Genomic DNA, 144,179 nt, shown 5'->3' on the forward strand with positions numbered 1-144,179 from the left:
AAACGTCAGGAAGGAGAAGAAGTTTTATATATGGACCACGGCAATTCAGCCTGGAAGTTTTAATTAATGAAGACGCCGGCCGTGATAGCTTACATGGTAACAATTTTTACAGAAGTAAATGTCACAACTGCATATGTTACACCGTTGTACTCGGCAATTGAAAAGTTTATGTGACTATTTACCATTTATCCCTATCATTTTTGCCCATGAAGTGATGGTGCACAGAAAGGAGGGCATTGTTTCCCGATTCGTTGCTGTCACAGCCAGCCTTCTGTTCCCTGATTAAATGCCAACGGAGGAGGGCAACAGCACTTTTTTAGACGTGCAAAGAATATAAGGATTTTTATAGCAACAGGCACTGTGGAAAGCAAATTTTAGAATTGAGTGAACTTCGTTTAGCGTTAATTCACTTAACGTTGATAAGAAAATTACTTCCTAGACAAATTAACGATTTTTAGCCCTCGTCGCAATTAACAGAAACGCCCGGCTGTCTCTCAGACGAAAGAACTTCCGTGACAGGACCGCGACGTGGCCGGCTGGTCTGCCTCCCGGCCTCCCCCCTTTTTCGATTATTACCGGGATGTGAAACGGAAAATTGGAAATTGAAAGCGGCAAAGGGAAGGCAAAAATGCACGTAAGGTTGAGAAGGGGCGGAAAGAAAACAGTTTCCTCGAAAAGAGTGAGGGGTTATTCACGTTACTCTAATGGACTTTCGATTTGAGAGAGAGGGAGGGAACTACTTACTTTCCATCCTGGGACAATCACAAAGTAATTTGCCAGGCGCACCACTGCGAGTCAGTCATGCGCGATTATATTTTCCTACGTGACTCATAGTCGAGGTTGTCAGTGCGCCTTACAAAAGGAAGTGTTACTTCTCCGAGCGAAGATATCGAGAGGCGTTCGTGGCTGTAAAATAAGCCATGTCGTCGGAGCCGAGAAAGCAGGACAGCTTCTTCGGTGAACTAGCACTCCGTAATACATCTACATTTATGTGTGTATACCATTTATAGTACTGAGGCAGCGTGTGATATTAAGCCACCGCTTGTTAGGATCCGTACCTAAATCGGTAAAAACGGAACCCTTACCGGATCACTATGTTGTCTGTCTGTTCGACCGCTAAAAACCTTTTTTCTCAGGAAGGGGTAGACATATCAAATTGAAATATGTGTCTCATACTAAAGTCTTTAGTACCTTGGTGGTGTAGTAAAAGCAGCCAAAGGATACGGCCATTAACGTCATATACTTTGATACTCGCAAACTCACTCGTCAAATCCTGTAGGGTACTTACCGTTGACCTAGCATTACGAAATTTGCCAAGCAGGAAGTTTCCACAGTAAAAGTAAAAGAAAATATACTAAAATAGTTAACTGATAATTATATCACAGGAAAAAAATATTTTTTTCTCATTCTTTATGCGGATATCTGTCTGTCCGTCTGTTAAGGGGAGGTTTACTATCTTTGGCCGGAAAAAAGCGTGTTCTTTGAGAATTTTTTTTCTCGAGTTGTGTTATAGATATCAATGTCAAACTTGGTCAAGACGTTTTTTGATATTTCCTCTACAAACCAGATTTTGTTTGGCCGGAAATGTCGAAGAGCAAAGGCGGAAGTGCCGTCGGAACGAAACAAAATTTCGATGTAGACCTCCACGCGCGGTATGTCACAGGTCAGCTGCCTCGTCTGAAATCAAAACTGAGTTGACGTTAGCGAAGTATACAAGATTCTTTAGGATTTGTACCTCGCTTAAGTTATTTGGACCATAGGAAACAAAATGGCGCCCATTTGAAAAAATAGGGCTTTTTTCATCGATTTTTCGACTTTGTCAACCAAATAGAAATATTTGTAGTTGATGGATCGGAATAAAAGTGGTACAGCTCCTAGACAATTTAGTTAGCTTCGTCGGAAACAAAGAATCACGCCAATTGGTTTAGTAGATTTGAAGTTACCATACCGCGCGATAAAAAAGGCATTTAGAGAAAAACGCTTTTGAAGTTTTGACTACATATGAATGCAATATTGTGCAACGTACGTTTAATCTACAATTCCGGGTCAATAAACTAGTCCTTCCTCTTACTCATAGACGGCGTTCTGCTCGATCTGGGCCATCCTGCGCTGCCGGTGACAAGCGGTTTTCGGCCGCTTGAATCCGGTGGTCGTTCGAATGCTTGGCGAACTGCGTCGAATAGAGTCCCAGGGTGACGTCGATCGTTGTCATGGTCTTCAGAATTGCTGAATAGCCTTCGTTGAAGCCGCTCACTGCCAGGAAAGTCGCAATCTCTACAGTCTTCGCACCAGAATGTAAATGCTTGGGGGCTAACTTCCAAATACACGCGTTCAATCTTTCATTTGAATTTTGTGTGTTTCCTCCCAAGCACCGGTACAGTAACTCGTCCTCCGAAAGAAAAAAAAACTGGTGCGTGAAAAAGGCCGATTTCAGGCAGGAGCATTTTTTTGTTCAACCGCGTATAACGAACATTTCCGTTCCGTATTCGGAAAAACCGTTTCAGGGTTGCATTCTAAACACTTTTATGGGTCCAAAAATGCAATTAAAAATAGATTTTTTGAACAAAAAGATAGTAAACCTCCCCTTAAATCCCCTTTTTCTCAGGAAAGGGTCGACGTATCAAGTTGTAATTTGTCACATACGAAGACCTACAGTCTCTTGGCGGTGTAAAAAGACTTAAGGTTCCTGCAGCTCCCTGAAAAGATAGGCAATTTATGTCACATAATTCGATGCTCGCAATTATCAAACCTATGCACTACTTCCCGTTGGCCTAGAATCATGAAACTTGGCAAGCAGCAAGGTTCCACAGTATAAATAAAGGCAAAAACCAGAAAAATTGTTCATTTGTGATTATCTCAGACGAAAACATATTTCTTTTGTCATTTGTTATCAACTTCCAATTTAAAATTAAAACATTCTCGAAAGTCTTAAAATTCCCGGGACCGATATCTTGTCAATATGAATGTCGATAACATGCAAAAGTCGTCGAGATTCTCGATTTCCGGAATGGATGAACTGTCTATGTACGCAATTAAGTTCGTACGGAACTCTCAGAATGCGATTCATATTCGCACCTGTCCAATTTTTACGTCAAAATATAGATAGCAAACACACAATCAGTAATTGATCAATTATTTAAAATTACATTTACACACAGCGGAATGACAGACACTTTTGGGTGTAGCATTTGGTTGCTTATAATTTCCAATTTATTTGAATACCAAATATTTCACCTGTATGTACTTGAACTCTGAGCCAGGTTCTCATTTTAGGATCTCTTTTTTTGAGCACATGCCATATATTGATAGGTGGTACCATGATTTATTCACAGCGAGCTAAAAGGCTTTGTAGGGAACAGTTTCCATAAGTTTATCGCATCAAACCTGTTATATAATCAGCTGTTTGAAGTAACTGAGCTATCTCAGTCGAAGCAGGAGGTTAATACCTCCGGTCAGTTGCAAATGGTATGCCAACGACGATATACTACTTAATTTTTATTTGTCTGATAATTTAATGGAAAATACTGTCTTTATGTTTCTAGCAGTACCAGGCTCTAGTAAATCTTGATCAGTAATTGTAAACATAGTTTACATGTACGGAAAATCAATAATTTGTGGAACACTCGCTTTGCTGTTATAATTAGAGAACTATGCAGTAAATCGGTCTGCACCTTAAATTTACAATATTTACAATAGGCTTTATGTCATCATTATGACGTGTAGATCATTATGACATGTAGACGGTACAATGGCGTCATGAGCCACAGGTGTAAATGTACTTGCTTCATCCGAAGTGTTGGTAGAGCACTTCCCCGCGAAAGGCAAAGGTCCTGAGTTCGAGTCTCGGTCCGGCACACAGTTTTAATCTGTCAGGAAGTTTCATATCAGCGCACACTCCGCTGCAGAGTGAAAATTTCATTCTGGAAGGTGTATGTTCATACACAGTGTGTGCAAGGCATACAACTTGGTTAGCAGTCAGTTTGTCGTGTGACGGAGCTCGTAAGCTGCCATCATTATCAACAATACTTATTTTTCAGACAATGCAAGTAGTCACGGATGCTTTCATTCTCTTGAGGTGGTAAGTAAACATATTTTTAGCATTTGTGGAAAACTATTCATTTCATACGACACCCACTTAAGGAAACGAGCCAAAAACCTGAACAGAATTGAAGGACCAACATCTCTAGACGAAATGTCGAGGCTGAACAGCAAGAACTATGTATTTTATTGAGGAAATTTATGAATTTATTTCATACAACCGAGCATATGAAGCTTTTTAAAGAAAGAATAGGAGACCAGACACATCCTGGTAGAAATAACTTACAGGAATGTAGCCAAGAGACGTCGTAGACAACCGCTGATATTTCGAAAAGTGCACAATTTGCCATTTTCAAGGCAAAACAAGATGGGGAGTGCATCTTCGAAATATTGGTGGTTGTCGCCGACGTCACCCAGCTGCATTTCCGTAAGTTATTTGAATGTTGTATGCGCCGGAAGAGAATCAGGTCTTACACCCTGGTAGATTTCAAACGGCACGTGCATTTGTTGTTATGTAGAATAAGGTATTTACAAAGCATGCCTAAGAGTTTTGGTGAACTTGCAGAAATCTAAATATTGAATGTTAAAAAGGCGTGCATTTGAATTTAGGCATACATGGAGAGAAATCCTACTTAGCACTGAATACACATGATTAAACTGACTTGCTTCTTGCGACCAGTTGGACATGGTGAGTTGGAATACCTCTGATAGCGTAATGGAGAACTGCATAAACATAACGTTTTGTTACAAAATCCGAAAAGTTACCAAAAAGACACATGCAATGTTGGTGCGTTTATACTTACTTTAATTACGGCGTCCAGCTACAAAAGTTGTTTCCCGAATGACTCTTTCAATCTGCAGCGTAGTTTGCACTGTTTTGAAATTTCCTCTCGGATTAAAACTGTGTGCCGAGAGGGACTAGATGGTAAGGTTCTGAGTTCGAGTCTCGGCGCAACATGCAATTTTTATTTCTCGAGAAGTTCCAACAAATAAATTGTTCTCCACTTAAGCAAAAACGCATTTGGAGTGTGTGAAATGCCATCTTGAGATGTTATTCAAGAGCCTATACCAGTAAGTACCTTCTCATTCCGTCACCATAAAATCTGAAACATAACAGTCTAATTGGTTTTGTTTTACCTTAAAACTTGTGTCGACTCTGCAAGTTCCCGCTCCGAGACGTTATGAAATGATAATAGCAGAAGGTTAAAATGGACTAGTTTCTTGGACGAAACCTGAACATGAGACCTTGCACTCTCGAAACGCACTTTCGTTGGAAGTGAGGAACAATTTATGTACGTTTTTGCGGCAGGGTGGTCATTTGGCAATGCTACACGTTCGGGTAGGACCGTCAACATTCCTAACGACAGAAGCAATGGAGTAAATGTGACAGATGCTGCCAAACAATTGACGCCAGGTTTAAGCGCAGAGCAAAGACACATTTATAGTATAAGATGTTCATGCCAAATGCAGATATTCACTGTAGGTGAATCAAACACCATGTATCAGCTCCTTGACCGGTTGAAAGATAAACAGGAGTCGCTAGTTCGAATTCTGCAACAGCCAAGCATTCCACAGCTGAGTTACGTGCAGCTATCAGATTTTTGCAAACAAAAGTGAACTAGAATAACTCTCATCGCTGGAATTATGGTCGAAGGGTTTCCATTTAAAAGAATAGTATTTCATTGTTTTTACGTGAGTGTGAACAATTATGACATCCTAGAAATTTTTATTACAGATATCAAATAATTTTAATTTCTGATGTCTTACAATCAGAGAACTCATTTACAAACTTGTTTAACGTGTCGTTACATTAACGTTGGTAATGACTTATCATGAAGCGACATTGCGGGTGTACTAATGTGTTCACTACCGAATACAGATGCAACTTATTGATTTGAAACTTGGATCTGGCTTCTGCAATAAAAACTGTCACGGCTGTATTTTGTTTGGAATGTCATCAACCTAAATTATTCGACTTTTTCCCCGACAAAAAGCCACTGCTAAGAGTGATGCTTCTGCAACACGTTGTCCAATTAATTGCAGAAATTGCATGAAATTAAAACGATAAAGTTCATACTTGACAATTTCACATCACTGGATCCAAACCAATCGGTCCAGATATACTTCTGCTTAATTTCTTCCAGTTCTTACTCTTCTTATACAGAAAATGTTTCGGAGCGAACATGCAACCATACGTTAAGTTCACAGTTTGTCTTTTCCATATTATAGAATAAATATTTTAGCACAATACTGATTTCTATTTGTCAGACGCACTTCAGAGCACATATTTTGTAATTTTTCATCACCTTTGTTCCCAAACAATCCCGTTATCTCGGTTCAAATATCACGATAATTCATTTTGGGAATAGGATACATCAACTACATAACAGACTGCAGGATGGGTTAAAGGACAGGGATGGGAGAACCAGAAAACAAGAGGAGCTGATAAATGAGTAACTGGTACATCGATAGCAGGTGTGTTCTGGGGGGAAAAACATAATAAATGCTTTATGCCTTATTAAAAATAAAAATACCAGCTTCTTCAGCTTTGCTACAATTTATATTTTTAAACCATGTGTTGGACATTTATATCATTATCAGTGACCGTCCATATAAAGTTGAAAGAGACATTGCATTAAGCAGTAATTAGTACAAATTTTACAAGCAAACCTTTACGTAATTTTTTAAATCCACTGAACTACTGTAATATACACTGACGGAAAAAATCGCGACACCAAAAAATAATTAATGTAGGGTAATGAAATTTTGGGATACTTTTGTCTAGGTGACATAATTCAGGGATTAACATTGTTAGGTAATAGGTTAATGTAAGCCCTTAATAAACCATTCCATATGTGGAATGGTGCTACGTTAATAACTGGTCTGCCCGCCGGAATAATGAATGCAGAAATTCAAATGTGCATACACTGTGTTCTACAGATGCCGGAGGTCAGTTTGTAGTAAGGAGTTACGTGCTTGTTGGTCTGTTCACTTTGTCAGTCAATACTGTTTGTGGATGATGTTGCAATTGTCATCCAATGACGTCCCTTATTGGATTGACATACAGATCTGATGATGGAGACACATTTGAATTGGAGACAGATCTGACGGTGGAGACAGATCTGAAGGTGGTGACAGATCTGACAGTGGAGAGAGATCTGACGGTGGAGGCAAATCTGATGGTGGAGGCTGATATGACAGTGGAGGCAGGTTTGATGGTGGGGACAGATCTGACAATGGAGGCAGATCTGACGGTGGAGACTGATCTGACAGTGGAGGCAGATTTGACGGTGGGGACAGATCTGACGATGGAGGCAGATCTGACGGTGGAGACTGATTTGACGGTGAAGACTGATCTGATGGTGGAGGCAGATCTGACAGTGGAGAGAGATCTGATGGTGGAGGGAGATCTGATGGTGGAGGGAGATCTGATGGTGGAGGCAGATCTGAAGGTGGAGACTGATCTGACGGTGGAGGGAGATCTGACGGTGGAGGGAAATCTGACAGTGGAGGCAGATCTGACGGTGGAGGCAAATCTGATGGTGGAGGGTGATATGACAGTGGAGGCAGATTTGATGGTGGGGACAGATCTGACGATGGAGGCAGATCTGATGGTGGGGACTGATCTGACGGTGAAGACTGATCTGACGGTGGAGGCAGACCTGACGTTGGAGGCTGATATGACGGTGGAGGCAGATCTGATGGTGGAGGCAGATCTGATGGTGGAGGCAGATCTGAAGGTGGAGACTGATCTGACGTTGGAGGGAGATCTGACAGTGGAGGGAGATCTGACGGTGGAGACTGATCTGATGGTGGAGGCTGATATGACGGTGGAGGCAGATTTTTCAGTGGGGACAGATCTGACGATGGAGGCAGATCTGACAGTGGAGTCTGATCTGATGGTGAAGACTGATCTGTTGGTCGAGGCAGATCTGACAGTGAAGGCCGATATGACAGTGGAGGCAGATCTGACGGTGGAGGCAGATCTGACGGTGGAGGCAGATCTGACAGTGGAGGCAGATCTGACAGTGGAGGCTGATATGACGGTGGATGCAGATTTGACGGTGGGGACAGATCTGACGATGGAGGCAGATCTGATGGTGGAGACTTATCTGACAGTGAAGACTGATCTGACAGTGGAGGCAGATCTGACGGTGTAGGCTGATATGGCGGTGGAGGCAGATCTGACGGTGGAGTCTGATCAAATGGTGAAGACTGATCTGATGGTGGAGGCAGATCTGACAGTGGAGGCCGATATGACAGTGGAGGCAGATCTGACGGTGGAGGCAGATCTGATGGTGGAGGCAGATCTGAAGGTGGAGTCTGATCTGACGGTGGAGGCAGATCTGACAGTGGAGGCCGATATGACAGTGGAGGCAGATCTGATGGTGGAGGCTGATATGACGGTGGAGGCAGATTTGACGGTGGGGACAGATCTGATGATGGAGGCAGATCTGATGGTGGAGACTGATCTGACAGTGAAGACTGATCTGACAGTGGAGACAGATCTGATGGTGTAGGCTGATATGACGGTGGAGGCAGATCTGACGGTGGTGGCAGATCTGACAGTGGAGGAAAATCTGATGGTGGAGACAGACCTGATGATGGCGACCACCGCTGCCAGCAATCATGTACGGTGACTACGTTCCTGCCACGTCTTTCTGCGTTATAACAGATGGAACATCCACATTTTCGTAGCCCTATTACACGACCTCGTTCAAAGTCAATGAGGTGTTGATAATAGCGTCTTTGCCACATTGAAGGCATTTTTGGCTAACGTCACCTAGCCACGTCCAATATGAAAGGTAAATATAGCTCACTACTGTTACAGTGTGTATTCTAAGCAACCTCTAACGCAATTGGCAATTGGCCTACCAACTTTCGTTTATGTCGCACAACTCCTTGGTGTTGCGCTTTTTTTAACTAACGTTAATTAATTGATTTAAATGCGCGACTGAGCTATTCTTTTACTACCTCTAAGCGAGAAAAATCCTATCCTTGTCCCTATTTCCCAACCTTGACGATGAAGGTACAAAAGGTGCTTGAATTGTATGAAGCATCTGAGCTCCTGTGTGAAAAAAATCAGCGTACGTTTTGCTAAAGATTGTTAAATACCAGTATCCATCGAACAATGAAGTAACAGGAGTCCGCGAATTCACATAGAGACAGCTACTTCAAATTCGGTTCATGATTGTAGCAAAGAATGGCAAATTAAATCAAAGTTGTTGTAATAAAACGCAATAAGCAGATGAAGAACTGGCCACTACCGTCAGATTGCTGGATTGTCAGCAGTCGAGTACATACGGCGGTCGACACGGAGTGCGCCGACTTGTGACAACATGCGTATGTCACAACTAGGGCAGTGAAAGGCTGTATGTTATGGAGTGGGCCCCACATTATTGCAATTACCTCAAACTATTATCTGCAGAAAAAATGTCATTGGTTTTCTGTAGAGCTCTCGGAGTTCTGTTCAGAGTTGTGATCATAATTGTTTTCGCAAATTGGCAAATATTTTTTCTTTGAGGGTTAGAATTTCCCCGAGTACTATGTGTTTTCTTCGCATAATTCTGCAGAATTGTTCAAACAGGGAACCACAGAGCAACAACATACCTATCAAAAACTCCGAAAAAAATTATATTCCTTCAACGTCAGGTGCCAGCTTCGCATGACTGTCTTGTGGTTATAGATGTGAACTTACGGAATCGATGGTAGTAGTATTGTGTCCTGTTGAATTCTGAAGTTTTTTCCGTCTTCGCATTTGCAAGACATTCTGTAACTCTCTCATTAATGTAATTTAAGTATGTTCCCTGAGATTCGATGTTATTTTGTGGAGCGGCAGGTAAAAATATTCTACAGGTGGTTTGTTCTTTAATTTTTTTAGCGTCTGTTGAGGTTTTATATTTTTAATGTTTGGTTTGTGCGAATTTGGCTACCACTGCCTTTTACAAGAGTCTGAAACAATTTGTGGGAACAAACAGAAAGCGATGGAGAACTTGTTGTGTGATAAACTTCAGTCCACAGGTCCCAATTCAGCTCGCCGAAACTGAAATTACATGTTCTGTCTAAGAATAATGCAGAGGAGTCAGGAAACAAGGCGATAAATACAAGTCTACTGTCGTTTAAATGAACAGTATGTTCTGATAGAAGCATACACGCACAAGTATTAGTTTTGCAAATTATTAAAGTTTGTCCTATCGTACTTAGCACTCGACACAGTTCAGAGACGATTTCTATTCTTTGTTTCTAATATTATCTAAAGTTGATTGCTCGCTTTAAAAGTGCAGAATAACCTGAGCCACAAGCAACGCAGTTTTCTACATTACAGCGGGCAGCGTAACGAAACGCAACATCGAAAACGAAACACAGGCTTTCCAGTAACTCATTAAATCCAGTTAAGTTCACTTTTACGCATTTGCACTAAACAAGTGCAATATCTAGTTCGACTGAAAAACTGTTATGTCAGTCGTCATCCACGCGATCCGTGGTTTAAGCGAACGCAGACGCGGACGGAAACACTGCACACATCCCGTATGACTGACGACGATCGAATAATTTGCCTGATCAAGACACTTACGTCTTATATACTCGCGGTGTGTACGGCGAGGGAAACACTCGTTGCAAAATAGCTTTCACCGTCGGCAGTAGCGCCCAGACAGCACTCTTTTTGATTTCAAAATTATTCATATCGTTGTTGGTTGAAGACTAACAACGATCCCAATTTTTCTGTAAATAAATTGGTACTCAGTTAATACTGTATAAAAATTCTTAATCCGATAACCCTTAAATTTTGACTTTCAGAGTAGAGGGTGGATGGTGGCCTCTGAACGTCTGTAGCCTTTTTAAATTACGATATCGTCTTAAAAATTGGAACAGCTTCATTATTACGTATAATAAATACAGTGTTACCTTTTAGCATTGTAAGTTAATTACAAAGGCTAGTTAATCTAAGTTGTTTTCGGAAAATTACGTACGAAAATTGATTTTCACCTAGTAATTAAAAAATTAAAGGAGGTGGCTTCATGAAATCTTCTACAGCACGATTTTAGAATAAACTACAAATAATTTCAGTATTTCAGTTTCTAACATTAGTATCATGCGTTTTTCATATATTGGGAAACATGGAGTAACTCAAAAAGGGTAGCTTCATGAAAACTTCTACCACGTATTTTTATGCTAAACTGAACCTAATTCCTAAATTACAACTTTCTAACTGTAATACTATGTGCTTCAGAAATTTTACGAAAGCAGATTTTTGAAGAAGGTAATTAATGGTGCATGCCGAGGTTCACAACTTTTGACATTTTTTTAGTTTTACATAATCGAGCCACATCTTGTAATGATATTTCAGTTAAGTTTATTGTTCAGTCTCTTTGTTCACTGATCATTGCATATGCTATGCCCTCCCGTCTTGACGTTGTCCGAGCAACGAGGAAAAATCAATATCTCGGTCACCATGCTAGATATATCGATAAGTGCATGCTTCCCACAATTTGAATATAAGAGTGCACTTTCTCAGAAATGAGGTTTTTCGATTTTGAGACTTCTGTCCGATTAGAAAACTAATGATGAAAGTGCTGCATATGAAACAACCAGCAGTGACATTTGTCATCTTGCTTGTCAGAAATATTTGGCCGTTTTCTCTGAATATGTCGCCATTTCCGAAGATGTGATTAGATGGGAATGACAATTTTAATTTCTGCGAGCGAAACAAGCAGTAAAGACAATTTCTTGTCACAAATATGCAGCTGTTTGTTCTATGAATATGTTGCGATTTCTGAGGGTACATTCACTCATGGGAGAAGCTCGTGTCGGAGTTACGCTTGATGTAATCGAACTGTGCTACTGAACATGTATACTTTACAGACAGGCAGAGAGAGAGAGAGAGAGAGAGAGAGAGAGAGAGAGAGAGAGGGAAACATGGGCCTCTGCTGAATGTAATCACTAGAGAACACTGCTTATGATGGTATTTTGCCCAGATATAAACTAATACTGCGATACAACAAATGTTAGAAAACACGTTATCAGAGATGGGACAGTCACTAAGCTTGTAAATTAAACTTAATTAAGTAAGTGTCATTACAGAAGTCTTATTACACCCATTAAATGACATGACGGTTTTTGTTCGTGGTCTGAATTTGAACCCATTGTTAACGAAACAAAGCTTGCGCGTCTGATCGAGACCCGACCAGGCATAAAGAGGCGTAAAATACCGAAGTGTTCACCAGTAACCACGAAAGGTATGCAGTAGAGGGCAACGTGCAAGTGTGAAACACTTGCACCAAGGAGCTTGGCTGGCAAGGACGCCTACCGCATGCCTTCTAATCTGGCACTCACATGTCTTTACCTTTCTCGGTCCTTATTGATCAACCAAGAAAGTTATTTTGGTGATTGCGCCTTATAAGTGACTTAACTCAGGATCAGGAAGTCGCTACATGCTTGGCATCGAAAACTACCTGCACTTCATCAGACGGTTTTCGACAACGAGGTTGAATATATTGTTGAAAATTTCTCTGATATTTGAATATGCTGTGCTCAATAACGTCACGGAAAACGCTATTAATGGGCGCTACACTTATACAACTCGTGTCTCATCGTAGTACCATACAATGAATGGCTATCTTGATTAAACTTGACGTTTTTTGTCATACGCAGGTAGCTTTACCAGACTACAACGTAAATACGACAATGTGGCTGTGAGAGTAGTTTCTAAATGAAAGACAGTTAACAGAGTATTTAGTGATACGATTTCATTAGCAGATCTGTGTATTTCCATAGCAATTCAGCAGTATTCTGTGTTTGTTACTCCTAGAGCTACTGGTTACTGAATGTAGCGAGGCGTCTTATGATGATAAAATTTCTAACGGTGTCGTTCTGAGTTCGAGATAGCTGTTTGTAGTTCTGTCACAGTGGAAGTAAAATGTTTCTCTCGCTCCAGTTTGGAACTAAAAGCCACTGCCTCTTATTCTTTACAGTGCGTCAACGTTTTCATGCAGCAAAAAACGAACAGCAGCGTTCATCACCTGATTATTGGCCTTGTGACTGCTGATACAGATAATTCGCAATGTAGACAACGAGATTATATGTAGTTGCTGCACGAAATTAATCTCCCCTGTCGCCGCGGGGAGTTACCGCGTGGTTTGAGGCACCGCGTCACGGACTGCGCAGCCCCTCCCACCGGAGGTTCGAGCCCTCCCTCGGGCATGGGTGTGTGTGATGTTCTTAGCATAAGTTAGTTTAACTAGTGTGTAAGTCTAGAGACCGAAGACCTCAGCAGTTTGGTCCCTTAGGAATGCACACACATTTGAACATTTTTTTCTCCCCTGTATGTAAACTTATATTTGATAAGTCGATGACACACCAAAGATGAATTCATTCAGAATCATTTTTAGTATACCACGAATATATCAAGTGAATCTTGCAAGATAATTTTCTGTCATTGTTGGAAGTAACAAAACTATCAGAGCCTCACCAGACATGCTCCACTATGTTGTCATGACCCTATCATTGTCGGAGCAGGACGATTATGTTTCTACAGGTAATGTCTTCCTGTAATGGGCTAGCAATTTAGTAATGCATCTTGTGCATCAACGACGCAGCGGCCTACTTACTTTTCCTACGACGTCATGAGGAGTATTCTATTTATAATTTGTGCAGAAACAATGGCAGTTATAAGAGTCGATGGACATGAAAGGGAAGCAGTGGTTCGGAAGGGAGTGGGACTGGGTTGTAGCCTATCCCTGATTTTATTCAATGTGTATATTGAGCAAGCACTAAAGGAAACACAAGAAAAATTTGGAGTAGGAATTAAAATTGAGGGAGGGGAAATAAAAACCTTGAAGTTTGGCGACGACGTTGTAATTCTGTCAGAGACAGCAAAAGATTTGGAAGAGCAGCTGAAGGGAATGAACTGTGTCTTGAAAGGTTATAGGATGAAGAACAACAAAAGAAAAACGAGGATAATGGAATATAGTCGAATTAAATGAGGTAAAATTGGTATGAACGTTAGGCGTCATTGGCCGGGAGGCCCCTTGCGGGGCAGGTCCGCCCGCCTTGGTGCAGGTCTTCTTACAGTCGGTGCCACATTGGGCGACCTGCTCGCCGGATGGGGATGAAATGATGAAGAAGACAGCACAACACCCAGACCCTGAGCGGAGAAAATCCTCGAGCCAGCTGGGAATCGATCCCGGTCCCGTAGGACGGCAATCCGTCACGCTGACTGACTGATGACCTAAATAAGTTACTTAAAACTGCAACCAGACATTTTCTGGAATAATTATGTTTTATTCCATGAACCGGTTTTCGAACCTTTTCAGGTTCATCTTCAGATGGTTTCTGGCGGTTACATCATTATTTCTAACATAATGCTAGGTGCTGGCTCTGTGACAAGAAGATGGAACACGATTTAATGTATCGGCATTACTATTGTTTATCTGTCGATATGGATGTAAATTTAGTTTTTTACTTACTGCGACGGTATGGGCGGCTTTTTTCCATTAGTGTCCATCTGCGTGCTTTCATTTTGATGGCCAGTTGGTATATCACTTCACACACTTTTACACAATCTATATTAATTTAAACTCTGACAGCGAAACTTTGCCAGCATCTAGCATGTGCTGTATAACTTTGCCTGTAACCAAGATCTTGACAAAAAGATGTGGCATAGGCCTACTTTGCACAGTGATATAATGTAAACAATAGTCATGGAGATACATTAATGTTTGTTCCATCTTCTTATCACAAGAAAACAAAAACTAAATTTTTTGGTGGTTGATCGGTAAGGGACGAGAAAGGTAAACACATTTCGGTGCCAGATTAGAAGACGTGCCTTAAGCGTGTTTGCGAGCCAAGCTCCTTGTTGCTGTCATCCAGTTCACATTTGTTTTTGAGTCCAAGGCATCTCATTTGTTGGCAACAAATGTCAACTGCGAAGGGTACATCCCTGTGAAGCAGTTTGTAACACAGAACACCTTCTTTGCGCCACCAGATGTATATCATTAACAAAACATTTTGTGGACGAATACAGGCCATCGTTTGAGATAATGTTTGTTATGGCTTACCCTTCATATTCTCCTTATGAAGTTACCATACGGTACTTCAAAAGACCATCAGGCCGCACTGGTTTAGGTTGACGGTGACCTCCTTAAATCTGTTACAGCAGCAACAAGAAGATGGAACACGATTTAATGTATCGGCATTACTATTGTTTATCTGTCGATATGGATGTAAATTTAGTTTTTTACTTACTGCGACGGTATGGGCGGCTTTTTTCCATTAGTGTCCATCTGCGTGCTTTCATTTTGATGGCCAGTTGGTATATCACTTCACACACTTTTACACAATCTATATTAATTTAAACTCTGACAGCGAAACTTTGCCAGCATCTAGCATGTGCTGTATAACTTTGCCTGTAACCAAGATCTTGACAAAAAGATGTGGCATAGGCCTACTTTGCACAGTGATATAATGTAAACAATAGTCATGGAGATACATTAATGTTTGTTCCATCTTCTTATCACAAGAAAACAAAAACTAAATTTTTTGGTGGTTGATCGGTAAGGGACGAGAAAGGTAAACACATTTCGGTGCCAGATTAGAAGACGTGCCTTAAGCGTGTTTGCGAGCCAAGCTCCTTGTTGCTGTCATCCAGTTCACATTTGTTTTTGAGTCCAAGGCATCTCATTTGTTGGCAACAAATGTCAACTGCGAAGGGTACATCCCTGTGAAGCAGTTTGTAACACAGAACACCTTCTTTGCGCCACCAGATGTATATCATTAACAAAACATTTTGTGGACGAATACAGGCCATCGTTTGAGATAATGTTTGTTATGGCTTACCCTTCATATTCTCCTTATGAAGTTACCATACGGTACTTCAAAAGACCATCAGGCCGCACTGGTTTAGGTTGACGGTGACCTCCTTAAATCTGTTACAGCAGCAACAAGAAGATGGAACACGATTTAATGTATCGGCATTACTATTGTTTATCTGTCGATATGGATGTAAATTTAGTTTTTTACTTACTGCGACGGTATGGGCGGCTTTTTTCCATTAGTGTCCATCTGCGTGCTTTCATTTTGATGGCCAGTTGGTATATCACTTCACACACTTTTACACAATCTATATTAATTTAAACTCTGACAGCGAAACTTTGCCAGCATCTAGCATGTGCTGTATAACTTTGCCTGTAACCAAGATCTTGACAAAAAGATGTGGCATAGGCCTACTTTGCACAGTGATATAATGTAAACAATAGTCATGGAGATACATTAATGTTTGTTCCATCTTCTTATCACAAGAAAACAAAAACTAAATTTTTTGGTGGTTGATCGGTAAGGGACGAGAAAGGTAAACACATTTCGGTGCCAGATTAGAAGACGTGCCTTAAGCGTGTTTGCGAGCCAAGCTCCTTGTTGCTGTCATCCAGTTCACATTTGTTTTTGAGTCCAAGGCATCTCATTTGTTGGCAACAAATGTCAACTGCGAAGGGTACATCCCTGTGAAGCAGTTTGTAACACAGAACACCTTCTTTGCGCCACCAGATGTATATCATTAACAAAACATTTTGTGGACGAATACAGGCCATCGTTTGAGATAATGTTTGTTATGGCTTACCCTTCATATTCTCCTTATGAAGTTACCATACGGTACTTCAAAAGACCATCAGGCCGCACTGATTTAGGTTGACGGTGACCTCCTTAAATCTGTTACAGCAGCAACAAGAAGATGGAACACGATTTAATGTATCGGCATTACTATTGTTTATCTGTCGATATGGATGTAAATTTAGTTTTTTACTTACTGCGACGGTATGGGCGGCTTTTTTCCATTAGTGTCCATCTGCGTGCTTTCATTTTGATGGCCAGTTGGTATATCACTTCACACACTTTTACACAATCTATATTAATTTAAACTCTGACAGCGAAACTTTGCCAGCATCTAGCATGTGCTGTATAACTTTGCCTGTAACCAAGATCTTGACAAAAAGATGTGGCATAGGCCTACTTTGCACAGTGATATAATGTAAACAATAGTCATGGAGATACATTAATGTTTGTTCCATCTTCTTATCACAAGAAAACAAAAACTAAATTTTTTGGTGGTTGATCGGTAAGGGACGAGAAAGGTAAACACATTTCGGTGCCAGATTAGAAGACGTGCCTTAAGCGTGTTTGCGAGCCAAGCTCCTTGTTGCTGTCATCCAGTTCACATTTGTTTTTGAGTCCAAGGCATCTCATTTGTTGGCAACAAATGTCAACTGCGAAGGGTACATCCCTGTGAAGCAGTTTGTAACACAGAACACCTTCTTTGCGCCACCAGATGTATATCATTAACAAAACATTTTGTGGACGAATACAGGCCATCGTTTGAGATAATGTTTGTTATGGCTTACCCTTCATATTCTTCTTATGAAGTTACCATACGGTACTTCAAAAGACCATCAGGCCGCACTGATTTAGGTTGACGGTGACCTCCTTAAATCTGTTACAGCAAATGTCGGGATGAATCCTTTGAAAGGGCACAGACCACTTCCTTCCTTATCCTTCCCAATTCGAGATTCTGTTGCGCGTCTAATCTCGTTTTCAACGAGATGTTGTAGGGTAATCGTGCTTCCTTTCCTTTAACCTCACTATGACAACTGAAGCAAAGTGTCTCACGAAGGTTAACTGTTTGTCACACTTACCAATTATCGGATACACTATCATTGACCACAGCAGTAAATCGTAGAAATGTACTTCACCAATAGCTGTTTGTCTTCCTGAATGTGGTGATTAATTTATCTCAAAACGATCGTACTTTAAACGATACAACTTGCCTTTCTCGATAGGTATCATTCCATAAAGAACACAAGTGTTTCGATGTGTCTCCACAGCTTTCACTCTTCTATTAAACGCAAACATAACGTCAAAAATGAGAAGTATTCTAGTTGTAATGGCACGAGCTGTACTACAAACTTGAACAAAATAAGACAATAGTTAAACACCTAATAACAATATTCCATACAAAATCGCCACAGAACATGCTAAAACATAGTATTATATCATACGCATTGTTACATAATGTTATACTTGCTAACTTGAGCGCACAGAAGTCCGCTGGAGATCATCACTTGGGAGTATGTCGGTCTGCATCAAGCAGCCGGCGAAATTGTTTATACTGTGACACCCACGAGCCCTTTCACAAACGTGTTTTCGTAAGATTTTTCTATTACTGGCTTGTTAGAAAACTAACGAAACTGTCTCTGACCTGACCGTCAGACTGATGCTCTTAGGAGACAGACGGAGTAAGGCTTAGAAAAGAATGGAAAAGGATGGGTTTGATAACACAGCTTTGCATTCGTACTGCATGACGTTGACTACAAGACCACGAACAAGTTATTCACGACAACAGCTCAAGTGGAAGCTATCACTTCTCGTACCGTGTGCTGCGTACCCCTCTATGACAGAAACATGATGCTAACATATGTGAAATTCGGTGGCTGGTTGGACTGGGGCCAGCTTGTAATGGCAAAGGTGTGGGTTCGATTCCCATTGAAGGTACCAGTTCTTAACAGTAATTATCATAACTTCTTCACCTCCAGTAGCTTTACTTCACGGTGTTCCACACTTGTGCGTTGCACTTTATTACATACCTTTCGTGGTTACTTCTCACGGACAATTCAAACTTCATGGGGTTCCTGGTGCAGTGCTAAATGTACCTTTATTTATATCCAGGTTCGGACATTTGGGCGTTTAATTTACGAGCGTTAAGGACCGCCTCTTCTCTAATCACGTGTTTTCTAATATTTGTTGTCTGATGGTTTACGTCTGGAATGACTGCCATAAAGAGCAGTGTTCCGTAGTAGTCTCTTGTGGTCCCCCTTGTTTATAGTCAAACGGAGACGGTTTAGAGGACCTGTGACACAGCTGTGTTATGCTGGTTGCATACAATCAGGTGGGGCCTACACATTGGAATTCAGGGTTGGCTGCTTTTTTTTTTTCCAGTGTACATGTCATTTTGATGTAACTTCATAGTTCACGGTATGTGTCACGAGCGCGACCCATGTTTGTAGAGGAAGTGTACTTTTCCACTCTACTTATCCTTTGCTACGTGTGATTATATAGCGCAGCCAACGAAGACCAAAAGGGGCTATTAGAGGAAAAACTTCGTGTAGTCGCAAATTTTTGTACTGTGGTAGGAGGGAGGGCCATGGATAACATACTTAAAATACTGACCGATGAGGTGTGAGCCGTGGGGTTGGGGGAGCTGTTAAAGGTTACTCTTTTATGTCTTTCTTGAATAACTCGAAAACTGTGGCTTCTAACGAAAATATTCTCCAGGCAAAATTAAACTACATTAAATTTCCTACAGAAAAAAAGCTATTCGGTTTTTCTCTTGGATTAATAGTTTACGCATTGCAGGATGGAAAAGTCGTTCATTATTAAAAATGTTGTTTTAACGGTATGAAATCAATGTTTATTTTTAAATGAAAAATATAAAGGCAAGTATGAAATGCGTGTACCACGTCTCAGTGCGGTAGGGTCGTATTGTTACGGCACAGAGTAATACGGGTTGCAAGTTATAAAATTTTTAACGGAGTTCTACCACCTTGACGTAAGATAGGCTGTTTACGCCACGATTAGCGGGGGACCAGGAAGCACGGTGATGCAAGACAGACGGGCAGCACAGTCTGCAACTCTGCAGTAGCTGAGTGAGAGAGAGCACACGCAGCGGGAAAACAGAGAAGGACAGCGACTAAACAAAATAACACTCACGATTTGCGCGGCGGAATGCCTCAAGAAGCGATAGCCACGGCTAGGGAAAAAACTCATACACAAATTTAACTAACTTCTAAGTGAGAATTAAGGCAAGGGTAGCAGAATAACGAGTCCACACGCGATCATCGCTAGTGAACCGCACGTCACAGAACTACGGAGAGCTCTTTTTAAATACCGGAGTCCCAGCTCAACGTAGGGGAGAACGGTTCACGTCAATGAAACGATGTCGACGACATTCCGATCCATGACCATGTTATTTTAGTAAGTCTTTTCTCACATCAACCAGCGCAGTACAAGTCAGCCGTGGAGTGCCGCAGAACTGGACTCCACTGACGAACTTCATGCTGTGTCACACCAACCACTACTGATGGGAGAACTGATGAACTACCAGCAACAGTTCAGTACCAGGTGCTGTACTCTCGGAGTGGGGGACGGCAGAAGACGACCAGGCTGGTAGTACCGGGTTCAACACCTGCCGCCTTCACCACACCGTGGATGGAGTGGTCCAGGGGAGAAGAGACACGAAGTGGGATCGAGTACACTCTCTCAGCCGGTAGCAGCTATCCACGCTGTACTAGGCTGGAATAAGCGTCCGTACCGACGACGATTCGCTAGGACGCAGGCGCAAGAACTGGCGCAGCACCCGACACAGGGAGTCTGTCCACGACCAGGGCAGGAGGCAATTAGGGCCAACAGTGCACCACCTTTTGCAAAGTTGACATAATAAACGACTTACTGAACAATCATGTTTTATTAGCGCCACGATCGCTTCCAGTCGATTTCTGACATCGTGCAGAGGCGTCAACTACTCGGCCCCTCTGTAGTATTAATGGATAAATCGTGTTGTGGGTGTGTAACAGATTGTAGGCGGGGGGGGGGGGGAGAGGGGAGAATCGAGAGGGAAGGTATGTCACCGGCTTGAGGTCATGCGCTTCTCTCCTTCACACATGTGCAAACTGAACAGCGAGCAGGTGATTCCCCACTCTGTCTACCTCTCTAGATTACAAGAAGCAACTAGAAGGTGTTTCACAAAGTTACACTGACCCTCCACATCACGCCTTATAAATCACTGGCGACGCACTGCACATACATCCCCGGTGGGTGTTGATTTTTCACACTACGTAGAACACAGGTATGGGTTATTAATAATACTAACGGATATGGACAGAATCTACGCAAATCCCTGCCCATTACTCTACACTGGTATAGCAGAAACTGATTCCTATACGGCTGCTGTAGTGTTCTTCGAAGATAAGGAATATCCCCCACCATGAGTACTACTTGCTTTCCTGTTTACAAACATACTACGAGGGTTGGAACTTATATAGTGGCAACTATTTATTCACAACCGATGCAAAAGAGTTACATGTTTGCACCTGTTACTGTCCTTCAAAGTAGTCACCAGCGTTTTGTAGAACCCGTCGCCAGCGATGTGGAAGGCGTAGTATACCGTCAGCAGAGCCTGTTCTGTTGATGGTGCAAATGGAGCGGTCTACTGCCTTTCGAATCTCTGGGACAGTTCTGGAGCGAATGTCACGAAGTGGTTCCTTCATCTTCGGAATCAAATCAAAGTCACAAGGACTTAAGTCCGGGGAGTATGGTAGATGGTACAGTACATCCCAGTCCCATCGACCGAACAGAGCACCACAGCCTGCGCTGTATGCGCCCGCGCATTGTCGTGCACAATGATGGGTGGGTTGCGTAGAAAGTGTCGCCGCTTCTTTCGCAAAGCTGGTCGCAGATGATGCTCCAAAAACGAACAGTAATACTGTGCATTGACGGGCTGCCATGGAGGAACGTCATGCGTTAGGATAACACCATCGTATACGAGAATCACCATAACTTTAGACCGCTCCAATCACACCATCAACAGAACAGGCTCTCCTAACGGTATACTACCCCTTCCACATCGCTGGCGACGGGTTCTACACAACGTTGGTGATTACTTTGAAGAACAGTAACAGGTGCAAACATGTAACCCTTTTGTATCGTTTGTGAATAAATAGTTGCAACTGTTTAAGTTCCAACCCTCGTGTATCTACCCAGCATTTCCTGTCCAGTTCCGTTTCGTGAATGGACCAAATAACGTCGCTGAGCTCGTACTTAATTAATGAAGTTATTTTTGTTTATCGAGTGGGTACCTACATGCAGTTGTTAGGTGAGCTATTATGTAAAAATCTCAAGACCTGGAGCATTCAGCTGCCTACGTGTCTCAAGTGTAACACGCTGCCAAAATGTATTCGACTATGTCGATTTCATTGTCTTCACTACTACTACCTGAAATATTTTCCGCAGCATGAAGGGTACCAAATACATCATCCCAGCCTCAGCTCACCCGACATCTGAAGAGACCAAGAGGGTTAAATTGTCTCCCTCTGAAACAAAAGTAGGCCACCTAGCTGTAGTGAAATTCCAGATATTTGAGTGTGAACCAGCAATGCATTACATCAGATTCCTGTTAGGGTTAGAACGTGTTCAGTTCCATTCCACCAGACGTATTCACATCCATTTCGGAAAATATACTGTATATGTATGGTAAATGGATCCACTTGATGCAGCCCACTAAATACTTACAAGCATTTTCTAAATGGAAAAGATTTATGCAGTCTATCGGTAACACAATTAATGGTGAGAGAACAGCAGTAACTTCCCATCCGTTCATTACTTCATCACAAAGTGACTACAACAAAATTACACTGGACAACAAAACTAAACGATCACTTTTTCGAAACCTCGCAGATGTCTGCCATTGTGAAGTTTAAAGTTGAAATTTGGGTCATTGGAGCCTACCTCTGTACTGGTGCAAAAGCGTGGTGTCCAGCCACTTCATCATAGGGTTCAGCAACGCTTCAAACAGCAGGGAGTTGACAATTGGGAGAAAGGCCGAGAGCTCAGATGTTCATGTGAGGTGTAATGTGGGGTAATGATGTCGCATTGGCATCAAATTTCACCGCAATTCTATCCAACCCCACCGTGGAGGTGTCACGCGTTAGGAAGGTTGTCAACACTCTTCTTTTGACACCTCTGCGATGGCGGTCAAAACCGCTACGCCCAGAGTTGAAATCACGTAGTTATATTACTGATGGCCGAGGAAAACATTTGAGACCACCGCCGCTTATAATCGACACGAAAAGGCCCCATGAGGAGGGATAAAGGGCGTCAATGGAACTACTCCTTCCCTTGGAGCGATGATTCCCGTACATTTCGCCGTCAAAATTGGCATTTCGGAGTGGGATGAGCAACAGAACGTGTTTCTTGGCAACCTTCGACAGTGTTGACACAATGCGGTTGACTCAACAATTGTTCAGGGACGTCGTGGCCTTGCAGTTCCGCTGAACGTGATCTCACCCTTTGAAGTGCAGCGCGATCGTAGTTTTGGACCTAGTGTACGGGAAGTACTAGGGTCAGTCCAAAAGCCTTCGATGAAATTTGAACGTGATCTGATGCAGCAAAGGGAGATAATGCTCTTTTAACACTTCCGTTTTGCGCGCCGCCTATGGCGTGATTACTGAGGCGTGCGACATTGAAATATGCATGAATAAAACGGCAAACGTTCCCTCTATGTGCTCCACTGCACACCTCCCCCCTGATCTCACTCACAATTCGACAGCATGCTCGGCGCCACCCACGCACTTTGTCGACCAAATTAAAATTTCCTGTGCAGATATAGACCGCTGAGGTATACCTAAGCGACAGTGGTCATGCAACCCTTTCGACATGCATTGCAGCTTGATGCGTCTTGGAAACGCTAGTGACGGCCGCTGTGACCGAGCGGTTCTAGGACGCTTCAGTCTGGAACCGCGCTGCTGCTACGGTCGCAGGTTCGAATCCGGCCTCTGGCATGGATGTGTGTGGTGTCCTTAGATTAGGTTTGAGTAGTTCTATGTCTAGGGGACTGATGACCTCAGATGTTGAGTCCCATAGGGCTTAGAGCCATTTGACCCATTTGAATTTGAAATGCTAGTGCAGTGGTGCAGTACAGCTCAGTTGTTTCTTTTTCAGGGTCTAGTAAATCCTTCTGCAGACAGCTCTAGCACTATGCAGTGTGTTTCTTTCGAATATTATCGTCATTCTTGTCAGTGCATTGTAAGGAATCTGTGAATAACGACGTGTTAATTACATCCTGGCTCATCTCAGCATAGAGGACTTGGAACGTTTATTTTGCTTTACAGAAATATGGCACGGAGACAGCTGTTTTCCACTGAGGTCAGGTGAGCCATTGTTCTTTTTGTCTCTTCTGAGCGCAGAGGACTTGGAATGTTAGTTTAGCTTTGCAGAAATATAGTATGGAGACAGCTGTCTTCCGCTGAGGTTAGCCAAGCCATTGCTCTGGTTTGAGATGGCAAGCAACAGCGTTATATTTCTGACGTGTAAGGTGGATCACAGAGTGTGGTATCTGGGCTGCTGCAACATCAGGAGTCAAGTCTTACCACTCGACTTCCTGGTCAGGGAGCTCGCCGTTGCACTACAGCGTGGGAGGATCGTGCTGTTACACGGCAAGCAATATAGGACCGACGAGCAACTGTTGTAGCCAATCGCCATGCAGCTGCTACTAGTGGTGTGGCACCGGCACAAAAACTCCGGCATATTCGTCCGCGCATGTCACTGAAGGAGCCCACCTCGACACGTGCACATCGTATTGCCAGGTTGTAGTTTGCCTGATAGCATGTGCAGTGGGGCATGGAAGTCGGCGTCTGGAGCTCTTCACGGATGGGTCACGATCCTCCACGGAGGGTAATGAGGGGCGGATCAGTGTTTGACATCACTTTGTGGCAGGGAGGAATCATCCGGACGTTGTTTTCCTGCGGAATGCATTTCGGGGCAGATCTGTAATGGTTTGGGGAGTTATAAGACTCAATAGCCCCTCGTCGTCCTGCCACCTGCCACGTGCTCTGAATGAGCAACGCTAATGGAATGATATACTGGAGCAGCACATTATTCCGGAAGCTGCATTTCTTGTACCACGCTTCAAATTGATGCAGAACAACGCTCGGCGTCACACTCAACGGGTCGTCAAAGACCATCTCAATGCACTGGGCGCCACGGTATTGGAGTGACTTGCCAACAGCCCAGACTTAAATCCAAAAGAAAACGTGTGGGATTTCATGGGACGAAGGCTAAGACGCATGCATACCCTGTCAGGAACAGTTGGGCAATTCGTTGTTGCCTTAAAGAGACATTCGGACGAACATATGTAACGATTACCTCAATTTCGTGATCCACAGCTGTTATTGCCGATGCCAGACTGTTATTTCTCCTACATGTTGTGTCATATGTTATTGAATATTCAATGTAATAAACGTAATAAAGAAATCGTGGAAATCAGAATGTGCACCTTTCTTTGCTCTGAGAATCATTCTGTTGTCCACCACAACAAAACAACAGAGTGTCGCTATGCCTCCGCACTAGTGTTTACTGGCTGCGTGAGAAATGTCAAGAGCGTCGAAAAGGTTGCCTGTGCCGCCGGGTTTAGGTATCACTCAATAGTCTGTCTCTGTATACCAAAATCTTAATGTGCTCAACAAAGACGCGTGGGTGGCACCGAGCTTTTTGTCGAACTAGGGGATCGAACAACCACCGTTTGCCGTTTTCTTTATGCAAGTGTCAATGTCGAGCGCTCCCCCCCCCCCCCCCCCCCCCCCTCACCTCCATTATCACGCCACAAGGAGATGCAAAACAGAGGTGTTGGAAAAGCATAATCTCCAATCGCTACTTGGGATCGTTTTAAACGGACTCTGATGGTTCCACACCATAAACGAGAGCAAAAACTGCCGTCGCACTGCACTTCAAGTGCGTGCGATCACGTCCAGCGCGGTCGCAGGCCTACTATGTCCGTAGAGACACCACGTGGTGTCAACAGAGTCAAAAGTTGTCAAAAATATTGTAGAGATGCTCATGGAAGTTCGAATTGTCGTTCTCGACAGCGAAATCTGCAGGAATCATCGCCCCAGGGAAGGGTGGTTTCATTGACGCCCTTTATGCCACCTCCTCAGGTCTTTTCGTGTCGATTTTCAGTGGCGGTGTGCCCGAAATGTTTTCCTGCGCCACCCATAAGAAAACTGCGTGATTTCAACGTTGGGCGTTGTGGTTTTGGCCACCATCGCAGAGATGTCCAAAGAAGGGGTGAAATGTTAGTAAGAGGGTGAGTGATGATATTCCCGACTTTTGGCACGTACACGATGGCGTTAGGAAAAATCGTGGTGAAATTCGGTGCCAATGTGACATCATTAACTCATTTTACATCTCACATGAGCTGAGTTCTGGCTTTTTTTTTCATATGTCGATATCTTGCTGTTGGAAATGTCTCCGAGCTCGAGGGTGACGTCGCAGGGCTCCACGCTTTTGCAACATTACAAAGAAGGGCTACAGGCAGCTTTGGGCTAAATTTCAAACTTATGCGTCGCATTGGGAGACAATTTCTGGGTTTACAAAAAGTAATCCTTTAATTTTGTTGAACAGTGTACATGGCTGCGCAATACGCTGTCAGCGACAGACGGCAGTAGCGTGTCACATTTATATTTCCAGTCTCTTTCGCACGAGAACTGCACTTACAAGTTAAACACTTCTCAGCCATTGTTTAGAGGAACGTGCTGTACATAAAAGCTCACATAGCAGTTGCAAATAAGTACTCATTTAATAAAGTGAAAATAACTCCACTATATAAATACAAGCTCAGTGAATTTATTTTGTCCATTAATGTAAGAGATATTAACAAGAAATGCTGAGGAGGTATGGTCTATCTACAAACTGAAAAGCGAGTACTGATTATGGTTGAGGAAGCTGCCTTTTCTGGAAGAACACCACAGCTTCCGTACAGGATCAATTTCCCCTCTAGCGGTAAGAATCGTGCTCTGAGATCCATGTAGATTCTACGCTTATTATTAGCAACTGATATCTGCATTCCATGTACTGTTAAGGTGCTTCGTGGAAAATCAACATCCTCCCAGTCGTGTCTGTGTAGCACACTCTAGTGATTGATAAGGTGGGACGTGGAGGGTCAGTATAACTTTGTGAAACACTCTAGTTCCTTCTTGTGATGTAGAGGGATAAATCGAGTCGAGAATCACCTACTCGTTCTTCAATTTGCAGATGTGTGAAGAAGGGAAACGTATGAGCACAATCTGGTGAGATACATTCTCTCGTGCTTGTAACCTCCCCTCCCCCCTCTCACTTTGTTACACTCGCAGAACACAGTTTATCCCTTAATTCGGCTCTTCTCGGCTCAGATATGGTACACGCATTTGATATTTGTCTTTAACCCACTTCATTTCATAATAAACATCGATTTTATACCGTTAGAACAAGATGTATAAAAAATCCGCTATTTTTCCATCACCTGCAACACAGAAACTGTTAGCACTGGAGAATAAATGAACAGGATATTTTTGTAGGAAATTAAATGTAGTATAATTTTGTTGTGGAAAACTTTTTCGCCAGAGACCATGGTTCTCGAGAAATTCAAGAAAAACGTAAACTGACTCTTAAATGTGGTCCCCATCCCACACCCAGCGCTTACATCACATCAGGCACTCTCTACTAACACAGTACTAAAATTTGTGCCTACATGATTTTTTCCCCTAATTTTCCTTCGTTTACTAGGCTAATGGTGTAGCGGTAAACAAAGTGCGTTTTAAAAAAGGTGTTAAGTACTGAAGCCACTTATTCCACAATCTTTTTAAGCGGCATTCCTTTTGTTGTTGTGTTCTGGTCGCCTTATCACCATTTGTTTCTTTTTATGACATACCGTTAATAGTGATTACTCCAAAAATAAACTGCTCAATGTACGAGGTATGTTCAATATGGACTGGAACACTTTTTTCATTGGTCAGTTTCGGTTGAAACAATGTGAAATTTGTTGTGGGTTTTCGTGGAATATTCTCGCTTTAGTCCCTATAGTTTCATGACGTTCCGACTACTGGTGGTACTATACGAAGCCTTCAAAATAGCGTCTATAACAGACATGCGTTCCAACCAGAGACCTGTCACTGTGTTTCTTTTTGCGGAAAACCAGAGCATCTCAAATACGTACCGACGCTTGCAGAATATCAACGGAGATCTAGTAGTGAACAAAAGCACGGTGAGTCGTCGGGAGAGGCGCCTGTCATCATCGCTACAAGGTCGCCAAAACCTGTCCGATGTCCCGCGTCCCGGCCAGCCGCATATAGTGGGACTCCCGCAGTGTTGGGACGTGCGTTCTGTCTCATACGAGGTGATCGACGGATCACAATCAACACCTCGCTGCAGAGCTGGGCGTCTCTGTTTGTAGTGCTGACACACTCGTCCATCAGTTTGGATACTCAAAGCTGTGTGCGCACTGTGTTCCTCGCCATCGAACAGAAGACCATGAAGAGCAACGAAGAAACATCTGTGCGGAATTGCTTGCGAGTTAAGAGACTAATTGTGACCATTTTTTTTGTCGAAGATCCTCGAAAACCGGAAATTAACGGCACTCCATCGAGTGGTGCCACACCACCTATCCTCCGCAGAAAAAGTTCAAAGCTGCGCTTTCAGCCGCTACAGTCAGGCCGACGGTCTTATGAGATTCTGGAGGGGTTATTCTGTGTGATGTCCTCCCTCATGGTGGAACGATCAACTCTGAAGTGTATTATACTACTGTTTGGAAACTGAAGTGTGTTCGGCCCACAAAAATACAAACTTTTCCTTCTCCATGACAATGCAAGGCCTCAGAAACTGCATTAGACTGTTCTTCCTCGACGATCCTACAGCACGGATCTTGCAGCTTCCGGCTTCCATCCATTTGGCCCTATGAATGATGCACTCAGCGGATGGCAGTACATGCGTAACTGGGAGGTTACTGATTCAGTAAGACAGGTACCCTGCACGCATATAGGCGCTCCCAGTAAGGTAGCGTAAGGCCATGACATTGAACGGAGATGATGTTAAAAAATAGGGCTTTGTAGCCAAAAGATTGGGGAATAATATGTTTTATTGGAAACCTAAATCAAACCTACGTGCTTCGACAAAAAAAAGTGTTACTTTACCCGTTAATCGCCCGTCGTAGCTTTGCATCGTCTATAGACCGGCGAACGTGTGTGGGCTTATGTGCAAGGGGAGCACGGGATGAAAGGATAAGCTTGATAGAAAGTAGTAAAAAATGTTTATTTTGATAGAAAAAAACGTAACCAAAATACAGACTGCCTGTTCGAAGGTATACATATTTACATCAAATCGTGTCAAAACATACTGCTGGTTAACATGAAACACTTCTTGTCGTGCCGTCCACAAGCTGGTCGAGACGTCACTGCTCAAGCCTGACGGAAGCACTCCTGATATCGTCTAGTACGTCAGGAGGACTCATGCGACTACGCTCTACAAGTTCGAGATGGTATCATGTATAATAACTTGGTTTCATGTCAGCAAATAGCCCACACCACTCGATTTGATTGACTGCTGCTTCTTGGAAGAAGTAGTCCACGAGGTGGGCGTAGTACTGTTCGTGTGTTATCGTGTTGAAAGAGTAACCTAACGCCGACATGCTGCTTGTAAGTCTGGACAATATGTCTGAGGATCTTGTTCCTATACTGCACAGTTTTCCAGTTACCCGCAATGGTGAAGAGAGTCGCCTCACATCGGTACATCATCTCGGTCCAGAATGTGACTGGCCCAGCTGCGTTCTGCGCGTGAGACCGCGTAGCTGTGACGTGCATTGGTGTCTCGCCGCTAACACACTCTTATACGACAACCATCGGGCTTCAGACAAACACTCGTCGGTGAAAAGAACCCAACGCTGCTGATCTAATTTTCATTCAAGTGGACCCTTACCCATCACGCTGATCGTAACGAAGAGGAGAAATTGGTCGAGTAGAGGCAGCTGCATGGTGTCTGAGTCGACACAGCCTTCCCAGTTGCATTCAAAAAACGCAGTACGAAGTACTGTTGCATTGGAATTGTGATCTGTAGATAGTTTGACGCTGTTGACCACGGACGACCACTACGAGTTAGATCTTAAATGTTTTGTGTTTAACGATAGCGGGTCGAATATAGCAGCTGTGGTGTACGTCCATTCGGCTGGTAACTTCCATGCTGACAATCCTTCTTGCCATAAAGTGACAATTTGCTCATGGCGTGAGCGTGGAATGAACGATAAGTCGTCCTCACACGGGACGAGTTAGCTAGCGTTAACATGGAACTCTACCAGTTTTGCGACGTCACTACCTATTAAATCTCATTGAGGAGGCGTTGCCTTGCGTGAAACACAACTTCCGCGGTATTACGGTAATATGCTACGAAAAGTTGAACCAATTAGAAGCAAGAACGCCCTCTACGTCACAAGCATAACTTGCTGGACGCAGTATTATATTTGTAGTTTAGAGCTGACGTCCACGTTTGGTGCATTTTAAATTTGAAACCTCCCCTTAGAAAAATTTATGAATTACTGTGTTGGTAAACTCTTTACGTTATTTGATTTTCAAACAGCTGAGCAAAACTTAACGGGCTCAGACATTTCTCTCTTTACTTATTCTGATCATCAATAAACTGACACCCAATATTTTTAGCGCAACGGAATCTGACTTTCAAAAATCCCTACAAAAGAATGGCCCTGACTAACATTAACCTATACCTTTCACAAATCACTTACCTCACAAAAATCTTCGTTACTCAAACTACTGCAATACAGCGAGCGCCAATACTGCCAGCTAAATAAAAGATTCTAACTACTGAAGGCACTAACTACTGATTAGCAAATGAAAGATTTTGATACAGAACAAACAATGTATTTACCTTAATACTGTTCAAAAGTCAATATATATATATATATATATATATATATATATATATATATATATATATATATATATATATATATATATCAGTCCATGACATCCAGTCTTACAAATTTACTGTCTCTGATGGACACACGTCCAGATCATCCGCTCTCAAGACTCCGCCATCTCTCTCCCCACATCCACCACTGCTGGCGGCTCACCTCCAACTGCGCAAAGCTACGTGCTGTTCACATCCAACTGCCCAACACTACGATAGCCAATATTCCAACAATGCTAACCAGCCACAGACTGCACACAGCACACCAGTGATTTTCGTACAGAACGCTACGTGGCGTTACCAACATGAAAACCTAAACAGCCTACTTACAAATTGTACCTTATATGCTATTTCTAAGTAGCACCACAATGAGGATCTCTCAAAAATACATCGTTATTGGTACGATTCGCTGTGATAAAATGGCGGGAAGCTTTTTAGTGATGGTTAAACAATTTTCTTATTTAATTACTTTCGTGTTCAAAATGGCTCTGAGCACTATGGGACTCAACTGCTGAGGTCATCAGTCCCCTAGAACTTAGAACTACTTAAACCTAACTAACCTAAGGACATCACACACATCCATGCCCGAGGCAGGATTCGAACCTGCGACCGTAGCGGTCTCGCGGTTCCAGACTGCAGCGCCAGAACCGCGCGGCCACTTCGGCCGGCAATTACTTTCGTGTTATAACTCGCGTATTATGAAAGTACGTCGTATTAAGACAATGGCACACTGTAGACGCAACAAAAACACGTCGTTCTTAGTAGGATCCTTTATAATTAATGTCAGTTAATAACATATCGCTAATTAAAGCCGTCAGAACATCGTGACGTAAAATACGCGATCGTTCGGTGCAGAAGTTGAGTATAGCGCTACTGGTAGGGGCGTCGAATTACGAAAGAACGTGTACGGAGTTCTTGCATTGCTCTATCCAATTGTTTTTTCAGATTCATGTTGTCTAAAAGGTTATGTGACTTTTATATTAAATTAATAGAAATATTTTCTATAGTATTCGATGCTTTATAAATATAAATACTCTCTCTCTCTCTCTCTCTCTCTCTCTCTCTCTCTCTCTCTCTCTGTCTCTCTCTCAGGAGTCAATGTGTCCCATTTTGTGAAGTTTTATAAGCTTATGTCTTTACTGACTGTATACTGAACATTACTTTTTGTATTATGTTAAGTGATATTCAAATTTTGATTTATATTTACTAAAACTACATCTACGTCTACATGATTACTCTGCAGTTCACAATGACGTGCCTGGCAGAGGGTTCATCAAACCACCTTCAGACCATTTCTCCGCTGTTCCACTCTCGAACAGCGCGTGGGAAAAACGAACACTTTAATTTATCCTTTCTCCCTATGTGGGTGGGCACCAGCTAAATATTTTCACACTCTGAGGAGAAAGTTTCTGATAGGAATTTCGTGTGATAATCCTGCCGCAACGAAAATCGCCTTTCCTTTGATGATTGCTATCCCAATTCGCTCTATTGTACAAAACCAGCTGCCCGTCTTTGAATTTTTTTGGTATCCTTCCTCTGTCCTATCTCATGCGGATACCACACTGCACAGCAGTATTCCAAAAGAGGGAGGACAGTCATAGTGTAAGCAGTCTCTTTTATAGACGTGTCACATTTCCTAAGTGGTTTGTTTGCCTATAAATAGCAGTCTTTCGAGTGCTTTCCCCACAACGTTATCTATATGATCGTTCCAATTTAAGTTATTCGTGACTATAATCCGTAAGTCTAGTACATAAGTATTTAGCTCAAATTACAGCCCTTAGATTTGTGCAATTCAATACGTAACCGAAATTTAGCGGATTCCTTTTAGTACTCATGTGGATGGCTTCACAATTTTCTTTATTTAGCGTCAATTGCCATTTTTCGCCCTATGCAGATAACTTGTCTAAATCATTTTGCAACTAGTTTTGATCATCTGATGACTTTATAAGATGGCATATGACAGTATCATCTGCAAGCAATCTAAGATGGCTGCTCAGATTGTCTCCTATGTCGTTTATGTAGATCAGAAACTGCGGAGCGCCTGTAACACTTCCTTGGGGAGCGCCAGATATTACTTTCTTTTAACTGGATAACTTTCGTCAGTTACTAAGAATTGTTACCTTTCTGACAGGAAATCACGAACCCAGTTGCACGACTGAGACGATACTGCATATGCATGCAATTTGATTATTTAAAGCCTTTCGAAAACCTAAAAATACGAAATCAATTTAACGTCCACTGTCGATTGCACTCCTTACTTCGTGAGAATAAAGAAGTAGTTGTGTTTCACAAGGACGATATTATCAGAATCCATGTTGGCTGTTTGTCAATAAACAGTTTTCTTCGAGATAATTCATAATGTTCGACCACAATACATGTTCCTAAATTCTACTGCAAATCAACGTTAGGGATATGGGTCTGTAATCCAGCAGATTACTTCTGTTTCTTTCTTGGGTATTGGTGTGCCTTGTGTAAGTTTACAATCTTCAGGTAAGGATCTTTCGATGAGCGAGCTTCTGTATATGCTAATATGGAGCTATTGTATCAGCATATTTTGAAAGGAACCTGTCTGGGTACAGTTATCAGAGGCCTTGCCTTTATTAAGTAATTTAAGCTGCTTCACTACGTCGAGGATAATTACTTCCAATTTACTCTTTTTGGCAGTTTTTCTTGATTCGGTTTCTGGAATATTCACTTTGTCTTGTTTGGTGAAGGAATTTTGGTAAACCGCGCGAACGTCCTGTTGCATCAAAAAACTCTCCATCATCCACGTACTGCTTCACATGGAGCGCATCCTGCATTGTACCAAATAGATGGAGGTAGCAAAACGGTCGCGTAAACCTGTCCAATCTCTCGCGGGCCGGCTGGCCGCACACGACTGTGAAAAAAATGGTTCAAATGGCTCTGAGCACTATGGGACTTAACTTCTGAGGTCATCAGTCCCCTAGAACTTAGAACTACTTAAACCTAACTAACCTAAGGACATCACACACATCCATGCCCGAGGCAGGATTCGAACCTGCGACCGTAGCGGTCGCGTGGTTCCAGACGATAGCGCCTAGAACCGCTCGGCCACCCCGGCCGGCGCACAACTGTGACTGTCTCAGTGTTGGACTGTGCGCACACTGTCATTCGAAGTGATCGACGGATCGCAGTCAAACGCCTCACTGCGCTCCTGGACGTCCCTTTTTGTAGTGCTGACACAGTCGTCCATCAGCTTGATTCCTCGCTGGCTAACAGAAGACCATAAGGAGCAACGAAGGACCAGCTGAGAGGATTTGCTTGCACGTTACGAGACTGATCGTGACAGTTTTTGTCTAACTTCGTCACAGGCAATGAAACATGAATTCATCACTTCGAACCGGAAATGAAACGGCACTCCCTGGAGTGGTGCCACACCACCTCTCCTCCAGAGGAAAGGTCCAAAGACGCACGCAGAACCGGTAAAGTTACGACGACAGTCTTCCGTAACTCTGAAGAGTTTATTCTGTTTTTGAATTCTTCCCTTATGGCGCGGCGGTCAGCTCGTGTGCTTCCCTCATGGAACTGAAAACACGACTTCAGCGTGTTCGTCACCACAGAAATGCAAACGAACTTATCGTTCTCCATAACAACGCAAGGCCTCACACAAGTCTGCGCGCCCGATAGGAGCTCAGAAAACTTCATCGGGCTGTTCTTCCTCAGCCACCCTAAGGCAGATTTCGCACCTTCCGACTTCCATCTGTTTGCACTCTGCGGGAAGGAGTGCGTGTGGATGATGAGGAGGTGATGGACGCATCCAAAACTTTTTGCACGTTAAATCCGGTCTGAGATGTAAAATTAGTTTTACATTATTTCAGTCTTACACAAGTAAACTATCTAAATTTTACTGACCAGTATATTTCTTTTCATATAAGTTATATGATCCGCTCCGGTAGGGAAAAGAAGAGTACCAGAGGAAAAATGCTCTATAGGAGCACAAAAATGTGACTATGTTTCTTTTTGTTTAAAGACTCTAACCGAAAAGTGGGATACCAGATGCTTCATTCTACCTACTTCAGCACCTTTAAAATTTTCGCAAATATTTTGCCATGCGATGATATTCGCACTTTCTTATTCTAAGAGAGAAGAAGACCGTGGTAGTGGCTAAGAGACGGAAAAATAATAAACACTGGAAGATAGATAGTTGTCATGCTATAGAAACATCGAAGGAGACAAAGGCAGTATGAGAGAAAGGGAGGGGCATAGTGGCCGTGGAACATAGTTGACTGTGACAGAGCAGTGGCGCGGTTTACTAAAATTCCTTCACTGCCAGGGGAACGGGGAAGGGGGGGGGGTAGAAATAAGGAGAAAGAGAAACTACACGTAAGTGGAAAAAATGGCTCTGAGCAGTATGGGACTTAACATCTGAAGTCATCAGTCCCCTAGAACTTAGAACTAGTTAAACTTAACTAACCTGAGGACATCACACATATCCATCCCCGAGGCAGGATTCGAACCTGCGACCGCATCGGTCGTGGGGTTCCAGACTGAAGCGCCTAGAACCGCTCGGTCACATCGGCCGGCGCATATGAGTGAGATCCAGTGATAATGAGAGACAGAGTATACGAAAATGACAATGAGTAAGAGAATGATAGTGACAGTGAGGAGAGAAAGTAGCTATAGGAAGGAAGGAATAAGATATTAGCAGTAAGAGAGAGCAAGAGGTAGGCAGTGACAGTGAGAAGATACTGTAGTAGTAGGACAGAACGATGGCGGCTGTGGCTGTGACACAGGAGAAAATGACGGAGAGACACAGAGAGACATTGGCAGTGGGTTATGCTGAATGAGTGAGTGAGAAAGAGCAACTGGAAGTAGATGGGAATGAGCGACTTACAGTAATGGACTAGTAGGTGTGAGTGAGTGTGTGAGTGAGTATGGAAGTAACGTGAGTTAAAGGTTAGGCAGCTGGTTCTCCATTTTTCTGTCAGACTCTTTTAAATTATCAGGAGCATGTTCATATTTTTTGAACTCCGACAGGAGGATTTTCGAGTGGTTATTTAATACTCCGCATGTGATGAACATTTCCAAGTATGGTAAATCTCGAACCGGTGCTTCCATTTCTGTCACTGTGCACTGGCGTGCAAAAGGTAAGTGTGAAAGTGAGTTTCGCATGATGTATCGCGGACAAGTAAGATAATTCGATAAGACTTGGGCAACTCATAGGAAGAACTGCAAGGGTATAGGACAGATGGTAACTGCTGGAAATACGCAACGATATGAATAAAGATGACACTTTTATTCAAAGGCAATAATTACACTGAATGTACTGCGATTTATGATGGTCTCCTGGAAATTACAAAAGGTGAGACATGGTTCTGAATAGACAATGCTTTCTGAAACGTGCTCCTAAACTGACCACAAGGTTGGTAAAGAGTTCCTCTAGTAGGGCGCTCCAGTCCTCCACCAGCGCGGATGATAACAGCTGTATGGTCGATGGTGCATGTGGACGTGCTGAGTACGTCTCCCCATCCATCCCACACGAGCTCCACAGGATTTAAATCGGGGGAATGGGCAGATCAGTCCATTCACCGAGTACCCTCTCGTTCCAACAGCTTCTTCAGCTGTGCAGTTCCATTCTGTCGCGCGTTGTCATACATCAATATGAAGTCAGGGCAAAACGCGCCTGTGTAAAGACGCACACGTGAGAGGAGTACAGCGTCAGAACAGCGTCGATCAGTGAGTGTACTGTGTCCGAATATTTGGTCAGTACGACTATGCAACTTTATTCCTCCCTGCGCCGTAGCCGCTGGACCACAAAAACTATAATCTTGGACAATGTTCCTGGATGCATAACGCGTTCCCACCTCTCCAGCATCACTACTCAGACTGAACCGAGTCCCCGTGGTCTTGGCACCATCGCAAACGATATACACTTCTGATATCATCCGCGTGGAGTCTATCTGTAGTATTGCGAACACAGAATAAATTTTCAACTGGCAAGATCGCTAAAACAATTTATTCAATAAATGATTTTAGCGATCTTGGCAGTTGAAAATTTGTTCAGTGCTCATCGCAAACGGTGCCATCGATGTACGGATGTCAACGGAACACAACATACTGATCGGCCTGCGAACAGACTACCCCCATGCAGTCGCCATGACACTGTGGAGCATGAGATAGCGTGCCATACAGTGCTGCAAGAAGTGATTGCATTTGCACGCGCTGTTTGATGTGGGTCCCTTCTTACCTGTTGCACCGCCACCTCCCCTCCAGGAAGCAACACCTGTGGTTCGGAACGCTCTCCATGCTCGTAAAAACAGTACTGTAGTTCTTCATTTAAAACTTCCGGGCTGATAGGCCGTGGTCGAAGTATAAAACTCCCTCCTGACGTTTCGTCTCCGACTGCGGGAGACATCCTCGGAGGTAAAGCGGCGAACTGCAAACAATACCATCCGTGAAAGCTTACATAATACTGTAGTGTTTTGTTTGGAACATTTATTTACACATTCCAGCTTTTTCTCTACAAGGAAGCCACCTGTGCTTTCTGGCAGTTCTCTACACTGGTCTGTAGCTCACTGTCTGTGACAAAATGCTGTCATCATAGCGAGCGGTTCATGTGAGTAAAGAGATGAAAATGTGTGTGAGAGAGAGCCATGTCCAGGCTGTATAGTGGATGATCAAACAAACGCCGTCCAAAAATCTGCTGGAGCGTCTGTGTATGAGTCGTATTCGGAAAGTAAGGTTCGATTAGGCGCGAAATGGAAACCACTGTGAAAATCCGATGGAACTTTGCACAGATGTGTTGGACAGTGTCTTTAGTTTGCCTGTCGATCGCTTCACGTAGCTCTCTTCAGATCGCAAAGTCATCGCGTAGAAATACCTGGAGCAACAGTGTCTGCTGCCAAATATGTTGATCTGGTTTGAGATTTCGCCTGAAGGTATGCATCCCACATTACATAAATGTCGTGCATTTCTTTCCTCAAGACAATTTTTAGCCTCATTCTGTAGGGGCAATGAAGACGCTCCTGCAGTGTTTTCGATGGGAAGTGCCTGTTCACCCACAATACAGCCCTTAATTGGCTCCCTCCGATGTTCATCTCTATTCACATGAACCACTGGCTATGAAGACAACATTTTTGCACAAATAACGAAAGGGAGACCAGCATAGAGAACTGGCGGAAAGTACAGGCGGCTGCTTTCTGTGACGAGGATACTGGAAAGTTTGTACAACGCCACTACAAATGTCTAAGTTGTAGCGGCGACTATTTAAAGAGGTAGCTGGAAGGTGCGGCTAACTGTCGCCAATAAAAAAGTGAGCTGTGGCGGCATTGAGTTAGTAGGCCTGTTTGGCACCACTGGCTCACGTGTAGTATCGACTATCCCTCTTGTGGTCCCATTGCCAATATCTATGATATCTATGAGAAAGAGCTGGTATCTATGAGTTGTGCCCTTAGAAGGTCTTTGCTTGCCGGTATATATACGGGGTTCGGTGGTCCGAGAAGGAGGCACGAAGTTTGGGATTTGGCGGTAGCGTCGCGACAAGAGATGGTTACGAGGTCCGAGCGTCCGAAGCCACAAGCTGCGCAAGAGGGCCTGCACAGAGCCTAAGATACCGGATTGCTTCACCGGGGTCAGCGTCGTCTACAAGCAGCAGGCCGACATCCCGTCGGCTGATTGGAAACATTAGTGTCGGACGGCCTCTCGTGGCCTGGCTGCCCTCTTCAACCTGGTTTTCATCGGCATCACTCAGTAACCGCTGCGACGCACTGTGGATCCATGTAACTGCTTGCTGATAAAGGGGAGTAATATTCTGTAATCCCCATTTGTCAATGTTTACATGCCCTCCTTTTTATTTTCTGGTTTGTACCCGACCCTCAGAGTTTTACTGGGTCGGCTCTTTGGTCGTAAATATAGGCCGTAGTATTGTACTAAGGCATTAGTTGTCGGTTAAAAATTTGTACCGCTATTATATTGCCTTTTCTTTCTGGTTTATATCCGATCATTAATGTCCTAATGAATCAGCTCCTGGTCGTAAATACAGCCAGAAGAATTGTACTAAGGCACTAGTTGCCGTTAAACAAAAGGGGTCTTGCGATTAGATTTTGATGTTAATCAGTTCAATTCTTTGATTTTCATTGCATTAGTTATAATCTGTACACCCTGTTGTACTAAGCTGTGCGTTGCTGTCCTTAAAAACCAGGTCATTATTGGTGTGTTTTTAGCTGGATCTTGTGGTTCCCGCCGAGTGAGTTCTCTTGTAATAAGTGTTCACAAGTAATGTTTTAAGACGTTCCTTCAGAGCGGTTTTAATAACTGACAATCAGTTTAACTATGAAAATATTAACAGCCAACTGTGATCAGGGCTTTAGTCAGAATAAGATTGTCAAAATGGACGGGTTGGGATCCAGTCGCACCTTGGTTGCCGACTGAAATTAAGAGGTTAGTTGCTTTTAAGTAAGCCTTATCATTGTCATATTGTTACCTAATCTGTTTAACCGTTAAGCACAGGTGCGCATCTTAACCCCGAACCTCTCGACATACAGCTTTCAAATTAAAAGTTATGTCATCTGTTTTGAGTAATTGAATCACTCTTGACATCAATGGTGCTCATATAATTTCCATGTGTTGCAGAAGGGCATTTAATAAGAGAAACTGTGTCCAGCGCGGTAGTAAGCACCGTTGTTTCACCTGATAAAGGACGGGCTGCAGGTCCGGCCGTCTTGTAATTATTGTATGCTGTTTTGATTTCTCTTGCAAAAGATTATTCATTTTGCAAATTTGTTCATTTTGTAAAAAAATAAAAAAAACAAATCTTATGGTTATATATTGTCGAAAAAACAGGTTGTGTGAAAAGAAAGTTATATTGGTGGATCCTCTCTTCCGCGTTTTCCTTAATTCCAGCCAGTTAGTCCCAAGTTTCAAAAAGTTTTGATTTTCACTGTGGTTTCCATTTCGCGACCGATCGGACCTCGCTTTCCGAACAGCACTTGTACCAGTTGCAGTGAGTTCCTGCAACATTGTCGCACTTCGCTGTCCCGTATGGCAGCTATGTTTTGTGGGCTGCCGATAAAATCAAGAGGAAACTCTCAGCTATTGACAGCACGCACTTCACCCTTAGCGGGAAAATTTATAGTTCTAGGCATCTTTATTTACTCATTGCGTGCTCAGAACTGAAAATTGCGACATGATGCAGTCGACGGGCATATTAAGAGCAGTGTGCAACACATCGGTGCAAAGATTCATCTTATTTTCACTGTGTTTTTAATTTCATGAGCATGAAAAAAAGTCCTCGTAGCATGCTGTTAATATGTTACAGTATATATCTCAAGGTTAAGTATTGCAGAACAGTGCAGTTATTGTGGGTATAGTACCTATTGCGATGGTGCGTAGGTTCGTAGTGTTTTTTCATAAGTTTAATAAACACAACTGTCTACTGCGTTGGTGCGTAAGTTCGTTCCGCGATTGTAGAAATCACGTGGTTTTGAAGAGAAGAACTCATCGAGCCATGTTCGGAGAGTATTTTGATCCGAAAAGGTAGCTCGTTGAAGGGTGATCGATAGCGAACGGAAAAGGTGAAAATCTGAGGACGCAAGATTAGGTGAATAAGGTGGGTGCGGGATGACATTCCAACTCATGTCCTGTATAATGTTTTTCGTCAGTCTAGCAGAATGTGTGCGCGCGTTAGCGTGGAGCAGAATCACTCCACGCAGTCTTCCTGATCGTTGGTCGTGGACTGCGCCAGCAAGACGTCTCAGTTTTTTACAATATATGTAAGCAGTGATGGTTACACCTCGGGGAAGCAGATAGTAGTACACCATAACGTCGCTGTTCCACCAGATACATAACATTACCTCTTGTCGATGCGTGCACGTCTTTGCACAGAGAGTCGCCGTGCTGCTTGGTATGGGCTCAGCCATTCCTTCCTTTTCCCTATGTTAGCATACAGACACAATTTATCATCACCAGTAACGATAAAGGATAGGAACTGTCGGTGTTGTTCACGAGCCAGTTGATGACGAGCAAGCAGAGAGGCACATATGGCCAATCACTGACTTTTGTGGTTCTGGCTTGAGCATGAAGTACCCATACACGCGTTTTTTAAACCTTCCTCATTGCTTGCAAACGTTGCACGACGGTTTAACGATCACAGTTCAATTCATTTACCAGTTCTCGATTACGTTGCATTAACCACTGTGAATTAATACCTTTAAATGATCTTCATCAAACCCCGAATGTCTTCCAGAACGTGGAGAGTCACTAATGCCAAAACGATCCACCTTAAAGGGAGGAAACCATTTTCTTGCCGTGCTGCCGGCCAGTGTGGCCGAGCGGTTCCAGAAGCTTCAGTTTGGAACCGTGCGACCGCTACGGTCGCAAGTTCGAATCCTGCCGCGGGCATGGATGTATGTGATGTCCTTAGGTTAGTTAGGTTTACGTAGTTGTAAGTTCTATGGGACTGATGACCTCAGATGTAAAGTCCCATAGTGCTCAGAGCCATTTGAACCATTTTTTTCCAACGGCATTATCCCCATACACGGCGAAAATGTTTCTGGCTGTATTGAACTCAGACAGATGAATATGTCGGAAATGTTCCGATTTCTCTATTTGGTACTCCATTATCTAGCGTCCACAGCTCCATTCACTAACTGCAAATGACAAAATGACAATATGTAAACTCAAATAGCTACAGTGAACTACATATAAAAAATGACAGGTGATTAATAAACCCATAGCAACCAGAATACCAAAATGTACAATATGTAAACTCAAATAGCTACAGCGAACTACATAAAAAAATGACAGTTGATTAATAAACCCATAGCAACCAGATTACCAACATGCAAAACAAAAACTCCATGAACTTAAGCAACAACCTAATACAAAACACACCAAACGTCTTCGACTTATTGTAGCTGTATTTAGGCAGGAACTCTAATTTCCTTTCGTATTACACGGATGATTGGAAACACAACTCTACTGTTAGATGGCAACAGTTACATGCCCTCCTGATGAGTCCTTAATGACTTACCTGCCTTGATGCCTCGATTTGTCGCATATTTTGCAGTGCCCAATTTGGTACGTACGATTTAAGCGGCTGAGGCGACTGCTGCTTTCACCAACCCCTGCAGTGTTCGTGGCCTCGTTAATGAGATAAGAGGCGTAGCGGCTGGGCCCTGTTTCTCACTAGGCTGTTGCGGAGGGGAGCCCGCTCGGCTTTTTGCACACTCCCGCTCATTTGTAATGGGTGTAATTAATGGCAACAGGTGTAGCTTATGCTAATAGCAGCAGGGCGTGACAGTGTATCCAGGACCCGGCGCCATAAACAAGGCGGGGATTACGGCCTAAGACGGCGACCCGGCGCGGATTTATCTGAAGCAACGGAGGCCCCGCTAGAGGCGACACAGCCTTCAGTTTAGGAGCACAGCATGCACCTTACAATGAGCCAACGATGCTCGGAACGGCCGTGTGAAGTGCGATCGGTGCTACGAAAATGCCACTAAGTTTTACACACGCTCCAACCACGCTACGTGTGTGATATTGAACAAAGTGCAGATAATTACAAAAGGAAAATTTTCCTGACGATTGATTGGGGACATTGGAAGCGCAGTAAATGGATGGAAAGAGCACCAGTACTTACTAAACTGCACATAGAGGGGCATCATTGGACTTCGTGGCTAAAAAAAAAAAAAGCTGTTTAAGTCATCGAGTAAAACAGAAATGATACCTTTCGTTTCCCAACGAAGTCTCGTAGGCCCTCTGCTTTTTATAAAGTATGTAAACGGTTGAGGAGACCATCTGCGCAGTCCTCTTAGACTGTCTCTCCATGATGCTGTCATTTACAGTTTTGGCCTACGATGCTCTCATTTACAGTTTAGCAAAGTCATTAGAAGATCAGAAACAGCTGAAAAATGATTTAGAGAAGATATCTGCATGGAGCGGAAAGTGCCAATTGATTCTAAATAATGAAAAGTGTGAAGTCATACACGTGAGGAATCTGTTTAATTTCGGTTACATGATAAATCACACAATCTAACGGCTGACAATTCAACTAAATACCTAGGGATGACAATTACAAATTACTAAATCGGGAAGGCGATCCAACCACGGAATTTTATTGACAAACTACCTGGAAGATATAAGAAACCTACTAAAGAGAAATCCTACACTACGCCTGTGCGCCTTCTTCTTAAGTACTGTTGTGCAGTGTGGGATCTGTATAAATAAGACTGACGGAGGACATCGAAAAAGTTCAAAGAAGGGCAGCTCGCGAAACAGGGGAGGGAGTGTTATAGATATGATAAGCGAGTTGGGGCGTCAATCATCAAAACAAACGCGTTTTCCGTTGCGACAGGAAGTTTTCATGAAATTTCGAACGAAATTTCGTACTTTCTTCAGGTATATTTTAATGTGTGTGAAATCTTATGGGACTTAACTACTGAGGTCATCAGTCCCTAAGCTTACACACTACTTAACCTAAATTATCCTAAGGACAAACACACACACCCATGCCCGAGGGAGGACTCGAAGCTCCGCCGGGACCAGCCGCACAGTTCATGAGTGCAGAGCCCCCTAGACCGTTCGGCTAGGTATATTTTCTCAGTATTTTGGCACAAGGGACAGGTGGTCGCTGGTGGATCGTTTCAGAGTAATAATGTAATTACGATTTATTTAGAAACTTCCCGGCAGATTAATCCTGTGTTCCGGACCGAGACTCGAATTCGGTACCTTTGCCTTTCGCGGTCAATTGCTCTACGGACTGAGCTACGAAAGCACGACTCACGACCCTATACACGAAAACGATGAGGACAAAACTACAAACGTCCACACAGCATGGATAAACAGGGAAGAGCAAATCCACTGAAGGTCGTAGGGGAATACCGTCGATACAACAATATCATTGCACTATCCAAAGGAGAGACAAGTCGATCTCGGCACAAACAAAACTAACGGCCGAAAGAACCGTTGCGCTCGGAAATCCACACGTGATACCATTCTATTGCGGCCTTCCTACCCATTCTCATCTTACAACCTACGGACGGCTTATTTCAAACTCTGTGAGCCAGTGATTATCTACTAAAACTGCAAGCTAAATTCTCGCCGCCTGTCGGGGCGCCAGTGACAAAAGGCACGGGGAAGAAAAAGGAATAAACTGGAGCCACCATGGCTCAATCATAGCGCTAGAAAACGCTATTTCCTTAAAAAGAAAGTAGAATGAAAAAAAAATCCAAAACAAAAATGTATCAGACATCGCTTTAATACTACGTAGAGCTTATGCAAAACATGTTTCTGATACTGATAAAAATTTTCCCACTTATCAATCATAATAAAAAAAACATTTGCCTTCGATCGTGATGAAGAATGTTCTAATAATTCTGTAATGACATAGATTTAGCGTGTTTGTGCATCAAAACTGTGCTTGCATCAAAAGTAATTGTGTTGGTTACATAAAAGCTCAGAAGTTATGCGAGCAGCTAATCTTTTTACACGTAAAATGTAATTTATGTTTTGTAAGGATATAAAATATATATTGGACTTACACTTAACGAATTGCAGTTTCAATTATACGCAAAACAAGTCAATAAACGAACGAACAACAAAGAGATATAGTCGGCACCCAGTTTCTCTCTCAGACATTCATTTACATTTATTTTTCGCCCAGTGCTGTCGGTAATCATACCATTTGCTATATCATTTATGTACTGTACCAAAACTACCAGCCCGTAGTTTTGGTAGAGCACAATTGTACTCTCACACAATGGGCCTAATAGTCATCAGATTAATGAACATAAATATCAGAGTTGTAGTGAATAAACGTGAAGGGAATTTGGTTGAATGAAATTTAAAAAACGAAAATAAAAGTCGAATAAAATTTTCTTAGATTTCAAGCCACGTCGCTTCGAATACAACACTCGAGCTTTTGATAGCTGTCTCTGCTATCGTCATCAGGGGTAAAAAACAACCTACTGTTGTGGCTGGCACGATGTGCCGCTGAAACAGGGGCGATAGCGGCGTTTGGAACCTTCCAGAAACGGCAGCAGGAATTCGAGTTAGGAAGCTCGTTGGAGCTCCATCCCGCAGCAGGACCGAGTGACGTCAGGTGACGCGAGGAGCCGGTGCCACGTTTTAAACTGACGCTAACTTCTCCCTACAAGCGCCAAGCGTTGGTCTCTGATTTGACTCGATATCCAAAGACCGCCACAATGTTTCGGTTGAAACAGTTGTCGTTTACTGTAATCTCTGCCGCTTAGGTGACAAGTACCAGGTCACACACTTTTTCAAGTCCAGTGCACGTCTTAGGCAAGTGGTAGGGTATGTAACACCCTTGTGCAAGGGCTTTACAAAGCAGGATCATGTTATGATGGTAGGTGGAGCAGGAAATATTACTGATAAGGATCAGCGCTACAATAGTGAGAATGACGAGGTAAAAATATATTCTGCAAAGAAACAATCAAGTATTTCGTGATACATCTGGGAATATTTTTGGAAAAATCATGGCTTTCTAAAGGGATAAAAATATGTCGTAGCCAAAAAAGGGAAACGTATCTAAACCAAGAAAGAGTAATGACTCAGAAATAATCAAACGTTATAAAAATTACTGCTCCATATTAATGAAAGTAATTAAAATGTCCGGAAGTATGTGTATTATGTCTGAGTGTAGCAACTCTGATAATGAAATTAAAACAATTTGGAATATTGCTCAAATGGAAACAGGGTAACCAAGAACATAGTAAGACTGTATTACCATCAAACTGACTGTAAAGTTCCTTAACAAAAAGCCAGAGGTTGAAAATATTTTAATAATTTTTTTCAAATGTGGGGAAAACAGGATTCAGGTGTTCATTAGAAAAGGCAAAGCTATATGTGGAAAAGGCAATACCTACTCAATTTGATAAAATTGAAATTATATTCACCTCTCCTTCAGAAGTTAGGAAAATAATAAACTCGCTGAAAAGTAAAGACTGGCATGGGATTGATTTCTAACGAAGTACTAAAAGCTTATTCTCAACAGACAAGTAAGATTCTCAGCCACATATGTAATTTTTTGTTTGGGTCACCAGTCTGTCTGGTTTGATGTGGCCCGCTACGAATTCCTCTCCTGTGCCAACCTCTTCATCTCACAGTAGCTCTTGCAAGCTACGTCCTCCATTATTTGCTGGATGTTTTCCAATCTCTGTCTTCCTCTATAGTTTTTGCCCTCAACAGCTCTCTCTAGTACCATTTGAAGTTGTTCACTGAAACAGGGCATTTTTAGTGGTAGACTGAAATATGCTATTGTCAAACCATTGCTTAAAAAGGGGGATAGGTCTGATGCCAACAACTACTACCCAGTCTCACTTCTAGTAGCTTTGCCCAAAATTCTTTAAAAAGTTATGTATTCAAGAGTAACTTTACATATTTGCAAAAATAAAGCACTAACAAAATGCCAATTTGGTTTCCAGAAAGGCTTTTGGAAAGAAAATGCTATACATGTTTTCACTGATCAAATATTAACTGCTCGAATAACCGAGCATCACCAACAGGGATTTTCTGTGACATGTCAAAGGCTTTTGATTGTGTAAATCATGAAATTCTTCTAGGTAGGCTTTGATTTTGTGATATGAGTGGGTGCACAAATGGTTTAATTCATATTTAACTGGAAGAGTATATAAGGTTGAAATAAACAATTAATATAATACGCAAAAATCAGAAGATCCCTCAAATTGGAGAGATATCAATAATGGGTTCCCACATGGTTCAATTTTCGGTCCCTTGTCTTTCTTCATATATATATATATATATATATATATATATATATATTATCGTAGTTTAATCAGAATCCATTTGCAGAGAACCACCCCATATATATGCTAATGATACAAGTACAGTAATCAGACCCAACAAACAAGAATTAGCCAAGGAAATTATAAATAACGTCTTTCAGAAAATTATTGGGTGGTTCTCTGCAAATGGATTCTGATTAAACTACGATAAAACATAACATATACAGCTGTGTATAGTAAATGGCACAAGACCATTAATAAGTATAGAATTTGAACAAAAATATGTAGCTAAGGCAGAATATTATAGATTTTTGGGTGTTTGCATTGATGAGAGATTGAACTGGAAGAAACACATTCATGATCTGCTGAAACGTTTTAGTTCAGCAGCTTAGCTGCATATGCGGTTAGGGTTGTTGCATATGCTATTAGGGTTGTTGCAAATTTTTGCGGAAAATATATAAGTAAATTAGCGTAATATGCCTGTTTTCATTCATTGTTTTCGTATAGCATCGTATTCTGGGGTAATTCATGATTAAGGAAAAAATTATTCTTTGCACAAAAACATGTAATCAGAATAATAGCTGGAGCCCAGCTAAGGAACTTGGGATACTCACAGTGACTTCGCAGTATGTACTCACGAAATTTGTTATTAATAACCCTTCCCAATTCAGAACCAGTAGTAATGTGCACAGCTTCAACACTAGGAGAAAGGCTGGTCTTCTGTACTTCAGATTAAGTCTAACTTGGGCACAGAAACAGGTGAGTTATACCGCCACAGAAATCTTCGTCAGTTATCAATTAGCATCAAAAGTAGACAGATCGGAAGCCAACATTTAAAAACTAATTGAAAAACTTTCTGATTGACAACTCCTTCTACTGGAGTGCTGAATTTTTGGATATAAATTGGTAATCGTACACCTTAAGAAAAACCTGGAAAGGGATTGGGACCCGATGATTTCTTAAATTTATTCAAAAAGACAACATTTTTTAATCAGTCTCAGTCTAATGAAATTTAATTTTATTAATTTTGACATCTGAATTTTAACTCCGCTAGTGCTCATGTCGACAGAGAGCGTTCATGTAATATTATATTACGCATGCGCCTGTGCGACATAGATGGAGCAGTATTCAAACAGAGCGCGTAACTCGACAGAGATTGCTCATGTAGCGGCTGCCTTAGCGGATGCGTCTTTGCATCTATTTTTGGTATAACGGTAGCGAAATGAATTAGCAACTCCAGTGCAAAACACTCACCTGAAGATATGTGCTGTGACGTGTGCGCCATAGCCTTTCTCATGGACCTCCTTCCCAGCAGTCCTCTGTAGCCGTCTCTGAAAGGTTCTAAACGCCGCTAACGCGCCTGTTTAAGCGGAACGCCGTGCCAGGCCCGACAGTCAGTGATTTTTTACTTCTGACGACTGCGGCGGAGACAGTTGTCGAAAGCTTGAGTGTTTTATTCGAAATGGTACGGCTTGAAAATGAGATGATTTTATTCGGTCATGCCACAGAGAAAGTGTCAAAGGACCCTAAATGAAACTAACTGGGAGCAAATAATAGAAAAATCTTCATTAGTCTTCTGCACTGTACTTATCCAGCGAACCCCGTGACCCTAACGGCCGCGCACTTTAGCAGGCCACGTCAGAAACGATAGTCAGTAAATGAAGTGAGAGATGTCGTAAGGAGATCTCTTATTTACCATTTTCCATTAGATGTACTTAGATGATCACCAGTGTGTACATTCAGAAAAAATGACATTTGCACTTCACTGCATACAAAAATCTAGTAACCGACAATAGTAGAAGTAACGTAATAAATTTGTGGAAAATCATCGCTTTGCAGTGCCTGAAATTTTCTGGTAAATCATCCTGCTCATTTACCTGGGATGCGCTTGTCACTGACAGAGTTTTAAGATCCCATTAAAACTGAATCTAATTCGGCAAGAAGACTGAAACTGAAACTTAGAACAGGATCTCGCTGAAAGACTTTAAAATGACTCAACTAATGTTTTACTAGGACAGATCAGATATCCAGTCGTGGATAGGAACGATTCAGTAATATTCAACAATGTTTTTCATGGGGCTGCTACGACTATTAAAAGCGTGAATTAAAGTTAGGGTTCGTGAAACGTTCCGGGAAGTTTGTTGAAGGTTCGAGATTGGAAAAAAATGTTTGAAAGTTGCTACACTTGTTTTATCTGTTCAAATGATATCTAGCAAAACGTATGAGATTTTTTGATTTTTTTACACTTTTCATACCACTCCATTTCTGAAATACAATTATCTTTGGCCATGAGAAAGGTCTTAAATGGCATGGAGAACGAGGTAAAGACGGAACGTTATTTCGAATTGTATAAGAATACATCAACTTCTTTTTGAAAAGTTATCCCAGCATTCGTCTGAAGTGAATCGGGGATCACATGGAAAACGTGAACGCGGGTGGCCGAAAGGGAATGTGAACCTTACGTCGCGATTGTTAGTCGTGTGTTTTAAGCAATGAGCTTACTCACACGATTAGATTTTTTTGTACAATGTGTGAATATAGCAACAGATGAAAGGTTAGTCATAGAAAGAGGACCACAAACGAACCTGAAAGGTTTTCCTCCCATTATTAATATACTGGCTGGAGCTGCTCGAGAGGTTACACGAAACTCTTCCCCTGCAGAATCGCAGACTTTGGGTAACAGTTCTTTTTTTTTGTACTCTTTCTTCTCTCTGTTTGGTTACGTGCTTCCAGTTGGCGCCCGTACGTCTCGCTGTAGATATATTGTGCGACGTATTGGCAATTAATCAAATAAAATTAACGTCTGCATCGTGTCACGCTTTTGACGCAAAATAAATCAGAGCACTGTGTGACGACTACTGCATCCTCTTAATTAAATTGGGTGTACATTGGTGTAATCTCATCAATAATAATTAGAATACACTTTTTCTGTTTTTGCAATATTTACCTTGTTACTCCTGGGCACATTATTTTTGTTAATTACTATGCACAAAAATGAACATGGAATTCGGCAGTACACTAGTTAACAGCCATTTTGCATCTGGGATGTGATACATCAACTAGTATGTTTTTTGATGTGTAGAATCCGACTATACCTTTCAAAAGTTCTAGCACGTACCATTTTTGACTTTTTAAAGGTTTTTAATTTTTCGTATTCAGTATTTCGCTTTTTGCTCTTCTTCCGTTTTGATGTTTAATTGTTTGTTTTTGACTTGCAGAGGAGAGCTAGAAGATCTACAAATCGTCAGTAAATGGTTGGCGTGGTAAACCAGTGGTGTGAAAGAGATCCTCAGTGAGTGTTTCCTATGAAAGATAGTCCAAACTTTTGTGTTTAAAACTTATACTAAGAAAAATAGCACCTAGTAAATCTCGTTGCTATCTAAACAACCCCGACAACTTTTGTTATGTGTGTGGGAAGTTCACTGCAAAAGCCCAAAGGAAACCAACACCGATTTGGTTAAGAAGGCATATAAATTGTATTTTGATTGTCCTGCTGGTGATCAAGATAAAAGTTTTGCACCTCATGTTGCCTGCATACCCTGTACTAAAACCTTAACCAAGTGATTGAAAGGAAAACGCCGAGCCATGCCATTCGCTGTTCCGATGATGTGGTGTGAGACTAATGACCATTATTCAGCCTGTTACTTCTGTCTTACAAACATTCAAGCAAAACTTGACATAAAATAAAATATCCAAATCTATCTTCAGTGTATTTGCCAGTGCCCCATGATGAGGGGTTGCCTGTTCTTGTCTGTAACTTGGAAGCCATAGAACCAGACACCATGTCATGTGAATCAGAAAGTATTGAACATATAGAAGAGTATTGCCCTCAATATCATGACACTTCGCCTCAACTCTTTGATCAAAAGAAACTGAACGATTTGGTTCCCGACCTAAAACTTTTGAAACAGCAAGCTGAACTCTTGGGGCGAGACTGCAACAACGAAACCTTCTAGCTCTAGCGAGAAAAATTTCCTTTTTCAGATCAAGAGGTGCTTCCTTCGCTCAGTGTTTCGATATTCAGAATTCAATGTGTGTATGTAGAGACGTCAATGGTCTGATGATGCAGCTAGGTGTACAGCATAATCCACAGGAGTGGCGACTATTTATGGACTCCAGTAAAACCAGCTTGAAAGCAGTACTACGGCATAATGGCAATGTATTTCCATCCGTACCTTTGGCTTACGCAGTAGACATGAAAGAAACTTATGAAACCATGGCTTTGCTGCTAGAGGCAGTCAAATATAAGGATCATTAATGGCAGCTTCGCTGTGATTTAAAAGTTGTTGCACTCCTTACAGGTTTACAGACTGGATTCACGAAATACTGCTGCTTTTTGTGCCTTTGGGACAGCTGTGACACCAAGAACAGTCAAGGAATGGCCTATAAGGAAGTCATTTGCTCCTGGAAATGTAAATGTGAACAATACCCCGTTGGTTGAGCCCTACAAATAATTTTGCCTCCCCTTCATATCAAGTTGGACCTTATCAAGACGTCTCCGGCCATCCTGATTTAGGTTTTCCGTGATTTCCCTAAATCCTTTCAGGCAAATGCCGGGGTGGTTCCTTTCAAAGGGCACGGCCGATTTCCTTCCCCGTCCTTCCCTAACCCGAGCTTGCGCTCCGTCTCTAATGACCTCGTTGTCGACACTAATCTCCTCCTCCTCCTCCTCCTCCTCCTCCTTATCAAGAACTTTGTAAAAGCTCTGGATAAAGAAGGCGAGGCCTTCAATCACTTAAAAGAAAAGTTTCCCAAATTTAGTGCGGCAAAGCTGAAAGAGGGAGTATTTGTTGGACCACAAATAAGAAAATTGCTGAAAGATCCAACCTTCGATACCAAACTCACAGATATCCAATTAGCTGCTTGGTCTTCTTTTAAAGCAGTTGTGAAGGGCTTTTTGGGTAACAGAAAAGACAACAACTATGTTACCATTGTGAATGATCTGTTGGACAAGAACATGGGATGCAGAATGTCGCTTAAAATTCACTTTTCACATTCTCTCCTTGATTTCTTCCCGGAAAATTTGGGAGCCGTAAGCGATGCGCATGGTGAACGCTTTCACCAAGACATTCTTACCATGGAACACTGCTACCAAGTCCATTGGAACCCTTCGATGATGGGTGACTACTGCTGAGGTCTTGTTAGAGAGAGTGATGAAACGGGTAACAAAAGGATAGCTCAGTTGTCGCATTTTTCAGAAACCAAAAACGATTAAATAAGACAAAGACGATTCAGAACCAATTTGGATCTTTTATTGGCATCACGCCCATATATACATACAAAATAGTATTGATTTCAAACGTTCTGAATGTGTGTTTTTGTTTGGCTTAATTGTGTCAGTTTTCGCTATTATCATTTTTTATTCTGCTGCATATCTAGGAAATGTGACGTCATAGAATACCCCAAAATTAGATAACTCCACCCATTTACAAACCAGATGCAGAAGAAAAGTTTAAATTTGTTAACTAGCGTTATAAGATAGAAGTTTGAATAACATTATTTAAATGGCCAATAGAGTGTGCACCAGATTTACGACATGTATCTATAAGAAATTCTCTCTCATCTCATACTAAGCGTGCATCACAATTCGTCATAGGAAACAGGGGTTTGAGAAATGTGATTTTTCTGTTAGTAATAGCGTGAAAACGAAAGTATGTGTAAGCAGAGCGCTGGTGTATCGCCATTCACTTTAATCGGTCGCCCCCCAGCCCGATGAAGATGGCGTCATTCACCTATGTATGCAGGAGTATATTAAATTGTGCAGCATGTGTTTCGGAGGCACTGAGATGTTAACCCTTCTACACTCAGATCCTTCTAGTTAGTATAAACTGAAGTAACGAAGAATGCTCTCATAGAGCGGAATACTAGTTCTGTACGATGATGAGTGCTTCATACGTAAACAGACGAAATCTTATAGTGGTATGTGGCAGAATCACACATTTACGTAATGAGTACATGGCACACTTCAATAGCTGATATTTAGAACCACGCAGAATGCAGTCTGTACAAGACCCTTAAGCAAGCGATAAGCTGTAGTACCATGAATATTTGGCCGGCCGTAGTGACCGAGCGGTTATAGGCGCTTCAGTCTGGAACCGCGCGACCGCTACAGTCGCAGGTTCGAATCCTGCCTCGGACATGGATGTGTGTGATGTCCGTAGGTTAGTTAGGTTTAAGTAGTTCTAAGTTCTAGGGGACTGATGACCCCAGCTGTTGAGTCCTATGGTGTTCAGAGCCATTTTGAACCATGAATATTTTTCTTTGCATATTTGTCTGAAGTTATCCAACCTAACGCAAAGTGACTAAGGCGGTAGGCAGAATTGATGTAATGTATGAAATGAAGTGTCAGGACGGGCACACACAACAATAGATTGTGCTGTCCTAAAGCGTCGACTAGCCCAATGCCGCGAAATGGCATCAGGAAGGCGCTGACTTCTGCGCCAGTGGAAAGAACGAGCAACGCTACACCTCCAGGAAGACAGAGTTCAGCGCCCCCTGTCAACGCTCACTTAACCACCCACCCAGCAGCAATCAGTAATAGATAGACGATATTTAGCCTTCGTTCTGCGAGTGTATAAAAGCAATTGCATGTAGGAGGCACAGGAAGCACATCAAGCAACCTCATGACGAGAAGATATGTTTCTTTCCTTTTTAGAAATAAAGAGTTCTAATAATCTGCAAGTGTACGTGCAGATCATTTTCGATTTCTGCCACCGGCCATAGCAACTTCTCTCCTTCCACCTGGGGAGGGCGGGCTGACACCAGCTTAATACGCTGTTCTACAGCCGAGAGAAAAGTTAAACAAACAATGGTGAGAGAAAAAAACAATATAAAAAGGCGATAAAACGGTGACTTTGTTAATAACAGTAAAATAGCGGAAAGCTGCGGAACTGAAAATACAAAAATACGGCGTTGACAATACGAATGAAGACAGATAGGAAGGAGACACGCACAGTTAAAAAACACGGCGACAGTCTGGTTTCTGTTCGCACGAGATAAAAAACACAACTAGCGACAGTATGGTGGCTGTTCGCAACACTGACAGGGGACGCACAACACTGAACACTCACTTACAACAGCACTGCAGAAGCGAGACGGCGGCGGATGGTGGGGCGGGGAGGACCCGGACCGATGAAGGGGAAAAAGGGGGGAGGAGAGGAAAGGAAAAAAAGGGGGTAGCCGATGGAGGGAGGGGACATAGAAAAAAAGGGGGGTACAGTAGCCGAGACAACATAAATCATTTTTAGATTTCTTTGATGTCCAGCCGACGTTTAATTCTGCGGATTTGTTGCACCGTTTCGTGACAGTATGTTAGCAGTTTGTAATTGAAATTGAAATGGAGGATCAAATTGGTAACAATACGAGTACAAAGTCTTGCAGAAATTGCAGGTGATAGAGAATTAAATTACTGTAAGGAGAAATATAAATTAGGAAATGAAGCAGGTGAAAGGGCAACACGAACGTCTAGGAATGAGGCTGAGGGAAGGCGCAAAATCTCCAAGCACGAACGGCTAGAGGACAAATGTAAGTCTGTAGAAGCATGTGTAACTGCATGAAATATAGGTACCGACAAAAGGAAAATTAAAGAAGCCTTTGGAGAAAAGGGAAGCATCTCTATGAAGATCAAGAGCTAAGGTGGAAAACCAGTACTAAGCAAAGAAGTGAAAGCTGAAAGGTGAAAGGAATATTTGGAGGGGCTCTACAAGGGAAATGATGCTGAAGTTAATTTTATAGAATTGGAGGAGGAAGTAGATGAAGGTGAGGCGGGAAATTTGATACTGCGAGAAGAATTTGACAGAGCACTGAAAGACCTAAGTTGAAAGAAGGCTCATGGAGGAGAATGGCTGATATTCTTGGGAGAGCCAGCCATGACAAAACTGTTCCACTTGGTCTGCAAGATGTATGAGACAAGGAAGTTACCCAATATTTAAAGAAGGCTGTAATAATTCCAGTCACGAAGAAAGAAGGTCTGACAGGTGTAAATGTCACCAGCCTATCAGTATGAGTCATGGTTGAAAAATACTAACACGAATTAGTTACAGAAGAATCGAAAAACGAGTAGAAGCCGACGAAGGGGAATATCTATTTGCGTTAGAGAGAAATGTTGGAACACGCGAGACAATACTGACCTTACGACTCATAGGTTAAAGAAAGGCAATCCTACGTCTGTAGCTTTTATGGACTTACGGAAATTTTGGCGATGTTGATTGGAATATACTCTTTGAAATTATGAACGTAAAATATGGGGAGCGAAAGGTCATTGGAATAATAGAGAATTGTGAAGGTGGTTCGATGAACCCTCTGCCAGGCACTTAAATGTGATTTTGCAGAATATCCATGTAGATGTAGACGTAGATATTTCACAGAAACGCGATGGTAGTTACAGGAGTCAAAAGGCACGGAACGAAAGCAGTGGTTGAGGAGGGAATGGGACAGGAAATTAAAACTGTGGGAGAAGAAATGAAAACTTGAGGTTTGCTGATAACATTGTAATTCTGTCAGAGAGGGCGAAGGATTGAGAAGTGTAGTTGAGCGGAAGGAGGATGTAAGATGGACATTGTAAGTAGGCTGTTTAGGTTTTTATGTTGGTAACGTCACGCAGCGCTCTGTATGAAAATCACTGACTGTGCTGTGTGCAGTCTGTGGCTGGTTTGCGTTGGTGGAATATTCGCTATTGTAGTGTTGGGCAGTTGGATGTGAACAGTGCGTAGCGTTGCGCAGTTGGAGGTGAGCCGCCAGCAGTGGTGGATGTGGGGAGAGAGATGGCAGAATTTTGAGAGCGGACGATCTGGACGTGTGCCCATCAGAAAGAGGAAATTTGTTATATTGGATATCATGAACTGACATATATATGATGACTTTTGAACATTATTAAGCTAAATACATTGTTTGTTCTCTATCAAAATATTTCATTTGCTAACTATTCCTATCAGTAGTTAGTGCCTTCAGTAGTTAGAATCTTTTATTTAGCTGGCAGTATTGGCGCTCGCTGTATTGCAGTAATTCGAGTAACGAAGATTTTTGTGAGGTAAGTGATTCCTGAAAGGTATAGGTTACTGTTAGTCAGGGCCATTATTTTGTAGGTATTATTGAAAGTCAGATTGCGTTTCGCTAAAAATATTGTGTGTCAGTTTAGTGTTGATCAGAATAAGTAAAGAGCGAAACATCTGAGTACGTTCAGTTTTGCTCATCTGTTTGAAAATTCATTAATTTTCCTAAGGGGACGTTTCATATGTCGACCCTTAGCCAAGGATACCTCACTGGAATCTTCTGATTTTTTCTTGTAGTTTGTGTAATTAGTGTAGCTATTGTTTATTGCTAGTGCGTAATTATAGAGAGAATTTCCTTTGTAGTTGTAGTTTTTCATTGTTGTACAGTAAAACAGTTGTGGCATGCATGTACATTTGCACCAAGTTTTTCGCAGCTGCGCTTGCAATTAACGAGATATTATTTTCAGTGCTATGCTAATGTCTTTTCTTGTTTTTGCTCTTCAAATTGTGCTTTTCTTGTTATCGTGTGAAATACGTGATAATTATGGCGTGTGAAAAACGTAAGACTAGGCTCCAAAGTAAATTGATAAATGATAGTGACGACGATTGTAGCTTATCAGCACCACCGTGTAATGAATTAACAGACATTCAACGTAGTAATTTGGCAATTGTGCATAGGGAAATGGAGCGGGTGGCAAATAACGGTGTAGACAGTGAAACAATTAGTAAACAGGGAAGCATTATCGATCGATCGGTCGGCAACGGCTCGCATCAGGAATCCGAAATGACAGGACACAATCTTGCAAATACTGTAAATTCAGGTTTTGGGTCCTCAACGTTTTCTCATATAAGTCAAGACACATTTTCTGCTTGTCAAAATGTGAATGTTGCCGGTGCAAATGCACTGCCGAAAAGCATAGAGGAACAGATTCCAGACACTAATACATTGTTATTGCAATTAATGCAAGAAGTGAAACAAAATCAGAGACAAACACAGCAACAGTTAGACACAATGGAACAAAATCTTCAAAAGTTAGATACAATGGAACAAAATCTGCAAAAGTTAAACACAACGCTTGAACAAACACGTGAAGGTCGAACTGCTGAGTTACTTAAAATCGAATCGTAATGTCAAAAAGTCTGTAATGACGTAAAAACACAAATTTGTGAGCTTTTTCAACCTATTTTTTCGCGTCATGAAAATGCATTACAGAATCACGAAGAAGCCATAAAAGAACTGCAAACTATTGTTCATGAAAATCACGACACCTTGCAAGATAAAATTGACTCAATTGCATCTACCGATTCGGTTATGCAACTTGCAAAAACTCAAGGAAACTTAAAGCACCTTATACGCTTTCAACACAAGTGGACACTCTGAAACTTGGCTCAGAAAAACACACTGAGGAAATCAGTTCACTGTCGGAGAAAGTAGCCGAACTTTCGGATCAGTTCACTAACTTATCTGGAAAGGTAGGTGATGATCTGAAAGACACAAGACCCGTAGCCTTCACTGACACATAAGAGTATGAAAATGGCTCTGAGCACTATGGGACTTAACTTCTAAGGTCATCAGTCCCCTAGAACTTAGAACTACTTAAACCTAACTAACCTAAGGACATCACACACATCCATGCCCGAGGCAGGATTCGAACCTGCGACCGTAGCGGCCACGCGGTTCCAGACTGTAGCGCCTTTAACCGCTTGGCCACCGCGGCCGGCATAAGAGTATGAACAAATTAAGAAATTTAAACAAAATCAAAATAATACACAGTACAAAAGATAAATCCGGGAAGTACAAGATCAATTGACACAGGTAATACAAGAATTACATATTTCAGAGGACATTCGCGCTCCAATACGGGAAGAGGGACATAGAAATACGGAACAGCCACAAAATAATAACACAGGGCACTTCGGAAATTATGAAAGAATTGGCAAGGTACACCGAATTTTGAGATGCAACTGCCGAAACGACGTAACAATGACAGACATGCGACTCGTCGACATGATGATTTTGACTATAAGCTGTTTATTACTACACGTAAATTCAAAACATTTAAGAATTCTGGCAACGACATTCATCCACAAGCGTGGCTCCATCAATTCTCTCATTGTTTTCCTCCCAACTGGTCATAAGAGCACAGATTAGAATTTATGTGTGGCTACTTAGAGAATGAACCAGCTGCAAGAATGCGGTCGGTCATTCACGATTGTCACAGTGAAGGAGAATTTTATCATGCCTTCCTCTCAGCATAATGGTCTCAAGCTACTCAAGACCGAGTAAAAAATAGCATCATAAAGATGAAAAATTTCGAACAATCTGAATTTTCCAGTCTTTCAAATATTTTGCAGAAATGTTGCATAATAATCAGTATCTGTCAAACCCTTACAGACCCTCAGAACTTATTCGCATTTGCTTAATCAAATAGCCTGAACATTTACGACATATTATTTTGGCAGGACGTTGCAAAGATGACATCGAAGCTTTTCAGGGACTGTTACAAGAAATGGAAATTGACATTGACAATCGGAGGGATGGAAAACAGGAAAACAACTGTTACAGGTCACATCCGTCACAATTCCGCGATGACAGAAATAATAAATGGACACCACAAGGCTATTCTTACAACGCAAATCGTGACCAAAACAGACACCACCCGTATGACAGCCGTTGGCAGAATAATTGTTACAGAGAAAGATCGCATTTCCGTAGTAATGAATATGGCAGACAGAACCATAGAAACAGACAACATGGGAACCAAAACAATTATTATCAAGGGAGACAGTTACGACTCAGGGAGAAGTTCTCCATCACGTGACCGACAAGAAAAAAAATTACAGAAATTACCGACATGACGACAGACGATATAATCATAACGACAGATCTGAATTTCATCAGAACTGGCGAGTTTCAAACAGGCCAGGGCCCTGTCAACAAGGTGAATTTGTAGAAGTCAGGTCTCCTAATCCTAATAACGACGCGCGCCAACAAAGAGACAGACATTGACTCGCACCGCAGGCAGCCACGTGCGCCGTCTGGCTTAGAGAAAAATAACATAAACGCTAACCTTGAGAAAATTTTTAGCATTCCTTACCGATGTATACCACATGATAATTGCGTTGAAGTTGAAACTCTGCGTACCAGGAAGAGTAAAGGATTGCACCACATTTCTCATGTAAAACCGTTTATTGAGAGATAATCTGCTTTTTAACTTAGTCTTTGCCATAAAATTTTTCAGTTCACGTTACTAGTACGCTTTGTTAGACTTAGAAACTGTTAACATGCAACAATGTTTGCAGTTAACTATCCAGTCTAGAACCTAGGGAACATATTTAGACAGTAATTACAAATGCATTGTTATAGTGAACAGATGACACAGTGTTATTGCGTGTGTACATTCTTGCTTGTTGGTTGCACGATTACATAACGACTATAAGGCTCACATACTTAGAACATATACCGGTACTGCTAATGAGATTTTAATGCAACAGTTTGGTTTACTTGAAAATACATTCTGTATTTAAAGTACTTTGTGAGAGATATCAGATGACACAGTGGTTAGTTTATTTGACAGCTACACGGTTATATCACGACGCTACTAATGAGTGACACAATTTAAAGTATTGCTTGTGCACTGTATCTGTTTTATATCTGCACAGTTTTTCTGAATTCTTCTGGAAAGTAAAACACGTTTTAGTAGTAACTTTGTGGTATAGCTACAATGAGACAGCCTTTTTCATAGAACAACAATATGTTACAGTATAGCACTTTCTTGATCACAGTAATGTACGTAATAACTACGATATCTATACGCATAGCATTTCACTTTGTTTGTTACGAGGTAAGTACATTGACTTCTACAGAACTTTGCTTATGGACGACGATAATTACGACACTTGGCACATTTTTTACGCTTAAGTAATGACAGAGATTATCTTACAACAAGACGCACAGTATAGCGCTACAGTACACGTATTTGAGTGATTAATTTTGTACTTAAAACATTTATTTTTAAACATTTTTGAAATACAAAGATACAAAGGTTTTCCGTGATACATTTCATTCCATTGCTGTAATCTGAAACACCTGAGGGTATAATTACATTAATCCTCAGGGGGTACACGCCTACTTTCTGTATTAAGCGTGGCGAGGGCTAGGAGCCCTAGCTAATATGGTATTTGCTTATACAACTTTACAAATTGGTACCATATTTCTGTAACACAGAATTACACAGCTATCTGATCATTTAGCTGAGGGAGACAAACACTTTTTTTACTATGTCAGTGACACATGTTTACGCAATTAAACAGTTGGATAACTTCACAATTATGAAACTGAATTTTGTCTGTACTTTCTGAACTGTTCATATTTTTTCGGAACCATTGTGATACTATGAGAGCTTTGAATGATGTATTTGGTATGGGAGCATGATTTTTAAAGTACGTTTGAGGTAGATGACACTATTGAAATGAGCAGAGAATTTTTTTTTTTAGGTTTTGAAATTATTGCAGAAAGCTACGACGTTTTTGAGATTTAGCTGAAGTTTTATGATGTTATTATTACGACGACGATGTGTCTTATGCTGTTGAGGTATGTTTATGATTCATAAGCTGATGCTATATGAGGAATCTGATTATGCTGCGTATTTTTTTTGTGGGGTTTTAGAGCGCTTAACTATTAAGGTCATTAGCGCCCAGTCACAAGTGCACATATAATCTGGTAAAACTCAAGGGGGGGGGGGGACACCAGAAAATTCTTACAAAGACGCAGATAAAATAATTAAAAGAGTTAGATGTCTTTGGACAAGTCCATCAAAGTAATAAAACGAAGAACACGAGCAGCTGCTCGAGCATCATCAACTAAAATTTCCTGTAATGTAGATGGCAGAGACAGGACAACAGTAGATTGATTAAAACGGGGACACGACAATAAAACATGGCGCACTGTCAATGCATGACCACAAGGGCACTGCGGGGCGGGGTCACCGGATAGCAGGGAGAAGTGGCTAAACCGGCAATGTCCAATCCGCAACCTGGCCAAAATGACCTCCTCTCGCCGTGAGGGTCGGGAGGAGGTAGTCCAAGCTGTTGAGAACGGTTTTATGACCCGGAGCTTATTTTCTTGATGTGACGACCAAGTATCCCACCATAATGACACAAACCTCTTACAAACAACCCCACTAATGTCAGATGATGGGACACAAAGGGAGGCTGGCCGAGGCAGGAGGACTGCAGCCTTGGCCGCAGCATCAGCAGCCTCATTCCCAGGCACCCCTACATGGCCTGGAACCCACATAAAGCTAACAGGAGAACCATCATCAGCAAAAGAATGGAGGGATTGCTGGATCCGTTGCACCAAGGGATGGACCGAATATGAAGCTCCAAGGCTCTGAAGAGCACTGAGTGAATCAGAGCAGAGTACATACGGAGAATGGCGGTGGCGGCGGACATACTGAACGGCCTGAGAGAGAGCAAAAGCTCGGCCGAAAAGCTGGAACACTGGTTGAGGAGCCGGTATTTAAAGGTGACGTCCCCGACGACAAAGGCACAGCCGACACCATCGTCAGTTTTGGAGCCATCAGTGTAAATAAAGGTGTTACTGGCGAGTCGCGCACGAAGTTCGACAAACCGTGAGAATACACTGCATCCGGAGTACCCTCTTTCGGGAGCGAGCTGAGGTCAAGATGAATGTGAACCAGAGCCTGGAGCCAAGGTGGTGTCGGGCTCTCACCCTCTCTGAAGGTGGTAGGGAGGCCAAAATCCAATTGTCGAAGCAGGCGACGAAAGCGGACTCCAGGGGGCAGTAGGGCAGACACCTACAACCCATACTGACGGTCGAGAGAATCGTAGAAGAAGGAATGATAAGAGGGGTAGTCAGGCATTGACAACAGCCGGCAGGCATACCGACAAAGCAGTACATCGCGCCGGTAGCTCAATGGTAATTCGGCAGCTTCAGCATAAAGACTCTCAACGGGACTAGTATAGAATGCTCCAGTCACAAGACGTAACCCCCGATGATGGATGGAGTTGAGACGGCATAAGAGGGAAGGCCAAGCAGACGAGATGACGAGGCTCCCATAACCAGCTTTGATTGGACTATGGATCGATATAAGCGAAGCAGGACAGTGCGATCCGCTCCCCAAGATGAACCACTAAGAACACGGAGGGAACGTGTACAACCGACAGCCAAATAAGAGACATGCGGAGACCAACAAAGTTTCCTGTCCAGTGTGAGCCCTAAAAACTTCGTTGTCTCCACGAATGGGAGAACAACGGGACCGAGATGTAAGGATGGTGGAAGGAATGCTTTATATCGCCAAAAGTTGACGCAAACCGTCTTCTCTTCAGAGAACTGGAAGCCATTAGCCACACTCCATGAGAATAGGCTGTCAAGACAACGCTGAAGGCAGCACTCCAGGAGGCATGCTCTCTGGGTACTGCAGTAAATCGCGAAGTCATCGACGAAAAGAGAGCCAGAGACGCTAGGTGGAATGCAGTCCATAATTGGATTGATCGCTATGGCAAAAAGGGCTACGCTCAAAATGGCGCTCTGAGGCACTCTGTTCTCCTGGAGGAAGATGTCGGACAATACGGAACCCACACGTACACTAAACATTCGATCTGTTAAAAATAAATCAATAAAAAGGGGCAGGCGACCACGTAGGCCCCACCTGTGCATAGCGCGGAGGATACCTCCTCTCCAAAAGGTATCGTAAGCCTTCTCCAAATCGAAGAACACAGCTACCGTTTGGCGCTTTCGCAAAAAGTTGTTCATGATGAACGTCGACAAGGTCACAAGGTGGTCAACAGTGGAGCTGCGTCGACAAAAGCTGCATTGAACATTGGTAAGTAGCCATCGAGATTCAAGAATCCAAACCAACCGAGCGTTAACCATGTGCTCCATCACCTTAGAGACACAGCTTGTAAGAGAAATGGGGCGGTAACTAGAAGGAAGGTGTCTATCCTTCCTGGGTTTGGGTATGGGAACAACGACGGCCTCACGCCAACGCATGGGGACCTGACGTTCGGTCCAGCCGCGATTGCATGCTGGAGAAAGATGTGTCAGCATCTGAACATGAATGGCATCTGGCCCCGGAGCAGAGGACCGGGACAGTGCAAGTGCACATTCGAGTTCCCGCATGGTAAAGGGGGGCATTATAATCTTCCAGATTCAGCGAGTGGAAGGAAGGTCGCCGAGCCTCTTCTGCCTTTTTTCTGGGAAGGAAGGCACGGTGATAATGGGTGGAGCTTGAAACCTCTGCGAAAAAGCGGCCGAAGGCGTTGGAGACATCTACAGGGTCCACAAGTACCACATTACCGGAAGTCAGGCCAGGTATCGAGGATTGGGCCTTAATGCCCGACAGCCGGCGCAGGCCACCCCAGACGACAGAAGAGGCCCAATAAGCGTTTTTGCTGTCTTCGATGACTCGACGACATTGCGCTCAGAGTCGTTTGTAATGAATACAATTCGCCAGTGTAGGATGGTGGCGAAAGGTGCGTAAAGCACGTCGTCGAGCACGGATAGCGGCTCTGCAAACCTCATTCCACCAGGGGACTGAAACGTGATTTGAAGAAGATGTAGTACGAGGAATGGAACGTTCGGCCGCATTGATGGTAACATCATGTTACCTGACTGTCACAGCTGAGAAAATCTTGGTCCGGAAAGGTCGCCAGTGAGGAGTAAAGTCCACAGTCAGCTTTCGGTGTGTTCCTGCTCGAGCGACGTGGGGATGGGGTGTGGTGCAGGAGACGAACGACACAGGGGAAATGGTTGCTCGAATAGGTGTCAGAAAGGACATACCACTCGAACCGACAGGCAAGAGTGCGCTAAAAATATTGTGTGTCAGTTTAGTGTTGATCGGAATAAGTAAAGAGCGAAATGTCTGAGTACATTCAGTTCTGCTCAGCTGTTTGAAAATCAAATAACGTAGAGGTTTATCAGCATAGTAATTCTTTAATTTTTCAAAGGGGATGTTTCAACATCAACAAAATAAAACCAAGGGTAATGGAACTACGTCGAATTAAACCAGACAATGCTGAGAGAATTAGATAAAGAAACGCGAACTTAAAAGCCGTGGATGAGTTTTGCTATTTTGGAAGCAAAATAACTGATGATGGCCGAAACTGGCAATGACACGATAAATGTTTCTGGAAAAGAGAAACTTGTTAATATCGAATATAAATTTAAATCTTAGTAAGTTTTTTCTCAAGGTATTTATGTAGAGTGCAGTCATGTATGCAAGTGAAATGTGGACGATGAACCAACTAAGAACAGAATAGAGATTTCTGAAATTTGATCGTACAGAAGAATGCTGAATATTAGATGGGTAGGTCACGTAACTAAGGAGGAGTTACTGGACATATATGGAGAGAAAAGAAATTTGTGGTATAACGTGACTCAAAGAAGGGATCGGTTGACAAAATGCATTCTGAGACATCAACGAATCATCAGTTCCTTATTGAGGGAAGTGTGGAGGACAGAAGTGGCAGAAGGAGACCAGGAGACGAGTACAGTAAATAGATTCAAATAGACGTAGGTTGTAGTAGTTATTCGGAGCTGAAGAGGCTTGCACAGGACAGAGTTATGAGTGCATCAAACCAGTCTTCGGACTGAAGACCATAACAACAGCAACAGCAACGACAGCAACATGTGAAGTCAGAATTTCATGTTTCACCTTACCTCTTCAACTCATTAGGCGTCTTACTGGTTGCAGGTAAAATTCCTCAACAAATCTTAAAGCCACGGACGCTCTACATCATTAGTCGCATAATGTGTGTACATTAGACGTCACCAAGTTTCACCATACCTACTCATATTTGCAGTTAAGTGGGGCCATAAATTTCATTTTGCCCCCCTCCCCGCCCCCTCCAATTCAATCCACTAAGTTCCATATCCGATCTCCACATCTAATCGCCACCTTTCGTCTGAAGCATTACAAAGTGTTAAATTGCTTTGAGAACAGAATAATTCAAACGAAACGGGAGGTAAGAACAAAGGGAAATACAGGGGAGAGACCAGGTTTTCAGCTTTCCCGAAACATTCCATACACATTTTTTGTTGTTGAGAATGATAATGGTTTTAGAGTGGCGGCGTACATACCACGTGCTTGTCTCTCCGAGGGTGGAAGCTGCGGCTAACAGCCGGAGAGCTTCCCCGCCTCTAAGTGTCATTTGGCTGAAGTGGCCAGCGTACCGCCACTGGCGAAATACACCAGCTTGCCAAGAACAAGAAGGATTAAGGCACCGCCACCAGTCTGTGGTACCAGGCGCCGTTCCGACACGCGACGAGGTGTCATCAAGGCAGCGACAATATTGAAATGAAATGATCGTATGGCATTGTTGGCCGGGAGGCCCCATGCGGGGAAGTTCGGCCGCCGTATTGCAAGTCCTCTTTAGTTGACGCCACTTCGGCGACTTGCGAGTCAATGATGATGAAATGATGATGAAACACACACAACACCCAGTCATCACGAGGCAGAGAAACCCCTGACCCCGCCGGGAATCGAACCCGGGACCCCGTGCGCGGGAAGCGAGTACGCTACCGCAAGACCACAAGCTGCGGACAGTGAAAATAGTAAAATTACTCTACGAATCCTAGTAAGTGTAAACATAAATGAAACGATCGGATGGCATCGTTGGCCGGGAGGCCCCTTTCGGGGGAGATCGGCCGCCGTATTGCAAGTCCTTTTTAGCTGACGCCACTCCGGCGACTTGCGAGTCAGTGATGATGAAAGACACAACAACCCCCAGTCCACTGCCAGGAATCGAAACCGGGCCCCCTGCGTGGTAGACGGTAACGCTACCGCTACGCTACAGAGGCGGACTGTAAACATAAACAAAGAGAAACAGTTGAAACAGTCACTAAATGATAGAATATATGTTGCATAAATGCTCTATGAGATGGTGCGGTCATTCAGTTGAACTATAATAACACTATTTGTATTTTAGTGACTTTATTACACCCTACTCTTATCGGCGTTACACCATTATCGAAGGATCCAAAACTAAACTGTTCAGTCACATTAATGTGACCAACTGTCAAAACCATGAGTAACCACCTTTCGCAGCACGGACGGCTGTGAGACGTGCAGGAAGAGAGTCAATATAGTTCTGGAAGGTTCTGACAGCAATGTGAAACCATACCGACTCCAATTCCGTGGCCAGCTGAACTGGGCTTCTCGGTTGGGGATTCATGGAGTGAACAGCTCGATCGAGACGGTCCCATAAATTCCCGACTGGGTTTGAATTTGGTTAGTCTGATGGCCAGGGGAGTACGGTAAACACATGCTGGTGTTCTTCGAGCCATGCACATATACTGCGAGCTGAGTGACACATTGCATTGTCCTGTTGGTATGTGCCGTAGTGCCGAGGAGAAACAAACTGCAGTTAGGGGTGGACATGGTCTCCAAGGATAGATGCATACTTGTGTTGATTCATTGTGCCTTCCAGATCACGCAGAGAATGCCAAGGAAACATTCCCCAGACCGTAAAACTCCCTCCTCCGGCCTAAACCCTTTCGACGATTTTGCAGGATGTTCGTGTTCAGACGTTCCACGCCGTACACACCAATGGCCATCTGTCCGATGGAGCATAAAACGTGATTCATCTGAAAAGGCCACCACTCGCCACTTAGTGGACGTCCACTTGCAGTTTTGACATGCAAATTCCATCCCTCGTCGCCGACCGATGAACAGCAGTGAGCATGGCTGCACGAACCAGGCGCCTACTGCAGAGGCCCTTTCGCAGTAACGTTCGCTGAACGGTCGATGAGAAGACACTGTTGGTAGGGGCAGTCAGTTGCTCAACACTTGCACGTATATTCGCCCCTATACATTTCCGCATTCGCCGTTCATACATGTTCTGGCCCATACTGCACTACAGTTGCCTTGTCGCCGGATTTAGATAGCACCGTTTTGCCATCCACGATATTCCTTAATAACGGCAGCATGCGAACCGTTTACAAACTTACCCGATTCGGAAATGCTTCCACCCTTGGCACGAACGCCAATGATCATGCCCTGCTGGGCGACAGGTAAATCTCTCCGTTTCCGCATTAAGATAATGACTGCACTGTTTTCCGCGTTCACCCTCCAACCCCCTCCCCCCTTACCCCTCCCTGACACCTGCTGTCTGTGAATGGTTGTTGATCGTTGACGTCGAACATACGTGGTGGTCACACTACTGAGGCTGCATAAATTGCCGACAAACTTTCGGAGTTTATTCAGTGATATTTTCTTAGTCTTACATTATATGCATGATACGTGGTTTCCTTAACAGTACCACCATTACACACCATATCTTAAATACCATAAAAGAGGAAGCGGGATGGAATCATGGTTGGTAGTCACAATTTATAATTAAGACTGTTTATTGACATTACCCCTTTAAAAAAATTGATAATTACAAATTGTGGACGAGCTACTAGATATAACTTTGCAAATACAGTTAGAAACTCAACGTACTCAGTACTCTAACAAACAATTCCAAATGATGAAAGCAGGGTTACTGACAAACTTGAGAATCTCAAACTTCCCATATAGGACTTCCCTCAAAATAGATTTTATGAAAACAATTACAGGTAAAGGGTGACTTAATAACACCTGAACACTAGTGCCAAGCTAAGATACCATTACATAAGGTGATCAAACCATTAAAATAAAAAAAAACTACAACATACACTCTGATATTTAAAAAATAAATGTTCCCCTGCTCAAACGCGTTAGTAAAAATTACCAGAAAAAGCTGCACAAGGAACTCAGCAGATACTATGCAGTTTACGGCTTAACCAGTTGCCAGTGCCTAATATTTAAGAAAACAAGTTCATATACAAACAGGTTACATGCAATATATATATGTATACCAGCTTAACCCGCCTTGACGAAAGGAAGATAAAAACTACACTTTGGAAGGTGACATGTGAACAACTCCGGGAGTGGCCAGGTTCTTAAACACTGCCAGGCCTAGACCTCGGATGACATTTCACTCTCCGCCAAGGCACTGGCACGATAGAAGATTCTGTCCGAATCACAAAGACATTGCAATGTCTCTGAAACATAGAAACACTCGGCAGAATCTTTGACTCACTTACACATGGACAATTGCATTAATAGAGTGCAGGCTTTAAAAACGGCAACTTAAAATCATTTAATTGCAAGAGACACAAAGCACTAGTAAAATTTCTGAGAAAATTTTCAAATTACGGCCACCATTTAACTAGGCCAACTGAACTCTTCCACACGTCTTAAGATTCGACTATGAAAGTCTCACCATAACAATAAAGTTTCAAATGTCTGAGTGCATTGGTCAACAAACAATCACTACGGCTTACTCCATATCAGGTACACAATGCGAGGGAGCGGGTTCTACAGCTTCACCGCTTCCCTTCAAATTTTGTTACCAGCGAAGTCACAGAACATGTATCTCCCAGCTGCCCATGTCGGCAAAACGCCCAACCAGTTTCACACCACAACGTGTAACGGTCATCACGCTTGTTCGGCAGCCGTTGACACTCGTCTCCCCGCGAATGTCACAAGATCTCGAGGGTTCCCCGTTGAAGGCTAACAACCTACCCCCTTCGCCTGCCAAGCCGCAAGATAAAAACTACGCTTTGGAAGGTGATATGTGAACAACTCCGGTAGTGGCCAGGTTCTTAAACACTGCCAAGCCTAGACCTCGCCCGCAGCTCGTGGTCGTGCGGTAGCGTTCTCGCTTCCCACGCCCGGGTTCGATTCCCGGCGGGGTTAGGGATTTTCTCTGCCTCGTGATGACTGGGTGTTGTGTGATGTCCTTAGGTTAGTTAGGTTTAAGTAGTTCTAAGTTCTAGGGGACTGATGACCATAGCTGTTAAGTGCTCAGAGGCATTTGAACCATTTTTTTGCCTAGACCTCGGATGATATTTCACTCCCCGCCAAGGCACTGGCACGATAGAAGATAGCTTACCTCAAGCACAATCGATCTCAACGATACATGAACAAAATAAAACTGGCGCCAGATCGCCACGGCCCAACGTCCCCCTCCTAAGCGAGAGGACACCGCTCAGGGGTGGGACAGACCCTCCCTACTCATCCCAGCTTAACCTGGCTGAGATGTACTCTAAACAGCTTGCCCGACGCGATCTCCCTTACCTCCTAGTTAACCGGGTTCAAGATTTTACAAATACGTCAAGGACCCCTATATCTCGGTTTTAATTTTCCCTTAGTATCTTGGCTAGACGGAGCCGCCAAGTTAAGGATAAAAACCAGGTCCCCAATCTTTTCCGAAAATGGTCTACGGCCCTTGTTATATCGGAGATGCTGTCGCCGATGGACTGCCCAGATATTCTGTCTGGCCCTTTGCCAATTCTTACGGAGGCCCTGGGGGGTGATGGATGTTGGTAAGAGATCGTTTATACTCCACAAGTTTGATAACGGAGAATTAATGGTATAGGCAAACATTAACACAGTGGATGTCATCCCGGTTGCTCATGTTTGGCCGTATTAAACGCCTGATTCAGCCAGGGCAAGGTGATATCCCATCTAAAAGGTGACTGGGCATAGTAGATGGTTAGGGCTGTTTTTGAATTCCGATTTTCGGAAAATGACGTCTTAGGATAATAAGGCGTGATGGTAATATGTCTAATACCCTGACTGAAACAGAAGGCCTTAAACACACTTGATAGAAAAGTGGGTGCATTGTTGCTTACCAATGATTTCGGCGGTCCGAACGAGGCTATAACCTTCGACAATTGCTGGATGGTGATTTCCGCAGTGACCCCCCGAGTAGGAAGCAGCCGTGTAAACTGGGAGAAAGCATCCACGACAACCAAGATGTAATGGTTGCCTTTCTTTGTCTGGGGCAACTGTCCAATATAGTCGGTAAAACTTTATCGAGGGGATACTGCTCCCGCTACGAGTGTAGAAGCCCACGAGACACCCCGGAATCAGGTTTCGCCCTTTTGCAGAGATCACACTGTCCAACCAGTCGCCTAAAGTCGCGATAAAGAGAGGGCCACTCAACATGTTGGCGGATCCTGGCCAAGGTCTTATACAGGCCCAATGTCCGCCAAGAACAGAAACGTGATAATACCGGAAGATCATTGGTACTAACTCAACTGGCAAACACACCCTCCATTGTTGATCGCCACTACCCTCCTTACGCAGTACCCCTTGTTGGAGGCAATAACCCGGCACCGAAACCCCAGCTACAACACGGATCCTGCGCCTGCTTCTCTTAAGCCCACCAAACAGGTCAGGAAGGTCGGACAAAATCGCCCCAACACTGATGCCCTGTTCGCTTTGCTCCTGATCTCCCTGGTCGTCTGGTGTAAGCATACGACTCAGAGTATCGGCCATTGCATTATCCGAGACTTTAATATGTCTGACTTTGTAAGTAGGCTGTTTAGGTTTTTATGTTGGTAACGCCATGAAGCGCTCTATATGAAAATCACTGGCTGTGCTGTGTGAAGTCTGTGGCTGGTTTGCATTGTTGGAATTTGCTATTGTAGTGTTGGGCAGTTGGCTGTAAACAGCGCGTAGCGTTGCGCAGTTGGAGGTGAGCCGCCAGCAGTGGTGGATGTGGGGAGAGAGATGGCGGAGTTTTGAGAGCGGATGATCTGGACGTGTGTCCATCAGAGACAGTAAATTTGTAAGACTGGATGTCATGAACTGATATATATATATATATATATATATATATATATATATATATATATATATATATATATACATACAGGGTTATTACAAATGATTGAAGCGATTTCACAGCTCTACAATAACTTTATTATTTGAGATATTTTCACAATGCTTTGCACACACATACAAAAACTCAAAAAGTTTTTTTAGGCATTCACAAATGTTCGATATGTGCCCCTTTAGTGATTCGGCAGACATCAAGCCGATAATCAAGTTCCTCCCACACTCGGCGCAGCATGTCCCCATCAATGAGTTCGAAAACATTATTGATGCGAGCTCGCAGTTCTGGCACGTTTCTTGGTAGAGGAGGTTTAAACACTGAATCTTTCACATCACTATGCATGAAACTTGCCCGCACGCGTTCAACCGTTTCTTCGCTCACTGCAGGCCGACCTGTTGCTTTCCCTTTACAGAGGCATCCAGAAGCTTTAAACTGCGCATACCATCGCCGAATGGAGTTAGCAGTTGGTGGATCTTTGTTGAACTTCGTCCTGAAGTGTCGTGTCACTGTTATGACTGACTGATGTGAGTGCATTTCAAGCACGACATACGCTTTCTCGGCTCCTGTCACCATTTTGCCTCACTGCGCTCTCGAGCGCTCTGGCGGCAGAAACCTGAAGTGCGGCTTCAGCCGAACAAAACTTTATGAGTTTTTCTATGTATCTGTAGTGTATCGCGACCATATATCAATGAATGGAGCTACAGTGATTTTATGAAATCGCTTCAATCATTTGTAATAGCCCTGTATATATATATATAATTCATAAATTTTTCGAAGGGGACGTTTCAACTTGAAAACGAAAGGCAGATATACGGACTGCCCAACGTGCAATTCGGCCAGTCTTCCTCGGCTTAGCCAAGGCCCAACTTAATACTTGGTTGTCCGTCTCTAATACAAATTCTTTATGCTCCAAATTAAAACAAAACTTTTCCAAGGCAAAAACAACGACCAGAACCTCTAATTCATATATAGAATAGTTGGATTCAGGAGCAGTCAGTCGCCGTGAGGCATAAGCTAGAGGTCGCGTTCCCCTTCATGTTCTTGAAGTGAAACTGCCGCTACCCCGATATCACAGGCGTCGGTCTGTACCACAAACGTACTGTTAAAGTCCGGCACAGCCAACAACGGGGGATTAGTACTGGCAGTCTTAATCTGTGCGAAGGCTCGCTGCTGATTTTGTACCCATACGAAATCGCTATTCTTCTTCAGAAGATCATTAAGGGGGCTGCAAGATGGGTGAAATTGGCAATGAATTTACGGAAGAAACTCGCCATACCAATGAAGCGAGCGACATCTTTCTTATTATGGGGAGGGGAAAAATCCCGTAAGGCCTTGGTTCTATCTTGGTCGACGCTTACGTCTTTTGAAGATACCACATGGTCTAAGAAAGAAATCTGTTGTTTACACAAGGTGATCTTAGACGGTTTGACGGTGAGGCCAGCCGAACGCAGCCTTAGGAAAACCTGCTCCAGGTGAACAAGGTGTTCCTGAGAGGTGCGACTGTAGATAACTACGTCATCTAAATAGTTGTAGACACAGACGAACTTCAAGTCCCCTGAAACCACATCCAACAAACGGGACAACACAGCCGCACCAGTGGCCAACCGAGAAGGGACCCGGTTGAACTCAGATAAATTCCAATATGTACAAAACGCTGTCACAGGCTTGGATGACTCGGCAAGGGGGATCTGGTAATATACCTGATTGAGATCTAAGATGGTGAACATATTAGCACCAGCAAACCAGGTAAAGCAACTGTGCAAATCGGGCAAAGGAACCGACTCCAACACCACCTTTTTGTTAAGCTTCCGGTAATCAACTACCATACGAAAATCGCTACCCTGATCTTTGGACACTAGAAATGCAGGCGAAGCGTAGGGCGAAGTTGATGAACTAATCATCCCCTCTTGTAGCTTCTTATCGATTTTAGCTCTCAAAATCTTCATCTTCGGTGGAGACAGCCTATAAGGGGCCTGACGGACGGGCATACTATCAGTTAATTGGATGTCATACTTAAGACTCTCTGTCTCCCCCAACTTATCCGATAAGACCTGAGGATAGCTCTCCAAGACCTGGTTGAGAGCCTGCACTTGATGGGCCGTAAGACAACCCGTGTCAACTGCACATCGCACACATAGCTCACATTCCCTTCACAACACCGCTGGCACGAACACAAAGAGAGACGGTGGTGAGGTGCAAACTTAAAATAAAAGACACTCCCGGCATTATCGAATACCAAACCGGCATGCTGGATGAAATCACACCCGAGCAACAAAGGGACCTTTTGTATCCCGCCTGGAAGGCGGCGCGTGTGTCTGCTCCTGTAAACTGAAGGGTAGGCCGAATGTAGGAAGCGAGTAGGAGCAGCTGAGGTAAAATTCTCGGTACTGCTATTAAAGTAAAAGTGGGTTTACTATATCACAACACAATATTAACTTGAATACATAACTTTGTACTGAGGAGCACGTAGGTGCGAAGCCGGATGTATCAAAGCTAACACAGGCAAAATCTGTAGTGGCTCGCCTACTATGAAAATGAAACAATGTTGCTTGGTCGTCTGCTCGTGAACAAATGGGCTGAATGTGGAGTGGCGCTCGTCGAGCTCCACAGAGTCGGCTAGAGGGCGCTGTGGTCAGCGTTGTTCGTCCGCTCTCGTAGTGCCAACCTACGAGAGCGCACCTACGTTGTCGCATCGTAGCTATCGATACCACTGGACTCTCAAAGTCTTAGCTGTGAAAAATCTATGAGGCCATGAGAATTTATCGACGTGCAACCACTCCTGCACCTCTCCTACTAGAGGTAACTCTCGCCCATCGGCGACCCGACATCTCTGAACCGGAGACTGCGGAGACGAAAACCTGCACAAATGTCTGTATTCTATATACCAGCCATAATCAGCTAAATACACTCACTGGTTCCTGTCCTACCTTAGCACAGACAAAAGGGAGCGCTGGAACATGCGTCGCCTGAATTGCTTTACAATTCACTGGCCAGTTAGTAAACTCACCCCCTTTTCCCATCTTCTGGCGTCAGCTATTTGAACTAGGACTCCTAAGTACCGGACAATCCCGTAATAAATGATCGACTGCATGGCAACGGCAGCAACGCCAAACTACTGAATTAGAACTGGTATTAACAGAGTTACTGCACGTTGGTGCCTCAGATATCACTTTCCGTTGTGCGGCGGAACGCTGCTCATCCTCCCAAGAAATAGCGTGAATAGTATCAACCAAATGTCGAAACTGTTCCATGGAGCAAGAGCGTTGTACAAGGTTCAACCTGGCGCGATCCTGTATCCGCATGCCTTCCAATATCTGTTCGATACAATCAACATCGGACATACGCATATCTAAAGCCACTACGGCCATGCGACCCTACCAAAATACTGCGCTAAGGTTTCGTTATACTCTTGGACCTTCCAATAACATTCCCGCTCTAACTCGACACGCATGCGCGCCGAGAGTCTTGTATTGATAATATGCTGACGGAGCTGAACTAAGGTACCCTGTGGTTCCAATTCATCGGCTATCATGCTACGAAGCTATGTTAGTACGACAGACTGTGGAACATGCAACGCATCAGCGTGAATCTGGAGACGGACGAACAACCACAGGAAGGATTTAATCTGGGTCAAATTTTCGATATACAAGACAGATATATCTTTCAAGACATTCATAATTGGATTAGGTAACTTGGAAAATAAACTCAAATATTCTTCGTTACTCATAACGCGTGTGATCTCACTCACATTTTCAGGCTCAGAAGCAGTACTTAGACCTCCCCCACTTAAAGCAAGCGCCACGAAGCGTGACTGCAAACCTCAGGCAACACCAAGAAACTTATGACGCAGCACACCAATTGCATCATTGAGATAGATTGAATCTATATTCGATAAATAATTACAGTAATGGGCTAATGCGCCTGCACGCGGCATATTTGTTTGTGTGTCAGCTGAGTAGAAGCCAGAAATTCAGTTGTCCTACTTACATCACTTAAAGCTGTTTCGATATTCGACAACAAGTCGCCTACCTCGCTAACGATGTCTGTCGGTAGGGCGACGGTAGCCGAGCGGTCTAGGGCGCTGCAGTCATGGACTGTGCGGCTGATCCCAGTGGAGGTTCGAGTCCTCCCTCGGGCATGGTTGTGTGTGTTTGTCCTTAGGATAATTTAGGTTAAGTAGTGTTAAGCTTAGGGACTGATGACCTTAGCAGTTAAGACCCATAAGATTTCACACACATTTGAACACATTTTGGTAGGACGACGGGAATGTCAACAGCTGTACGAAGCCTGGCCACCAAATCAGACACATTTCCGTCTACAGGCAGCCCGCACACACGGAGTTCATACATCAACTGCTCTTTCCGTGAATAAGTTATGCCGGGGCAAGCTCGGAGACTCATGTTACGTAACGTCCTGAAACAGGCAAACAAGTCTCAAAAAACAATAATGACAATTTTACAACTTACTAAGCAACGACTACCAACCATAGGAGAGGACAGGAAAAGCAACCCTCCCCCCCCCCCCCCCCACTTTCTGTCTCTGCTGCCAAGTGATACGTGAATTCCTTAATTGTACCACACTTACACACCATATCTTGAATACCATAAAAGAGGAAGCGGGATGGAGTCATAGTTGGTAGTCACAATTTATAATTAAGACAGTTTATTGGCATTACCCCTTTATTAAAAAAAAACTGACATTTACAAATTCTGGACGAGCCACTAGATAAAACTCTGCAAATACAATTAGAAAACCAACGTACTCAGTACTCTAACAAGCAATTCCAAATTAGGCAAACAGGGTTACTGACAAACTTGAGAAATTCAAACACTCCATATAGGACTTGCCTCTAAATAGACATAACGAAAACAGTTACAGGTAAAGGGTGACTTAATAACACTTGAACACTAGTGCCAAGCTAAGATGCCATTACATAACATGATAGAACCATTTAAATAAAACAATCTACAACAGACACTCTGATCTTTAAAAAATAAATGTTCACTTGCTCATATGTGTTAAAATTACTAGAAAAATTTGCACAAGGAACTCAGCAGATTGCTATGCAGTTTACGGTTTAACCAGTTGCCAGTGCCTAATATTTAAGAAAACAAGTTCATATACAAACAGGTTACATACAATATATATATATCTACCAGCCTGACCCGCCTTGATGGAAGGAAGATAAAAACTAAACTTTGGAATAGGCAACATGTAAACAACTCCGGTAGTGGCCAGGTTCTTAAACACTGCCAGGCCTAGACCTCGGATGACATTTCACTCCCCGCCAAGGCTCTGGCACAATCAAAAGATTCTGCCCGAATCACAAAGACATCGCAATATCTCTGAAATATAGAAACACTCGGCAGAACCTTTCACTCACTTACACATGGACAACTGTATTAATAGAGTGCAGGCTTTAAAAGCGGTAACTTAAAATCATTTAATTGAAAGAGACACAAAGCACTAGTAAAACTTCTGAGAAAATTTTCAAATAACGGCCACCATTTAACTAGGCCAACTGAACTCTTCCACAACATCTTAAGGTTCGACTATGAAAGTCTCACCATAATAATAAAGTTTAAAATCTCTGAATGTGCCGGTGATCAAACAATTTCGACGACTTACTCCACATCAGGTACACAATACGAGGGAGCGAGTTCCACAGCTTCACCGTTTCCCTTCAAATTTTGTTGCCAGCAAAGTCACAGAACTTGGATTTCCAAGCTGCCCATGTCGGCAAAACGCCCAACCAATTTCACACCACGACGTGTAACTGTCATCATGCTCGTTCGGCAGCCGTTGACGCTCGTCTCCCCGCGAATGCCACGAGATCTCGAGGGTTACCCCTCGAAGGCTAACAACCCACCCGCTTCGCCTGCCAAGCCGCAAGATGACACACGCTAAGAGCAAAGATAGCTTACCTCAACCACAATCGATCTCAACGATACATGAACAAACTAAGACTGGCGTCAGCTCGCCACGGCTCAGGCGACTTATGCTGCTTGTAGCGCGTTACAGAGTAATTCCATTTCGATTGCGTTCTTACCCGCATTTATCTTTGTATCTGAATCTAGTCTGAAAATGCCGAAGTTATGTGCTGCGAGTCTGTTCACGAAAGGGATGTGCACTTTTCTCTTCGCCCTCAAGCTTGTATTCAGTATTGTTGGGCTCTACTTTTGGTTTGTTTTCCAGACAGTGTTGTAAGTTAACAATGCCACGCACCAGTACGGATAGGTTTACTAATTAAGTTTTGGCCGATGTGCAGCTCGTATATGGGTACAGCGAATGGACTGGAAGAACGGCACAATGACGCTATGATGAGCTGCTCGTGCAGAGATGATAACCACGTCACAGTGTACTTGTTTCATCTTGGGCTTGTTGCAGTAGTCTGTGTTTTGCGGTTATACGTTTTCGTGAGTGCATAGCATAGGTTTCTTTTTCACTATTGTGTGGGTATTTTAACAGAAACAAAGGTAACTGGGGTAACCAAACGAATGAGTAACAATTACGTTTGCGCCTCGCAGCAGTTACATCGATGGTATCTTTTGTATCGATATACCCGTAGTTATAAGCTACGAAGGCTTTTGGTGACTGGCTGAGGCAAGAGTGCTTTTTAGGTGAGCGAAAGCGAGAGCGTGCAGATGGCGGGTAGTGCTGCTGTGGCTGTTGGAGTAAACTGGGTTGATAAATGCTAGTGGCGAAAGCCGATGTTTGCGCGGCAAGGAGTGAAGGCACGTGTCGGTCTGTTGGTGTTGACAGAACCTGCGGCAAAGACTGAGCTGCTCACTGCTGCCCTTGTGGAATCTCAAGCCTTATTGAAAAGCTCACAAGTGTCAAGCTCGTGGATTTCGCTTGCCTTCCTGTTCACTAACGGTGTCACAGTAGTGAGGGCCGCCTTGTGTAAGTGCGACTGTCAGTGTGGATACTGTACTTTAACTGCATGAGTGTATATGGTAACATTTTCTGACACATGATTACGTGCAAATAGTGCTCATTACCCTAGATGAGTCAAATCTTAGCTCGTGCATAGCACCAGCCATTTCCAGTATCTAAATAAATTCTACTGAATTTTCTCCTAGAAGGCTTTCCTTGATGACTGTTTTGTGTTAAAATAATTTGTGGCCGTGCCTAACAATCGTGGTAATTTTCAGGTAACGTTTGTTTAATTTGCTACAAAAGCGCACGAATCACTAATATGTGCTATATACAGGGTGAGTCACCTAACATTACCGCTGGATATATTTCGTAAACCACATCAAATATTGACGAATCGATTCCACAGACCGAACGTGAGGAGAGGTGCTAGTGTAATTGGTTAATATAAACCATAAAAAAATGCACGGAAGTATGATTTTTAACACAAACCTACGTTTTTTTAAATGGAACCTCGTTAGTTTTGTTAGCACATCTGAACACATAAACAAATACGTAATCAGTGCCATTTGTTGCATTGTAAAATGTTAATTGCATCCGGAGATATTGTAACCTAAAGTTGACGCTTGAGTACCACTCCTCCGCTGTTCGATCGTGTATATCGGAGAGCACCGAATTACAGGGAACGGTGATGGACCTTAGGTAGAGAAGAGACTGGAACAGCACATTACGTCCACATGCTAACACCTTTTTATTGGTCTTTTTCACTGACGCACATGTACATTACCATGAGGGGTGAGGTACACGTATACACGTGGTTTCCGTTTTCAATTACGGAGTGGAATAGAGTATGTCCCGACATGTCAGGCCAGTAGATGTTCAATGCGGTGGCCATCATTTGCTGCACACAACTGCAATCTCTGGCGTAATGAATGTCGTACACGCCGCAGTACATATGGTGTAATGTCGCCGCAGGCTGCCACAATACGTTGTTTCATATCCTCTGGTGTTGTAGGCACATCACGGTACACATTCTCCTTTAACGTACCCCACAGAAGGAAGTCCAGAGGTGTAAGATCAGGAGAACGTGCTGGCCAATTTATGCGTCCTCCACGTCCTATGAAACGCCCGTCGAATATCCTGTCAAGGGTCAACCTAGTGTTAATTGCGGAATGTGCAGGTGCACCATCATGCTGATACCACATACGTCGACGCATTTCCAGTGGGACACACTCTATTCCACTTAGTAATTGAAAACGGAAACCACATGTGTACCTTTACCTCACCCCTCATGGTAATGTACATGTGCGTCAGTGAAAAAGACCAATAAAAAGTGTTAGCATGTGGACGTAATGTGCTGTTCCAGTCTCTTCTCTACCTAAGGTCCATCACCGTTCCCTTTGGATGCCTCTGTAATTCGTTGCTCTCCGATACACACGATCGAACAGCGGAGGAGTGGTACTCAAGCGTCAAATTTAGGTTACAATATCTCCGGATTTAATTAACATTTTACAATGCAACAAACGGCACTGATTACGTATTTGTTTATATGTTCAGATGTGCTAACAAAACTAACGGGGTTCCATTTAAAAAAAACGTAGGTTTGTGTTAAAAAACATACTTCCGTGCATTTTTTTATGGTTTGCATTAACCAATTACACTAACCCCTCTCCTCACGTTCGGTCTGTGAAATCGATTCGTCAGTATTTGATGTGGTTTACGAAATATATCCAGCGGTAACGTTAGGTGACTCACCCTGTATATGGACCTGTTGTTCGCACGAAGCCTGTTAATGTTCAAAAGTACTTGCAGTGGCTGTATTGGTGCAGGACTTTTGTCCACCGATGTCAGTATTTCGCACGAAGGTGACTGATTGAATTCTATTCTTTGTATATTATTTAATTACTGTAATTTTCTGTGTATTCCAGATTACTTGCGAAAGCACAATTATTAAGCTAACAAGTGTCAGTTGAGCACAAGCGACGGTTGGTCGTTGGCTCAGTTGAAATTTGTGTATCGTCCGCACCACCCTGCATTGCAGTACGACGTGTTCTTTAGTAGCTGGTATTGATAACTATAATGAAGCTGCTTGTGTACACGCTTGTTGACGTTCGGGTCCAGCTGACGCTGTGAGTAATTTAGTTCTTTGAACAACATTATCTTGAGGATTTAGTATCTTGTTTTAAGGCTAACTAATATCATTTCAGCAGTAGTGGTTGTACCACCTCAATTAAATTTACGCTAATCAAAACCTGTTCTGATATTTGATTACGCCACTGTAGTAACTGGCATCGAGCATTTATTGCTAAGGCTCCCTTGTGGAATGGTGTTTATTCCCAAATTTTGACAGATTGCTTTAGTGTTCGCTCGGTATTTGACTTCTGGCGTTGTGTATCTCGCAGTTAGCCTTAAATCCGTCGGCACACGGACCATGCAGCCGAACGTTGAGCGTTGAGCAAGCCAAGTTTCTGGCGCCATAGCGTGGAATAAAGTTTTGGAAGTCTTTTCAAACGTGCAGAGTAATATCTAGTATGTCAGATATTCTGAACGTGCGATTGAACGTTGACCAATCAGATGGCAGGACGCCAACTATGTCACTTGCACGCCATTTCCCTTCGGTGCAGAGTTGTGAGGTGCCATATTGGCTTCCAGTTGAAGCCCATATGTATATATAAGTATGCCGTTTCTGAGACCAGCAAACTAGGGAGTTCTCAAAAACCCTCCGTTAAGTGTATGATACGTTGTAATAAAATGACAAGAAACGCCATTTTCGTAGTAAAAGAATAATTGTAACTTGCGTATTATGAGAATAGGCCATTTGAAATCAACAGCATGGTGAGGACCCATTAAAACGCATTGTTCTTGGTACAATTTGTTAAAATTAAATTTCAATTAATAATATAGCTGCAGTTAAAGCGTTCAGAGAACGGTAACAACCTAGATTTGGTCTCTCAACTCATGTGGTCACCGTAGCGTAATGAGTAAGCCGGCACGGTAGCTCAGCGTGTTCGGTCAGAGGATTTAGCTACCCTCTGTAATAAAAAAAAACTGAGTGAACGGATCAACGAACAACCTGAGCGAGTGTCATCGAACGTCCGCCAAGAACAAAGTCAACGAACAATAAAGAACAAAATGAGATTAAAAAAAAAGTAGCGTTGTGGATGCGAAGCGAACATATGAAGAGTTGGTGGCTCGCAACCCACTAGATATATTTTTTCTTCTGACCTCCGCTTTTCAATGGGTTCTGATACTTTCTTATTAGTTTAATCTAAGTGTATACTACAATATTCTGTTTAATGTAAATATAAGAGAGCTCTTTTCGAGGAGTGAGTTTGATCGACTGGCTTATCTAACACGAGACCTTGCACAACTTACAGTAAGATATTTTGCCCTTTTTTCCTTTTAAGTTTTGTAATTCACATGTGGAGATTCTGTACTGAGTAGGAACTGTGATCAAATAAAAGGTTTTACTAAAAAAAGTCAGAATGATGAAATAATTTTTGTCTGATGTGGAGGACTACTGTAAATTTTTATCGTACTATTTATAAAGGAAATTTTATAAGCCGATGTCCTTACTGACTGGACGTGGTACTTCTCTTTTTGCCTGATAATATTTCCAAGGATATTGAAGTTTTTATTGGCGTATACTGCAGACAGAACAACCTGACTAGTATATGGAAAAGAAAGAAAACTATGTTCTAATAGAGCTAATATGGAAATTTTATGCCCGTCCATTTCGTAAACAATGTGATTTACGAGCCAGATACACCAGACAACTACCCCTCGAGCGCGTTGCGACAGTGCATACCACGATGGAGCCCACGTACCGTATGCACAAGTCGCCTCGTTTCTGAGCGTTCAGCATCACCTTGAACTAGGCATGCTCAACGTTGACGTTCGACAGCGAAGTCCGTGTGCCGACGGCTTTAAAGGTTCCTTGTTTTATTCCATTGTGACGGGGCGGAGCTATATTATTTTACGTGCCTGACAGAGGTATTAATTGCTAAAATGAGAATAAGGGGAGACGACTTATTCACTTCAATGGCGCGGCGTCTCACGGCCAATTAATGTGTAATTTAAGATAATTTTAATCAAAGGTGCTATGTTTGTTTAAACCCTGAAGTGACGTACGTCACGTCTAGGCTGTACTATACCTTCTGATCCTATTTAAGTAAAGTAAAGAGTGACATATCTCCCGTTTAGCTGTCTGGTATCTTTGATTCAGTTTTAGTAAAATCTTGTCTTCCTACAAGGTGACATACGTCACGTTTTGATAAATTGTATTTTTTTGCTGTTAAAGTAAAGACACATTTTGTTTGAAGACTTTGATGCTATTAGAGTAAATGCCCACTATGTTTAAGGGACACTCGTGTCGTTTGTGCTGTGGAATATCTACACTCCTGGAAATTGAAATAAGAACACCGTGAATTCATTGTCCCAGGAAGGGGAAACTTTATTGACACATTCCTGGGGTCAGATACATCACATGATCACACTGACAGAACCACAGGCACATAGACACAGGCAACAGAGTATGCACAATGTCGGCACTAGTACAGTGTATATCCACCTTTCGCAGCAATGCAGGCTGCTATTCTCCCATGGAGACGATCGTAGAAATGCTGGATGTAGTCCTGTGAAACGGCTTGCCATGCCATTTCCACCTGGCGCCTCAGTTGGACCAGCGTTCGTGCTGGACGTGCAGACCGCGTGAGACGACGCTTCATCCAGTCCCAAACATGCTCAATGGGGGACAGATCCGGAGATCTTGCTGGCCAGGGAAGTTGTCTTACACCTTCTAGAGCACGTTGGGTGGCACGGGATACATGCGGACGTGCATTGTCCTGTTGGGACAGCAAGTTCCATTGCCGGTCTAGGAATGGTAGAACGATGGGTTCGATGACGGTTTGGATGTACCGTGCACTATTCAGTGTCCCCTCGACGATCACCAGTGGTGTACGGCCAGTGTAGGAGATCGCTCCCCACACCATGATGCCGGGTGTTGGCCCTGTGTGCCTCGGTCGTATGCAGTCCTGATTGTGGCGCTCACCTGCACGGCGCCAAACACGCATACGACCATCATTGGCACCAAGGCAGAAGCGACTCTCATCGCTGAAGACGACACGTCTCCATTCGTCCCTCCATTCACGCCTGTCGCGACACCACTGGAGGCGGGCTGCACGATGTTGGGGCGTGAGCGGAAGACGGCCTAACGGTGTGCGGGAGCGTAGCCCAGCTTCATGGAGACGGTTGCGAATGGTCCTCGCCGATACCCCAGGAGCAACAGTGTCCCTAATTTGCTGGGAAGTGGCGGTGCGGTCCCCTACGGCACTGCGTAGGATCCTACGGTCTTGGCGTGCATCCGTGCGTCGCTGCGGTCCGGTCCCAGGTCGACGGGCACGTGCACCTTCCGCCGACCACTGGCGGCAACATCGATGTACTGTGGAGACCTCACGCCCCACGTGTTGAGCAATTCGGCGGTACGTCCACCCGGCCTCCCGCAAGCCCACTATACGCCCTCGCTCAAAGTCCGTCAACTGCACATACGGTTCACGTCCACGCTGTCGCGGCATGCTACCAGTGTTAAAGACTGCGATGGAGCTCCGTATGCGACGGCAAACTGGCTGACACTGACGGCGGCGGTGCACAAATGCTGCGCAGCTAGCGCCATTCGACGGCCAACACCGCGGTTCCTGGTGTGTCCGCTGTGCCGTGCGTGTGATCATTGCTTGTACAGCCCTCTCGCAGTGTTCGGAGCAAGTATGGTGGGTCTGACACACCGGTGTCAATGTGTTCTTTTTTCCATTTCTAGGAGTGTATGTATAGTAAACGCTGATGGATTTAGTTCAATGAGCTGGGCTAAAGAGGTCTTTTAATGGTTTTATAAAATTGTTTATGCCAAATAAAAAGTTACACGAAAAGAGAATTTAAAAAAAAATTAGAAATTGCTTAGGTAAAAATTTTGTTGTCATGTTGTTAATTGTTTGTTTCTACCAGCATCGTACCACTCCCCCTCACTCGCTGCCCTTTTATTTCAACATTATCACTCTATAACGAGTCACCGGAGACTACCGTTCACTTGTACCAAAAGATTTAGAAAATATTCGGAAGCTATGTCGATGGAGACCTGGTACTCCCTGTGTCTTGTGTATCTTAGCACGTGCCTGCAGACATTTATATAATTCTTAAATTATATGGCATGGCAATCAGCATATAAACTGACAAGGACGCTGTGTCTGTATACATGGATTTTGAATGAATTCTTGAGAGCATTGATTACACTAATACCCTTACCAATTGTACAACATTCACTTACTACGTCATAGACTTGAAGAAAATACATGAGTGTTATCACCAAATGTCTTTGCTAACAAACACTGCTTACAGCAGCTGGAGAAAAATATGGCAATACCTTGACAAGTGCATCCTTGGACATAATTGCAGATGTAGCCAGGCCTGCAGGTTGCACTGTTGTATTTGATCATGGATAGCACTTGTGCAATGACTTCAATACGTTCCAAGTATCAATCGTAGCCACAACAGTGATCTATGTAGTTATGAGTGCATTATGTCGGAGATAAGTGAATTCGAAAGTCAGCAAATTATTGGTGCTCGTGTTGTGGGTGCTCTCGTAACCAGGGGAACAGAAGTGTTTGTTGTTTAAAGATGCACCTTATCGAAGATTTATACTACGTACTGGGAAAGCGGAAAAACGTCATCCGTTAAGGCACAACGCAAAGTGTGTACTGAGTGATGTATCGTTATATCCAAATGATTTATACATGTTAAGCTACACTCAGATCCGATGATGGCACCTTTAGTGTGTTGAAACCGGTCATCTAGTAAACAGTGTTTAAGCGATCTTGGCTTTTGAATTATTTCATCATCACACTAAACCCAGGAAAGAAATATTTCAGAGTAATCATCTGGAAGAGTAGTCGTCCCACTAAGGAGGTAGCTTCCCAGATCTTGTTTTACCGATATTTGTTTATCCTTAGCCTGGGACCATTACTATGGATGATTAATAGAAAAAAAAATAAAGATTTTCCGAAGAGGAGCAGCGCGTTTCGTCTCAGGTTCGCTTAGTGAGCGCTAAAGCGTCGAGGATATGCTCATCTGACTCGAGTGACGTGCGTTACAAGAGAAGTACAGGGTGTCCCACTCAAACCTCCCTGATTTCGAGGACCCAGGAGAGAAAAACACAGTAGATACGACAACGAAAAATGCACCACCTTGTAGAGCATCTCAAAGAATTTATATTCCCGCATCAGAAGTGCCAAGTATCGTCACCAGAGTGCAGAATGGTCGCATGAAGTGAAAATGGCGACCCCACAGCAGCACACACAAGCTGTAGTGTGGTTTGCAGAAACAAAACCGCCGATTACTGTGCAAATGAATTATCGTCGTGTGTATGAATGTGATCCACCTGATGTGAAAACAATTAAGGAACGGCATAGGAAGTTTCTGGCAACAGAAAGTGTTCTGAAACATTCTGGCGGTGCACGTTATGGAGTTTCGGAAGAGGCAGTGGAGGACATCAGACAAACACTTGTCAGAAGCCCACATAAGTCATTTCGTCAAGCATCTAGGCAACGTGATGTACCTCGATCAACACTGAATCGTGTTGTTCACCAGCGTCTTCGTATGTGTGTTCACACAGTGCAAATTCTGCGACATCTGACGCTGAACAACAAACCACGCAGACAACAATTTGCTGCAGATATGCTGCAGCGTATTGATATGGATGCCAGCTTCCTGGAAAGAAGTTTACTCTCGGATGAGGCAATCTTTCATCTATCAGGAAAGGTTAATAGGCATAATGTTCGGATTTGGGGTTCGCGAAATCCGCACATTGTCATTGAACATGTTCATGACAGCCCTAAACTAAACGTCTGGTGCGGGATAATGCACGACAGGATTGTTGGACCGTTTTTCTTTGTGGAACAAGCAATGAATGGTTCAGTGTATCTGGACATGTTGGAGCATTTTGTGTACCCTCAGATACAAGACTTGTAACCCAACATCATTTTTCAACAAAATGGAGCTCCGCCATATTGGTCACCGGCTGTTCGCAAGTTCCTGGAAGGAAATTTCCCAATCGTTGGATCGGACGCGGAGGACTCATTGCCTGCCTACGACGTTCACCCGACATTATGCCGCTTGATTTCTTCATGTGGGGATTCGTGAAGGACCGCGTGTATTGGGCCAAAGTGGACGATATTCCTACGTTGCGACATCATATCACTAATGCGATTGCAACAACAACAGAGGAAATGTTACAAAAAACTTAGCAAGAAACTGAATTTAGACTCGATGTTCTTCGTGCTACAAATGGTTCACATATAGACGTGTATTGATGATAAATAAATAAATTCTTTGAGATGCTCTACAACGTGTTGCATTTTTCATTGTCGTATCTACAGTGTTTTTTTTCCCCTGGGTATTTGAAATCAGAGAGGTCTGAGTGGGACACTCTGTAGTTTATTTCTTGGAGAAGTTTACTTTCAGATTAATAACTAACCTTCCCTTCTTGTCTTTACAGTTGTTAACAAGCGGATGGAACTCTAATACTCTGAAATCAGCCATGCAGTTAAGTAAATAAATTCTCAGTAAGGCTCAAGCGGATTCTTATTTTACGGACCTGTTACACTTATGGATGCCCTCCACATCAAAACTAGGTTGTCAGTTAAATTTGCTTTATTTACTACTACGATTCCAAGGAGTGGCGATTGTCTCTCAACATAAAGAAATGCAATGTATTGTGAATACGTAGGAGCTTTTATTGTATGGTTAAAAGATTGCAGAACAATCACTGGAAGCAGTTACTTCCATAAAATACCTGGAAGAGTGTGTACGCAGCTATTTGAAACAGAACTGCCACATAAAATTAAGCGCGAGTGAGACAGATATCATGATGAGATTCATTGGAAGAATCCATAGGAAATAAATTTCATCAACAAAGGAAGTAGCTTACACAACACTCATTCGACCAATACTTGATACAGCTGGGATCCGCACCATATAGGCTTGATAGAGGAAGTGGAGAAGATCAAAATAACAGCAGTACATTTCTTTACACGTTCACTTACTAAACGTCACGGAGATGCTCAGTCAACTCTAGTGGCGTACGCTGCAAGAGAGGCGTTCTGTATCACGATGTAGCCTACTGTTGAAGTTTCGAGAGCGTGCGTTTCTAGAACAGTCAACCAATACATTACTTATACCCACTTATATCAGGCGAAAAGACCGTGAAGGTAAAATTAAAGAGATTTAATTTCACACAGAGGCTTATCAACTATCATTCTTCCTGTACACCATTCGCAGATGGAACGGGAAAGGGGCCTTGGGGAAGTGAATGTTGTAGACAAAGTATCCTCCGCCTCACACACTGAAGTGGCTTGCGTAGTAGAGCTGTAGGTGATATAACCTCATATTCAGAAAAAACGAACACCTTGAACGACTAGAGATAGCACGTTCATTTTCACAGGACATATTCATTAGTATGTTTTACAGAAATGATTAGCATTTCAGTCACCTTGGTTCAGCATGCGTCCTGTTGCCTAGTAGGCACAGGGTCCACCATGGACCCTGACAACTTGTTCCATGCGTGATGCGAATGGTGTCTTGTGGTATAACCATCCATGCTCACCAGGTTCCAAAGCTTATATGTGGTGCTTAGCGTTGGGTCACAGCACTGCATCTGTCGTTTCACCATACTCCACACATTTTAGATTAACGACAAATCTGGTGATCTGGCGGGCCAGGGAAAAAGGATGACGTCTTGTGACAGCAAGAGGGTACGTGATCTTGCAGCAACATGTGATCATGCATTGTCTTTCTGAAAAATGGCGTCTGGGGTGTCGTGCAGAAAGGGTGTGGGTATAGGTCCCAGGATGTCATTTATGTAGGTCACACTGGTCACAGTGCCCTGGACACGCATCAACTGTGATTTGCGGTTGTGCTCAATAGCACCTTATACCACAAGGCCTCGAGTTGCGCTTTACGTCTTGTGGGAATACAGTCATTGTTATGCCGCTCCCCCTGTTTGCGGCGAACCAAAATATGACCATCAGTTTCAAACAAACAGAACCATCTGATGCCATTTCTGTCCCCAGTGACGTCCTTACATACACCAAGCCGTATACCAAGTTTCTGCACATTCGTCAAAGGCAGTTGGAGAAGTGGACGGACTGTTGACCAGATGTGGTTTAAGTGGTGCAACCTGTCCCATCTGGTCGTGTTCTACGGCCTTCCGTGAACCGTTCTGCGCACTCCCTTTGCTCTGCCGAAACACTTCGTCCCACATGAGCAGGAAATTTCCTGGATGGCTGCATCACATTCTCACATGCCAATGGTGCGCCTTCTTTCAAACACACTGACTTGACAGTCAGGCTCGAGCATGCGTCTGCGAGGCGTCCTGCACGTCTACTCGAGTCACACTGCTCCATTACCTTCGGTTTATAGCGACATCAAGAGCCGCAGGCACATTTTACCTGTAGGCGATGTTGCGCCAGAATGTTGATGTTGACCTTGAACCAGCGGGCCGACATTGTTCAAATGTGTTGTGTACATAGTTCTGCGTAGTCAGCGCGTAGACAACTTTCCCACTAGAGCGCGCCCTGCTAAGCACAACAGCGCAGGCGCAGCATTTGTCCATCTCCGCACTGCGAGATGGCAATGACTTAGAGACGGACCAAATTCTGCTTCTGCCGATCCGCATATTAATATGTAATGCAGCCAATGAGACTGCTGCTAACATAGAACCTTTTCTCCTCGCAGTTCACACTCGCGCAGTGATGCCTGAACGCGCGAGGTATTATAACGAGTGTACAGACTTCCGATTAGTCAGTCTGCATTTGTCTGCACCAGTCTGCTTTAGTCTGCATTAGTCTGTACCAGTCTATGGTCAAGTTTCAGTCTGCACCTAACAAGATTATCATATTCCTGTACATAGCCATGAAGAGAAATGTATAGACACTTTGTCAAGTATTAGAGATATGTGAGAATATGATTAACGTACCAAGACCAATGGAACTTCAGATTGTCAATTGTAAATAGCATCCAGAATCAAGTTATGTAATGTCTATGCTTGTTACTATTTTAATAAATGTGTATGAAAATTAATCAAGTTCTGTTTAAAGTTGGTCACCGTCAATCTGCTACTCTAAGCGTGCAAGTGGCATTTCTATCGTCTGACCTAACGGCAGAAGATAAACACGCCACGATAAGACCACGAGACATATTGCTGACGCCTACTTCGTTAGAGCGACAAGTCAAATAATCTGATGGTGTGTGTACCGAAGGTCTTACAGTACGCTCACCACAAAATGCTAGTTGTTTCTCCACAACATACTAATGAACATGTCCTGTAAATATGGACGTGCTATCTCTAGTCGTTCAAGGTATTCTGTTATTTTTCTGAACATGAGTGTACATCTACAACTATACTCCGCAAGGCATCTTAATTTGTGTGGTGGAGGATACTGTGAGTACCACAATCACATCCCCTCTTTTCCAGTTCCAGTCACGTATTGTCCGAGGGAGGAAAGATGGCTGGGAAGCCTTAGTGTGGGCTCGAATCTCTCCAGTTCTGTCTTCATGGGTTTTTCTCGACAGAGACATGTGTGGAAGCTATATATTTGTTGACTTTTCTAGGAATGTATGCTCTCGGAACTTTAACAGTAGACCATGCCGTGATACTGAACACCTGTGTTGCAGTGTCTGCCACTGGAGTTAAATGAGTATCTCCGTGATGCTATCACGTTTACTAAATGAACGCGTAACGGAAAGTACTGCTCTTATCTCGATCTTCACAGTTTCCTTTATCAGTCCTGTCTGGTAATAATTTCCTGAGAAATCTTACAATGAATCTCAGTCTGGCATGTCCTCATCTGTGGTTAATTTTGTGTGGTCGTTCCACTTCAGATAGCTCTGTCCGCACACTCCTAGATGTTATATGGAAATGACTGCTCCCAGGGTCTTTCTATATATTCGAAATACGTTACATTTGTTTATGTTGAGAACCAATTACCACTGTGAAATATGGGTTTGCAGGACAGAGCTGGTAGGTTATGGATGTGGAAAGGGGCCACAGTCAGTTACTACTGTCAGTTGCACAAAACACACAAACTTTATTTTCCTAAAAGCACTTAATCAGACATGCCCTTAAAAGAATCCAAAAACTATACGGCTGAAAGCTTTAAGGAATACACGCGGCTGAAGGCTTTACTTAAAAATTTTTTTAAGTAAATACTCGGCTGAAGGCCACACATTAGACATAAAAAAAACTGAGGCTTAAGGCCTGGAGAGCAAGAATTCGCAATAGAGCAAAATTGCCCCTTTTTCTTTTTAAACAAAATTAGTTGAAACAAGAATCTTCAAAGTTTTAACTTAAGACGGCTGACGCCCTTATTTTAAAAAACAAACTTAATTAATAGGCGGCTGAAGGCCTTGCACAGAACTTGAGACAAAATCACACTCTAAAACTATCAGAACGATGGTGCTCAGAAGTGTTCCAAGGGTCGGCCTGAGGAGGTAACTCTAACGTAAGGTTAGATGAGATAGGGAGCCAAAAATAAGATTAAGTAATCAGATGGAAACCCTACCCAGGGACGGTTGAAGGATCGAACAACAATCTAACCAATTCCCTTCCCCCGACCAACGGCACGACAACGGAAAATATCAGCTGAGGACGAAGATACCAGCAGCACTACGTCTTCAAAATTGGCGTCTAAAAACAGCCAAGCACAATAACCACTCAAAAATATGAACAACACCGAGGGCTGTCGAACTACAAGCGGTACCGCACAGCATCAACCCGGCGAGGAAAAACACACTGCGGAACATTATGCTAATGACCTCGCCGCGGAGACTTCCTCACTGCTCTGTCCCAACCGCCCGACGGCCTACTCCAGTATGCAGACAGCTTTAACATAATTGCTCGGTCGAAATTACACAAGCTAGACACAGTTCCACGAAAGCACTTCCACAAGAACTCGAACAATCGTAAAAGCAATCACTGTGGAACAACAAGGACGAATGATAAGTCGACACACATAGAGAACCCAGAAGCGGTCGGCGAGCAAATACACGTCGTGCGATGAGACCACCGACCGAACGACCAACCAAGGTCGTTCACACTCAAGTCATGTATGTCGGCAACGATCGGACGAGTCATGGCTGTCCGGCCCTCACTGCTGCTCCGTACCGACTTCCTTGATGTTTGTTCGCAACTCTGACACACGACGACCCGGAGACACTGGCTCGGACCCAACCATGCAGAGGGAACACTTGCCCATTGGCCACCCGACATCTCTGCACAAGGAAGGAACCGACCCGCGTCCCGCAAGATGACCAATTGAAGGAGCCCAGAAGCGATCGGAAGACCAAATACACGTCGCCCGATGAGACGACCTACCGAACGACCAACCAACGGTCGTCCCTGCTCAACTCTCCTTCCGTTGGACAGTGTATGTGTGTCGCCAGCGGTCGGGCGAACACTGGCTGTCCAGAGCTGATTGGCGCTGCGTCCCGACTCAACCCCGACACACGACGAGCCGGAAATATTAGCGGTCGCTTCAAAGATAATACGACAGTACTCTTGTCGACAGGCGCTGCTGCTGCTGCCACTCACGGACAGGCAAGCCAGCAACTTAGTGACGCCGGTAAATCGAATAAGAAACTAGGTGACAGTTCCGTAAAGAGAAGCTGTCAGCAAGAAACGGCATGAACGCGAGCCGCGCACGGATCACACTGCCTGCAACAAGCGTCAAGCTTCTGCAGGTTTTCCTGCATTTCGCAACAATCTTCTACCTTTGCGACTTCTTATGATACAATAGCATCATCCGCGATACGCTTTGTAGAACCTCTACGTTATCTACTAGATCATTTATATATCTTGTAGAAAGAATAAAATGCTATCTTGGAGGCTGTAAGTATAGTAAATTTAGCGGAGAAACAAAGGATTTGATGTGGAGGACATCCACCACTGTGTGACATATTCGTAAAGTAATGAGTATTTGTTTGCCTGTACGATCCGTTTGAGAGTACTAGACGTCCAGCTTCAGGTGCTAACAGTTATAAAGACAAGAGAGGAAGGTTAGCTATTAAGTGCATCCAAGAAGTTACGAAAAGTGAGATAATCCGCAGAAAGTTGTCATACGCAGTGTCATACTGCGGTGACGTGCTCAGCTGGCTACTCACAGCGTGAGTGTTGTTTACATTGAGATGACAAAAGTCATGGAATTGCATATGCACGTATACAGAAGGCGGCGGTATAGCCTACACAAGGTATAAAAAGGTAGCGCATTGGCGGAGCTGTCAATTGTACTCAGGTGATTCATTGTGAAATGGTTTCCGGCGTGATTACGGCTTCACGATGGGAAAACAGACTCTGAGCGCTGAATAGTTGTTGGAGCTGGACGCATGGTACATTCCATTTCGGCAATCGTTTTTTTTATTTATTTTTTTATTGAGTTTCGATTCCCCCTAACGGGGGCGGGCTGGCAGCAGCTTATTACGCCGCTCTTCAGCCTACAGAATTTGTTTTAAAAAGATGAAGATAATAAAAAAATAATAACAGTTGGCGATAAACTCGGTGACTTAAAGGTAAAATGGCAGAAAATACTGGAGCTTAAAACATAAAACACAGGGTGGATGATGCTAATAAAATACACAGGAAGCAGAAAAATAATAGACAGACAAAAAACACGGCGACAGTCTGGTTTCTGTTCGCAAGAGATATAAAAAGCACACCCAGCGACAGCATGATTGCTGTTCGCAACACTGTGGAAAGACGCACAACACTGAACACTCACTTAAACACTGCACTAAAAAATTGGCACAAATATGACATACCACACCCGAGAGCAGGTGGGCGGAAACTGGTCAGATGACGGGAAAAAGGGGGGGGGGAAGGAGAGGAAAAGTGAAGGGGAGGGGGGAAAGGAGCCAATGGAAGATGAGGATACATAAGAGGGGGGGGGCGGCAATCGTTAGGGAATTCAGTGTTTCAAGATTCACAATTTCAAGAGTGAGCTGAGAATACTAAATTTCAGGCATTACCTCTCACTACGGACAACGGACTTAACCATCGAGAGCAACGGCGTTTGCGTGGAGTTGTCAGTGCTAAGAGATCGCCGAAAGCAATGTGGGATACGACGAACGTATCCGTTAGGACTGCGGAGTGAAATTTGGTGTAAATGGGCTATGGCAGCAGACGACGGGCGCGAGTGCCTTTGCTAACAGCACGACATCGTCTGCAGAATCTCTCCTGAAGATTTCCAGTGTGGCGCAGACTCCACGCAGCCATGGACCCAGGACGTCAACAAGGCACTGTGCACGTTGGTGGCGACTCCATAATGGTACGGGCTGTGTTCAAATGGAATGGACAGGGTCCTCTGGTCCAACTGAATGGATCATTGACTGGAAATTGTCATTTTCGGCCAGTTGTAGACCGTTTGCAACCTTTGCATGTTCCCAAACAACGATGGAATATGGATGACAATGCTCTGGGCCGCAACTGTTCGCAATTTGTTTAGAGAACATTCTGCACAATTCGAGTGAATAATATTGCCACTCAGACTGCCAGGCCCGCAACTCGTGGTCTAGTGGCTAGCGTTGCTGCCTCTGGATCATGGACTCGATTCCCAGCCTCGTTGGGGATTTACTCTGCCCGGGGACTGGGTTTTTGTGCTGTCCTCATCATTTCGTTACAGTGGCTCGATTGGGCTGTGTCAAAAATTGGACTGTGGACAAATTGGGACTTAGTACGGGTGCTGATGACCGCGAAGTTGAGCGCTCCACAAACCAAACATCATCATCAGATTGTCCGACATGATTCCCATCGAACATTATGGGACTTAATCGAGAGGTCAGTTCATGCACAAAATCCTGCACCAGCAATATGCAGCTATAGAGGTAGCATGGCTCAGTATTTCTGCAAGGGACTTGTTGAGTCGATGCCAGGTCGAACTGCTTCACTACTCCGGGCAAAAGAAGGACCGACACGATTTTAGGGGGTATACCATGGCTTTTGTCACCTATGTGTGTATTTGCTCTTTATGTGGTACTGTGCCTTCCGGTCTCTGGCTATTGAACGCGAAGTTGTTTTTCATTCCCTTACACATGGGAGGGCGTGAGTGAGAGTATGTCAGCTTTCTGTGAATCACATAATTTTTCGTAAACTTCGTTAATAGCCTTCCCCTTTAGCACCGGAGGATGGAGCTTAATGCTCTGAAACCAGTCGCACAGGTAAACAAATAAATTCTCAACATTGGCGGTATGAATTAAAGAACGCCTTCGGTCGCATCTTTTTCATCCGTCGTTTCTGTACACGTCACTTCATTCAAGATGTACATTTGCACACACATGTTTGCCGGTACTGAAACGTTGCAAGTGCTTTCCTTGTATGATATGGGAAGTTTACACAGCTCATTTTCCACTATTTTGAACATATTTTCCGCGTCGACGTACGAAATTCATATCCTAACATTAAATCTTTTCGTGACAGGAATATGCATTTCACCTCATTCAGAAGAAGAAATAAAACATGTGTTAAGACAAATTACACCTGACGATGGACCCACAGGGTCCGAAATGCATCGTGTAGTTAATAAAACACGAAAAAGTTGTGACGGAAGGCTTTGTTTAATTCATACCTCCAATGTTTTGAATAAGTCACGTTTTAAGCTGCAAAATATGGATAAAATTAAAAAAAGTTCTCATTACAATTGATGCTGAGTCTTACTTTACTAATTATCTGAGGAAGTAGAAAATGATGATATTTAAAATGTTTTTATGACTGTGACTCCACCACAGAGTAAGATAAAGAAAATAGTCGATACTCTAAAATTTAAATTCGCTGGCGAATAATGCATTTTTGTAGGTCGCTGAGACTGCTGCACGACGTTGGCGCTTTAGGCTATACGTGGTAGGCGCACCACGGTTTTCCTCTACCTGTGAGGACGACCGCACCCACGACAGCCGCGCGTAAAAGTTTGGCTTACCCTGCAATATAGAGGGCAGTCTTAAGACGGGACGGGCCGTGGAGGAAGCGTCGGTGCGGTGGCGAGGGTCTTTCTCGGTCGAGGCGAGCGGAGACGGCACGGGCGGAGGCGGAGGCAAGCAGCCCGGGGCGGCCGCCAGAATGTATTAAGACAGACATAAATTGTGTCGGAGGAGCAGACACCGCTCTAGCAGGCAGCAGAAATTGGATTCGAGGGGTTATTGCGTGCGCACACTAGCTCGCTGGCGGGGGCAGGAGCGCAGGCACCGCGCCGCGAGCGACAACAGTTCCCTGAGGACGTCCCGGCGTTTCTGCCGCTCTACGTGCGACAAGATGTGTAGTGACGTTGTGCTATGTCACTAATTATTCTTATTATTATTAATGCCAATTCTATAAATTGGTGTATTACGGAAGGGCAATAACGATGTGAGACCTTTACACACATGGAGCTCAACAACACGCACGAAACTCAGAAACTTCATCTTTGATAACTACATCTCCACATTCAACCAATAGGATTTATTTATAAGACCAGCTGGTCTTGGCTGCTGATTGTGATACTCGCAGCAGTGCGCCATTGAATATGGGCATATGGCCCGACGCAGTAGGCTGAAGAAAGACAAACCTACGTTTATACGCATTAATGAAAAGACCGTCTACGTTTGGCGTAAACGTGCAATAGCCATTCACAGACGGCAGGTGACACCACTAGCAGCCGGCTGCTGTGGCCGAGCGGTTCTAGGGGCTTCAGTCTAAAACTGCGCTGCTGCTACGGTCGCAGGTTCGAATCCTGCCTCGGGCATGGATGTGTGTGATATCTTTAGGTTAGTTAGGTTTAGGTAGTTCTAAGTCTAGGGGACTGATGACCTCAGATGTTAAGTCCCATAGTGCCATTTTTGAACACCACTAGCAGTGGAGGAGATACTGTATAGAGCGTGAAAGGGGGGGGGGGGCGGGGGGCGGAGAACAGTCCAGTCGTCGAGCTAACAAGGAAACGAAGCGATTTAACTGATGTCCAAAACGGCATGGTCATTGACTTTTGGGCCAAGTGTGGAAGCATTTCCAAAACGACTAAGTTTGTAAATGGTTCACGTGCCGCTGTGGTTAAAGTATACCGTGCATGCAAACATGGCGCTATCTAAAAGCAGCTCCGAAGCAGTTCTGGTACACCACAGGCCATAGATGACAGGGCTGAATGACGGCTGCGGAGATGTGTACGGGCGAACAGACGTTCAACTGTTGATCAACTGACCTCCCAGATGAACCAAGGGGCTACTAACAGTGTCTTCTCAACGACCGTTCAGTGAACATTTTGGCGCATGGGCATCTCCAGTAGACGCCTGGTTTGTGCACCCATGCTGATTGTTATTTATCGGTGACAGAAGTGGAAATTTGCACGCCATTACAGCAACTGAACGTCCACTCAGAGGCGAGAAGTGGCCTCTTCAGACGAACCACGTTTTATGCTGCATGGGACAGATGGCCGTTAGCGTACCTGGCGCGTTGTGTTCTGGGGAATGTTTTGAAACGACCCCTGTCAAAAATTAAGAATGACTGTGCTAGTGAACTTCTACGTTATTTGATTTTGAAACAGCTGAACAAAACTGAACGTACTCAGACAGTTTTCTCTTCACTGATTCTGATCATCACTAAACTGACACACAATAGTTTTAGCGCAACGCAATCTCCCTTTCAATAATCCCTACAAAAGAATGGCCCTGACTAACAGTAACCTATACCTTTCATGAATCACTTACCTCAACAAAAATCTTCGTTACTCGAACTACTCCAATACAGCGAGCGCCAATAGTGCCAGCTGAATAAAAGTTTCTAACTACTGAATGCACTAACTACTGATGGGCATAGTTAACAAACGAAAGATTTTGAAAGAGAACAAACAATATATTTACCTAAATAATGTTCAGAAGTCATCATATATATATATATATATATGTTCATGATATCCAATATTAAAAATTTACATGTTCAGATCGTCCGCTCTCAAAATTCTGCCATCTCTCTCCCCACATCCACCACTGCTAGCGGCTCACCTACAACTGCACAACGCTACGCGCTGTTCAGCTCCAACTGCCCAACACTACACAAGCGAATATTCCAACCATGAGTCCAACCAGCCACACACTGCACACACGCACACACACAGCGCAGCCAGCGATTTTCATACAGAGCACTACGGGCGGTACCAACATAAAAACCTAAACAGCCTAATTACAGTTTTAGTGTGATTCTCTGGGCGATCTCGTCATTTCGGAAGTGCGATCTCGTCATTTCGGAAGGCACAGTGGGTGAACACAATTGTATATTATCCTTGGGAACTATGTCAATCTATAGTGAAGCTTGTTTTTTCTCAGCACAACGGAATCTACCAGCAGCGCAATGCAACGTATCACACAGCTTGCGGTGTACGTGTGTGGTTCGAAGAGCATCAGGATGAGTTTACCGTACTACCCTGGCCACCAAACTCCCCAGATGTAAACCCAATACAGACTCTGTGGGACTACTTCGATTGGGCTGTTCGGGGCCGGCCGTTGTGGCCGTGCGGTTCTGGGCGCTCCAGTCTGGAACCGAGCGACCGCTGCGGTGGCTTGTTCGAATCCTGCCTCGGGCATGGATGTGCGTGATGTCCTTAGGTTAGTTAGGTTTAATTAGTTCTAAGTTCTAGGCGACTGATGACCTCAGAAGTTAAGTCGCATAGTGCTCAGAGCCATTTGAACCATTTTCTTTGGCTGTTCGGGCCTTGGATCCTCATCCCGAGAAACCTATCGCAGATGATCATGGCACTGGAATAGCCACGGATGTAGCTTATCACAAATGCTGTTCAGGGGGTACACTGAGAAAGCTATGAAGGCAACTAAAGAGAAATCGGTAAAGGGAGTTGAAGCTGTGTCACGAATTACGGCACATTCGTCTTTTTCACTGCTGACGGTGCGTGTTTAAACTGATTTGGCTGCGGAACACGCGAGAGGTCTCGAGGAGAGCACGTTAGGTGATCGGAGCGCAACTACCGATCGGCGACTGGCATCCGCGGTGGAGCGAAAGAAGTTGCGAATCGGCCAGTGAACGGAACGCTACTATAGCGACCGCAACGAAATCAGGCAGGTATTAAAAATTCCGAGAAAAAATTAGACATCTCTATTTTTAGTCTACAATCTGACAAGAAATTTTGAAAGAAAAATAATTTTTTACTTCATCCTTTCAAAAAACAGAACCACTAACATATTTGGAGTGAAAAAATGAACATTATCAAAGTTTATAGATACATGTGATATAAACTTTATAGTGAAAAAGGAAAAGTATTCGGAGATAAAAAAAATAAATACCGTAACAGGTGTGAAAGTGTTCCTCCCGTGTAAGGAAAAATGTCGTCGCTGTTGAATTTGTGTTCTGTTATACCTTGTAGAAACTACCAGCGAGATAATTTTTAGGAAACCCATAAAATTAATTTTGGTAACATTTTAGGCTTCATTACTGTATTATATTACCTATGAACGCCATTTATGTACGAGAGATTCAGTGCACGACAGCGCGCGAATACTTGTATGTCGCTGCCAGGATTTTTAGTTTCGACGGCTCGCCTTACTAGGACCGAGCACATTCTCCATCTCCCGAAAATTTTGTATTTGCAGCTGTTACTGACCCTTCCCCACTACTTTCATCACCCGAATGGCCGATATATGCTACATAAAAGTAACTATAGGTAATGATCTATCTTTTGTAGGGGCCCATGGCCAATAAAATTTGTTGAAAGAAATTTACACTATTTCACTGTTAATTGTTCTTACATTTTGCACAAAAATAACAGTCAAATGGCGGAAATTTCTTTTAAAAGATAAACAATTGTAGGAACGTTGGGACCAATATTTCCGCTGAAGTCGAGCAAAATGTATTTGTGAATATCGTTTTGTGAAACTCAAGTTTTATGGAAATATAATATAAGACTATTGTCCTCAGAACGCTTAAGTGCTGTGGATACAAAACCTCATCCTTGCTGCTGCACTGTCTCTGTATTCTACGAAAAATTTTCGTCCACCATTACACTTTCTGAATCACAAACTAAGTTACCGGAGAAGACGGTCAGAGGTTTCTGAGCCAGAATAATTAATTTTTTCACTGAGATCACCCTGTGGTGTATCAAAAAGAATCATCTGATTTAAAAAAAATAATAGCTGTTATGTTATTTGAGTTACGTGCGTCAACAACGTACTGTTGGAAAGAGTAAACTCTCGAGTATTACATAGTTCCCGCTAGGTAGCAGCAGTGTCTGCCCCCTTCAGTTGTAATAAAAATGGTGTCGGGACAACAGAATGCATTTTGTGTTCTACGTTTTGCGCAGTGCAGTAATAACTGTTCAGCGTGACTTTCATACCAGGTATGGTGCGGATCCTCCTACAGCACAGAGCATTAGACGATGGCATGAACAATTCCGAGAATGTTTGTGTAAAGGCAAACTGCCGGGCCGTCCCCGAGTGTCTTACACAGACGTCGAACACATCCGCCATAGTTTTCACAAGGAGTCCGCAGAAATCCGTTAGCCGTGCAGCTTGACAGCACACCTTGCTCCCGATGTCCATCTGGCGTGTGTGTTGCGTCGATGAGACCATACAAAATTCAGTTACTGCAAGCTCTTCGTGAAGGTGACAAACAACAGCATGTGGTGTTCTGTAATTTCCTTCTTGGTAAGATGGAGGATGACAGTTTTCTTCCTTGCTTTGTGTTTAATTATGAGGCTACATTCCATTTAAATGGAAAGGTGAAGCGTCATAATGTGAGAATATGGAGTACAGAACAACCACATGAAGTTGTACAACATGAGAGGGTCTCTCCAGAATTCAATGTGTTTGGTGCAGTTTCACGGGAAAAAGATGGGTGGTCCATTTTTCTTTGCCGAGAACACTGTTACAGGAAGCACAGATCTCGATATGCTTGAGAACTTTCTTTTCCCACAGTTGGAGAATGATTTGAATGACTTCATTTACCAACAGAAGGTGGCACCACCACATTCGCATCCGGAAATGCGGGAATTTTTATATCAAAGGATTACTGAACGATGTATCGGTCGCACTGGACTAAATAATTCAGTCTTACATTACTGGCCTCGAAGGTCACCGCACATGACTGTATGTGATTATTTCTTGTGGGGGTTTATAAAAGACTCTGTTTATACGCCTCAATTACCAGCAACAATGAATGCACTGAGACATCGCATAACAGCAGCTGTGCAAGCTGTAACCCAAGACATGCTCGCTGCACTGTGGGAACAATTTGAATACTGCACTGACATACGCCGTGCACCTCAAGGGAGGCATATTGAACACCTGTGAAAAGGTATGAAAAAAAAAACCTTTTTGAGTTTCCCGTTTTATATGTTTATTAGTTTTAGAAATACAGACGTCCTAAGTCAAAAATGGTTCAAGTGGCTCTGAGCACTACGGGACTTAACATCTGAGGTCATCAGTCCCCTAGCCGGCCGTTGTGGCCAAGCGGTTAAAGGCGCTACAGTCTGGAGCCGCGTGACCGCTACGGTCGCAGGTTCGAATCCTGCCTCGGGCATGGATGTGTGTGATGTCCTTAGGTTAGTTAGGTTTAAGTAGTTCTAAGTTCTAGGGGACTGATGACCTTAGAAGTTAAGTCCCATAGTGCTCAGAGCCATTTGTCATCAGTCCCCTAGAACGTAGAACTACTTAAACCTAACTAACCTAAGGACAGCACACACACCCATGCCCGATGCAGGATTCGAACCTGCGACCCGTCCCAAGTCGGATGATTCTTTTGATACACCATGTATTTTTAGCCGGTGGATACTGTCCTACGTCGTAATAACCAAGTATAGTTCTACATACAAGCTCTTTGTAGAAATCGTCAAGTTATGTAGGTTTCCGTCCTTTTCTTGGAAAATGGAAACAAGATTTCAGATCTAGAAGTCTGCCGATGTTAGTGATATGTAACTACGACTTACAATCGAACTGGAAATACCACGCGGTTTCACTGTCACTATATGAATCCGCGCGAAAGTTATATTATTCCAGGCTTCTTCACTGTTGGCCAGATCAGTAAAAATGTTCAGTACATTTGATACGACACTTTTAGATTGTTTTCGAATGTCTTTCCGTCCTTTACACACAACGACCGGAGTAGCACTAAAGAAAGCACTTGCTCTTGCATTTCGCTCACTAGCGAACATACGTCAGTGTACTGTTTCACGGAAGACTGCTACAGCAGATGAACAAGCGATTCGCACAGAGACACTGAACGTCCAACTGGTGCCGACTTACTGCACTGTTAACTGTTTGTATGTGGTAACAGAGTTATGAGGCGAGTGAGTCACAGCGCTTAGCATCTGTGGACTGCAGGCAGCGGGTGTGACCTTGTAACATTACGCGTATGTGGGCGAGTAATTCGTCCACCTGAGCCTGAGGCAAGATGAATTTGTTGCACAGATTAACGCTGGCCCTCCCAGGGCACGTGCCGTGCCACAGCCATCCTGGCTTGTCGACCGCTTCCGGCCAGCCAAGTGGAGAGACGAGAGCAACACTGGGACTTTGGACAACCGTCGCTCGCATTGCCTTTGAGCTGGAGACAATGCTCCAAGGCAAGGCAAAGCGTCAGCCAAGCTGAAAGATGGCTTCTTACAGCTCTTTGAGAGTCTATAAAGTTTACAATAAAATATTAATGCAAATATGAGCACATCTGCGATCCCAGAAAAATAAGGTGCATCCAGTGACAACAATATTTCAATATCTTTTAAACCACAGAAGTTCATATTTCACACTGAATAAACATTTTCGCAATGAACTTCTGAATTAACAATTTTTAAATGCTTTGTGCAATTTCAACAAACGATATTGCAGGTAATACCACAGCATCATAGCTCTAAATTTTATAGAAGCTCGAAATTTAGGGCGGGCTTTAATGCGAGATGCTTATAATACTTTCCACAACGAAACTTTGAAACCTGGCAGAAAATCCAAAGAGATTCTGGTCGTATGTGAAGTATACTAGCGTCAAGGAACAATCAATGCCTTCTCTGCGCGATAGCAGTGGAGATGCTGTCGAAGACAGTGCTGCCAAGGCACAGTTACTAAACACAGCCTTCCGAAATGCCTTCATAAAAGAAGACGAGGTAAATATTTCAGAATTCGAATCAAGAACAGCTGTCAACATGAGTAACGTAGAAGCAAATATCCTTGAGGTAGTGAAGCAGCTTAAATCACTTAATAAAAGCAGGTCTTCTGGTCCAGACTGTATACCAATTAGGTTCCTTTCGGAGTATGCTGATGCATTAGCTCCATATTTAACAATCATATACAACCGTTCGCTCGACGAAAGATCCGTACCCAAAGACGGGGAAGTTGCACAGGTCACACCAATATTCAAGAATCGTAGTAGGAGTAATCCACTAAATTACAGGCCCATAGTATTAACGTCGATATGCAGCAGGATTTTGGAACGTATATGGTGTTCGAAAATCATGAATTACCTCGAAGACGGTCTATTGACAAACATCAACATAGATTTAGATAACATCGTTCTTGTGAAACACAACTAGCTCTTTACTCGCATGAAGTGATGAGTGCTATTGACAAGGGATTTCAGATCGATTTCATGTTTCTGGATTTCCAGAAGGCTTTTGACACTGTACAACACAAGCGGCTTGTAGTGAAATTGCGTGCTTATGGAATATCGTCTCAGTTATGTGACTGGATTCGTGATTTCCTGTAACAGACGTCACAGTTCGTACTAATTGATGGAAAGTCATCGAGTAAAACAGAAGTGATTTCTGGCTTTCCACAAGTAGTGTTATAGGCCGTTTGCTGTTCCTTATCTATATAAACGATTTGGGAGGCAATCTGAGCAGCCGTCTTAGGTTGTTTACAGACGGCGCTGTCGTCTGTCGACTAATAAAGTCATCAGAAGATGACAACAAATCGCAAAACGATTCAGAAAAGTTATGGTGCGAAAATTGACAATTGACCCTAAATAACGAAAAGTGTGTGGTCATCCACATGAGTGCTAAAAGGAATTCGTTAAACTTCGGTTACACGATAAATCAGTCAAATTTAAAGGTCGTAAATTCAACTAAATACCTAGGAATTACAATTTCGAACAACTTAAGTTAGAAGGAACACACATAAAATGTTGTGGGGAAGGCTAACCAAAGACTTCGTTTTATTGGCAGCACACTTATAAAATGTAACATATCTACTAATGAGACTGCGTACACTACGATTGTCCGTCCACTTTTAGAATACTGCTGTGCGGTCTGGGATGCTTATCAGATAGGATTGACAGAGTAAATCGAGCAAGTTCAAGGAAGGGCAGCACGTTTTGTATTATAGCGAAATAGGGAAGAGAGTCACACTGAAATTATACAGTATTTGGGGTGGACATCATTAAAACAAAGGCGTTTTTCGTTGCGGTGGAATTTTCTTACGAAGTTCCAATCACCAACTTTCTCCTCCGAATGCGAAAATATTTTGTTGACATCGACCTACATATGGAGAAACGATCACCATGATAAAATAAGGGAAATCGGAGCTCATATAGAAAGATATAGGTATTCGTTCATTCCGCGCACTATATGAGATTGGAATAATAGAGAATTGTGAAGGTGGATCGCTGAACAATCTGCCAGACACTTAAATGTGATATGCAGAGTATCCACGTAGATGTAGATGTACCTTTGGTGGGGATGACCTTCAGCCAGTGGAAAAGCAGACAGTAGCGGAACACTATGGGAGTCATGTGGAGACTGGGACTTCTTGAGTGAAGCGCTCAATGGAGTGTTTCTGGTCACTTATCTCGAGTGCTAGAAGAAGGCAGACCTGATTATGGTAACTTGCATGATTGAAGTATATAGGTGTTTGATTCTCGGCGGTAAACGGCCACTACCATACCTTAACTTCTGAGAAACTTAATATTTCGAGAGGTGTGAGTGTGCTTCATAATGGGACCCCAACTACTTCCGTTTGTTTACGAAACTGAGAATAGACAGAGTATGAGTTACTATCCTTCGCATCACGTGTGCTAATTTGTAAATCATCCTGGCGAACGCTGAACTGTTTTGAGCTGGTAAATGTTTGCCTATTGTGTTTACGAAATGGACTTAATTTTCTCGTATGTTTGATTATTATTTAGTTTGGGTTCAAAAATGGTTCAAATGGCTCTGAGCACTATGGGACTCAACATCTTAGGTCATAAGGCCCCTAGAACTTAGAACTACTTAAAACTAACTAACCTAAGGACATCACACACACCCATGCCCGCGGCAGGATTCGAACCTGCGACCGTCGTAGCAGTCCCGCGGTTCCGGACTGCAGCGCCAGAACCGCACGGCCACCGCGACCGGCATTTAGTTTGGGGATTTTTCTGTCATTCTCGTAAATCTCACAACGTAACTTCATTGCTTTTGATGAGGGTATTTCCTGTCTTGATTTTAATTGAATATCTTAGAACTACTTCAGTTTATTTGAGATACCCTTTCTTGAACAAACGTTACTTAATATAATTCTCTGCCATCTACATAAATTATAGAAGTTAGAATAGGACCCTTGTTATTAAATTATTCATTTAACTTTTAATCTGGTATTTCTATACATTTTATCAACTCGTATTTCTAACCTATATGACGACAAGATCACAGTTACAGATTATTATTTGCAGTGAGTTAGCTGTGGGTCACGAGACCAGACATGCGTGGCTCGACCCTATGACTACATCGAGCTATTCTTTTTAAACAGAGCTACGCATAGCCCAAGTACCTAAAGTACGAGTAACCATAGTAGGTCAAACTGCGTTCAGGCTCAATTTTGATATCAAATTGATATCAAATTCATTATGCAATTAATTGCTCTCTACACCCTGATGACGTCATGGGTTTTCCTCAGCCGCATCTTCCTCTTCCACCATCACCCCTCGCTCTCACTCACCCCTCTCCCCTCCCTCCGTTTCCCCCACCCCTTGAAATGGAGGGAAATTGAAATTTTGGAGCGAAGTTCAAAAACTGGTGGGAAATACAAATTTGGTGGGAATAAAAATTTTATGTGTGTACCTTGAGGTACCGAGACCAGCTGACCTCATTCAAATCACCACCAGAGGGCGCTGTTGGCCCCCCACACTCCTCTCTTCCCCAATCCCCCTCACCTCAATCACTTGTGCGAGAACTTCAGTCTGTGCTGAGATGCTGGAAAGGCAGGACATAAGTCATTATGCTGTATGCAGTGCAGAGTATTGTTTACTTAAACAGTCTGAACTGGGCAGGGGTAGTTGACATTGATGGAGCACCAGACAGTAGCTCCGTCCAGTTTCGTCGATAGCTGTTAGATGTGGAGAGGATATTTCCGCTGTTAGTCTAGCACCGACCGAAAGCTACCACTGCGGTACAGGGGAGAAACCCTCTGCAGATCTGCAGGTGAATAACTGGTGGATGTGAGAGGATATTTTCGCTGAAAGATGCAGATAGTTTGTTTTATGGGATGCTGTTTGGAACAGCAATACACGTTAGGTACTGTCACGACCTTGAGGTGTCTAATTTGGTGACAGCGACAGTTTTTCCTACCAGCTTTGAGGGCGAGGACCGTCTCCTGGAGAGACAAAGCAGAACGTGTGATGGAGCGGCGAGGCAACGTGGTGTACGGACGGCACGGCAGGTAGGCATTTTCTGTCAACATGGGGTGGCGTTCCGGCTGGAGCAGCGGACGGTGCTTGGCTTCGTGGAGAAGAGCTGGGTGCTGCGACGTTTTTTTTGGACGTGACAGTTACAGGAGTGTGTCTTTGCTCTGATAGATGTTGGATGTAGTGCAGACTAGTGCGGCAGGCCTGGTTGGCTTAGGTAGTGTACTGATTACATCGTGAAACACGAGAAAGCCGCTGTCGTATCTAAAGTATTTCAATGAAAAGCGTTCTAGCTCAGGGATGTGTACCTAGTAAAATAAATTTGTCATTGCTGTTGGATTTCATACCCTTATCGTTCTGATAGTCCATGTGCAGCAACGTCCAAGGACAGTGACTCCCATTATGAATTTCGTTTCTCCTGTTTGTCTGTTTAGAATTAAGTAACTTGTCAGCTATGGCTGGGTATTTTTGAAATTGATTTTGGGATGAAATTTGGTGCTGAATGTCTAATATTTTATCACTGTGCATTTTTATTTGTGTACTCATGCCCTTGCGTGTATCTGATTTATTGATATTCTGTCTAGGTCCTAGCGATGCTCCTCATTGTAACACTGATAGATTCTATTGGGGGAAGTTACTTAAAATTGCATTATCTGTATTAGTTCGTAAGTCTGTTTTTTTTTTTTTTTAGCGCTGAGTCCTTTGGAACTTTTTTATTCCGAATACAATCTGTATTTACTTTGTTATTTTGAGCGCTGAGTTCTTTGGTCGTTGCTTATTCTGCATGAGCTCTGGATTTACTTATTAATACACTCCTGGAAATTGAAATAAGAACACCGTGAATTCATTGTCCCAGGAAGGGGAAACTTTATTGACACATTCCTGGGGTCAGATACATCACATGATCACACTGACAGAACCACAGGCACATAGACACAGGCAACAGAGCATGCACAATGTCGGCACTAGTACAGTGTATATCCACCTTTTGCAGCAATGCAGGCTGCTATTCTCCCATGGAGACGATCGTAGAGATGCTGGATGTAGTCCTGTGGAACGGCTTGCCATGCCATTTCCACCTGGCGCTTCAGTTGGACCAGCGTTCGTGCTGGACGTGCAGACCGCGTGAGACGACGCTTCATCCAGTCCCAAACATGCTCAATGGGGGACAGATCCGGAGATCTTGCTGGCCAGGGTAGTTGACTTACACCTTCTACAGCACGTTGGGTGGCACGGGATACATGCGGACGTGCATTGTCCTGTTGGAACAGCAAGTTCCCTTGCCGGTCTAGGAATGGTAGAACGATGGGTTCGATGACGGTTTGGATGTACCGTGTACTATTCAGTGTCCCCTCGACGATCACCAGTGGTGTACGGCCAGTGTAGGAGATCGCTCCCCACACCATGATGCCGGGTGTTGGCCCTGTGTGCCTCGGTCGTATGCAGTCCTGATTGTGGCGCTCACCTGCACGGCGCCAAACACGCATACGACCATCATTGGCACCAAGGCAGAAGCGACTCTCATCGCTGAAGACGACACGTCTCCATTCGTCCCTCCATTCACGCCTGTCGCGACACCACTGGAGGCGGGCTGCACGATGTTGGGGCGTGAGCGGAAGACGGCCGAACGGTGTGCGGGACCGTAGCCCAGCTTCATGGAGACGGTTGCGAATGGTCCTCGCCGATACCCCAGGAGCAACAGCGTCCCTAATTTGCTGGGAAGTGGCGGTGCGGTCCCCTACGGCACTGCGTAGGATCCTACGGTCTTGGCGTGCATCCGTGCGTCGCTGCGGTCCGGTCCCAGGTCGACGGGCACGTGCACCTTCCGCCGACCACTGGCGACAACATCGATGTACTGTGGAGACCTCACGCCCCACGTGTTGAGCAATTCGGCGGTACGTCCACCCGGCCTCCCGCATGCCCACTATACGCCCTCGCTCAAAGTCCGTCAACTGCACATACGGTTCACATCCACGCTGTCGCGGCATGCTACCAGTGTTAAAGACTGCGATGGAGCTCCGTATGCCACGGCAAACTGGCTGACACTGACGGCGGCGGTGCACAAATGCTGCGTAGCTAGCGCCATTCGACGGCCAACACCGCGGTTCCTGGTGTGTCCGCTGTGCCGTGCGTGTGATCATTGCTTGTACAGCCCTCTCGCAGTGTCCGGAGCAAGTATGGTGGGTCTGACACACCGGTGTCAATGTGTTCTTTTTTCCATTTCCAGGAGTGTAGATTGGACTAAATTTGCTTAAGAAGTTACTTCAACACAGACCTCGTTCAGTTACCATTCCCGTAACTCCCTGCCCACTAAAGTTTAAGGAGAAGAAGTCAAACTTGCGTGATTTATCAATGACATTGACGCTCTGTCAGTTCCAGCGAAGTATTTGGATAAGTACACTCCAACGGAATGCATTGTGCCTTGGAAACGGGTTCTAATAACAGAGAATAGAGGCATTTGAAATGACGAAGATTAAAGGATACACCACATGATCAAAAGTATCCGGACATCGCTATGCAGTTTGGAATTAACTATATATACCACGAGAAGTGGGTTCCCCAGAATAAAAGATGGCGACGAGTATAGTCAGTATAGCAGCAGTATCGGCAGTAATGGGTCCGTCACGAGAGCTCAGTGATTTTGAATGTGGAGTAGTCATTGGACGTCACCTGCGTAAAAGATCCATCATGGACATTTCAACATTTTTAAAACTGCCTAAGTTGTCTGTTGATGATGTGATTGTGAAGTGGAAACCGTGAAGGAACAAACACACATGAAACAAGACCAGACAGATCGCATATCCTTATGGACAAGGACCATCGAGCATTGCATGGGGTGGTTTTAAAAAATCGCATGAAATCAGCGGAAGGAATGCCTCGTGAGTTCCAAAGCACCATCAGCAATGCAGGTATCACTGAGACAGTGCAGGAAGTTAAAAGAATGACGTATAATGGTCGTTCAGCTTCTCGTGAGGCACACATTTTATTAGTCAGTGCTAAGTGATGCTTGATGTGATGCAAGCGGACAGTGAGTGACATTTAGAGTGATGACGCACGCTATACCCTGTGTCAGTCGAATGGATGGGCTTGGGTTTAGCGAATACCTGTAGAACGTTACTTGCCATAACGTGTGGTGCCAACAGTGAAGAATGAAGGAGCAGGTGTTAAGTTATAGGGATGTGATCCTCTCAATGCGTTTAATAAAATGTTAAACGAGGAAGGACAGCCTGGCAGAGTGGCCGCGCTGTTAGAGACGTCATGTCACGGATTGCGCCGCCCCTCCCACCGGAGGGTCGAGTCAAAATGGTTCAAATGGCTCTAACCACTATGGGACTTAACAACTGAGGTCATCAGTCCCCTAGACTTAGAACTACTTAAACCTAACTAACCTAAGGACATCACACACATCCATGCCCGAGGCAGGATCCGAACCTGTGACCACAGCAGCCGCTTGGTTCCAGACTGAGGCGCCTAGAACCGCTCGGCCACAGCGGCCGGCTGGAGGTTCGAGTCCTCCCTCGGGCATGGGTGTGTGTGTTGTCCTTAGCACAAGTTAGTTTAAGTAGTGTGAAAGTCTAGGGACCGATGACCTCAGCAGTTGAGTCCCTTAGGAATTCGCACATATTTGGACATTTGAATTTGAGGAAGGACATGAACACATTTTACGGCATTGTGTTCTGGTACAATAGAAGAACAGTTCTGAGACTATAACTGCATCAGCATGACAATGCGCCATGTCATAAAGCAACATCTGGGAGGTGATGCTTCGTGGACAGTAACATTATAGACATAGACAGGCCTGACCAGTGTCCCTAACGAAACCAAATGGAGCATCTTTCGGATGAGTTAGAACGTCAGTTTCGCTCCAGACCCCAGCGTCCAACAGCACTACCTTCTCTCCTTTCTAGTCTCGAGGAAGAATGGGTTGCCCTTCCCTCACACATCTTTACACCTGACTGGAAATGTCCCCAACAAGCTTTTAGCGGCCATGCAAACTAAATTACAAACAGGTATTAGATGTACGAGACGAGTCCTGAAGAAGCTGCAAGAACCAGAGGGTGGTGAGAGTTTCAGTTGGAGCTTATACATCGACTGACTGAAACGAGGGAAAGGAGTACAATAGAAGCGGATGGGCAGCTTTGAGAGACGAAATAATGAAGACAATAGAGGATCAAATAGGTAAAAAGACAAGGCCTAGTAGAAATCCGTCGATATCAGAGGAGATACTGAATTTAACCTTTGAATGTGAACACACAAAAATGCTGCAAATGACGCAGGGTAAAAGGAATACAAACTCCAAAAAATGAGAATGACACGAAGTGCAAAATGGCAAACAGGAATGGCTAGAGGACAAATGTAAGAATGTAGAGCCTTACATAACTAGAGGAAAGACAGATACTGCCTACAGAAAAATTGAAGATATGTTTGGAGAAAAGTAAAGCAGCTGTATGAATATCAAAAGGTCTGATGGAAAACCAGTATTAAGCAAAGAAGGGAAAGCTGAAAGGCGGAAAAGTATATACGTTGGATGTGCAAAGGAGATGTACTTGAAGCAGTTTTATGGAAATGGAAGAGAAAGTAGGGAAGATTAGGTGGGAGAGAGGATTCTTTGAGAAGAATTTGACAGAGCACTGGAAGACCTAAGTCAAAACAAGACCGTGGGCGTAGATAACGTTCCTGCAGAACTAATGACAGCTCTTCCATCTGGTGTGTAAGATGTGTGAGACAGGAGAAATACCCTCAGACTTCCAAAGAAGTTTAATAACTAGTAGTTGCAAAGTACTAACCGGAATTCCTTACAGAAGAATATAATGGTAGAAACCGACCTCAGGCAAGATTAGTTTTGATTCCGCCGAAATGTAGGAACTCTTGAGGCTATACTGACATTACGACTACTCTTAGAAGATAGGTCGAGGAAAGGCAAACCTTCGTTTATAGCAGTTGTAGATTTAAACAAAGCTTTTGAGAATGTTGACTAGAATACTGCCTTTGAAATTTTGAAGGTAGCAGGGATAAAACACAGGAAGCGAAAGGCTATTTACAACGTGTACGGGAACTAGACGACAGACATAATAGTCGAGGGCATGAAGGGGAAGGTGTGCCTGAGAAAGCAGTTAGACAAAGTTGTATTCAATTTGAGCAGTAGAGGAAACCAAAGAAAAATTTAGAAAGTAATTGCAGTTCATGGAGAGGAAATAAAAACTATGAGGCCTTATGATTGCATCATAATTCTGTCAGTGACTAAAAAGGACTTGTAAGAACAGTTGAACTTAACGGACTGTGTATTGAAAGGAGGATATAAGATGAACATTAACATTAAGAAAAGCGAAAGAAGGGCAATGCAATGTAGTCGAATTGAATCAGGTGACGTTGAGGCAGTTAAATTAGGAAACGAGACACTAAAAGTAGTAAATAGGTTTTGCTATTTTTGCGGCAAAATAACTGATGATGGTCGATGTAGAGAGGATATAAAATGTAAACTGCAATGGCAACAAAATCATTTATGAAAACGAGAAATCTGTTAAAGTCGATTACAGATTTTATGTGTTGGGAAGTGAATTGCCCCCTCTGTTTATTGATTGGATATCCACTGAATTGCTATTTATTTATTTAATGGGATAATAATAATTATTAAAAGGCGGCAATTTTAGTTAAGCACCGCTTTTACTCTTACGATTGTTGCGAGTCAGCGATAGTGCAATGCTGCTCGCTTTGGAGAATACACATTTTATAAGAATTATTTGGTCCAGGAAACACTTTTGCGATCACGGTTGCGATTTAGACGGTATTTGCGTAATTGTACTGATTATAATTTATCGTTTCCGAAAGACGCAGGTTCGATTAAAGCTGTGTGCACTTTTGCGCGTATAATGAAAATATTCATAACACGTCGCGTAACAAAAAGAAACATGCGAATCACAACCGTGATCAAACGAAGAAAATATATGATAACGTAAATGTTCTTCGCTATTATTCAGGACAGGCTCAGATTAGACCTTGCAATTTTTAGTTATAGGAAATGACAAGACGTTACACTTAGGAGATATTTGTTTTGAATAACTTGTATTTACCTTCTCTCTCTCTCCTTTTTACAGCCTTTATACCTTCACATCGATTAAGGAACTTTTCCTTCTCTACCGACCAGTACGAGAACAAAATTCAGACTCAACAAAATGTCTTACATCGAATTATTACATGCTTAACCCTTAACAATCATATATAGTTTCGTAGTACAAACAATGCCAATTTATTCCGTGTACTAGAAAGTCTTTGATACACTGAGCACAAAAATGAAAATAATAAAATTATAATTACATTTTTAATATCATGAATACTTCTTTAAATCACGAAAATAAGGTTTGACATCGTCGTAATATTAATTTTCATCGTTGTAGCACTACAGAAGTCTTTTATGAAGGTATTTGCCTGGTGTGTATGGAAATAAAACGTGGGCGATAAGCAGTTCAGTCAAGAAAAGAATAGAGCCTCTTGAAACGTGATGCTACAGAAGAATACTGAAGGTTAGATTCGTAGAGCATGTAACCAACGAGGTGGTAATAAATAAAATTGGGGAGGCAAGAAATTTGTGGCACAAATCGACTAGAAGAAGGGTTTCCTTGATAAGACTCATTCTGAGACATCAACGGTTGACCAGTTCAGTATTGGAGGGAAGTGTGGGTGGTAAAAGTTGCACAAGGAGACCAGCAGGTGAATACAGTAACCAGATTCAGAAAGATGTGAGTCGCAGTTTCAAAGATGAAAAGGTTTGCGGAGGCTAGAGTAGAGTAGAGAACAGCTTCAGTTTTGTCTTCTGGATAAACACCACAGCAGTATCAATAACGAAAGTGTAGAGTGCACATACTTTATACTAAGGTTCACTAATAAGTGCCCAAATAGTTCGAATCAGATGGTGGTGATCGGATAACTAATGAGAACTGACCGAATAGAACTCGCGAAAAATAAATTTGTAGCACGACTTCTCAAAAAGAAGGGATCAGTTGTTATGACGCATTCGATGTATCAAGGAATCGTCAGTTCGTATTGGAGACAAGTGTGGTAGCAAGAAAGCTATACAGGGAGACCAAAGTTTGAATACACTAAGCACAATCACATGGATACAGGTTGCAGTAATTATGCAGAGATTAAGAGGCTTGCGCAAAATAAACTAGCGTGGTGAGGTGCATCAAGCCAATCTTAGGAATGAAGACCACAACGACGACTACAACAACAACGGCACAATAACTAAAAAAATCGTATGAAACCAATGTTAACCTGTAGCCATCAAAAACAAAGTTACTGAGAAAATGAAGTTCGTGCAGCCATAATTACGCAGTACACAATGAAACATATACTAGCACCAGGTTTACCCCAGATGTTTAATACAAGTGGTATGGGATTTATGCCAGTACACAGAAAAATAGAAAATAAGACCAATAAATAGAAATGGAGCAGTGCGATAAGGATGTAACCTTTCATGCACTTTGTTCATTATATACATAGCTAGCCACTGGAAATCTAAACTAAGTTATCACATTTTACCACATCATGCGTATTTAAATACCCTTCTATTTATGTGACGATCAAATAATTGTTTATAATATAAAAATATTCAGTAGAAGATGTTGTTCTTGTTATGGTCTTCGGTCCGAAGCCGGGCTTGATGCAGAGCTCTATTTTGTCCTGTGCACGCCTCTTAATCCCAGCACAACTATTTCAAAATACATCGGTTTGTAACTATTGCCTTGCCTTGGTGTCAATGTACGATTTTTTTCCTTTTATACTTCCGTCCATTAACAAATTGACCATTCCTTGATGCTTCAGAAATGCTCTGTCACGTTATCCATTCTTTTAGTCACCATGTGTATACGTTTTTTTCTCCCTTATTCTGTTCAGTATTTCTCTTCATTAGCTGTTCGGTCAAAGCCTCTAATCTTCAACATTTTTCTATAACGCCACATTCCAAAAGTTTCTGCTCTCTTCGTTTGTATACAATTTATCCTCCACATTTTGCTTTCAGATATGGCTACGATGCAGAGAAATGTTTTCAGAAAATACTGCATAAAACTTAGATTTGAATTCAATATGCACATATTTATCTTTTTGGGAAAAGGCCTTCTTGCATTTGTCGGTCTGCATTTTATATCCGTCGGTTTGCAGACGCTTCTCATTTGCAAGATACTTTTAATAATTTTTACAACGATACTCTGTCTCGAAATTTAGCAGAAAATCTGAAGAACGTGTGGTCGTATGTACAGTATACTGGCGTTAAGACTTAATCAAAACCTTCACTGCGTGGTAGCAATGGTAATGTTACCGACAGACCCCTAAAGCAGAGTTACTAAACAGGCTTTCCGAAATTCTTTCACCGAAGAAATTGCAATAAATATCCCAGAACTCCAATCGAGCTGCAATTTAAGTCATTTTACAAAGGCAAGTCTGCCAGTCCACATTGTACATCAATTAGATTAATTTCGAAGTACGCTGATGAAACAGCTCCATATTGAGCAATCATATATAGCTACACACTAGCGAAAAATCCGTACCTTAAGTTTCGCAGGTAATACCAATACACAAGAAGGGAAATAAAAGTAATACCATGAAGTGTAGATCCATACCGTTAACATTGGTTTCTAGTAGGATTTTGGAATATGTATTGTGTTCCACCATTGCTAAATAGCTTGAAGGAAGCAGTATGTTGACACGTAACCAGCACTGATTCAGTAAAATATCGTTCTTACAAGACACAACCGGCTGTTTATTCACACGAGGTGATGAGGAGATCTCAAATTATTTCCATATTTTTAGATTTCAAGAAGGTTTTGACACGGTTCATTAAAAGGTGCTTCTAATCAAATTGTGTATCTATGCTCATTACACTGTTTTACTGTTTGGCCCTGTATTCTCATAGGAATTTTCCCACCTTACTTGACTATCTGAACATATATTTGTTACTTGCCAAGAAAAAGAAAACCGTTTCTTACATAACTGTGAAGAGAGAATTATACAGAATGAAACAGTGTTTATCTTACTCTCAAACATTACAGGTAAGTATACATTTCGAATGTAATATCTGTTAAACCGCAATCATATCTTAGTAAGAGTTTGGCAACAAAACATCAAAATATTGAACAAAGCTGTAGACGTAAACGGGGAATTGTAACCTACGAACTAAAGAGCACTATGTGAAAATAAAAGCTTTCTGCTTGATATACTGCGGGATAAAAACGAAAGTACAATTAGACAGAAGGAAAGGTGAGTTATGGGAGAGGTGGGACAGGTGTAAGTACCTGGATCTGTAATCGGAATTACTGTATTTTAAAAGCGTCTACAGCGATCGTGATTGATGCTTACCATGATTCTCGTAAATCACAGCAGTTTAATGTCGAAGCGCTTCCTCTCTGAAGGCTTTAATTCATTCATTTTCCTGTACATCCAGTCGTCCTCACTTTTGGAGGTACATTGTAGTGCGCCAAAGCACATCACAGTCTTAACGTACCTCATTCATGTACACTGTGAAAATTACTATTTCTGAGAACCGGATGTTAATGTTATAGAATTACTTATTACTTTTTATTAAGGTCAGCAAACACTGTTACTGGAGACTGTTATCAAATATCGAAGTTCAGATTAATTTCAGTTTACTTTAGGTGCACATGTAACTGGTCATCTAATCATTTCAAATCTATTTGCTATCGCTCTACTCACATCTAATTCAATGAGAAGATTCAATTACGTCTCAAACAACACAAACTGCAACCTTTATATCGAAAACTTCTTATTCAATAACTATATGTCATTTCACAAGTATCTTTCGCATTTCTTCCATATTTTCGGGAAGCCGATGTTGTGGTTTCTTATCGACAAGGCCTGGTTTAGAATTTCTTCGTGAAAGTATGCTTGTCTATACTATACAAGTTACAGTAAAATAACAACCATGATCATAATTTTTTCCTTAGCTTGACAGATTTGCTATTAGTGTTTTTCCCATTTTGGCTCTAAATATGCTCAATATGAACATTTTCTGTTTTTTTTGTTATAATATTATTTTGGAGACACCAATAGCCATTACAGTTTCTAACATATGAAATACTTTTTTAATTATGACATTGGTATGTGGTTTTGCTTTGCCATGCATTTTTATTGCTTCGAGTTGAAATTATATGCTTTTCGTAGTGTTACTATTTTTTTGGATCAATTTGGTGATGTTAACTCTCCCACCTCAATAACTTCGCTTAGATACTGAAGATTATCTACCTGGAGATTTTCCCAAATTTGATAACTTCAATCCTGATCTGGAAGTAATTGAGGTGGGAGAGTTAACATCACCAAATTGATAAAAAAATAGTAAAACTACGAAAAGCATCCTGATCTGGGCCCTTTGATTGTGGCACCATACACAATCATTAACCTGGCTCCAGGGAGGTAGGGTGCCCTTCCCTATTCCTCCACTGGGGTAATTCCTGTCTGGCGCGTCCACGTCGCGGGGGTGGGCATCCTACACTTCAGTATTCCGGAGAGCTAGAATGGCTGAGTTCAGGCAGGGACCCAATCCCGTGGGGTATAACACGGAACCCATGCCCAGGTTTACGGGTGAAGACCTTAATGGCAGCGACGGTGGAGAAGGAAGACTTCGGGATGGCGTAGCAGGCAGATGAGGCAACCCTCCTTTATGGGAATTAAATGAGAAGGGAACCACTGCCTTGTGGTGGAGGAGAAACTCCAAAGGCTAAAGGAGAAAACCCCAACAGAAATTCCTTCCTTGCGTTAGGCCTAGCAAGCCAGTAGGAAAGTCTTCATATATTGCTTTCAAAACACAGACGAGCCTCAGAACGAACCACTCAAGATTTGACCCCACTGCTTCTTCAAGTACTGGTGCAAATGATGGGAGACCTGATGATATTCATCAGTACAAGAAGATGAAACCAACTGGACTAAAGATAACCTAAATATTGGCACCTTTAATATGTTAACCCTCAATGGAAAAACGGAAGAAATGACAGATGTACTGACAGAGAGGAAGTTAGATATATTGGGATTAAGCGAAACAAAGTGGAAGGGAAAAGGTGAGAAGAATTTGAGAGGAGGAGGAAAACTGTACTGGAGTGGGAATAACAGGTGTGGAAGAAATGGTGTGGCAGTGATGGTGAATAAGAATGTACAAAGCTGTATTGAAAATGTGAGATATATATCAGACAGGATCATAATTTTAAACCTGAGATTCCAAAAAGAAACACTAAAAGTAATCCAGATTTATGCACCTCAAGTGGGATGTAGCGAAGAAGAGAAGATGGACTTTGAAAATGTGTTAGAAAACCATATAGAGAGTGCTAATATAGTGATGGGAGATTTTAATGCACAGGTAGGCAAAGACAGAAAGGGATTTGAGCAAGTATAGGGATGTTTTGGATATGGAGGCGGAAATGAAGAAGGGGAAAGACTCCTGGATTTGTGCCAGAGGAATGGAATGAAAATAGCAAACAGCTGGTTCATGAAGAGAGAAAGTCACATTATCACCAGATACAGTTGGGATGGAAGAACGAAGAGTGTAATTGATTATATTCTAGTAGATAGGGAATGGGGAGAGAAAGTAACAAATGTGAAGGTAATTCCAAGTGTGAGTGCAGATGGAGACCATAGATTACTGGTGGGACAATGGAAAATGAATCAGTGTGTGAAAAATAGAAAACAGAAGAAAGTGATGAGGATACGGCATTGGAAATTGAAGGAGAGTGAATGTGCTGAGAAGTACAGAGAATTAATAACACAAAAATTTCCAAAAGAAGTTTTCTGCGATATAGAAAAAGAATGGAGTTTATTCAAAGACACTTTAGTCGAAGCAGCACAAAAAGTATGTGGCAGAACATCTGGAAAGGAAAAAATAAGACAGGCAAGTTGGTGGGATGATACCGCAATCCAAGCAGTTAGAAGAAAAAATGGAGCATGGAGAAAATGGTGGAAAACTAAAAATGATGAAGACCATAAAGATATATAGAGGAAAAGAAGTAGTGCAAAGAAATAGTGGAAACAGCAAGGAAAAAGGGAGGGGAAGAGTTTACTAAAAAACTTGAAGAAGATGTGAAGAGCAATAAGAAAATGATCTATAAAATGATTAAAAATAAAAGGAAGGCTTCTGAAGTACCAGTAAAGATGGAAACATAGGACGGTACGATTATTGAAGATCTGGGGAATATAAAAGATCTCTGGAAAGAACATTGTAAGAAGCTGTTAAACGCTGAGGAGCAGGTACATGAGGAAACAACAAATAATGGAGAAATTGAGAGAAGTTGGGAAGCAGAATTAGGACAAATTATACAGGAAGAAATGAAAAAAGCTGTGAAGAAGATGAATGGGGGGAAAGCCCCAGGATCTGATGAAGTATCAGTGGACATGATAAGAGCAGCAGGTCCAGTGGGAATGCAATGGCTGTATAGAGTACTATCAAGTGTGTGGAGAAATAGTAAAATACCTGGCGACTGGAGAACAGGAGACATTGTTCCCATCTTCAAGAAAGGCAATAAAAGACGTTGTAAAAACTACAGAGGAATAACCCTCATGAGTCATACAGCCAAGATTTTTGAAAGAATTTTACTAAATCGAATAAGTGAAAAGATAGAAAAGGAGCTGAGTGAAGAGCAGCATGGGTTTAGGAAAGGAAGGAGCACAATCGACCTGATATTTTCTATCCGTCAACTGATTGAAAAAAGTTGGGAGTATAACAAAAGGGTGATAATGGTTTTTATAGACATAGAAAATGCATATGACTCAGTTGACAGGGAAAGACTCTGGGAAGAACTGAAGAAGATAGATATAGAAGATGGATACATTAATGTTATAAAGACAATGTACAGAGGCCACAATTGTAGAATTAGAACACCATTGGGGAACTCTGAATACTTCGAAATAAGACAAGGACTTGAGCAATGAAGTATTCTATCTCCTGCGCTTTTTAATGTTGTGATGGAGGGAATGAATAGGGCAGTTAAAGATATAGTAAAAGAAAAAGACAAAAAGATGATTTTTGCAGATGATATGGTAATATGGGGTGATAAAGAGGTAGATGTACAGTTACAGCTTGATGTGTGGAAGGAAGTAATGAAAAGGTATGGATTAAAAATAAATAAAGATAAGAATGAAGTAATGGTATTTGGAAGAGAGAAAGGAATCAATGGAAATATTACCTTGAATGGAGAACCCCTCAAAGTGGTAGAAAGTTTCACTTATTTAGGGAGTGAAATATCTAGGGATGGAAGAATAACTAACGAAATTAATAGGAGGTTACAGAAGGGAGGCAATTTCTACCAAACAATAAAACATCTGATTTGGAATAATGAAGTTTCAGAAAGAGCAAAACTCCTGATGTATAAGAATTATTACTTCCCTATTGTCACCTATGGTGGAGAAACATGGACAATGAAAGAAAGAGACTGGAGCAGACTGCAAGCAGGGAAAATGAAATTTCTCAGAGCAGTTAAGGGAAAAACAAGAATGGACAGAGTAAGGAATGTAGATATTAGAAAGGACCTCAAACAAGAAAGTATGAGAGAAGAAATTGAATGAAAGAGATTAAGATGGTATGGGCAGAGACTCCCCAGAATTATGGAAGAACTAAAGATGGATGGGAAAAGACCTAGAGGGCACCCAAGAACACGGTGGAAAATGGGAGTGAGAATATCTGTTGAAAGGAGATGTGTGACCTGGCAACAAGTGGAGGAAGAAAAGTGGTGGGAGGACCGAGCCAAATGGAGAGGACTCGTCAGCACCCAGACCCGGCAGTAGCTGGAGCGGGATTCGGTTATAGATAGATAGAATCCTGATCTGGAATCTGTATCTTTGATCTAGCTTCTGCGGCTGTTTCATAATGTTTACGCAGGCTAGATTGACTTTCGTATATTATTGGAGAGAGTTGCCATATCACCAGAGAACGTGCAATTGAAGTTGGTCTGCATGTCATTGCTGTGATGATGTGTTAATTTTAAAATCATTTCCATAGATGTTATTCAAAAGCTGTTATATATATATATATATATATATATATATATATATAAAATAACGTCGGTTCTGTCTGAATAGTTGTTTTACGTGTGTAATTTTTGACAACATAAATTCTAAGTAGATACTTAACAATGGCCTTCATTCAATGCAGAGTCGCCATTTATTCAAATAAATTCCAGTTTTGTCAGTAAAGCAAATCAGCATAACTTCACGATTGCTTTTGCTATAGTAATAATTTTTCTGTAACAGAGAAAAACATTCCATTAAAAAGTGAAAGGCACAGTTAAATATGCCACATAAAGTCACCCTCAGTCCCATAATTCTAGTAATTTCTGCAAGTGGATCTCATGGTGACAAACAAGACAAAGATAACGTGGTGTACCTCATCTGCTCCCCAAATTCATGTATGCTGTTTGCTTCATGATGTGCGATCATCAAAGAAGTCAGTGAGTTGGCTGAAGAGGATCACCAAATGATAACAACATCATTCACCCCAGTAACAGCTGATTTGTAACAAATTGACGTTGCACTGACTAGTAACAGCGTCCTTAACGTTAGTAAGTATTATGGTGATTCAGTGTAAGTATGTTAGGAATATCCCCGTAAAATTATAATAATAATTTTAACACTAAATATGATGTCATTATATAAAAATTCATAAGTGTTTGGCTGTTGTGCAAACAAAATGTTATACTGAAATTTTCGCATACAGTCTGTTAAATTCTGTGTTCTGGCTATCGTTTATTAGTTATCAACGAATAACATCATTTAAAACATACAGTTGTTATTGTTATTTGTGCTGTGCTATACATTATGTAGTTTATTATCACTATTATTCTTGTGACTAGTTCAGTGCGTGCTGCTCAGCAAGAATATTCTAAGATTAACATCAGATAAAATTCGTATAACACGCTTCCAAAGTCTGAAAATATTTCGTCGGTAAATCATTCGTAGAGATTCATTCTAGAAATATGGAAATAATAAGAATGAGCTAGTTTCTTATGTTTCAAGTCATTCGCAACTGTAGTGAGACGCATTTTAATTGTAATAAAAGTAAGTTGTTTAATTATGTCTACAGTATGATTTTGCAATATGCTTCTTTCAATTCGTGATTTGATTCTTAGTCCTTAAAACTACTTGCATGAAGAGGCTGTTTTATGTGAATAGGCGAAAACAACATTTTTTAAACTTTCTTATTTAATACAGAAATATTAGTTTATTTAAGACAGCAGATAGTGTCAATTCACTGAATATTTACAAATGTGTAATGAAGGCTCAGTGCCTGTCCCATTAGTTAGTATAAAAGAACTGCCAAGACTATGTTAAGAGAGATGTACTCGTACATACCATTGGGTAAATGAAAGCAATACAGTGACAGAGTTGCTAAGCTGTCTCCGTAAAATCTGATTTATTTGTTGACGAAGAAACATACAACGTTCAGACTGAGTTGTACTTCCGTGCAGTGTGATCGTGCATGACTGATTTTAACGATTGGCACACTTGGAAGGACTCTTTAAGTTTTCGGATTAAAATTAAGTATTGCTCTGTTCCGAAAACTTTTATTAACAACGCTTAAACGAAAAGTTTTAATTAAATTTCGAGTTCATAACAGCGGAGAATTCAGGACTGCCAAATAGCGACCACGGCGTCGGGGTGCGCATTTCGATCGTCGTTGGTCCTTATTGAGCTTACGTCAGCATCGGCTGATTGAGCATTCAGACCTACAAGCCGAGGACGGAAATTACACAGTATCGCGGGTATTATACCACAGGATATAACAAGGCGGAGATGTATCAGAAATCGCAGCGACGAAGGTGAAATTATGTGCGTTTGAGGAAGAGTTTGTGGTTCTGTCTAAGGAATCACACTTTTAATACTGGTAGATAATGTGGGTCCCATAATGTACAAAATTTGTGAGGCATTAAAAACTGACAATTAGAGTAGGTTAAACATAAACTGAATCCATTGGCTTAAGTTGTTTTGCTTCGCAAGCACTCCTTAACAAGTCAAGGTATTACGAACTCATTTCTTCTAAAATCATGAAGCAACTTACTGTATTCTGAAAAAATGATTTAGTGTCCGGGTTTTCTATACAAAAATGACGTTTTCTTTCATCTCTGGACGTACAATTCAGTTGCTTATGTGCGGTCAAGGGATAGTATGTAATTTGTGTTTGCGTGAAGGCGCGGGATCTCGGCTAATGGGGTGTCATAATGGTTTCAAACCAAGGAAAATCCCAGTATGTATAACTGTGTTAAACTGAAAATCTACTAGTGCATTTCAGCACAAGATTAGACAAATATCTCTGCACATCACACTTGGTAAATACAAATACGTCACAAAGTGAGAGAATGCGTGTTTTAAATACCTAAAATTTGTAGCTGCTGTACAAGAGAAAATGGGCGGTATCGAAACATCTGAATTTCACGGACCTGTTAACTGTTCATAAAAATGGATACGTAAATTGTCTTAGGTGTAGCGTTGTGGAGTTCAGAGAAACTGAACGAAGTAGTTGCATTAAATCCTGATCGGCCCAACTGCTCAAAATGGACTAAATCATTCAAAAATGTAAGGAAATTATTTTGGGGAGAGAAAGAGAGAGAGAGAGAGAGAGAGAGAGAGAGACGTATGCTGTAGTATTTGCTTTCGTACAAATTGACGAAGATATAACATGGCCCTATGGCATTCGATCAGTGTGGTGTACCAGAGCATTACACCTTGCAAGTTTGAGATACACTCAGTGAAAAGATTCTACAAATATGCATTACTTGAGAAGGTCCTATTGCGTGACACCTCGAAATTTAAATTTCACGACAGTTTTTTCCTGAGACATACTAAAGGACATTGTTTATGCAATTAAAATTCACCGCCATCAGCCGTAACTTCGATCATGCCAAAGATGACCTAGAGAAGGCGAACAGAATTAGAGTGTTATTCAGATGAGTATTGTTCCACAAATAGCATAAATGGCGAAATTTATCAACAACTTTGCAATACATGTAGATTCTATTTGTGTTTGCACAAATATAAAGAGTCTCATTGTGTAGAATAAGAAGTTGTTACTGGGAAAATCTGTCATTCTTTTCTGGAAATCCTTTTTATGGCTGACAATTAGGAATGGAAATCAAAACAATAATCTGTATAGAAAGTTAAAGGGATGTGAAGAAATACCTTCTAACGCAAAGTGATGGGTTTTTCTCTGGCTTGCACCTGCTAATGTAAAGTGGTCAAATAAACTTCTAAGCACTCAGCAAAAGAGAACTGTCAAAAATGTTAAATTATGACTAATGACAGAATGAATAAAATGGTATGCAGATGGTATAAACGTCCTAAGTTCTGCTTTGATTAATTAGTTATAATTTCGGAAAATCCAACAGAAACATTTGCACAAATGAATTTGTTAGGTAGAACAGGAAACAGATTTGGTTTTAGAATTTCCGCTGAAATAAAACGAACCAAAATTCACGATAAAAATGTAAAGGCAACAACATTCTTGTCAAAGGAAATAAATAAAATAGAGAAATTAAGCTAGTTTACATATTTTTAGAAGTTTCATACAAGAAAATGAATCAGTAAAATCGATCAAAGAAGAAAGGATGAGAAGAAAAGGACAACTATATCCCTTAAATAGGAACATCTCTAAAATGAAGTGTATCTATAGAGATACATAATAAGGAACCTACATTCCAAGATTATGTGTTCGTATTTCCAGAAATAATACACTCCTGGAAATTGAAATAAGAACACCGTGAATTCATTGTCCCAGGAAGGGGAAACTTTATTGATACATTCCTGGGGTCAGATACATCACATGATCACACTGACAGAACCACAGGCACATAGACACAGGCAACAGAGCATGCACAATGTCGGCACTAGTACAGTGTATATCCACCTTTCGCAGCAATGAAGGCTGCTATTCTCCCATGGAGACGATCGTAGACATGCTGGATGTAGTCCTGTGGAACGGCTTGCCATGCCATTTCCACCTGGCGCCTCAGTTGGACCAGCGTTCGTGCTGGACGTGCAGACCGCATGAGACGACGCTTCATCCAGTCCCAAACATGCTCAATGGGGGACAGATCCGGAGATCTTGCTGGCCAGGGTAGTTGACTTACACCTTCTAGAGCACGTTGGGTGGCAGGGATACATGCGGACGTGCATTGTCCTGTTGGAACAGCAAGTTCCCTTGCCGGTCTAGGAATGGTAGAACGATGGGTTCGATGACGGTTTGGATGTACCGTGCACTATTCAGTGTCCCCTCGACAATCACCAGTGGTGTACGGCCAGTGTAGGAGATCGCTCCCCACACCATGATGCCGGGTGTTGGCCCTGTGTGCCTCGGTCGTATGCAGTCCTGATTGTGGCGCTCATCTGCACGGTTTCGCAAATGTTGGTTCAAAGATGTATTTTATGTAATGTTAAGTTCACTTTAACCTATTCAACAAATCTTAATCTAGCAGATGTTTTCAGAGTCCAGAATTAAATTTTCACTGTGCAGTGGGGTGTCCGCTGATATGAAACTTCTACATCTACACGGCTACTCTGCAAATCGCGCTTAAGTGCCTGGCAGATCAAAGCTGTGTGTCTGACTGAGACACGAACTCGGTACTTTCGCGGACAAGCGCTTTACCGACTGAGGTGCCCAAGCACGACTCACTACTCGTTCTCACTGTTTTACTTCAGCCTGTAGCTCATCTCCTACCTTCCAAACTTTGCAGATGTGCTCCTGCGAAACTTGCAAGTCTAGCGCTACTGAAAGAAAGGATATTGCGGAGACATGGTTTAGCCATAGCCTAGTGCACGTTTTCAGAATGAAATTTTAACTCTGCAGCGGAGTCTACGCTCATATGAAAGGTTCTGACAGATTAAAACTGTGTTCCGGATCGAGACTCGGATTCGGGATATTGCAGAGACATGGCTTAGTCACACATACTTCTGGTGTATTTGTACAGACGGTTAACACCGAGGCAATTGATGGCAACAATTCAGAATAACAATACCAGAATAAAAATATATTCAGGAAGAAGCAACGGCTACTGACCTTTCCTTGTTCCTTGCTATCTTAAAAAGAATCTGCTCCTTAAAATCCCGAAGGAAAACTGTGTATTTCCCTGCCTGTGACAGACAGTTAAGTTTTTAAAAATATTTGTATTTTAGGTGAAAAAGTGCAATATTTCGGCAAGTAAGCAGTGAGGAAATTCTGCCACCTATGATTTTTTTAAGATCACCACATTTGTGTAGAATTCATGAGCTGGGTGCAAAATCAGCGAAATATAATTGTGTACTATTGTAATTGTATTCAACATTGACGGGAAAAATCGCAACACCAAGAAGGAGTATAGAAAAGTTTGTTTGTCGATTTGTTCACAGTACACTGATCTAGGGATACATTCTCCATTTTATATCCAATATAAAGATCTTTAAACTGCAATGGACTTGACAGACTTGAGATGCCAACATATTTGTAAAATAACTTAGTGTCTTTGTGGTTGTTGTTCACTAAGCACCGTTTAATGACACAGAAGGAACAGAAAACAGTAACCATATCTCTTGACGGAATCACATCACAAGGGCATCTATTTAACACTGCAGTTGCTCTTGCGTTCTGGTTGAATGGTGTGACCAGTAAATGCTGAAAACTGCGTTGTTGCCTCCATTTAACGCTGCGAATTTTATGATTACATGAAAATGGTGAAGACAGAAGTCCTTACGCAGGTAAGTTATGAAATATTCACTCCGTCTCGGAGGTAAGGTCAAGCATCTAAGGGTTAAATACATAATCCTGCAGCAATTAATCTGTCTTCAGCTGTCAGCTTTCAATGCATTTACTGTTGACCACGAACGTGTAAGAGCTACAAGAATAGAATACGTTTACTCTTCATGGAACGCATCTGATTTAGATCTTTTAAGCATAATTGTTTGTAAATCATACTAGTTTTTTAACGTTTTCCCAGGGAGAACTACTGTGACATACCCACCAATGTACCACAGGAAGCGGAAGAACTACGAAATGGTTCAAATGGCTCTAAGCACTATGGGACTTAACATCTGAGGGTCATCAGTCCCCTAGACTTAAAACTGCTTAAACCTAACTAACCTAAGGACATCACGCACATCCATGCTCGAGGCAGGATTCGAACCTGCGATCATAGCAGCAGCGCGGTTCCGGACTGAAGAAGAACTACGTCCTATACATCGTGGTGCGTGCTTGTCTCTCACTTAGAGCTGTTTTCCATCTGTGGTTAGAATGTTATTCTATGTTTCCTCACAGTGTATTTTTCGGAGTGCCAGTGATATGTAATCACCGCTATTATACAATATTTTAACTTTGCTATTTCAGGCGGTATGTATTCTAAACGAACATCCATTACTGTTGTCTAAGTTGTCTTTAGAATCTAAAAACCATCTATCATGTTATATGAATTTGGCATTGTATGTCGAGTTCGCATTTCCTCTTCATTGGTGCATTGTATCCATTCCTTCATGCCTACGTTGCTGCTGTGAAGTAAATGGAGGTCAAAAGACAGCAAGATAGAAGAGCTGTTGTTCAAGATTTCATGTGATCTCCAATCTATAGCTGACATACATAATGATTCTAGTTATTAAATCGAAACTTGTGGAGTATCATGTGAGTCATCAGAAATAAATAGTGAACTATTCATTATGCCAACGAAAGCTGAAAATACACTTCTTGGAAGATACTTACACTGCTGGTCGTTAAAGCTGCAACACCATGAAGGCAGCATGCAACATGTGGCGCGAAGTGTATCACATACTTGGATACACAAATGATTACAATTTCAGCGCAGCCGCATAAAGTAAGTGCGGGTGACACAATTGTCATTCAGTATAAAAGGAAACATTACAAAACTGGTTTTAAGTTTCTATAGGGTGTTCGAAAATCCTCGTTACAGATTTCTAGGACTTGAACAGGGGACGCATGTCCGGAAACGCATCGTTTCCGTTCTACGACGGTTTCAATTCAGATTTTTAACTCATCCACTTTTGATCGAGGAAGTGAATTAGATATGATGTAGTACAGTTCTTAGATTAAAACTCGAAAGGAAACACAACAAAACATCCATTTATCACATTAGCACATCTGTTTGTAGTTATGCTTAACATTACGTGTTTACATTATTCCAAAACGAAAATGGCTCTAAGCACTATGGCATTAACATCTGAGGTCATCAGTCCCCTAGACTCAGAACTACTTAAACTTAACTAACCTAAGGACATCACACACACGCATGCCCGAGGCAGGATTTGAACCTACGACCATAGCCCAAACAAAAGAACCCAGCGTACTGTACGTACAGAATAGTACCGATGCATTACAACAGTGGTAGCTCGAGGTGGTGATCACCAAAGTTATTACAGACATCGTATGTACGAAGCATGTTGTGGAACACGCTCTCCATCCCACATGATGCCTCTTCAATTTCTAGTGCAGGGGTCAGAACTCGCGCCAGCATATGTTCCCCTGTACAGGAGTCTCATAAATTAAATTTTGCATACGACTCCATAAGAAGTAGTCCATAGAAGTTAAGTCAGGCGATCGCGGCAGCCGTGAGGTTGGACCACCTCGGCCTACCCACCTTTCACCATGTCGTCTGTTGAGATGTCTCCGAACCATACGTGAGAAATGAGGTGGTGCACTATCATGCTGAAACCACATTTCTTGACGGAAATTCAATGGCACAGCTTCCAAGAACGGGTCCAAAACGTTTTGTCGGAAGACCAAGTATGCAGGACCAGTTAGCTAGAGTGGCCGTACGAGGGTTGGAACTTTAATAGTGGCAACTATTTATGTACAGTTCGTACAGAATAGATGCGTATTTCCAAGTTCTACTGACCTTCAAAGTAGTCACCAGCACTGTGTACATCGTGTATAACCCGCTGCCAACGATGTGGAAGCCGTAGGATACTCTTAGCAGTGCCAGTTGTGTTGACAGTTCGAGCGGCGCCGTCTATTGCCCGACGAATTTGTAGCAGTTCTGAAGCGAATGCCGTGAAGTGTTTCCTTCAGTTTAGAAATCGAGTTGAACTCACGAGGGCTTAAGTCAGGGGAGTGCAACAGGTGATGTAGCACTTAGCAGCCCCATCAGTCAAATAAATCAGTAACATCTTGCAGTGTATATGCTTGAGAATTGTCCTGCAAAATGATGTTCAGGTCCCGCAGAAAGTGTCATCACTTTTGTCTCTAAGCTGGTCGTAGGTTGTGTTCCAAGAATGAGCAGCACTGCTACAAATTCGTCGGGCAATAGACTGAGCCACTCGAACCGTCAACACAACTGGCACTGCTAAGAGTATCCTACGACTTCCACATCGCTTACAACGCGTTATATATAATGCTGGTGACTACTCTGAAGGTCAGTAAAACTTAGAAACAAGTATCTATTTTGCACGAGCTGTAAATAAATAGTTGCCGCTATTAATGTTCCAGCCCTCGTACTTTCCCTTAGCAGGTGAGGACGCGTTTCACATCTGACTTGAAAACGTAGCGTTTCCGGACATGGGTTTCTATTCAAAATACTATGCACTCACTCCCTTCTAGAAGTTCTAGAAGTTTCTGACCGGAATTTCCGAACACCCTGTAGATCTAGCGCAAATATCCTAGACTTTAAATTACATACATAGTCTGTGAGCAGGCGCTTTAGTGTTGGTTATTCTTTAACGTAGAAGTTAGACCCAGTTGTAATGGTTACGACAATTCTGTGCTTGTGCTACTGTAATTTGACGATCTGTTCCTAATAAAAGTTTGCCTGTGGCAGAAAAATTAATTAAGCCCTTGCGTCTTGAATACGTAGGGGGTCAGAAAGTACGTCTAACTAGCAGGTATGGTAATTACTGGTACGTAATTTAAGAGTTTAGGGACTCTAAGGCTCAGCAGTGATGGAAGAAAACGAAGGAAAGATAGAAAGAATAGTTATTAGATTCATAAAGACATCTGGAGGTGCTAGCCAAGCCTGTAGGTGGTCACAACGGTGTTCGGTGTAGTTGTCAGTGTGTTATATCGAAGCTAAGAGAATTCAAACGTGGCAGATTGTTGGTCTTCTTATGGTGGGTGCCTCCGTAACCAAAGGATCCGAAGTGTTTGGTGCACCTAGAGGCACCGTATCGAAGATTTATTCAGCATACTGGAAATCGCCGACGAATGTGTATACTGAGTGAGCGGCTATTGAAGAGAATTGTGACGATACACAAGGCGACCGGCAAAACTCATTACAGAACTGACTGTCGCACCTGAGAACCCTATCAGAACCAGAACGACAAGAAGAGAGTTCGGTAAGTAGGCAATTACAGGGTGAGCTGGAATTCCAAAACCAGTCATCAGTGATGCACATGCCCGTAACAGGTAAACGTGGCGCCAGACAGATAAAGCCTGGATTTTTTTTTCAAGGCTGCATTTAGACAACTAGGGCCAGCCACCTGATAGGCTGTGTCCGGACCGTAGTGCTCCACTCACTCCACTTAGCCGGTATCAACGTTCCACACCAAACAACGAAATTTGACTACCCAACTAAGGCCTCGGCCACCGTTGCCCGTGCAGCACCACGTGGTGGTGTGACTGCGTAAAGGTCTTTCGTCATTTTGGTATCAGATACAGCTGTGATTACTTCTTGAAATCATCGTACATTACACTAGAGAACGGAAAATTATAACATATTAATTTTTAAGAAGAGAATAAAAATAAGATTCTCTTGAAAACAATACAGAGCCTGTATTTCGAGACAACTGGAAACTGTTTTGAATGCCAACGGTTTTCTTAACCGTATATTGTGTTCTTAGTGTTTCCATTTTTTTACCCAGACCCGGTACTTGGTCTTTCAATACTTTCCTGTTTATGTAAGTCTGCAGGCTTTCGTGGCCGTTGTCACTGAAGTTATCTTCTGGGTTATTAGGCCGCGTCATGTTTCTTCTAAAACGATCGACGTTTCGACCTCTCTGCTGGGATCTTCCTCAGGATGTTCTGGTGTCCAGTGCTGCTAGAACACTGTCAGAGACGAGTGTCGCGTCCTTTTATAAAGTGGGAGTTTTCACGCGTTCGTGTTGGAGAAGTGATAGTATTGGTTAAAATTCATATGGCTACCATTGGTGGGCCGTAGTCATTGGCTAATATTGCCGCTCTGATGCAGAAGAAGGGGCGTTGGTAGCTCATCTCCTGTGGATACCGTTAGCGGCCCATCGTCATTGGATAGAAAGGCACTATTCCACACTTATGCTCGAGAAGGGTTATTGGTTGAAATGCCTGCTGCCGCTATTGGTTGGTCGTCATCAGTGGCTAGATTCGAAACGGACAGAGCTAGAGAGGGAAAAAGTTTACCCAAAAGATTATTGTCCGCCGAAGTGACTTGCAGCGCGTTGTTTATACCGCTCACACACCGCGGCCGCGTATTTACTTCCTTGATGTCAGGGAGCCACGATGCCGGAAGCCATCCTCTCTATTGGAAGTAGATGCATTCTTAGAAATTTCAACCGCTTGTCGGACCTTTCTTCTATAAATGTTTGTTTCTTCAGGCAGTACACGTACGTTTTTAAAGTCGATGTCAGAGCCACAGTTCTCATGATGTTCCGCTACTGCCGATTTTGCACGTATGTGCCGTTCGTGTTCCTTAATGTGTTCTTTAACAGTTCTTCCCGTTTCGCCTATATACACTTGGCCGCAGCCACATGTCACTTGATAGACGCCTGCATTGTGGAGGCAATCAGATGCATCCGTTTTCCGTCGGAAAAAGTCTTTTATTTTGTTCTGACTAAAGAAAGATGTCTGAATACCATTTTTCTTTAAAATTATGCTTATGCGGTCAGTGACCCCAGAAACGAACGGTAAGCTGACGGAGTGAGAAAGCGGTTCCTCGTCATTCTTATTAGCGGTATAAATATTCCGTCTGAAAGCTCTGTCGATTGAATAACTATCATAGCCATTTGCCTTCAATGTCCTCTTTAAAAAAATCCACTCCGATTCCAAGTTGTCGTCATCACTGATACGGAAGGCACGTGACGACAAAGTGTTGAGTACTGCTTGCTTCTGAGCTGGGTGGTGGTGCGAAGTAGCACCTAAATACCTGTTTGTGTTAGTCGGCTTTCTGAACACTCTGTGGCCTAGATTGTTATCAGATCTTCTGTATGCCAGCACATCTAGGAACGGGAGACCGACCTCAGTCTCAACGTCCAAGGCGAATTTGATTTTGGGATGAATTCCATTTAAGAAATTGTGGAACGCATGAAGTTCTTCTTCACCGTGTGGCCATATAAAAAATGTATCTTCCACATAGCGGAGTCAGCAAGAAGGCTTCAAAGGAGCACTACTTAACGCCTGTTGCTCAAAATGTTCCATAAACACGTCAGCTGCAACTGGCGAAATGGGTGAGCCCATAGCAAGGCCGTCAGTCTGTTCATAGAATTCACCATTGTATTTAAAATAGCTCTAACGAAGACATAGTTCAATTAAGTCACAAACATCTGGAGCAACATTCTCTCTTACGATCTCCGTTGTATTGATACTGGGACGTTAGTAAATAACGATGTCACATCGAAGCTAACAAGAGTGTCACCTGCGGATGTCCTCAGTTTGCGTACAATTTCTAAAAAATGTTTCGAATCATTTATAAAAGTATTTGTTTTACCACCGGCCAGAGTGGCCGTGCGGTTCTAGACGCTACAGTCTGGAGCCGAGTGACCGCTACGGTCGCAGGTTCGAATCCTGCCTCGGGCATGGATGTCTGTGATGTTATGTTTAATTAGTTCTAAGTTCTAGGCGACTGATCACTCAGAAGTTAAGTCGCATAGTGCTCAGAGCCATTTGAACCATTTGTTTTACCAACTAGATGTGTCAGTTTTCCAGATAAATGACGTGCTAAAAAATAAGTCGGCGAGTTAATCCCTCTGACTATAGGCCTCAAAGAAACCGATTATTTATGTATTTTCGGTAGTCTGTACTTTCTGGGCGAGACAGGTATTCGAGGTGTTAGATTCGTTGTAATAGAGCTGTCCAGTCTGCAGTCTGATATCAGGTTTTTCACTTTCCGAACGATTCTATTCGTCGGATCGCTTTTTAACTTGCGATACACAGGATCAGCTAGTAGTTGTTCCAGTGTCTAAAACAACAGTAGCATTCCCCTTCTTCTGCACCAGAGTGGGAATATTAGCCAATGACTATGGCCCACCAATGGTAGCCATATGAATTTTAACCAATACTATCACTTCTCCAACACGAACGCGTGAAAACTCCCCCTTTATAAGAGGACGCGACACTCGTCTCTGACAGTGTTCTTGCAGTAGTGGACACCAGAAGATTTAACTGCCTGCCACCCTGGTTACTGAAGAGGCCCGGAGTGATTTTAGATTTATTGTAGTACAAGCGAGATTGCACTCCTGCCACCGTTTTTAATGCAGCATTTTTTGCCATTTTATCTGAGCACCACGACTATGTAGCTGTTTTTACGGATGGGTCGAAACAAGGGGATTCCGTTGGTTGCTATGTTGTTTTTCCAGATCGTGTCCTCAAGGTCAGACTGCCTCAGACTTTTACTGTCTTTCATGCAGAATTGTCTGCGATCTTGCGGGCACTGGAGCAGATGAGACATTATTCCTGTCCTAAATTTCTTGTCTGTTCCGATTCACTAAGTGCCCTTCACTCTTTGCAACGTTTGTATCCAGCAGATAAAATAGTCCAGACCATCCAGGATGCCCTCCTCCAACTACAACGACTGGGGAAGGTGGTGGCTTTCTGCTGGGTCCCGGGGCATGTCGGAATTGCTGGGAATGAAAGGGCAGATCTCGCAGCCAAGGAGGCGTGTGTTGATCCACAAGTATCTCAGTGTGCTATACTCCTGCACGCACTCACCTCGCTGTTGAGCACACGAGTCATGCGCCGGTGGGAGTATTAGTGGCTGGAAGTGACTGACAATAAGCTCCCTATAGTCAAGCCCACAACGCCTGTGTGGTGTACTTCCTTTCAGCCCCGTCGACGGGACGAGGTTCTCCTCACTCGGCTTCGAATATGCCACAATCCTATGACGCATGGCTTCCTGCTCCGGCGGGAGGACCCTCCAATGTGTGGTGCTTGTGGCGTCCAGGTCACTGTGCGCCACGTTTTATTGGATTGCGTTTTATTTTCTGACCAGCGGGCCGCGGCTGACTTGCCAGCGGACCTGCCATCTCTTTTAGGCAACACTCCGACGAATGTGGTTAAAGTTTTAAAGTTCTGTGCCATGTCAAATGTTTTTACAAAGATTTTAGGGAGAGGATAATTTGCACACTGTGTGACAAGCTCGCCCATATTTTATGTAAGTGGCTAGCCAATGACAATTTACTGTGACATTCTTGTTGCTACGTTTTCCCTTTCCTTCCGTTCTACTTTCTAATGTAGCATTTTCCTTCTTTTCCTGCTTTCTTTGCGTGTGTGCTTCAATTTTGTTAGGTCTGCCCACATTCGTCCCCTTTAATGCGTGCCAGGGCGCTGATGACCTCGACGTTGAGCGCCCATAAGCCCCAACACACACACACACACACACACACACACACACACACACGACACCAGAAGATCCTGAGGAAGATCCCAGCAGAGGGGTCGAAACGTCGATCATTTTAGAAGAAATAACTCAGAAGATTTTAATTTCAGTTTCCTGTTTGTTCTATATTTCGTACCGTGGATATAGCGTCAAATGCATATACGTAATCTGAAGGGGGAACAGGAGGCAGAATTTGGCACACAATAGGTAGCGTACAGCTGCAGCGTCGGACAAGGTCGGTGGTCGTCATAATGGATGCAGGCGGCTGCGACGACGATATTCATGTGAATGGAGGAGTCGGCACCGTTTCGCACCTCGGCGCCCACAAACCATAATGGCCGTTTAGCGTGCGACCGCGCGCCCAAAGACAAGTGTCATGCAATTTCAGACGACCCGCGCGGCGCGGAAGGCAGCGGAATGGTGCGCCGGGCTGCATCGCGGCGTCTGCAGGCGCGCGACGCTCCGTATTTATGGGGCCTGCGTGCTAGACATTAGGCGCGCTCGTTGGCTGGGGACAATGCGCAATCAGCGGGCAACCACCTGCACGTCCAGCAGGGGAGGGCAGGGAGAGGGAGGGAGGGGCGGCAAAGCGGGAGGGGAATTGTGTGGCAAAACGAGGCCGAGCGGTCGTGGGTCCAGCCACGTACCGGGGCTGCTGCAGTGAAGCACATCCGTAAACGGTGCACTGTTTTCGTCACCGCTGTGAATGTAGATACGTACGTGGAAGCGAATATTTTAGGAGTGCAGCGCCAAATTATGCGAACATCAGCAAGACTTAGGTAACGTAAAGTTGTCTTCAGCCCTGAACTACTTTACAAGTTGTGAGATCCAGAGGGCAGTAGAAGTCGGTGCCCAAGCTGATGCCTCGTTCCTTGACTTCAGGAAAACATCTGATACAGTCCCCCATCGTCGTTAAGTGCACAGAAAGCTCAGACAATATTTGCGACTGGATTCAGTACTTGTTTACTGATACAGCGCAGCAAGTCGCTCTTCAAGAAACAAAATCGACGGAAGTAAAAATCTTGATCATCTTGTACCCCCGAATCTGAATAATGTAAATTTTAAGAAAAGGAACCGCAACTGTATATGAGGCACGCTTATTACACCACGAATGGTTTCGTTGCAAATGAACTTCATCACGTAACATAGTCTTATTAATTCTCACAAACTGGCAGAAATTATCTGGTGTTGTGACTCAAAAGCGTCTAATTACCATACACAACGATAAATGGTGATTAGGTTCTTTCGAGTCATGACGTTGCTACTTTTCATTATATTCGTATTTCTGTGATTTACACTCGATTCATATCCACGGCAGACTGTTTATTCTATTTAACAAGCCATTAAGCCGATTTACGATAGTTCCAGCATTTATCTGCCTTTTATATCTTCGTACGCACGTAACGAACGGAATTGACAGAACTATACACTGCCGGAAAAAATGCAGCACCGTTAATGACAAGATCATTTTATTTACAATTGAGGTGACATGTAGCTCGTAATTGTACGAGTGTATGAAAACAAATTCAGTCCAAACGAAACACACACATCACAGCAAAGGGCGCTCTGGCGGCAATGCAGGCACGTTTTCTCGCATGCAAATGATCATTAAGGTGCTGAATGCCACCCTGCAATAGAATGTCTCAAACAACGTGCGCTTTTTGTTGCAAGTCGGTAATGGTTCTTGCAGGCTCTGGAGAACGAGTAAGTTCACACTTCATCATATGCAATACGTGTTCAATTGGCGGGAGAACTGGTGATATTGCTGGCCAGGGCAACTGTTGTACAACACACAGACCATGTTGCGTCGCAGCAGCTGTATGAGGACGTGCCTTGTCCTACTGGAAAAGCGCGTCACCTTCCTGTCGACGAAGTGGCAATAGCACGTGGTAACAGACACTGCAACGTACCGGGCAGTGGTTATTTTACCCTGCAGAAACACCAAATGTGAGCGCAAGTTCTCACTGATGGCTCCCCACACCATGAAGCCCGGGGAGGGACCTGTCACTCCTACAGTTATGAACTACCTGTCGTGAGTGAGCGCACTCTGGAATAGGCGGCTCACCATGTCTGTGACGTAAACGTGTACGTCCATCACTCGCATACAGACAGGTCCTAATCTCACAGTAAAAATAAGAGAGCGCCATTCCATCTACATCTACACTCCTGGAAATGGAAAAAAGAACACATTGACACCGGTGTGTCAGACCCACCATACTTGCTCCGGACACTGCGAGAGGGCTGTACAAGCAATGATCACACGCACGGCACAGCGGACACCAGGAACCGCGGTGTTGGCCGTCGAATGGCGCTAGCTGCGCAGCATTTGTGCACCGCCGCCGTCAGTGTCAGCCAGTTTGCCGTGGCATACGGAGCTCCATCGCAGTCTTTAACACTGGTGGCATGCCGCGACAGCGTGGACGTGAACCGTATGTGCAGTTGACGGACTTTGAGCGAGGGCGTATAGTGGGCATGCGGGAGGCCGGGTGGACGTACCGCCGAATTGCTCAACACGTGGGGCGTGAGGTCTCCACAGTACATCGATGTTGTCGCCAGTGGTCGGCGGAAGGTGCACGTGCCCGTCGACCTGGGACCGGACCGCAGCGACGCACGGATGCACGCCAAGACCGTAGGATCCTACGCAGTGCCGTAGGGGACCGCACCGCCACTTCCCAGCAAATTAGGGACACTGTTGCTCCTGGGGTATCGGCGAGGACCATTCGCAACCGTCTCCATGAAGCTGGGCTACGGTCCCGTCGTGTGCGTGTTTGGCGCCGTGCAGGTGAGCGCCACAATCAGGACTGCATACGACCGAGGCACACAGGGCCAACACCCGGCATCATGGTGTGGGGAGCGATCTCCTACACTGGACGTACACCACTGGTGATCGTCGAGGGGACACTGAATAGTGCACGGTACATCCAAACCGTCATCGAACCCATCGTTCTACCATTCCTAGACCGGCAAGGGAACTTGCTGTTCCAACAGGACAATGCACGTCCGCATGTATCCCGTGCCACCCAACGTGCTGTAGAAGTTGTAAGTCAACTACCCTGGCCAGCAAGATCTCCGGATCTGTCCCCCATTGAGCATGTTTGGGACTGGATGAAGCGTCGTCTCACGCGGTCTGCACGTCCAGCACGAACGCTGGTCCAACTGAGGCGCCAGGTGGAAATGGCATGGCAAGCCGTTCCACAGGACTACATCCAGCATCTCTACGATCGTCTCCATGGGAGAATAGCAGCCTGCATTGCTGCGAAAGGTGGATATACACTGTACTAGTGCCGACATTGTGCATGCTCTGTTGCCTGTGTCTATGTGTCTGTGGTTCTGTCAGTGTGATCATGTGATGTATCTGACCCCAGGAATGTGTCAATAAAGTTTCCCCTTCCTGGGACAATGAATTCACGGTGTTCTTATTTCAATTTCCACGAGTGTACATAATACTCCGCAAGCTACCTAAGGGTGTGTGGCGGAGGGTACTTTCGGTACCACTATCTTATCCCTCCAACCCTGTTCCACTCGCGAATAGTGTGTGGGAAGAATGAATGGCCGCAAGCCTTTGTATTGGCTCTAGTTTCTCGAATTTTCTCCTCGTGGTCAATACGCGAGGTGTATGTGGAGGAAAGTAATATGTTGTTCGACTCCTCCTGAAAAGTGCTGTCCTGAAATTTCAATTGCAAATCTCTCCATGACGCACAGTGCCCCTCTTGTAACGTCTGCCAGTGGAGTTTGTTTAGCATCTCAGTAACGCTCCCTCGCCAGCTAAAAGATCCCGTGATGAAACATGCCGCTCTTCGTTGGATCTTCTCTATCCCCTCTACCAGTCGTACCTGATAGCGATCCCAGTTAGACCAACAGTACTCGAGAATCTGGCGAAGAAGCGCCTTATAAGCCACTTCTTTCGTGGATGAGTTACATTTCCTTATGATTCTTCCAATGAATCTGAGTCTGATGTCTGCTTTTCCCACTATCTGTTTTATATGGCTATTCCACTTAAGGTCGCTCTGGATAGTTACGCCTAGATATTTAACGGCAGACGCTGTCTCCAACTATTTGTCCTGTCTCCAAGTTTCTCATCAGTAGTGCAGCTGTACTGTTCTGGATTTCTTTTCCTATGTATGCGCAATACATTACATTTATAAAGGTTCAGCGTAAACTGCCAGAGTCTGCACCACTCACCAATTCTCTGCAAATTCTTACTATCTTCTGGCGTTGCTACTTTGGTATAGACAACTGCATTGTCTGCGAATAGCCTTAAAGAGCGTCCCACGATTTCTACTATATCATTTATATATATTGTTAACAGTAGTAGTCCTATCACACTTCCCTGTGGTACTCCAGGTATTACCTTTACACCTGTCGATTTAGTTCCTTTAAGAGCGACATGTTGAGTTCTATCTGCAAGAAAGTCTTGAATCCAATCGCAGGTTTGCTCCGATACTCCGTAAGCTCGTATTTGTTTCATTAAACGGCAATGTGGGACGGTGCCAAATGCCTTATGCAAATCAAGGAAGATGGCATCAATCTGAGATCCGTCGTCCACCGCGCTGTGGATCTCATGGAGGAACAGAGCGAGCTGAGTTTCGCAGGATCTCTGTTTGCGGAATCCATGTTGATTTTTATAGAGGAGGTGTTCACTATTCAAAAAATGTCATAATTCTTAAGCATAAAACATGTTCCACAATTCTATAACAGATTGACGTCAACGATATGGATCTATAATTGCGTGGATCTGACTTATGGCCTTTCTTAGAGACGGGAATGACCTGCGCTTTTTTCCAGTCGTTAGGTTTCTTTCGTTGCTCAAGCGATCTACGATAAATTACTGTTAGAAGGGGAGGAAGTTCTTTCGCATAGTCTTTATAGAATCTTATAGGAATCTCATCTGTCCTGAACCCTTTCCACTACTAAGCGATTGTAGTTGCTTTTCAGTAGTTGCTTGGTTATCTCAATATCTGCCATTTAGATGTTCGGACGACGGTCGAAAGGAGGGACAGTGTTATGATCTTCCGCGGTGAAACAACTTCGGAACACCGAATTCAGTATTTCGGCCTTCTCTCTGTTATCTTCCATTTAGATGCCGGTGTGGTCGCTGAGAGAATGAATAGATGACTTTGACCGACTTACTGAGGCCGGCCGTTGTGGCTGAGCGGTTCTAGGCGCTTCAGTCCGGAACCGCGCTGCTACTACGGTCGCAGGTTCGAATCTTGCCTCCGGTAAGAATGTGTGTGATGTCCTTAGGTTAGTTAGGTTTAAGTAGTTCTAAGTCTAGGGGACTGATGACCTCAGATATTAAGTCCCTAGTGCTCAGAATCGTTTTTGAACCACTTACTGATTGTGCATACGACCAAAATCTTTTAGGGTGTTTACTCAGGTCGGTTGAAAACGTCTTATTTTCAAAATCATTGAACGCTTCTGTCGCTCTCCTTACACTCATTTTCGCTTCGTTCAGGTTTTGTTTGTCAGCTAGGTGTTTACTTCTCTTGAATCTGAGATGAAGAGCTCTTTGTTTACGTAGCGCTTTTCTAATACGGCTATTAAACCATGGAGGATCTTTCCCATTTCTTAAAAACGTTACTCAGAACATACTTGTCTACGGCATATTGAACGATGCCTTTGAATTTTTTCCATTTGTTCTCCACATCCTCGTCCTCATCACCGAATATTTGACGCTGAAAGCTGAGATATTCTGAAATTTGTGTCCTATCACCCTTACTGAGCAAATATATCTTCCTACATTTCTTAACATTCCTTGTAGGAATGTAGCAATGTAGACAATCCTTTCACGACACCAGAGTAGCGATGGTTGGCGGTGTCGTGGTAGCCTGACCAGTGCCGCAAGTGATCATAATCCTGCTACAATCACACGGTTCTCAATGGTCCCTGATGACACATAGGGTGCAGTACATACCCGGATTACATCCCTGCATGATGTTCGATCAGCCACCGCCGACTTCCAGAGCCTGGTCTACAGGTGAGGGAATGTTCGGCACACTACTGTTGAAAGCGTCGACACATCACCTATGCATTGTGTCCAATATGTGCAGCAGTCCGTCGATACGTCCACCCATCTTCCAGCACGCTAATAATGCAACCCCTTTGATATAGTTGAAGCTGTTCAACAGGAGATTTTACTCGTCGGTGGGCCATGGTTCTATCCCAGAATGAATGTTGCAAACACTATTCACCTCTGAACTCAGCATTGTTACTGGCAGTAGAGTCAAAACAGAAGCTGCACACACAGGCTTCCTGAGCGCCATCTGATCACCGAGAACCGTGACAAATGAATCACTAGCACTAGAATCCATCAGTATGCACAATTATTGAGTACAATCTTTGTGGGCGTTCCATTTTTTTCCAGCAGTGTATTATTGGCTATCACGTCGCAGAGTAGATTTCTGTTTGCTTCTGTACACTTCCACACCACCCATCTTCGTAGCTGAACGTTAATTACCATGAACAACCCATCTACATATTTCCAGCACGATGTCTTGGCTGATATTAAAGTCGTTGTAGCCGTGGTACCACAGACGAATGGTCACACAGCTTGGACGTTCCGAAGAAATTTCTGTGATAACAGTGACGCAACGGACCGTGACGAATCTTTCATCTTCTACAAGAGTGAACTTTGATAACTACAAGCGGCAAAACGAAGAGCGAGTTGCTTGCAACGCCAGCTAGACTACACTCTGTTGAATCTTCACGACTCGTTGAGCAGCGTCGCCGCGTTAACTCACTGCATGAGTTAAGCATTATCAGGTTTTCTCGGGAGACACAATTCTTCACAGAACATTAATGCTTGTAATGGTATTAGATAAAGTCTGGAAGTAGAATTTAATATGAAGTAAGTGATAACGCGATGACATATTAAATATGAAAGTCAACTACACAGCGGAAAACGGTAGTTCTGAAGATATTTACGTTAATGGTTTCTGAGGATTACATTTCTAAAGAACTGTCGGCTTTATTGCTGACATAAAGCGGAGCTTTGAGGGAATCTTATGAAGGTCCGTAAATGAAAGTTGGAAGGGAACGCCGATAAAAAAGAATGTTGCAGGTTTACTCATTAGTTTTAACTTTTTTAACTTGCTAATAACTGATGCTGTACTTAGAACATGAAACACATCACATTGTTTCATTGATTTCCACACACTAAGGCATGGAGGGTGCCCATGAACTGTAAGAACAACCTTTCAGAGCCTATTCAGGGATGCATGACTCGTTTAGGATGAGAAACATTGAGTTCCCAGTGCGGCTAGGTTTCACAAACTGGTTTTAACTGATGGAAACGCTGGAGGAAACGGGTGTTGTTTACCACACATCCTTTAGTAATTCCGTCCTTTGACGACTTGAAACGGAAAAGGAAGCAGTATTTGTTCGGAATTAGCTGGTCAATATCATTGTACTTTGATATCGTTTTTCTGGGTGCTGATGCTCCTCTTTCTTTCGATGCTCGATGAGAAAAATTGGAGAAATATTCTTCCTTATGAAAGACACTGTTTCTTTGTTTTTCTTTATCCAAACAATTTTCAGCAATTTTTGTGCTATCTTCATTGGAATTTATTTCTTATTTAGGCTGAAATTTATTATAATTTTGTAACCTTTAAATTTCATCTCAAAGTTATTTATGTACATACTCGTATAAAGACGCTATAACTAGATGTCAAATTTTGCCTACGTTTACATATACAGTTCATCATCCTCTCCTTCCAAGTATTGGGTGTTATAGTAACCTACTCTTGTCTCTGTCACCCGTCCACCTCTTACGAGGTCTACCTAGTTCTTTCTTTCCAGTCGATCGATATTTAATTTTTTATTTTTGGTAATCTATTTACTATCATTCTATCAACATGATCCTTCCATTTCATTCTATTCTCTTCCATCGTGTCATTAACTGGGAAGAGCTTGAAATCTGATCTTATTATTTCACACATTACTTTATTCATTTTATTACACCCTATTAAGTATCTCCTGAGCTTCTCTGCTGTCTGTACACGTGATTTTTCTTTTTTTTTGGTTATTGTCCACGATTGATAGACAAATACAGGTACAGACGTAACTTTATAGAGTTTCATTTGTCTTTTCTTCCTTGTCTTTCTTTCCAAAGTTCTTCCAATTGTTCCGCAGACAGGTTGAAATTTGTTACGCTTCTTCTCCATGTTCCTGTCATACTTAAAGCTCATATCTCATCCAAGATAATCAACGTGGGACACTTGTTCTGATATTTTTTCACTTATTATTATTTTGTATCTGACAGGATTTTTCCCTTTGAATTACATTTTTATTTTATTTCCGGATATAGTTAAATTGCAGAATATTGCGTTTTGGTTCAATCTGTTTAGGGAAACTCGGGGCGGAATGGGATACTTAACGTTTCATAATTTTGGTAAAATAAAGGAACACAAGAAAATACTTTTTAAAGGTGTGAAAGACCACCTTGTAGAGCACCCTAACTAAGCGTACTTGGAAATCACTTAAAATTCCATGTTATGTATTTGTTATATTTTCAAAGAAATGTTTCCATATTGCCAGTTCTGTCCCATCCTTTGGGTAGAATAGTGTAAGTCAGTTTCTTATGAAATTATTGCATAGGCGTTGACGTCGTTAGGAGTCTCATCTTAAAATTAAGACTTGAAGTTGCTGAACGAACAGTTTAGATTAAGGAATATCGAATCTTTAAAAAACTGTTAACAATATGAAAATATTATGTTATTTGGAAAAGTGTAAAATCAATCTCAATGCTTAATACCAAAATGCTGCTGTTGTTAGTGTTACTGTTAATTTATTAGGCCCCATAGCTCGTGCAATAGACGAATCTTCTTGTTTGTGAACAAAGTAGTATACCTAGTAGCGAATTCTAGAACCTAGCCGTGCCCAACTGCACAAGTTTCTCTGTCATATCTGCATGGTCAGACATTTCCAGAATGAAATTGTGGTGTCACCGCCAGGCACCACACTTGCTAGGTGGTAGCTTTAAATCGGCCGCGGTCCATTAGTACATGTCGGACCCGCGTGTCGCCACTGTCAGTAATTGCAGACCGAGCGCCACCACACGGCAGGTCTAGAGAGACCGTCTAGCACTCGCCCCAGTTGTACGGACGACTTTGCTAGCGACTACACTGACGAAGCCTTTCTCCCATTTGCCGAGAGATAGTTAGAATAGCCTTCAACTAAGTCCATGGCTACGACCTAGCAAGGCGCCATTAACCATTTCAAGAGAGAGTCTCACTTGTATCATCCAGAATGCTGTATACAAATGCTGGAGCAAAGTTAAGTATTCCTGCATTCATTACGTATCCTGTTCCAGACCTCACGCCAGTCTGCGTTAGATTATAGCGTGCATTTCGGCCTCCTCTAACTACAAGGTGTTGGAACATCTGCCAACACATCAGAAATCTTCTCTCTGCAGCGGACTGTGTGCTGATGTGAAACTTCCTGGCAGATTAAAACTGTGTTCCGGACCGAGACTCGAACTCGTGACCTTTGCCTTTCGCGGGAAAGTGCACTACCGTCTGAGCTACCCACGCACGACGCACGAGCCTTCCTCACAGCTTTACTTCCGGTAGTACCTCGTCTCCTGCCTTCCAAACTTCAAAGAAGTTTTCCAGCGAAATTTGCTGGTAGAGAGCTTGCCCGTGAAAGGTGAAGGTCCCGAGTTCGAGTCTGGGTCCGGCACACAGTTTTAATCTGTCTGGAAGTCTCATTTCTTTCTGATGTTTGATAGACTAATTATTATCAGACTATGAGATGTTTCGTCGTTGGACCAAAGAGTCTGCTCTCTACTGATTTACGGTACGCTACCATCACGTATTTTTCTTCTACAGTGAACACGTTTTAAAAATTCCCACGAGATTTGTCAACAGGGTAAGTGGGGTCATTCTTAGCTTTACGAAAGTATCTTTCCAGTGGTGATTTAGGTACTTCTTAGATACTTTTAAAACTCCCATTTCAGAAGATACAAATGGGTGAAACTCCCATTTATATTCATTTGATATCTCACTGCTGTCTGTCAGTCTTTATAATGTAAGTTCACATCATCTGGAAAAGTTAGAGGAAAGAAGGAAATATAAAGTTCGTAGTATACTTGCTTCAAGAAATGCCTGGGCACAGCGGGACACAATTCCATTCTGCCACATTCCGTTCCACCCGAAGAGCACCTTTCAGGTTGCCAAGTTTTATGGAGCATTGTAACTGAAGGATTTAAACGTTTTGTGTAACTTACAGCGAATGACACGCAATTTAAATGTCATTCAAACGCATACAGTTAACAATTATGGGCTTACCTCGTGTTGAAATTGGCTAAAAGTTACAAAAACACAGTTGGAAACATAAACGTCAGCCGTTTATTATAAGTCGCACTCAGACCAAGTAAAAATCACGGTCACAGTTTCCCTTCCATTCACAGACATAGTTACATGTCACTACAATCGGCTGAAGCACTCTCCAGTCTAGAAAGCAGCACATTCCAGTTGTGTCCCGCTATCCCATTCGGTACCGCTTTTCCCATTCTGCACTTTTTCAATTATCTTCTTTTTTCTGTATAATTATCTAGTCATATAACAGAATATTTAATGGTATGCGATATCCTATTTTAATTCCTAACTGTATTTCATCGTTCCATTTCATAACTAGGTCGTCAATACATAAATTGTATAGAGTGGGTGATAGACTACATACTTGTCGAACATCTTGGATTATTAAAATTTCTTCTGATATTTTCTAATAAGAAACTGAATTGTTTTTGTATTTACATATAGACTCTATGCGCTATTCAAATATGTTTAAGAAAACCTTTCATTTCTAATATTTTCTTTATAAGGGGTATTTTTACCTTATCAAATGCCTTCTCGTCATTAGAAAATGCTTAATGCATTTGTAAGCAATATTCCCAACATTTTTTCAATAATTTGCCTTCTCATAAACTTATTGTCGTTACACTAGCATCCTTTTCTGAAACAAGAATGTTCTTCTGAAAGTATTGCGTCAGGGCTAGTATGCAATCTTTGATTAAGTATTTTAGGCCGGTAGTTTTTCTATTTATGTTACATTTCACACTGCTTATTATTTTCTTATGTATTTGTTCTACAGAGTTATCATCAGATTTTATATAATAACTTTCGTCTCTATCTCATCATATCACAAATTTCTTTAATAATTTTTTGTTCTCGTTCTAATGTTAGCAGTATTTTTCTACGCTTTATTAAAGTATTTCGTAAGTTTACATTCTATGTTCCATATCCAGTGAATGTCTTGTTTGTTATTAACAACGAATTTGTCCCAGGATTCACTATGGATTTTTTTACTAAATTTTTTGTTGTATGGAAACAAGCAAACATAAAGAAAAGCCAGAGCTACAACTTGAAATTTGAGGTCCATCTTCTAAGGGAAGAAGGGATAAGAAATTTGTAGCACACACGAACTGCAAATGGTTGAAACAAAGAACAATACTGAAGAAGAAATCAAAGATTAAAATTAGCAATGTTGAAAAAAGGCTAAGGAGGTACTAGGGAAAAGTAAAATATGAAACTTGGAAAACGGGTCTGAAAAGATGAATATAGATATAACCAATAGTATTAAAGAAAAACAAAATGCTTGTAACGTGTGTTTACAAACACAGACGAATGAAGCCTGAGAAATACATAAATAGAAAAGAAATGAAGTATGTGTGCTTAATGGCATGTGTCACTTTTAACTGATACATGAAACATTGTACATTCGTGCTACGGCGAAAATCAGGCCTGGAATACTAGTCTAGAAAACAAATATTCGTATCGTTTTACACACACCTTACATGACGACAACACGTTATTTTTTATGTAAATACCTGCTTGCGAAACTAGTATTCTAGGCTTAATTTTCGTCATAGCATAAACATTCCATATTTCGCAGCAGTTTACAACAAAAATATCGTTTTGCAGAATGAAAAATGCGTTTTACTTGTAAACTACTGCAATGTATGTACCTCTGCAGTGAAAATGGCCTCAACGAGAAACTTGTGATACTACATTTCGAATATCACTAGGGTAATATGTGTCATTAACTACATATATAAAAACCAACACATCATTTCAAATCTAGTTATCGTCCTTTTAAGTAGCTTCAACCTAAAATTCAAATGTTATCATATGATAATAAACGTCAGAGTGAACCATAAAAAGAAAAACAACAGCGTCTTGCGTAAGGCGAA

Source organism: Schistocerca cancellata, chromosome 6 (genome assembly GCF_023864275.1).
Source record: "Schistocerca cancellata isolate TAMUIC-IGC-003103 chromosome 6, iqSchCanc2.1, whole genome shotgun sequence".
Lineage (NCBI taxonomy): Eukaryota > Metazoa > Arthropoda > Insecta > Orthoptera > Acrididae > Schistocerca > Schistocerca cancellata.